Raw genomic sequence first — 122,081 nt, forward strand, 5'->3', positions numbered from 1 at the left:
GTGTCACACTGGCAGCCTGCAGGGGGACAAGGGACCCACGGGGGTGGCCACCACAAGGACTGTTCCCCTGTCCAGAGGCAGGCAGAGCATAGCCCTGTCCCTGGTCCCTGGGGAAGAGGACAACACACAAGGCCACACCAGCAGTGCTGGAAGCTGACCCACTCTTCCCTTGCTCCACAGCTCCATTCTCCCTCCAGAAATGTGTGATGGAGGCTCTAGGAAGGCAGAGGTGAGACATCCCAGAGAGTCCCACACCAACACCAGGACCCGCAAAGGACTCGCACGTGCCACGTTTACAAACACAAGTACATAATGTTTATTCTTAAGTTTCCAATTTATTACAAGTACAGCCCTTGGCAGAAACCCCCTCCCCCCAAATGACACTGATTTTTTTAAAAAACGTACAGTTCCAAAGGTTCCACTGTGTAGGACCTGCAGGAAATGTTCTCTAGGAAACAGGACAAAACAGCCTCTGAAGGGACGTGCGAGATACAAACGTCAGTGCTATTCCGTGGGGCAGGGAGTGAGGCTGGGGAGAGGGAAGGGGCTGGAAACCTGCCTCATCTGCAGCCATTGACAGCCCAGAACTGAAACAAATACCTGTTAAAAAACCAAAAAAAAACCAAAAAAAAACCCCAACCCTAAAAAGTTCACAAAACTAGGCTGCAATTCTAGGCTGCAGTTTGTAATCGATGGTTCTTTTCTTCTCAAATCCCAGGAGCTGCAACAGCTGCTTTTGCTTTTCTGTGACAAAACCAGCACTGAGCAGCCCTGTGGCCCATTTGTTCCAAATCGAACACTTCTGGGATAAAAAGTTCAAGCCCTGATTGTATGATCCAAACCTGTCATGATGGAGAGGGGATGAGAAAAGGTTCCTTAGGGAAAAGTCAGCATCTGGGGTGACAGGAGCCAGTGCTGGGCCGTGGCACAGGATTGGGCTGACCAGGGGAGCACAAGGGAGGGTGTTACTATAAAACATGGTGAGAGCGTGGCTGAGGGGGACTGGGACTCCCCTCCCCAACAATTCCCCTGCTGTAACTCCTGCTACTGGTAGGAAAATGAGTTTTAAAGAGGGGGGAAAATATAAAGCAAACACGATTTTATATAAACTGTACATGTGCCAAAGCAAGACAAGGGTATCTTACAGGTGTTCTTTGTACAAGATCACAGCTAGAAACAAGCCACTTTCAACTAGAAAATTAATTTAAAAAGTTACACAGCACATGTTTCTGCTGCTCCCCTGGCCCTGGAGCTCCCTCCGGGCTGTGCAGACACCCCCACCCTCCAGTTTGCTGCTGGCACTTGGGGCATCCAAAGGGCTGCGTGACCGTGGGCGGCTCCAGGTGAGCAGGGAGACTCCTCCTGGTATGTACAGCTGAGCTCAGAGCCCTCCTCGGAGTGAGACCTCCAGGGATTGCTCCCCGAGGGGAGGGGGAAGCAGGAGCACCTCGGAGCAGTTGGGATGCTGGTGAAAGCCGGCTGGCCGGACACGTAAGTGCTCGCTCGCCCCACGCAGCCCCGGCACCGGGGCTCGGCATTAACACCATATAAATATATACATACAAGCCCGAGCAGCCCATTGGCCTGATGGCACCCAGTCCTTCCGTGGAGCAACATGATCCCTCCCTGCTGGGCTCCCAGCACTGGCAGCACACAGTCCCACTGTGCTCCGGCTGCTGGCGGAGGGGAGGAAGCGGCTCATTCCCAGGAAGCCGACGGCGCCCGAGCTGGAGTAGGCTTGGTGCTCCCCTGCCCAGCCAGGCTTGGCCGGGCCCTCCCCTTGCCCTCCCCACCTTCCCCTCCTGGCAGGACAGACTCGTGAAGAGCTTTGTGGATTTTGCAGGAAGCAGTAAGTCATCTCTGCTCAATGGATGACCAAATACTTGAGGAAATTGCAGAAAAATTAAAACTAGGACGGGCCAAAGGGAAGGCTGGATTAATAGAGAAGTGCCTGCTGCTTCCCAGCTCCCTCCAGATAACCCATCCTGCTGCCCAGCAGCACCAGAAGGCCTGCTCCAGCTCTGGCTCTCCCCTTAAGTCTCCCCATCCCTCATTTCTTCCTTTTCCGCCCCCGGGAATGTTCAAGGGGCTCTGACTCACTGTCCCCTTCCTGCTCCTCCAGTCCCTGGCCCCTGGCAGAGAGCTGCTTGCGTTTCCTGCGCACATACGTGTGGCCTGGGAGGTGTTTGTGCACCATGTCAATCAAACACTGCTCTGTCTTCTCCAGGCAGGACAGTACGTGACTCCCGTTCTGGTTGTAGCGCTCGGCGTTGGAGAACACCTGCTTCATGTCGGACAGGAACTCCTGCACGGAGCGGTAGTTGCCACAGGAGCACTTGCTCTGCATAGTCTGGAAGTCCATGGGGTTGCTGATGACCTCAAAGTAGTCTTCAGCTTCCTCCGTGGTCACTGGCTCCCTGCCGAAGGAAGGGCCACAGGGATAGGAGGGGAATGCCAGCTCCGGCCATGCAGTGCCGGGCTGCAGAGGAAGGGGGTCCTCCCACTCCTTCACCTGCACCCCCACAGTGCTGCAACAAGCCCAAGCAGCACCTCAACAGCCCCACAGACATAATAGCCCCATGGCACAGTGATGGGAAGGACAGGAGCCCCAGGAGCTGGTCCAGGTACAGGGCAGGTCCATAAACTCCCTCAGCGCTCCAAAAATCCTGGGGGCTGTGGAGAGCACCCACCCTGCCAACTTCGGCCCCCTGCCCAGCACCCTCTGCTCCACCACCTCAGAAGGGCCCTGTGTCTTCAGTCCAGCCAAAGACTAAGAACATGGTGGTTTCTTCTGGAGCAGCTCCTTCCCAGCCATAACTTGCTTTTGGAATCCCAAGTCTCCCAAGTGGATCTGGCAGGACTGTGGCATGACCAGCCCACACCCCCACACTGCCTGTGGCCAGTCCTGCCTGTGGGGGAGGAGGAGGAGGCCCCCTGCCCTCACCTGAAGGGCCAGCTGAAGCGGTACTTGATCAGCTTGCCCAGGATTTCCTCACACTTCTGCAGCTCGAGGCTCTGGCGACGCGCCGTCCTCTTCGTCTGAAGGACCTGCCCACACAAAGGATGCTATAAAAGGAGGGAACCACTACAGGCTTTGGAGTTCAGTGAACAGCTCTGAGGCCAAAGGAGCCGGTTCTTAGCACAGGAAGGACATTTCTTTCCTGTGAGGGTGGTGAGGCCCTGGCACAGGTTGCCCAGAGAAGCTGTGGCTGCCCCATCCCTGGAAGTGTCCAAGGCCAGGTTGGAGCAACCTGGGATAGTGGAAGGTGTCCTTGACCAGGTTGGAACAAGCTGAGCTTTAAGGTGCCTTACAATCCAGGCCATTCTATGGTTATGCAGTTTGAGTTCCAGGATGGGAGTCCTATCCATGAGCTTGGGGGGAACAGCTCACAAGCAGCCTGGCTTTCCTCCAGGGACAGGAGGCTTTTTCAAGGTAGGTTCAAAGACAACATGGTCTCAACAAGCAGCCAAAAAACAAATGCCAGCAAATGGAGAGTGTGAATTCCCTGTCCCTCCTTTCTCCAAGGCAGCACCCGCACGGCAGAGCTGACTGTGCCATTTCAAATCCCAGGGAGCAGCTGGTGCCCAGAGCGCTGCTGTCTCTGCACAGGCTCAGCACAAGGTCAGCCCGGGGACCTGCCACAGATCACCCCCAGCACAGGGACATCCCCTCAGCTCTAAGGGCACAGCTCATGGAATGTTGCCGCTGAGGGGATGCAGGATGATGGGAAGGCTCCACAACACAGAGCGCTCAGTATCCTGACCTAGCTCCGGCCTCTTTCCAGGACAAATGGTAAGTCCTAGCAGAGTCCTTTACCCCAAGCCAGTATGCTGTCAGAGCTGTTCCAGAAAGATTTTCTCCACTGAAATATCCCTGTGGCAGCCCATGCTGGGCTTGCTGGCTTGGTTGCCCTCCAGTCTGACACAGCCCACAAGCCACCCCACACCCAGCATGAGCAGCAGTGAGCCCATAGACCATGAGGAAGGAGAGTGACAGGACACACCAGCACTAGTGCTGGCCAGAGGACAGATGGCAGATCTGCAGGGGGCTGTGACGTGGCCGTGGGGCTGGAGTATCCTCACGTATCCCCCGTGGTGTGTCCCTCCCCAGGGACAGACACTGCAGCTCCCCCCACCCAGCACGCACAGACTGCTCTGTGCAGGAGCGTATGGTTTTATTCTTTAAATGTCAAGTGAAACCTAAACCAGCCAAATTATGTCCTGGAGGTTGGGGAGTGACCATAGGGACAACAACTGTCAGAAGACGGCCAAGGCTGGGGAGCAAGGGTCCAGCATTGCTGGCATTCCCTGGCCATCCGGGACCCCTCGGTCCCCCACCTCTCCACAGAGACATATGGATACTATTTAAAACCCTTTAACAAGCTGCAGGCTGCCTGCTACTCAAGGGGACAATGTGTGAAAGCGGCTGGGGAGGGATGCCTGGCATATCTGTGCTCCGTTTGCACCGGGCCCTTAAGGATATGCCTCCTTTGTTAACCCGCCCCAGCCCAGCCCGGGCTTCCACTAGGATTCAGGGTATTTCTCTGGGAAGGGGAGGGAGGAAGCGTGCCACCTGTTTGGTTTGTAACTCATGAAGTGAGCGGCCTCTGGGGAGCAATTTGGCTCTTACCAGCTCATCGATGTCTGCGCCGTTGACAGGTGCCGTGCGCTGCCGGGGTCCCCGGGCTGGGTTCAGTGCCTGCTTCTTCCTCTGGTGCCTTCCCTGCCTCGAGGAGTACATGGAGCCCTGTTTGCCCCGGGTTGCCCTCCTGGGCCTCACTGGAATAGATAAGCAGAGGGCTTAGAGCATCTGGGAGCAGAAACCACCAGCCCTCTACCCCCCGCGCCAGGCTGAGCCTCGCTCACGGTGACCCCCACGACACCCGCCCTCACGCCAGCTGTGCTCCCACACTCTCTCCATTGGGCATCACCTCCTGCCCGAGGAAGCCAGGACAGGCAACAACCTGCTGCTAAGGAGTGCTCACACACAGCAGATCCTCAAGCAGGGAGACCTGGGAGCTCCCGGATTGTCCGCTGCGGGTCCTGGTGAATCTCCCCCTGCAGAGCCAAGTACTGAGACCCCGACATGTCACTTGAGGGAGTGTCAGGGAAGCAATGCAAGGACAGACAGTTGTCTCAAACAGAAATACAACATCTCCCCTGAAAGCACCAGGAGCAGAAACTTGGAGTTTCCCCAGTTTTTGGGGATGGGTGGTTTTCCAAGCGTTTCCAAGTGGCCCACACGGTGGGATAAGCCAGCTGCTAAGCCCCCCTGAAAAGGGAGCTGTGTGCTGGGGGAGTGTCAAGTTACCGCAGCCGGGAGCTGCTCCACGTGCTGCAAGTGGGAAACAATGGGATTTTATTCCCCAAGACCAGGGCTGCTGCATTATATCCCACAAAAAGGCACTTGCCTGTGCGAGCCTGCCTGTCAGAGCTCCGCACCGGCGGTGCTGACGCACTCCCTTGTCTTAAGTTTCTCCCCGTGTATCGGGAGAATGCGTTGGCCTTCCCAAGTCAAACCCGTTCCACCTGGTCCCAAGTCCTCGAGCAGGCTGTATCCAGCAGGCTGGATCCCTCAGCTGCAGGCTGGGATGCAGCCCCGTCCCATAAATCACGGTGCCGGCCCCCCGTGCGAGGCGTGTGGCGGGGCCGCGGGACGTCTGCCCGCTGTCACTGCGCTTGTGTGTCAAGCGCGCGGCACGTGCTGAATGTCTGACAATCCAACATTCTACGTTAGATCCCCCAGGATAAACGCCACCAGGATTAATGGGACTTCTCTATTAAAACAAAAGTTTTCCACGGTGACCTTTCCATGTTAATGCTCTTTAAAGCCAGGGGTTGCATTTAGCACTTTATTTTTAGTGACTGTAGCCCTCTTTTGCTATTGTTTGGAAACCTTGGCTCAGCTCCTGCCTTGGCCATGCAACACAGGCTGAACACACTCCAAGTGTGGACATGGATACGCCGCAGGACAAGCAGCGTGCATAGCTGGGGTACCAGTGAGCCTCCCTGAAACCAGAATAAAGCAAGGGAATCAAGACTTAGGCCTGGATGGAAACCCTCAAAAGAACATGGGATAATCCTCTGGGTCCCAATCTCTGGATTCCATCTGCCCCCGGTTAAGACAACCTGCAGTTAATGTTATGTCAGTCAAGGGCAGTTTGACAGAAGGCAAATGCTGGCAGTGTGCCCTTCCCAGATTGAGCTTTTCAGTGCAGCAAGTTGCCCAACTGAGACTGAATCTAATTCTCCTAAAACCAAAGTGGATACACAACTAAAGATGTTTAAGTGGAGAAGCAGCCATTGAGGAGTCTAGAAATCCCTCTTTTATTCTACTTAGCTGCTCAGGAATGCTCCAGTAACACATCCCAAGTGGTCTCTGTAGGCGACCAAAGGGTGCTGGTGGTCCAGGCCACACTACACCTGGAGCACTGTGCCTTCCCACTGGAATGGGCAGAGGAAGTGCTAGTCCTGTTTCAAAATGCCTCCTTGCCAAATCACTAGAAGTCCTGCACTCAAGGGGCTATGAGCTGGTGGGAAGAAGAAAAGCAAGGAGAGAGGGCTGTGGTTAGAGCTCCATAAACATTTATAACTGTTTCCAGTGTACCAACAAACCCTGTAGGCACAGGGACTGCCAATCCCAGGAACTGCTGGTGCTGCTGCCCCCACTGCAGCCTCTGCTGATCCCTCCCAGCCCCTGGAATGGTGTCATCAGTGTCCCCAGGGAGTGACTGGGCAGCAAGTGAGAGCTTGCAGCAGTTTCAATCTTTGCTAGTGCTGACCCCATCACAAAGGGCCAAGGGTTCACTGCAGCTCCACAGGTAACCACAGCCCTCCCCTGGGACATCTCCCACTGTTTCACCTGCTTTGTGTGAGGAAAAGCACAAGTCCCAGATAGGATCAATACTTTGCACACTGAAGGCAGAAGGTTAATATTTTCTGTTAGTTCCCTGCATGGTCAAAGCCTTACATTTCAGTCCAGCAACTTCATAATCTTCTTCCTCCTCCTCTTCCTCCTCAGCATCTGGTTCATCAGAAGCTTCCTCACCTTCTTCACCTTCATCTTCAGCAGAATCCTCTGCATAGCTCCTAGAATAAGGCAGGTAAACATGTCTGTGGCACCAGAACGTGGGCATCAGCAGCCCTGGGCCCCCAGTGCTGTTTGTGCTGTACAACAAACACCAGCTTGGCCCAAAGCAGTGCAGAGTTGTAGCTACAACTCAAAGGGCACTCCCCAGGCTGAATATCTGGGCTGAAACCCACCCAACAGCTGGATTGGGGTATTTTTTGGTGTTCCAGGCACTGTGACCACATGACAGTGCATTTTAAGACTGGGAATGCTGTGGAATTATTCTTGAGAGGATGAGCTCCTGTTTTACCCAGGTCTGCAGGCCTGGCCTAAGGAGTTTCAACAGGGGGGCTTTTTCCTACTGGAATATTTTCCCTATACTATTGGAAACAGATTGTTTTCCCTACACTATAGGAAACAGATCCATGAGCAGAGGGTCAGGCTTCTCACGTGCCAAAAGTCACCCGACTTCCTTGCCCAGTCCATTCCAGCTTCTCACCTGTGTCTATTCCATTAAAAACCAGGAAAAAAACCAGCATGCACAGGCAAAAGGGGACACAGGTAAAGCTGCTGTGGGAGTCTCAGTCCTCTGGAGAAAGAGGATTTTGAGCAACAAAAGGAATAAACTCCCACAGCACAGGGAGGTAAAAGAACTCCCAGGGTGACATTCTTTTCCTGCCTCAGCCAGGAGGAAAAGAGTAGAAAGCAGGTAACAGGACAGGTGTTCTCCACCTGATGGCTCTGGTCCAGGAGTTGAACAGCTTGCAGGTGACTCTGCCACATCAAAGTAACCATGATCTCAGGCCAGAACAGCTGCCTTTAAGCCCTGTCATTTCTGTACAAGCCTGAGGAACTCTTACACGGTCTCCAGGGAGTAAGAAATACTCTTAAGGCCATACACCACCTGCACAGTACAGGCTGGCACACACCTCTATTGTGCTGCTGCTCTGCCAGGCAGGCTCTGTTGGCTGTTTCTCTGTCAGGTGCCACTCGACAGCCTCACCTCTCTGACACACAGGGAGATGCAGCACAGTCACCATCAGCACACGACAGACACGAAAATTCTTAACTTCCAGCCTGTAGTTCAAAAAACAATCCAACCCCTTGCTGTCAAGGGGCAACTACTCACTTCTGCTGAACGGAACAACTTTGATTCCTCCTCAAATCACGTTCTCTCTGTTGCACTATAAGATGTTACTGTCTTGTTCGGGTTTATCAGGTCCAGAAAACCATCAGAGTGGCATTTTGTAGCCTGATTTGTAGCAGCAGAGGAGGGGCTGAGCTGCAGCCTGGAGTAATGTCTGCTCTAACTTACAAGAACACCCCAGTAACTCAACCCAGGGGCCCACAGCATTACGAACTCCATGAAAAACCAACCCAACCAGCTGCTCAAAGGAAACAACAGCCCTCAGTGCAGCTGAATTTAGTGGGTGTTTTGTGCATGTTTTCACTGCCAAACACAAGTTATTTATTAAAACTCCTGAAGCTGTCATGGCTCAGTACCACACAGGTGTTCTGAACATACAGCCCGAAAAAAAATATCGCTTTTCTATCGTTCCAGTGCCGTTTTAACTGGGCGATTTCAAACCTTTCCAAGGGGCTCTGCTTCGGGCTGGCTGGGGCCTCGTGGAAGCAGGGCTGGGACTGTGCAGTGGAGAAGGGCAGGAGGGTCACTCACCTGCCCCGTGAGCTGCGCCGGGCGGTGGAAGGTTGGCACGCCGGGCACTGCCACTCCCCGTCCGGGATCTCGTAGAGCGCCGGCCGCAGGCAGAACAGGTGGAAGGCCTTGTTACACTCGTCACACAGGATCAGCTTGTCATCCTCACCTAGGAGAGGGCAGCTCACTTGTAACGAGGGCCACTGCCCTGCTCAACCTGAGGCAGAAGATGCTGGAGGGCTGGACTAAGCAAGAGCAAGATGCAGAGTCCCCTCTGAGGGCAGGGACCCTTCCTCTGATGGCCTTTCTCAGGGACCTTTCCTTCTCCATCCCACCATGGCAGTGGAAACCAGCAGTGTTTAAAACCAAACAGAACCGATGCAAAGTCCCCTGCCCTGCAAAGATTTCATTGAGGCAAAGGCAGAAACCTGCCAGAGAGGTTCTACCCAGCCAAACACAGGGAAAGAGAAGTTTGCTGCAAAGATGCCCCAGAGCTCTAAGAGGCTTTAAAGGCAGCTATTCTTGTTCTAGCCTCAATCTGGTTAACCTGCACAGTATCTTCTTTCTACTCAGGGTAGCAAGCCTACACACAAAATCAGTATGCAGCAGGACTAGTCTCTCTGTGCTTCCCACCGATGCAGGGAAACAGGGAGACAGTCCCACGCCAGCTTTCATTTACTGAAGAGGAAAAAATAGAAAGTGCAGAGAGTTTGCCAGCACATCTCTTTAACTTCCCAGTTCCTAAATTCTGTGAAACTACCACATCAGTCTCAGCTGAGATCTCCCCTTAGTTCTTCCTAGAATTTCCTCTCAACAGCAGGTGGACAGTGCTGCCAGTGGTTTGGAATATCCTTAAGGCTCCACAGTGAAGGAGGATGTTGCACCAATTCAGCCCTTATTTCTTTGAAGAGGTGGATGGCAAAGCCTTTTGGTAAACAAAAGTGGCCCAGCACTCCCCCAAGCTCTGCTGCCCTCATTTCCCACTAGTTTTAGCAAACAGAAAGTGAGACAAAAAGCACGTGGGGAGGCAGAATGTACCACCAGGCTCTTTCCTCCAGGCTCCCATCCAACAGGAGAGGTTATGGCAGAACAAATACCAGCACCCTGTCACTGCTGACACCTCGTCTACTTCCCCCTCCACCCGAAAGACTCTAAAGCCCTTCACATCCTACAGAGCACACAGAGAAAGTGGTCCCTTGTCACCTGTTTGGTGACTTCCTCAGCTCATTGAGCAGCTCTGCTCCCACTGTGCCCTGGGAGCAGCATCATCCCACCTCGCTTTTCCCATAATAACCTTCCCAACCTGTCCTTGCTTGCTCCTTCTCTAAAAGAAGGGATTAACTGACAAGGCTCAGAGACCCAAAGACCATTCCAAAAATGAAAGCAGGGAATGGACAGTGGCACAAGTGTTCCCAGAAGGATTTGTAGATGACTCGTGTCCAAGAACCCTAAATATCCAGGGGACAGCAGCTCCACAATGTTCTGCAAGACCGGGGACTGGTTTCATAAGAATGGTTTAGTGGAGTCAGGGTCAAATGCTTTTGTGAGGTCACTGCCGACTGTAAATCCTGACATTCAAAACTCAAAATACAGCCACAGGCACAGTGACAGACTCCAAGGGCACGTTGTCTAAGCAGGGCCTGGAGGGGTGACAGGAGTGCGTTACCTTTCTTGCGGCACACTTTGCACCTGGCATTCTCTGCTGACATGTCCCACTTGATGCAGGCGTCCAGCATTCCCAGCAGCACGTGCATCCGGGAGAAGGTCTGCGCCTCCCGGATCGCCGTCTTCCACTTCTCCATGGCTGAAGCAACCTGCAGACAGACCTAACAGCTTACACACAGTCTGGAGATGTTTTCATATCCTTTAGCTGGGGCCCTTCTAACCAAAGCTCGACTCTGTATTTCTTTCCTTCCCTGTTTTCACCTCAGCAGCCCTGGTTGTGGTTTATCCATATCCAGCCTCTCTGGATCAGACAGTTTGTTCACAACAGTCCACCCCCTTCTGCATTTCACAGCCAGGCTGAAACAAGCTACGTGAACACCGCTGAATTCCTGCTCTGAAGGTCTAACCCAAACAATCAGCAGGCTGAGAAAATAAAAGGCAGAAATCTAGCACTGTAAAATGTGGGATTAAAGTCAGGGAACAGTTGGCAACCCCACTGGAGGGAAGTGGATTGGAGTGGCCTGTGCTGCCCTCCAGTGGGTACCACAGAGGCACCTGGATATCAGCAACACACTCCTGGTCCTCCTGGTCCCTGAGTTGCTCAGGTGGAGAGGGGACCCTGTGCCATCAGCTACAGGCTTGTCCTTCTGGTCACTGAGCTCCTCAGGTGGAGAGGGGACCCTGTGCCACCAGCTACAATCACACTGGACAGGCATTTGGAGCCCCAAACATGAAACCAGCCCTGAGACAGGATGACCAGCACATGGGAAATCCCAGAAGGAGCTGGGAGTGAGGATGACAGCATCAAAGCTGAGCTTTGCACCAGTGCAGCTGTGGGGCCTGCACACAGCAAGGCCCATGGGAACCTCACACCCAGCTCAGGAGGTCTGGAAACACCGTTGTGGTAAATCGGAAATGCAGCAGGACAGAAGTGATGCAGAGCCATGTCCCACTCCAGTGGTAATCCTGTGCTCTACAACAATGAGGTGATGGCCCAGACATGACAGGGACATAATAGGACTCAAGTCAATGTTCTTCTACCCCAGGAGAATGAAAAAACAAACAGTGAAGTGTCAGATGGGAAAATCCAAACTCTGCAGCTGACAGCAATTTGGGAGCCAAACAAAACCCGGGAGTTTTGCAGAGTTGCACATTCTCCCCTGACTGAATTTGAGGAAGCACAGCATATATTAGATGCTTGGAAAAACACACAAACTGTTCTGAAATGCCAACATCCTTGCTGCCATTGCTGGTGTGATCCTGGAGCCCAAGCCATCACAGACAACCGGAAAACTGCCCAGCCCACTGTGGAGGTTACACAGCCCCTAGGCTATTTCTTTGCAGAACATTGTTGAGGTGCTTCACATACTGTGTAATTGATTTTCCAAGGAACTGTTCCATGGGTTTTGCTGTTAACATACTGGGTAACTGCTGGGCCAAGATAAATCTGCAAAAGCTGTTGGCAAGTTTTGCTCAGATATTTCTCCCCAAGTCTGTGGAATTTAACAGATTTCTAGCCTTGCTTCCCAAGCATCAGGAGACTGTGGCATTTGAGCAGTACTGGTATCAAGGGAGTTCTGGCTGCCAACTAGGCAAAATGGGAGACTGGAAGAAGTAACTGAAATCCCCTCCTGACTGGAGAGGAGCAAATCTAGCACGGAAAACAAAACAAAAACCAAACCTCAAAATACTAAAGGAAAAGTCCTCGGTCACTTGTCAACAACCTCAGAGTGACAGAAAGCACCTTCTCTGGTAAAGGTGGACAAAGCCTCCAGCTGAAAAGGCTCTCAGCTGGGATCCTGAGCTGACAGAAATCCCTTGGAACAGCTGAAACTGGAACTGCTTGTTTGTGAAACTGCTCTTTAAGGGATTGTCTGCAGGTAAGACTGACCCTCCCCTTGCAAGCACTGCTGAAAGCAGGTCATGGGGGTGATAACACATCCAGAACCCAGCCATGCTCCTCTCTCTGCTCAGGCTGTTGTCCTGCAATGTCACACTGCAAACAGGTCACATATTCCCTGGCCTATTCTGAGACAGTCCAGTGTGTTACCACCACTGGAAATGGGAATGTTTGCACCAACAGAGGCACTGGACTGATTTTCAGGAGCAGCCCTAAGCCAGGTCTCACTGCAATCCTTTGCCACTCAGCAGTGTGAGCTCCAGCCATGCAGCTGAGCCAGCAGGAACCCTTAGTACAGACAATTATGTCAGCAAACGGGTGCCTGCTAAGCCATAACTTGTTTCTCACAGGGAAAACGAGACATAACCATACCACAGGGCTGCAATTCCGTTCCTGAAGTCTGGAAGTACATCGAGTGTGTTTTTCCAGTGTGGCTATGCTGTATTTTACCTGCTATGTGCTCTCAGTGCAGTTCTGGCTCAAAAGGCTTCATAATTCTTGGCCTACACAGCAGATTTGTCTTTACAACAGTCTGCCTGGCAGTCAGGGGTTTTCATCAGATAACTATATCTAAGAACTAGGCTGCTCTTTCAAGGTCATCTCTAAAGGTTTTCTGCTTTGGCAAAAAGAAAGCTCATTCCAGATAAACTGAGGCAAAGAAAAAAAAAAATCCCTAAAGCAAACAAACCAACAAACAAACCCAACCCCAAAAAAGCTGAACATTGCACTGCAGAAATAAATGCTCCAGAAACAATGGCACAACACCAAAGTCAGAGGGCAGATTCAAAACTGGCAATGCTTAAATACTTCAGAACAACTGAGGATTGTGAAAATTTCAAGTGTCTATCCAAATTATCCTGCTAACAGGGCAATCCCACAGCCTAGCAAAGACCTGATGTTCAAACAAGGGTTCAGCAGACACTGATAGGAGTTTAAAAAAAAACAACCACAAATCCACACTAAAAAACCCACCCTCAGTACAAGTCACAGAATTGTGGAATGGTTTGGGGTGGAAGGGACCTTAAAGCTCATCTGGTTCCACCCCCTGCCATGGGCAGGGACACCTTCCACTAGCCCAGGTTGCTCCAAGTCCTGTCCAACCTGGCCTTGGACACTTCCAGGGATGGGGCAGCCACAGCTTCTCTGGGCAATCTGGGCCAGGGCCTCACCACCCTCACAGGGAACATTTCTTCCTAATATCCAATCTAAACTTACTCTGGCAGTTTGAAGCCATTCCCCCTTGTCCTGTCACTCCATGCTCTTGCAAACAGTCTCTCTCCATCTTTCCTATAGGCTCCCTTCAGGTAAGCATCTATTACTTCTTTTTTTAAGCTGGGAATGTCAAATGCTTCTGCTGATTCAATTCTGATATTGCTGCTTCTGCTGATGTCAGTGATCAGTCAGGGCAGAGCACACTTTGAAGGGGGCAGTGGGGAAAGCCTTGTCACGGGGCACTAATGTCCTGTTCAACTTGGTGCATAGAAACTGCCCCAAGCACAAGTCCCCCCCTGAGGGTGAAACACTGGAACAGCTCAACTGCCTGCAGGACCCTTCCCAATGCTCCTCAGCTCCTCTCCATCCCTTTGATTTGGAGGGATATGTATTTAGACCCACAATACCCCTTTTTCTCTCCTGCAGGCACACACAGCTTGTTTGCCCAGACATCTCCATGAGTGTCACACAGCCAACAACTTGTGTCTCCTCTTGCCTGACACTGGAATTTGATCTAAACCTCACTCCTCTGCAGTCACCAGAACCTCAACAGGTCTCTTTGTGGATCAAGGGCACCACTAGTCCTCTCTGATGGGTACAAATCTTAAGTTCTGTGAAAATGCTCCATAATGTGCTTTTATTAAAGAGAAACTGTACAGAGGGAACTTGACCTATTTCCTGTCATAGAGGGAAAATTAACTGCACCTCCTCAGTATTATTTTGATTTTCCCTATACCTTCACTCCTCAAAATAAACAGGGAACACCTGGCCCCTCAAACACCATACCCACTGCACTCCAAACCTGAAATGGGAGGAAGCTGCTCAGGATTTAGTATCCCATGAACTGTACTGTCCCTGCTCAAAGAGTTCTAGTGCAAGACCAAAACAGAGCCCTGAGGTGAACAATACCTTGGCTTCTTCTGCCATTTTCTTGTCTTCATCTATCTCCTCAGCCTTGGCAATGTAGTCCTCTCCTTGGTGTTTCCTTCTCTTCTGCTTGGGGGCCATGAAACCTTGCAGAAACTTCTTCACAACCCCAGCCTGGAGTGCAATCACACACTCTCCGAAATCCTTCAGGCTCTCCAGTGAGTACACCTGTTGGGAAGAGCATATGATCCCGTAACAGCTGGATGTCTCTCTGTGCTGTGTAGGTGGGTATGTCCTGCAAATGGACACCTGTGATAACCACACTACATTAGGTATCTACCACATCTTGTTATGGAATCAGCATATTGCTGCTGTTTCAACAAGACATGCTGGCTCTGATGTAAAAGATAAAAATCACCTACAGAGTTCTGCTAATGCTCCACAGAGAAGTCTGCTGCCAGAATTAGGAAATGGGACAAATGAACAGCTGTGCAGGACGCCCAGCTCCAACATTATGACCCACCTACACCAAAAGGACCCTCAAGCCAGCAACGTGTCATCTTGAAATAACAGTTTAGAACTAAAAGACAAATGAGAAAACTGATTTTCCTGTTCCTCGTGTCTGAGGAAAACAAAAAGGCTCCAGGCCTTCCACAGGAAGTATCAGCTCACACTTGTCTTGCTCAATACTTTGCCTGTGCACTCACTTTTGCTTCATACTCCGGTGTCACATCGACGTATCCCAGGCCTCCCTTCTGCAGCCGCGTCGCAACCTCGATCAGGTCACTCCGGAGGTAGTTCAGCAGCTCCTGGTTGCCATCACAGGATTTGAGGCCCAGGTTCTGTTTCCGAGCCAAATGGATGGAATGTGTGATGTCCTGATACCTGGAAAATCAAACGCAGCCTTTGAGTACAGAGCACTGCCCCGGGAGCTGGGCAGGCTCCGGGACAATGGTCTCCATCGGGAGTTACGAGCTCCAGCAGTGCAGAACGTTCTTTGAAAGACACCTGAAAGCACGTGGCAGTTCTGGCTCAGAGTGAACCAGCACTGCCTTTGTTCCAGTTTCACAGAGCAATTTAAAGACTGACAGAACCTCCTCACTGATCACAGTGTTACTTATCAAGGACCTGCAGTTACTGCCCAGGAAAACCAGCCATTTCTCAACCTCAGTGTCCTCCTCTTTTCAGCACAGGAATGACCAAAGCCCAGCCCAGGATGTTGCCCCAGGAATGGCAGGGATTGCTGTGCTGAGGACACACTTTGCCTTGGAGAAAGCACACGGAGGAAAACAAAGAGCAGGCTCACTTTTTCTCCAAGCGCTCTTTGAGCTGGCTCTCCCTCACTCCTTGGGGGTGCAGGCAATCCAGCAGCTCATCCAAATCCTTCTGACTGTCACAGAGAAACCTGAAAGACAGAACATGCGCCATCATCAGCTAAGGTTTATCTGTGGCAAGAGAATTTCTTCTTCTAAATGGTTCCCAAGGATCAGTAGGCAGGGATGACAGGTAACCTATATCCCAATCCCCAGAGAGCAAGGTGAAGCACTTCCAGGAATGCTGGCAGAAGAATTCTGACTCAGGCTGGCCTTGTTTCACAGTCCCCAAATGTAGCCAATTCCGGGGTGAGAGAAAAAAAATAAAATCAAAATAAACACAGAACTGATTTATTGATGTATTTCCCCCACTAGGTTTATTAAATCATTGGCATTTGAATTTAGTCATCTACCCCAGGGACTCCATTCACTACACTGCAGTTGGTTTAAGTGATCTGAATGTCATGTTAGATGCACTGCAAGGATTAACAAGCCGTGCACTGCACAGCACAGCGATGTAATCATATCTTCTTTCACTAACAAGAGGTCCCCAGATTAAAAAGGGGATGTCCTGGCTGATCCCACAACTGCTGCTGCTGGAGCTGTGTCCCTGTTCAGGCTGTGTCCCTGCAAGTGCACAAGTCCTCCTCTCTAAGCTCACCTGAACTTCAAAGGTCAAGTGCAGGGTGTGAAAACCATATTCAGCAGCTTGAAACCTTCCTGCTCAGGAATCCTTTGGGACAGGGATGGCCACCAGCAGTTATCCCAATCTAAAAGGAGAACACTTTTGCAGAGTTCTCTAAACCAGGCATCCTCTCTGCAATTCCAAAGTACAATCATGTTTTCACGCTGGGTTGTAGATTTAAACTAGTTTTAAGGTTCTAAGGCAGCCTGAAATTCTGCTCTTTCCCTCTTATTTTTTTTTTCCAACTCTATTCTAGGATGCCACAGGGCCTCCTCACCTGATGGGGGGCAGGGATTCAACCCGAGCTTCAGAGTTCATTTACAGAAAATAAGACTAATTCCAAATCTTCTAGAAGAGGACTGCTCCTCAAAAAAAGGAAGTCATGGAATTGGAAAATCACCCTCATATGGAAACAACTGCAAAGGACCACTCTGTGATCCTTACCAGCCACAGAGAAGATTCCAGACCCAATTTTTCTTCTTGGGCACAAGCTCAGATGAGCTGAGCAACAACTAGACAAAGATGCTGTTCTGCCTCCTCTTGGAATACCAGTCTCCACAGTGCTTATTTTAGGCAGAAATACTTACTAAATATTGGATCTGAAAAGAAAATATTTTGTAATTCTAGTGTGCTTGTATTAGGGGAATGGCCTCACAACTTGCATTCAGCTAGGAAATTAATTACTCTAACAAAACATAGGATTGTTTAAAAATGGAAGGAAAACTGTTTCTTGCCAGTCACCTGCTTCAGTACACCCAACCCTCTGCACCCTGAGATCAAAACCCTTGGCTACCACTGTCCTCTGCATCCCTCCCTGTGAGAAACAGGATGGAGCAACTCCAGATTTCCTTCACTCAGCAGAATCTGTAACCACCTGGAAATGGCATAAACCAAGCTCCAAACCAGCTGCCCTGCAGACACCCAGATTCCCAGTCACATTGAGATGGCTGCCCAGGTTATGATGAAACATCAGACACTGCTGGTGACAGATCGCGGGATCCAGCTGGAAAAATATCCAAGACAACCATGCCCAAGCTTTCTCAGCTTTCCCTCATGGTGGCAAATCGAGGGGGGAACTCCCTGCACTGTTTTGTCTTACTGTAAAAAGGAAAAGGCACTGGAAAGAGTCAGCATATGGCACTTGGATTCTCCAGTGTTTTGGGAAAAGACAATACAAGCTGCTGGGCAGCTGCAGAAAGCAGCTCCCATCCTTTTAATAAAGCCAGAGGTAAAGCCCTGGCACAACTTTATCCCTGCTGAAAAGGAAACTGGACAAGAGAAAAAGAACATTTGCAACAGGTACCTGAGTCTTCCCCATTCACCCTGAGAGTAAGAACTGGGATTTCTGGGAGAGGGAACTCAAATGTGCAAAATATAAACACACCAGAGGCACCAGTGTTAGTCTGATTAGTAGCATTTTGCTGCTCTGTGGTTCCCAAACTAGCCCCAGGCATTCCCTACTACCTGTAGGAACTACCTGCACCTCCAACTGGGGGTCAACCAGCTCCAGGCTGGGAGCATGGACATGGTAAGACAGGGCTGGTATTTTTAAGGGGGGAGGCAATAGTAAGTCTTTCCAAGAGGGAGGGGAAGGCCTGACACAGTCCAGGGGGATGGGAAAGATGCCTTTGGGAGAGTCAAGACCAGATGGAAGTCTTCAAACTGACCTAGAAGGGGGAACTCCTGACTGGTGCAAGGGCTTCCCACATCCCTAAAGAACAGCCTAGATTCTCTCCTGACATTTCTGGCAGCACAAGCCAGACTGGTCAGCAACCAAAACAGAAGGGACAAATGGCACAAGCAGCAAGTCAAAAGGAGCTCCCAGTATCCACTCAGGCTGAGAATTCCTCCCTGTTCTCAGGCTACAAGGCTGCAAGGGACAGAGAAAGGTATAAAACCTGGACTAGGGAATGAAGAAATCGAGAGGACAACATCTAGAGGAGCCCAGGACCAGTACCTGCTCTGGAGGGTTGGTGGAAACAGGGGAACTCCATCTGTAGAGTATAGGCTTGAGAATGGAGTCTGTCAGCACCCACTCATGGTTAACTCAAATTGTCTGCTGAGGGGACCCGCCAAACCATGCTGAATTCCTAATAGATGAAGAACAACGGGAGTTACTCTGCAGAGATGCCACTGTTTCCAAAATTCAACTGCTTTCTGACCAGGATGAGCAAGAAGTCTCCTGCATGCTAATATCCTGCAAAGGCTGTGTGTGACCTGTGATTACTGCAGGGAAGACCAGGATATACACAGCTCCCAAGCACTATGGTATGGACAAACACTTCTTCAGGGACCACGTGCCCAGAAATTTTAAACAGGGAGATTTTTTTAATAAGCATCAATATCTGTGCAAGTGGGGCACAAGGTTAGGAATGGGACTGGGCCATCTGTCTGAAGAAGACAGAAGCAACCAAGTGTTTATGATTCTGTACAGTGATTCAGCCTCTGCCCTTCGAGGACAAAACACTGGGCCCTCTTATTTTTGGGGGCAAAATACTGAAAGCAGAACCACTTCTTTAAGACACTGTTTTTGTAACTCTTGGCAGAAGTATGAAATCTATCTCTCTCAGTATCCTACCAGCTCCCATCCCATCCTCAAGGAGAAAAGGGGCAGGACTGTGAAATACAACTATTCAGAGTTAATTTGGTATTTAATTTCAAAGTCTCACTGCTCTGAAGCATAAAATGGTAAAGCTGAAGATGCTCTACGTGCACTGTGAGGCTACTCAATCCCACAACAGACACACCACTAGGAAAAGAGACAGACAGCAGGACTTAAAGCAAAACACAAAGAAATGAAACTTCCTATGCACATGCCAACATCATGAGTTATGGCTGGAAGAGTCCTTGCATCCAAACAACAGGGCATGTAGACAGCCAAGGACTTCACTGTGGGCTCAGAGCTCCTCAGGCTGTCCAAGGACAAAAATCAGCCAAGGAGGAGACTCTTCCATAACCATTTACGCTCAAGAGAGTCCTTGAGATGGGAGAGATCAATGACAATGGCCCCAGAGGAAAACACAGGAATAGGAATATGGATTTCCTCAGAGGGAAATTCTAGTTCCTGTCTATCCCCTGAAATAACAGCTCTCAAGCTGTCACTTGGCTTTTTGTGAAAGCTTACCTGTAAATGGTGGCAGCTGTCAGACAGGTACTTAGCAAACAAGCTCTTTGCAGCTCCAGAGCTTTAAGGAAAAGCCTTTCAGCTGAGGGAGCTTATTGCTTAGCTGCAGGCATGGCTTTGGGTGCCCTGTCAGTCAGGGAGAGGCAGCCAGCACAGCAGAGGGTGAATTAGAAGGGGTTATGTGTCCTTTGAGAAGCTGCCTCCGTGCCCCTGCTCAAGGCCCATGCCTGGTTCAGACCCTCCACCTGCATTACTGCACCTCCCAGCTGCCCTGCCTGGCACAACAGGGGCACAAGAATCCCATGAAAAAACAGCAGGTGCTGTGACTGTCAGCATTTAGAGTCCTTCCCAGCAGGGACTAAAAAGGACAGATACTAAAGACACTGTGGCCAGGCCAAGAAAACCCCACCCAGCTCAGTGTCTGATGTCTGAGTGGCCAAGGGGCAGCACAGGGACTGCCCCTCCAGATTGCAGCATCTGCTGGTTCGAGGACTTCCCTGTGTGCCAGGACAAGAACCTTTGTGCTTCCTGTTCCTCAGTGAACTCCTCTCTCAGCAGTTTGTCCAGCTTTGAACAGGTACAATTCACAATCCACAGCAGCTGGCAGCAGTGAGCTGTGTACCTCAGCTGCAGCACTCTCCTCTCTATTTCAGAACTGCCATCTTCCAGTTTAATTTCCTGATCCCTTTTTTCTGTATCAAAAGAAATCCTCTGTCTTTAGGAAGCTTCCCCATTCTCCTCTAGCATTATTCTCCATCTCCCTGCTGAACATACAGGTTGGAATATTTCTGTAACTTATTTCATGTCCCTTGGCCAATTATTCACTCATGAGAAGAGCTTCCCTCTTCTCCTAAGGCAAACCCTGTAACAACAGATCTGGTGAAGCAAGTTTGTTTCCCAAGGGAAAATGAAAATTGTTTTCCCCTTAGTCTGTACTTCAGTTTAGCATCCCTTTTATCTTTCACTTAGACTCAACCACAGGTTTTAAGTAGGCTTTCTTACTTTTAACAGCTTCCTTATCCTGATGCAAGCCACAATCAGGATGTTTTGTGATTGCTGCTGCTGTTTTTTTTCCAAGTTCCTCAAACCCTTTTCTTCAAAGGTGAGAGGCAACACTTGCTCTGACCACCTAGTGTGGAAACTCTAAAGCAAATCTCTCTGAAAGTGTTTTAGGCTTCTGGCTGCCTTTAAACTTCTAAAGAAGCTTCTTAATTCTTCTAGTTGCTCTCTTTTTCACAAAAAGGAGAACACCATCCATTATGGCCACTCCATACAAAACAGAACATAATTCAGCACTGAGTGTGTCCAGGATTTGGTTCCAAGAGCTGCTCCTCCCAGGCTGTGTGACTGGTTACTCCATGCAGCACTCTGATCTCTCTCAGCATGTCCTTGGGAGTGGCCAACCTGATAGAGCAGATCAAATACTGTGCTTTTTCAAGTTCAGCCTGGAGTTACAAGTTACAGGAGTTCCGTGTTAATTAACTCATCCAATTTGGCTCTATGCTGCCCTCAGGGTTAGCAATATGCACTCTAAATTTAAGGTACTGTTTTCTTCATAGAATTGGTCCTTCTCCTTGTCATCTCTGCTCAACTAACACCAAGACAGAGCAGGCAGTCAGGAAGAGCAGAGGACTTCCCTGTGGGTCATACTGTCCTCCACAACCCCTGTGCAGCACCCATTCCCCAGGAAAGCCCAATTGCCTGAATTTTGGCCACATGACAAGACATGCAAAGGCCCAGACTGAGAATGGGGTGGAGATTTCTCATGGCAGGATGGGGCAGAGAAGGAAAGCACAGGAACTCTGATCTCCTACACCTTGCTGCCATTACAGAAGGGGTAGAGCAACACAAAGAGTCATCTCTTAATGCTGGTGGCTCAGATCAATCAAGACATCCACAGATTTCAGCCTCTTGACAGTTCCTGGTGGGTGAGCAGGAACATGTTTGGTAAAGTATTTCTGACTGGCAACTATTCCTTGGAGCTGAGTTCAACTTCTATTTCTCAAAGACCAAGTAACCCCATCCTGTGTGTCAGCAGTGGAGAACTCTGGGGAACAGACCCTGCTGAGAGGGGAGCTACAGGAACATGTACTTCTCAGGGTTATCTAAAAAATGCAGAGTCCTCCACATTAAGAGTTAACAGGTAAAGCTTAGCCAGTGTTTTGTGGGGTGGGGACACTGCTGAGCACTCCTTAACACACAGAGCAACACTCAACACAGGAGAATTTCTTTAAGGACACTGGTAGGGCCAATTACTGGAGCAAGTCCCAGTCAAACGTGCTCAAAGGAGATCTGATTCACTTAGAAGACACTGCTTGGCATTGGGAAGCATTACAGGGATAACAGGCTGTCAGCATGGAAGAATAACTTTGCTAAGCTACAGCTATCAGCAGGGACAAAAATTAATTCTATGGTGCTATAGGAAAACAAGTGGACACACCATCACAGCCTGCTGGGAAGCCCAGGGAGAAGACTGGAGGAGATGAGGAGCTGGAGGAGGACTCTGCACGTCTCACATAGTACAAGAACAGGAAGGATATAGGCCTGTCTCCAGAGACATCCAGGAAGACTTAAATTTCTTGTGCTCAAGGGCCCCACGTGCCACAACTCAGGTCTGCTGAGATGAACCATAAACAAAAACCCTGACACTGCTCCCCTCCTTTTTTTTTCTTTTAAGTATCACTTACCAATACTGGTAAGTACACAGCAATATATCAAAGCAGCATTTTACCATCTTAATTTATACTGTCTTTATGTCTGATTGATTAGATTGAATAAAGACTCCACTGGCTCTTGGACTGGCTACCCTGTTAGCAGGGCAGTGATAACATCAGCAGCAGAGGCCTGGGGAGCTGCTGAACCAACCCAACTGCTCAGCACTGAAAGAGTAACAGGTTCATAGCAGGGCCTAGCAAAAGAAATGTGTCTAGACTCCTCAACCTCTACACTTTTGAGTATTTTGGGGCTATAAAAGCGTGTGTTACCATAAGTTCTGGCCCTGCTTGGGAGTGGTGGTCTCGGCGGGCAGGTCTGTGCCGGGCACGGAGCGGGGCAGTTTGGTCCCTCGGCCGTCGCTGCCTGTGCTCTTCCGCTTCTCTGCAAGAGAAAAGCACAGGCTCAGCTGGATTCCTGAGCAGCATTCCTGCTATTCCCAAAATATAACCCCCCAGTTTCACTTTTTAGCTGTGTACTGACAGTGCACTTTGAGAACTGAAGGAGTTATAAGCAGCGTGTGTTTGTATTTCTGAGCATCTCAGACAACGGTCTGACGTGGATTTAAACCTTTGCTCGTTGAAGCACTTGCTCGTTAATTCTCCAAGAGATCATGATGAAATCCTGCCCGCTGGCTGGGAAAGCACACGGGCAACAGCTGAGAGATAACAACAGCTGGAAGCAAGTGGTGTACAGGAACACAGCTGGTCAGTATTTGAAAAAGTTCACATAAGAAAATATACCCACGGAGGGGCTTGGAATGATACACCTGCAGCTCAACCAGCCACTGAGAAAGGTGACTGCTAAGTTACACCTGGATGAAGGATCTCCCTGCAGGTCTGCCCTGCTCCACTCCTCTACGTATGCCTGCTCTGATCCTTGTCCAAGACAATCCCACCAGGTGAGGGCTCAGATCTAACTCCATAAGCTCTGCCATGCAGGATTGCTGCAGAGGGACTCAGTGCCAGCCTGTGATGTTCCAAAAGCAAGAAATGATCGGGACTGAAACTCAGCTGGAGTCAGATTATAGCAGGCTCTTCTGTCCCAAAAACTATTTCCACATACAAGTGTTAAGTTTCCTCTCCCAAACATGGATTTTTGCCCCCAGAGAAGCATGGTGACCATACCTCCAGGGCTGTGGTCCTTCTTCAGATCTTCCTTTTTCTGGTGGGGCAGGGTGAACCTGTAGTCTATACTGTCATGTACCCAACCCTTCTCGATGAACAATCCAGGAACCTCATCCGAGAACAGCCAATACCTGCAGGAAACACGTGTGTTAACAGGCCCCTGCCTCCTCTGCTGGCTGGTTACACACACAGGCTTCTATTTGCATTGAGGGGAGAAGCATCTGTGTGCATCTGAATGCACGTGTGTCTATCTTAGCCCAGCTGAGAAACATGGAAAGCTTTGATTAGAACCCATTCTACGAGCATTCCTGTGCAACAAATACGGAAAAAGAAGAAAAGATGACTGTAATGAGGTTCCTGAGCACTGACGTCGAGTGATCCTGACCTCCATGGGAAGGCCACAGAAAGCTGGGCATGTACCCACCCACTACACTCCATATACACAAAAAGCTCCCTTCTCTCTTCTCCACAATTCCTACATTCTCCCTCCCTATCAACCCTTTTCCAGGGGCTGCTGTCTGACACAGCCCCCCTCCCAGGGCAGAGCTGCCAGCTCAGGGGCATTTCCTCTCCCACCTGTTGTGGTTCCGGTCGGTGCCCACCGGGGTTCTGCGCATCACCAGCTTGGCTTTGGCAATTCCATCCTGGAAAGTCTTCTCAGCTGCTGCTTTATGCCTCCGGATCCTTTCTTCCTCTGCTTCTCTCTCCATCCTCACTGTTGGAATTAGCACAGAGCAGAATTAGCTTTCCTTTGTTGTATCCAGACACCAATATTGTCTTTTATTTTACCACACTGTGGGGGTAAAAAAAAAAATCTATTGGGGATTTTAGTTAATATTCTTTGGGCACAACCATCCAACCTTTTGTTTTACTTTCCACCCACTGTTCTAGAAAAAAATCAAGAATTAAGAAGTCGAGGCACAAGGATGAACTGGGCTGAAGAAAGTCTGGATAAAAATTGTCTGGAGAAATTAGCCCTTATTATTATTAGTTCCCGTTGTAGGAAATCATGGAGAGCATTAAAATAGAAACCTCAGTCCTCCCACTCATGACAGAAGTACTGAAATTTTAGTAGCTTTCAATATCCATGGCTGTGGACAAAAAACAGGGAAAAGAAAAATACAAAGTGGCCTAAATCCTGGCATCACAGGCTCCTGGCAAGAGCTTAAAGAGCAAAACATGTCCTTTCACATCTCTAGGTAAGAAGCAGGAAGCAAGGCAGCTTCTGCCACGAATCATGTCATGGAATCACTGAATTGTTTGGGGTGGAAGGGACCTTAAAGATAATCTCATCGTGATCCATGGGCAGGGACAGCTTCCACTAGCCCAGGTTACTCCAAACCCCGTCCAACCTGGCCTTGGACACTTGCAGGGATGAGGCAGCCACAGCTTCCCTGGGCAACCTGTGCCAGGGCCTCACCACCCTCATAACCAAGAACTTCCTCCTGTTATCCAGCCTAAACCTACTCCCAGTTTGAAGTCATTCCCCCTTGTCCTGTCACTTCAGGCTCTCTCCACCTTCACTGAAGGTTCCCTTCAGGCACTGTAAGGCCACAATTAGGTGACCCCGAAGCCTCACAAAGGAGGGTCCAAAGCAGGTGGAATGAGACCATAATGAAGGGGAAAGGTGGAGGGGGGCAGGCAGAAGCAGCACAGAGAGGCCAAGTGCTGCCTGAGGCCCAGGGACGAGGTACCTTCTCGTCAGAACTTTTCCCAGGCTCCCTTTCTCTTGGAGCCATTTTCCGTGTCAAGCCAGGTTTGATAACAGTTGATTAGTAAATATCTGGTAAGGCTCTCAAGTCCTGCCAATGTAATTAATCCTGATTAGAGGAGACCTGATGAAAAACATACCCTTGGCATTTGTTACCCCAACTTGGAGGATCAGCTTTTATAACAAAATACCACCAACAACCCAACTAATAGCAACTGCAGCAAACTGTCCTGTTAGTCCCATCCTGCCAGGCACAAGCAGCTGCCCAACCCAGTCTGTAAATATCAACTCCTCCCTAAATTTTATGACCTCTCCCTGTCTCACAGGACGGAAATCAGAGCAAGGAGCAACAGCCAAGTGCCAAGTTTTTACATCTGAGTCTCAGAAACCACATCAGGAGACCCATTCAGCAGGTAGTACTGATATGATCCCTCCAGAATTCCTCGTCTCCTCGACACCTTCAAGACTTCCTGCCTGATCTGGCCCCAGTGCCACCTCCCTCCTCCTCAGTGCCCTCCCCACGAGAGCCAAGACTCCAAAGACAAACCCAAGCCATTCTGCCACCCAGCTCTCCAATTCTGCCCACATGGGATATGGTGGGCATTCAGGACACAGGGATTTTTCCCAGCCAGCTGCACAGAGCAGTTGCAGCAGGTACCACCAAGTGACAGGATAAGGACAGACACCTGACTTTAAGGACTTTCCCAAGCAAAGGACAGACACTTGAATTTATTCGTTTGCCAAAACTGTTCAAACAAAATGAGAACAAAGACACCAAACTAGAGGGTTCCTGCCCACACCTCATTTTCAGTAGTGAAGGTGAGCTACTCTCAGCTGCACTTTCCTCCCTAGCAGGCTCCCTTAGCTGTACAAGCTTCCAGCTCTCCATCACTTTGGACAGCCTGTATGGGAACTACTCCTTTGTGGAGTGATAAGGCAAAGAACAATTAGTAGGTGCTGCAGTAACAAGGAAATGGAAGTGACTCGACTTTTACTATCAAGAAAATACTGATAATAACCACATTATCTCAACAGGAACTTCTGCATTGGCTTCTTTTGAAGTCCAAAAAGAATAAAAACATAAATTTCTGCTTTCTTGAAGTGGTTTTAAGAGGCAAGCTGGGCAGCACTGGCTGCAATCTTGACGAGTTTAACTTGGAAGAAGTCAGAGCTCCCAGTGTACACATGTTACCAGAGAGGTGAAAGAGAAACCTCTGACTGTGAGATGGCTTTAATCTGACACAGAGGAGGTTTAGTTTGGATAACAGGAGGAAGTTCTTGGCTGTGAGGGTGGTGAGGCCCTGGCACAGGTTGCCCAGAGAAGCTGTGGCTGCCCCATCCCTGGAAGTGTCCAAGGCCAGGTTGGACGGGGCTTGGTCTCCTAGAACAGATATTCCCACATTCCAGCTAAGGCACACAAGCCAGGCTCCAGGTGGGATGCTTGTCCCTCAACTGTTTCAGAAATAACCAAGACAAGCTGTGCTATCCACCTCCCTTTGTCCAGTACCCACATTTACAACAACAAAAAAATCCCTAAAATGTAATTCCAAAGTGTTTTGCTCTTCACATCCATACCCCTCAGCAAACAGCACTCCTTACACAGTCACACACACAGTTTGGTGCTGCAACTCATGATTTAGAAAGGTGAGTGGACAGTTTATATTTACACAGCTCCATAACTAATTCTTTGAAGTGAGAAACTGCAAAATGAGGTTTATTGTTCAAGTTGTTCTGATGTGGGAGAAGGGCTGCTGGCATCAGCCTGATAACGTGCAGGGCAGCAAGGCCAGCAGCAGCTGTTGGAACTGGCTTTCAGGCAGGAAGCATCTCTTCTCCATGTAAGAACCAGATGATATTTGGACACAGACAAATTTTTGGTTGCTTTCTGTTCCCAAAACAGATACTCTTTTGTCCAATCTTCCTTGGCCTGACAAAATTAGAAAGGTACTGAACAAAAGACACCCACACATAAAAAACTTTCTCTTAAAACTCCAGATTTTTGAGCTGCCACAGGAACCACAGCAGCTGAGTTAGAGATCTCCAGTGAGCAAAACCCACATAACCAGGCAATGCTTCTGAAAACAGGCCATGAATTTTGCCAGGAAGTTATTCCACGACACACTCTCTTGATATTTTTCTTACCTCTCATCTGTATTTCTTGTTGCTCCCTCTCTTTCTTGGCTTGGATGGCGAGAAGGCGCCTGCTCTTCACAGCACTGATCATGTCGTCGGCTTCCATTTCCACCCGGTGCTCCATCTTCATCATCTCTTTTTTCTTTTCATTCCTGCCCATCATATGCTCATCTTTGCCGTTCTCCTTGTTCTTGGCCACCATTTCTTTCCTCTTCTGTTTCTCTGCCCTCTTCTTGTCGTTCTCCTCCTTGAGGACGGCCAGGCGCTCCTTCCACAGCTCAGCCGACGCCTGTTGCTTGGCCTCCACGTGGTCCTGCACCGAGTACGTCATGAGGATCCGGTGGCACAGCGCCCCGAGGATCCGCAACTTCTCTTCAGGAGTCAACTCGAAGAACTCAGATGTCTCCAGTTTCTCCAAAAACTCATCCTGTACTTCGTTGTCGTCAAAAGCTGCCGAATCCTTGCTCTCATCTACGTTATCCGAGACCTCGCTCTCCTCTTGCACGTCCGACTTGCGCAGGCACAGGCGAACCAGCTCGGAAGCGGAATGCAGGGTAAGTGGGATCTCAGAGAGCTTCATTCCCAGCTCAGCATAATCCTCAGCAATTTCATCCTGCAGCAGGGTCTGCAAGAGAATCACCAGTACTCGGTTCAAGTACAGGAAGCCTCCCTTTTCTGCACAAAGGGCTTCCATCAGGGACACGGCCGTGATGGGATACTGAGCATCCGGCATCAATAACCCTGAGTAACAGCTCAGGAACTCCACCACCATGGCCACATCCCCAAAGAGCGTGTTAGGAAGTCCTTCTGGAGTATCAACCAGTTTGAAAGTAGGCAGTGTCTTCCCTTTCAGATCTTGGTCCTCAAATCTCTTCTGTTTTTCCAGTTTTTCCTTCATCTCCTTCTCCTTCCGCTCCTTCGCTCTCTCCTTCAGTTTCTCTTTCAGCTTCTCCCTCTTCTTCTTCATGTACTCCTTCCTCTGCTCCTCAGTCATGGTTGCCCATCTCTTCCTGTGCTCCAGGAGCTCGTAGCGTTTCTGCACCAAGCCCCGCAGGTCCTCGGGGAGCCGGGCCCGGTCCTCGTTGGAGAGCAGCCGAGCAGTTTTGGAGATGATGCAGGAAAGAGCACTTTTTTTGTCCTCCCGGTCTTTGTTTTCCTTGTAATAGGCAATGAGATGGAGCGCTGCAGGAGGCAGGTGCTTCTGGGGTTTCCTGGAAGATCCAGGGGTGCCTCCAGAATTCCTGGGAGTCCTGGACACCTTAGTGGTACCTTTAGCCATGTCCAACAGTGTCATTTGTTTCATTTTCATCTTGGGGGTCTTCAAGCCTTTCCTGGGAGACTTGGCTTTCCCCGATGATTTCTGCCCATTCAGAACCCTTTTGCCTCTTTGCTTTTTGTCCAAGGATTTGTTGTTGTCCTTTCCTAATCGACTCCTCTTTGGAATGTGAAAGTTAGAACCAAGTTTAGCAGGTGATACAATTTTCATCACCTCTTCCAGCTCCTCTTTAGGACTTTTTGAATTCTTAGAGTTTTTCACCTTCAGTGGAGAGCCAATTATAGATTTCTCCAAATGCACGTGACACCAGAGAGTGGGGCTCAGAGGCTGCCCCAAGGATGATCCATCTGTTTTGGATTTCTTAGCAAGCTTTCTGTCAGGTGATCGAGAGCTTTTCCTCTTGGTTGAGGGGTTGAGAGTCATATACTAAAATTAAAGAAAGAATAATTTTGTATTAATACTGAAAGGTAAATAAAGGTTATCTAGATATTTCTGTCAATTATTTTTGCCCATATCTTTAATGTATTTTCCAATGAAACTGCTCAATGCATTAAGGGTAACAGGCTTCTGTAATCACAGAATCACAGACTCAGAGAATGGTCTGGATTGGAAGGGACCTTAAAGATCATCCAGTTCCACCCTCCTGCCATGGGCAGGGACACCTTCCAATATCCCAGGCTGCTCCAAGCCCCGTCCAACCTGGCCTTGGACACTTCCAGGGATGGGGCAGCCACAGCTTCTCTGGGCAACCTGTGCCAGGGCCTCCCCACCCTCACACTAAAGAATTTTTTCCCAATATCCAATCCAAACCTATTCTCTGTGAGTTTGAAGCCACTCCCCCTTGTCCTGAACAAATATTTCTCTTCTAGTTTTAGAACAACAAAGTCCACAAAAAAGTGAGTTTACCAAATGAACAAATCAGTGCTTTCTACACCCAAAGACGGATGTTAGAACTGCAGATTTCATGATATGGCATTGAGTTGGTTAACTGTCTTTGGCTGGTCAGTACAAAGAGCTGGAAAATACCCATCCCTGATACTTGAGTATTCAGTACAAAATTTGTGGTATCTGCCAACCCTCAGTCCATTCCCATACAAGGGTCAGGCATCATGATGTCACACACATCCAGCTCCTGTAGCTATGAAAAGGGCCCACTACTTGACACTACCAGGTAGGTCTGAGTTCTTCCATTTCTCTTACACCAGGAAATGTCTTTACTTGTAGACAAGCAACATAAACTACTGGAAAAACCTCAAAAAAGGCAGTTACACCTCAAATTTTCAGAGCAGACCGCTTTCAGACACTCAAGCTGTGTCACCTCTCAAAGAGTCAACCTTCAAAAGAGTGGGTTTTCCTCCTCTGTTCCTCTCTGGAAGGATTTAAAGGACACGTAGATGTGGCACTTGAGGACATTGTTCAAGGATGGCCTTGGCAGTGCTGGGGGAACAGCTGGACTCAATGATCTTAGGGGGCTTTTCCAACCCTAATGATTCCGTGACTGTAAAACCCGCCCAGCGCACTGAAGTCTCTGCTGAGACTAAGAGTGTAGAACGAGTGTGACAGCAAAGGAGGTACTTTTAGGAATTCTTACCTTATGTGGGTCAAGCAAGAAGTCACTAAATTTACTGGGCAGAGAGTATTTCTTCACCAGCTCATCCTCCACGACCCACGGGGCGTTCTCGCACGTGCCGGCGCGGAGCGCGTTGTGCCGGATGAAGTACCTCAGGATCTCCTTGTTGGGAGGGCGCTCTGTACGGACCAGGCTGTCTGCTGGAACGTTGCTGATGATCTGGGAGATCACAAACAGGCAGGCTGTTAATGATTAGCTTCTAACCACATCATCGCTACAGATCATGCAGCTAAAAAGAGCAAGACTTGTATTGCTTCATGTCCACTAAGTCCTCACTCTTTCAAAGCTCTCTTGGAAAGACTCAAACCAAACAGAGCTTGCAGAACTGAGACAGAGATTGGTAGAAGAATCAGTCAGCCAAAACAGTTAAAACCATGAGTTCATGTTGCAGATTTCTTTCCAGAGCCCACTGCTTTATTTCCAACCTTCCTCCAGCTTGTGCTTGCTACTGACTTAAAAGCTTTTACGTATTCACGTTTATTTTGTTTTGATTTTTTCCTGAGACTACAGGAACAACTCTACATGTGGTACTCATTAAATGGAGGTCAGCACTGCCTCTCTTGTCAAATTAGCAAAGAGCTGACAAAAAGCACAGAGCAGTGAGGCAGTTACCCAGCACTTACTTCCCAAAGCACTGCTCCCAAAGCTCCGACTCGGAGCAGCTCAGAACAAGAGCTGCAACTGCCACTCATGATTTAACTGGTCTCATTAACTGCCTGACCAGAGATGAGCCACTTAACAGCAACCACTCTAAAGCCCTGTGACTCAGTGTGTGGTACCAGGTGTTTCCATGCACAAAACCCAATTACAGATAGAAACAGCCAGGCTGGTCAGCCCTACAGACAACTCTCCTGCTTCCAATGCCACGGCTCCGGCAGAAAGTGCTACATTGTGCTGTATAATCACTGATAATGATTAATTAAACTTGCACATTCACGTTATAACAGAAAGGACTCGTGCAGACAACTCACCTTATCTTCATTTTTCAGTTTCACATCGTATTTGTGTGGCAGGAATTTAGGTGGAACCCACTTCCTTTCTTCCTTCTTCAAAGAAGTGGGAAGCTTCCGAGGAGACCTACGGGCTCGATCATCTGGTAAAGCAAAGTGAGACATTGTCTTCACATTAGAGTAAACCAAAAAGATTAAAGCACCCTACTCCTCACTATCTGTACAGTGTTAAACCAGAATATCAGGACAATCTCCCAAACTGGGTTTTACAGTATCCTAAAGAATCCCGGGAATGGAGGCCCTAACCAGCCCTGAGGTAGGGGGCAACATATTTTTCAAGGAGTGTAAAGCATCATCTGCATTTAAACCTATCTCTCTGCAGAGAGCTTTGCAAAGGGAGAAAATGTCTATACAACTCACCAAGGGGCACCTTCCACTAGCCCAGGTTGCTCCAACCTGGCCTTGGACACTTCCAGGGATGGGGCAGCCACAGCTTCTCTGGGCAACCTGTGCCAGGGCCTCCCCACCCTCACAGGGAACAATTTCTTCCCAATATCCAATCTAAACCTACCTCCTTCAGCTTAAAGCTCAAGCTGCAGAACCCGCCTTCAGCAGTTCATCCATTTTCAGGACAACCTAACCTTTCCTCTCACTTCTGCAGATTTTCCAGAGTTCACTCCCTAAGCACCTAACAATACAATGTCAATCCAGATTGCACAAATGATGCAATAAAGCTGGCACAAAGCCTTATTTTTAGCTTCTGAAGGAGAGCAGACTCCTAACCAGAGAGACTGAAATTCTCTTTGTCCCTTTTCTCCTCCAAGAAAACAAACAAGTTTGACACAAGTATTAATAAAACTGCCAAGGTTCGCTCTGCCCCCTCGTGTGTGCACAGGCAGACACAGCTCTTACATCACAGACAGAGCCTGCTACTGCTTCCAAACACTCACTCTCGTGTAGTGACTTCAAATCACATCCCCAGTGGTCAAGTGTGAACATGATTAGAGAGAAAAACTCCAGGTCAGTGTGTTTGGGAACCCCCAGACTCCATATCCTGCTCCTGTGGGTGCAGTTCAGCACTGGAACCCACCAAGTGTGTCAGCACTTCCCTACTTCTGCAGCCTGCTGTGTAACTGTAACAAGTGCTACACAATTATTTTAACACACTCTGGAATAATTTGACTCAATAATGATTTCAATAATTTGATAATGTCATAATTCAATAATTACTATGAACCTAAGTTCTATGAAAACCCAGAATATAAAAGCATTAGCAGTAAAATATCCTTTCAATAAAAGCATATGTACAAGCAGTTAAGAGATGAGTGCTTACTGCTTTTCCTGCTTAGGTTATGACTAGCCCAGAATCTTGGGTCGGAAAATGCTGAGGTTCATCTTTTCCAGAAAGGGAAGGACAGTCCCAGCTTACAGAGGTGACTAAACACAGGCCAGAACCAGCTGAGTCAGAGGCTGAAACAGGAGCAGGAAGCCCCATTCCCGTGATATCCAACCTTGGAGCACTGCACTGGCAATGCCAGTAGGAGCACAGCTGGACACAGCTGCTGGAATACCACACAATGGACCAGGGTAAACCTTTACTAAAACACCCAGGCCTAAAAACGCTGCTGTAAATTTTGTCACTGAGCATTTTTAAAGTAAAAAGTACTTCCTATGCCTTGTACGGCACTCAACAAAATATACACGTATATATAAATAATTCAATACCACTGGCCCCTCTCCCAGCACAACTCCTGTTTCAAAGGATGTGTATAAGGCCAGATTGTTTCTACACCACCTTTTTTTTCCATCCTGGTTCTACAGGGCACTGCAATGAAATCAGAACAGCTCAGAACATTTTCCAGTACCATCAGAAAGAGCTGGCAATTATTAGGACTAGAGTTTGGTAGAGCTTGTTTTCCACTCCTGACTTTGCTATTTGCTTGCTGGGCTGGTTTCAGAGTTTCCTCTTCCCCACATCAGAGGAGGTCACACACACACACCTTCCCCAGATGCTAGAGTGGCTATTTACAAATGCCAACAGTTTATTCCATTTATGAGCCTTTAAAATTAAGCTCTCCAGGTCAGAGCCACACTCTGAAACTGGGCTTTTCTTGTTAGTTTGAAAACACTTTTTGAAATCTATTTTAAAGAATCTTATAATTCCATTTTTAAGAAGTCACACAGGACAACTTATTGGAGTTTTCTTTCAACACCACCTTCTCAGAGCCAAGAAAAACCTTGGATATCACTGCTTAGCTCTGCAGCAAGGAGGAACAGGTAAGAGAGAACAAGGTTTCAAAGCATGTTTTATTTTGAACCCTTAAAAAAATTAATATGCATTTTTCTGCATGAATTTTGCCTCAGCATTTGAAAATTGGAAAGGGGATAAACCAAAATGAAAAAAACCCAACACTTATTTTTTATGACAGCTGCGGACATAAAGAGACTTACAGCTTGTCTCTGACTGCAGAAGAACAGGCTTTGGAGCTAGAGAGGTTTGCACTGAGGATGAACATCAGAGCAAAAACTTGATTCTGCAAGAACTTTTACTGCCCCCCTCACTTTTTTTTTTAAATACACTTGTTATACTTTAGATTTATACATTTCATTACACCTTAGAGCGACAGCACATTTTCTGCTTTAAAACAGGCAAGAAGAGCTGAAAGCCAAGTGATGCCCTCCAAATTCAGCCCTAACATGGACAATTCCAGGATTTCATCCCATAACACTCTTTAAACATTCACAGCCCAGGCCTGAGACATCCATACACTCCAATACTCACTGCCAGGTGCCACCTACTGCCATGCTGCCTCCCTACTTACTCATGCTTTCCCTCCTGTTGTCATCCTCCTTCAGGAGAGCTTCCTTCTGGTTGTCCTGGGCTGCCTGGCTGGAGTTCTCCTTGTCACTGGATGGGGAATCACAGGCTCCATCAGATTTCTTTTCCGAGGCCTCTTCATCAACTTTCTCCAGGGGATGGATCTTCACAACCTTCACAGGCAACATTTTCTCCTTGCCAACCTGCAGGGAAATATTGGTGAAAAGTGGACCTGAGCAAGACACCTGAGCTAATGGGCTTTAGCACTAAGAGGAAGGGAAAAAACAAAAAAAAAAAATCCCAGTTTTGGAGGAACTTTCTAATCATTAGAGGCTTTTTAGAGATTTTTAAGGTGTTGACTTCAAGTTACATTCATTTAAGACTACTGCTCCTTCTAGGAATGTGTCAGGTGAAAAGATTGTGGAAGATGGTACTTTTTAACTTCTTTTAACTACAGTAGGTATTTATTTATACTTAAGTATATACACAGACCATCACGTATTTAAGCACTGTAACAGTTGTATCTGTTTCCCTGTGCAAACACACAGAGCAGTATTTTACTCTTGCCATCATCCCAGGATCCTGCAATGGTTTGGGACCTTAAAGATCATCCAGTTCCAACCTCCTGCCATGGGCAGGGACACCTTCCACTGGGAAGTCTGGGATATCCACATGCTTCTGCTTATGGAACCATTTTCCATCCAAAAGCAGGTGATGCCACTGGGATTCTATAGAAAAGAAACTCACCATCCTTCTGATAATGTGAACAGCCAACATATGCCTCCCATCTCCTGCCTTCAGCTACCTGGAATTAGCAGAAGCATGGGATAAAATGGAAAACAGATCCTTACCTCAAAGTCACACTCTTCTCCCACTGCGAATTTGGTCATGATCTCCAGCCAGGCTGCATCCACCAACTTTTCCAAAGACACCGTGTTGTGGTGGACAATTTCCAGGACCTGTTTCTCATACCAGATGGGGAATTCCTCCTTCAAGCTGAGCAAGCACATAAGAAGTTTTCATTATTCAGGGGATAAAAGCTGAAATGCAAAGTAGCCTCCCATTTCCCAGTTCCAGGAATGTTAACAGCAGGACAATGTTTGAGGCAGATGCCCCATTAGCATGCAAACATCCAAGGGCTTTTTGCTGCTCTCCCTCCCCCAGGTGTTAGCTGGCATGACAATAGAAATTATCCAGATCCTTCCCAGAAGGAAGGCCATAAACGCTCAGGAAGAGCAGCACTGAGTGTGAGCCCTTTCATGCTGGTTATTACTGTTTATTAGATATTAAATATATATCAAGACCATGTCATTATTCTGGGGCTTGTTACTTTTAAAATGTTTGCCTCCAACACCTCAATGCTGATGAAGATTTTTCCTCTGCCAACACAGCAAAAAAAAGACAGAGGCAGGTTTACCCATCTTTCCACAGAAAAATATCTTGAGTGTTTCACCATGTCACGATCTTCAGACTTATTCATATAAAGGAGACAAACACTGTGACAAATTTACTTCCCTGATTTCCTCTCTAAAAGGTGAGGCCAGTTGGCTGACAGGGGCACTAAGAAATATGTTGCATAAAGCCTTGTGGCTACAAAGTAAAGTCCGTTTCAAGTTACCATCAGGAGGAACAAAACAGTCCATTTTTCCAAAACACTTTTCGGCTTCCCAGCCTCAGGGATCCACGGCTGAGAACCCTCAGCTGTATTTGCAGTGCTACAACTGCCATGAACAAATTTATCCCGTTAGCCAACTGCCTAAATGGACTTTTTTATCCAGCCTAGTGTCAGGTATTAAAGCAGCCAAACTGCCTGGGAAGCTTTTCATCCCATTTCAAAGAGACAAGACCAAAATCTCATTTCACAGAGTCTTTTTTCCCCCCCCAAAATTAGAGAGACTATGGCTAAATTTGTTACCAAGAAACCTTCCATTTATATTTCATTGACATTTCTTCAATTTTGTTTTCAGAAGTGGCCAACCAATCCAACATGGATAACCAAAAGGAAGCAGCACTGAACCAGTGAGTTTTGACTCAGAATTATGAAATTATGGAGCTGGCTCTGCACCCTCCTCTCAAACAAGAACAGCAGGAAGCAAAGCCTGAAGGCAGCAGTGTGTCAGCCTTCACAGAAATTAGGACTATTAGCAAATGGGTTTCTTATTTGTTGACTTTAAGGTTGTGATTAAGCCCAAATGATGGGGAATTTCTCCTTAGGCAAAGGCTGTGAACTCTTTGCCAATGATTCAGAACCAGGGAAAAATGTCCCACAAGCCCAGGTCATGAGTTTACAAAATGGAGAAGCATGTCTTTTGTTAGGCAAAATTCCCACAATTTGGTAATCACACAAATTGTGTGTTATATGTGTTGGCTGAGCCAAGGCCCTGCACCTTTACAGCAAATTCACTTCTGTAGCCATGCTGGATCTCATCCAAGGATTCCTGCGGGCTGGAGGGGGAGGTCAGGGCCACAGCAGCCTGGAGGAACACTGGGGGTCTGCACAGAGCAAGGACTCTTGCTGCTTTCCCTCAGCTCTTTGTTGTTTCAAGCAGTGCAATTCCCTAAATCTCACGACAACATTTTTCTTTTTAATTTAGTACAACAACTCTAATGCAGATCCGGAAAAAATAATTACAGGTGTGGACCTGTTTGATGTGAAACTTCAACAGTTCTTTTTTATTTTTACTTTACATCCTTCAAGACTTAGGTTTTTTTCCCCTGAAATACTCCTATTATCCAAAGGGTTTTAAAACATGCCAAGTTCCATATGCTGAACTATTTTGGTTCAAGTAATACCAAAATAAGTAAATTACTCGACTACTAAGTAAATTAGTGATGGCATCAAAATTGGACTTAATTTGCTTTCAGCTCCAGAATCCCCAGATCTACTTCCAGCTCCTTAGCTCACCTCAGCTATACAGCATTCCCAAGCACACTCTTCTGCCCCAACACCTAAAGACAGGCACAAATCCATGGTACTTACAGCTCAGCAACTTCCTGCTCCTCCTCCCAAGCCTCTTTGTGTGTCAGTTGGCTGCTTCCTGTGCTCTTGCACGTCCAGATCCGCTCGCTGTATCTCTCCAAACGCGCTTCGTACTCTCTGTACGAGCGGCAGCTCAGGAAAACAGGATTTATGCAGGGGAGAGCACAGTCACAGCAGCACAAAACAGTCAAAGCCAATGAAACCCTTGCTGCTGGAGTGCACAAAGGCTGAGGAGAGCCTCAGTACAGCCTGACCCTGTGTCTGCCATGAGGATGCTGTGTTAAATCTGAGGTGCTGGTGCTTTCTGCAGCTGAAACGCCCGTCCTGCTCAGCCCTGGCACACAGAAGGTGCCACAGCACCGACAGCTCAGCTGTGCTGCACAAGGGGAACACACAGGGCTGAACACTTTGTGGTATTGCTAACTTACTTGGCAGCTTTTCCAGACTGATTCCTTGGAAAACAGCATCAACAACATCACAGGCAAGTGCAGGAGGCACGGCATGGACTGCTGCTAATGCCTGAGAGGAACTGCTGTGGCACTGCTGCTACCAATGCCTCAGGGTGGTGTTACCAACTCCAGACAGAAATTTAGCAGTCTATCCAGCATCCCCAGTCTTTTGGGGGGAAAAAGGCCCAAAAGCTTTGAAACTGAAATCTCTAGAAAGGCCACTTTTCCTTTAGTTCTCAAAAAGAGCAGCCCCCTGTGTTTGCACAATGTGAGGCTCTCTCACCGACTACACCACCTGCTTCACGGAATCATGGAATGGTTTGGGTTGGAAGGGATCTTGAAGATCATCCTGTTCCAACCTTCCTGCCATGGATTGGAACCTGCTACTAGCCCAGGTTGCTCCAAGCCCTGTCCAACCTGGCCTTGGACACTCCCAGGGATGGGGCAGCCACAGTTTCTCTGTGCCAGGGCCTCACCACCCTCACAGGGAAGAACTTCTGCCCAACATCTAATATAAACCTACTCTTTTTTAGTTTGAATCCATCCCCCTTGTCCTGTCCCTCCATGCTCTTGTACAAAGTCCTTCCATCTCTCTTGCTGGCTCCCCTCAGGCACTGACACTCCTGTGTCCCAACCTGCCTCAAGGTTACGTTATTCCGGGCGTCAGGATTAATGGGTGCCACGGGGGAGCAGAGAGCATTAGGAATGACAGCATTAGCCACTCTGCTGGGAGCATCTGTGGTCGCTCTCCCTGCTCCACCTGAGCAGTAATTAACACTCAGGGTAAAACAGAGGAGCTACTTCACCCTTACTACGGACAGAAGATGCACAGGCACCATTATCAGCACGGAGTAAATCCACACCAATTTGCCCCATGCTCACCCATGGGATGTTAAGTGGAGAAATCCTAAGAGAGGCAAGAAAAGCACCTTTTGCTCCTCCCTGCACAAGCTCTCCAGTGGCAAGGCCAGCATGGAGCATAAGGCACACTGGGAACAGCCACAGCTCATCCTGCTGCCGCAGCAGCCCCGATTCCCAGAGTCCTGTGGGAACAGGCAGATTGCTCCACACTCCTGCACAGGCAGAGCCACCAGCCACAGCAAAGCACTCGGTGTACCCCGCAGATGTGTTGTCTGTCGAGAATATTTTAGTGCAACCAACCTATTTTTTTCCTTTTTTAAGGTTCCTGTTAGGAAGCCAAGTTACAACTCCAACCAAGCCAATTTTCTTGGACGTTTTCCTCACAGCTCCAATTTAAAGCACAAGCTACAGCAGCTGCACTGTGGGTTCTGATGTACAGGTAACTTACAACTGGTGGTACACAAAAATATTAGCCAGGAACAGAGCAACCTCCAGAGGAGGCTGCTACAGTGCTCCCCCTTCCTGAAGCAGATTGTAAAATCAAGGAGAAATCCCATGGTTCCCCAGCCCACCCTGTTTGTGGGCTCTCCTGCAAATGAACAGCAATCTGACCAGTCACCACCCTACTAAGATTTGAGCCCTCTGGTCAATTCTCACCCTTCCTTGGGGTTTAAAAGATGCTCAGTTTTCCATAGAAACAGGAGGTGCTACAGGCAGCAGCAGGAAGTGCCATCGTTGGAGCAGAAGCAAGGAAAAACCACAGCTCCCACTGACCAGCCCAGGAGTGGCATTGTGACATATGTTTGCAGTTATGCTGAGCAAGGAGGGGAAAAGCATATAAAAAAATAAAATCAAACAAGAAACCAGGAGTCCTCCCTGAAATTACAGCCATCTGGCCCTGGTACAGGTTGCCCAGAGAAGCTGTGGCTGCCCCATCCCTGGCAGTGTCCAAGGCCAGGTTGATGGGGCTTGGAGCAACCTGGGCTAGTGGCAGGTGTCCCTGCCTATGGGAGAGGGGTGGAACAAGATGGGCTTTAAGGTCCTTTCCAGCTCAAATCACTCTTTGTGATTTATGTGGTTAATGATTGAATTGATGATTGAATTAACCACTTTAATAATGGCTAAATTGCAACCATAATACTATTCCTTCCTGTGCCTTTCCCACAAAGAGCAGCATTAAAAGCAAACCCAGTGCTAAAGGAGAGACACACTTAAGGGTTCTGGACATGGCCTTAAAAAACCTTCAGTAGTCTAACTACAATCAAATATTTAATATACAGGTGGGAAATAAAATTATGGTCTACTTCCCTCCTACTTTTATCAACTTCCTCCTCTCTAGACCTGTGAGGAGATTCCTTTCCTTCCACCAAGGAGAGCAAATAAATGCTGATCTCCAGTTGAAAAATAATTGAATGATACATTTTTTCCCACATCAATAGGGAGATCCAAGAGAATTTTCCCTGTGAATGTTCCCCTCCTTGAACACATCAATCAGAACAGGTTTAACTACACTGTGTCAGGACTCATATATCCCAGACCAGCCTGGCATTTCAAAGTAGCAGGAATAAAAAATACCCTGGACAGCAGCTACTTGTGAACATACTGCAAAATGCCATGAATAACATGTATGTTAAATGAAAAGCTTACTGCCCACTGTGTAGCAGTCGATATATCTGTTTGCACCCCACTGCAGATCATTTAATGCTGAAAGGCAACAAAGTTACAGTAAAAACAAAGTTTCATTAAAAACCCTTTAAAAGAAAAATGTTCACAATAACCAAGCTAAGCACTGCACAAGACAACTGCTAAGGGGATAAAATGTTTACTTCTTCCTGGGTAATTTCTTGGAGAGCATCAGTATCAACTCCAAAACAGCTTTACAGTATGTGAATTCTTTCCAGTTGTATTAGACAGGAAGGCAAAAATCCCAGGAAAGTGGGTACATTTATACACTACTCCCTGGATGGGTGGCAGAGTTCTCCTAGACCTGCAGAGTGTGACACGACAGCGCCTTGGCTACCACCTTCCAGGCAGAGTTTGGCTCTTTGGGATCACCCGTGAGGATGTGACAGCCTTTAACCTGCCAAACCCAGCCCAACCCCTCCCTGTGCTGGCACCACGCACAAATATTAACTACAGACAGGTAGCAGGGCTTTAATCCGGGGTGGAAACAACACCCCTTCCCAAAGCCACACACTGAGGGCTGAGGGGAAGCTTTGGCTGGAACAGCCTGGGCTGGCTGAGCTCCCTGAGCCCAGCACCTCTCCCCAGCTGGCAGCAGTTTCCCAAACCAAAGGCACACTGCAGCAGTCCCACGTGCCCACAGCAGAGCTGACCTGGGTATTTGGGAGGCAGCAAATGCTCAGCACCAGCTGCACAGGTGACAGGATTGTTCACGTGCAAAGCACTGTCCTGACACCTCAGGTGTCTCACAGCAGATCCCACTGAGCTCCTGCAAGGACAAGTCTATCTCTGGCTGCCCAGAGAAACCCCTGTCCCCACACCCACACGATTAGCAGGGCTCACTCCTGGGCAGACACCAGAAGCCCGAGGCTTTGCCAGGATGCAAAGGGCTCTACACAGCAGGGTTTCTCTTAAAAGGTTTTCCCGGGATTTGGCAGTCAAAGGAAGCCACATAAAGCTACAAAGGAAAAACAGACCCGAATAAACACCTGAGCTCTGCTGACCAGCTTATCCCCCTCCTGCTGTGCCAGACCCTTCCAGAACACATGCCCACGGGGCAGACGTCTCTCCTCATGCTCTGCACCCCAATCTCCATTTTTTGTGCAGCCCAACCTAAATCCCAACAAAACAAAGCCATAGGAACTTTCAATGCCTTTCAAATACCTCGCTGGTAGTTGAGCAGTACAAGAACCTGCTGATCAACAGCTTTCCAAGGTGGAAAAAGTCCAGGAGAACGTATTCTGCCAGGTCTTGGCATAAATGACACCAGATGAAGACTCAGGTACCTCCTGGCACACCCTCAGCAGGCCCTTCCCATCCTCCAGAGCCATTCCTCCTCTGCACTATCTAGGATAAACAGAAGTGACCAAAAAAAACCCTCCAAGTCTTCCTTAGGCAACATCTCCCTCCAACTTACTGGCTCATTTGCAATTTTCTGTTCCACTTTTGGCCTAGCATACATTATCCACAGTCAACAAGACAAGACAGAAACCCAACATTGCTTGGTTTCTCTTTTTAGCTTCATGACGTCTGCCTGCCAAGATGAACTTTCTAGAACGTGCTAGGCTGCCTCCCACAGCATCCCATGAAGTACTTTCTCCAGGAGAAGAGCATCTCTCCAGAACCTCAGTGCTTGCATTGGTTTCTTCTTTCCCTCTGATCCCACAGCTAACACCCTCCCCTCTCAGCATAAGAAACCATCCCTTTTTTCCTTAATTTTAATACCACCCAAGTGTCTGCAGAAACATGTCCTCCACCTACTCACGGATCCACAAGAGCCACCCAACAGACTGGTGTTCTCAGAAGGTGCCCCACAACTCCCCTGTGCTGTTCCTACAAGGCAGACAAAGCTTAAAGCCACATACATCTTCTTTTGCAGAAGAAGTAATTAGGCTTAAACTCTTGCCTTTTTGATCACTTATCACTCCTCGAAAGGCAGGAGAAGGAACTGCCTGGTCAGGTGGATGACTGAGCTACTTTCAGTTTGCACACACACCACGAGCAGGTTGGTGTCACACACTGAACGCTTTAATCTGAAACACAGTTGAAAAGCAAGTCCCCAACGCTCCACCCAACCTCGTTTTATTGGGCTGAACGCACTAGCAATGCCTATCTGCACTCAGGGATGCATTTTCCTCCTCAAAAGCCATCTAATCCTTCCTAGGGGCTCTCTCTGGCTGTTCTACTCACCGCAGAAAGAAGACACTCTCCAGCACAGGGGCTGTGGAAGTTCTGGAGCCCCTTCACTTCCCGCACTGCCAAGACCTCCAAACTATGTTCCTATATTCATGCAATCCCTCTCACTTCAGTCATGAATTCCTCAGATCTTGATCTTCGTAACACCAACACCAGCCCAGCCTCCTGGAGCACTGCCTGCAGGTCACAGCGCCGAGCTCCTGCCCCTGCAGCCCTGCTGGGACCCGGACAGGGCGCTGTGACAGTCACCTGCCTGGCCCGCGGCCACTTCCTGCGCTCAAGGGCTGCCACACGCAGGGAAAAAAATAATAAATACGCGTTTTTCAAGCAAAAACAACCCAGGAGGGGATAACCGCGCTGAGAACGAAAGCCTGGGCTGGGCACAGAGAGAGCTCCCGCCGCTGTTTGATTCTATAAACTAAAGTCCGTGGAAGGCTCCGGTGCAAGTGCTCCCCCGCGCCCGCGGGCCCCCAATGCCCGCACCCCGTCCAAGAGTGCGGTATCTGCACTCACGGCCCGCTCAGAGGGCCCCGGGCCCCGTTAGTCCCGCTCCTCCCGCCCGCCGGGAACCGGCCCCGGGACTGCCCAGGGAACAACGGCCCCGCCGCGCTCCCCTCACGGCCCCGCTCCCGCCCGGCCCCGCCGCCGCTTTGTTCGGCCCCGCCGCCCCGGAACCCGCGCCGGCCCCCCCCTCCCTTCCCCGGCGCCCCCGGTGCGTGCGGATACTCGCGGGTGCGGAAGGCCTCCTGCGTGTGGGGGATGACGAACCGCTCGCCGGGCTCCCCCGGCGGCAGCGGCTTGGCCAGCGGGAAGGGCTTGCGGCCGAGCAGCGGCGCCATGGCGGGGGCCCGGCCGGGTGGGGGGGTGTGTGGGGAGGGGGGGGGGGGTGCCCGGGCGGGATGGTTGAAAAATGGCGGGAGATTCCGCTCCCCCTCACGGCGGGCGGCGGGACCGGCCCCGCGCGCGCGCCCCGCGCCCTGCCGCCCCGCCCCGCGCGCGCCCGCCCCCCGCGTCGCGGCCGCGCCCGCCCATTGGCCGCCCCGCCGCGCCGCCGGACGCCGATTGGCAGCGTCGCCCGTCCGTCGCGCCGCCCGGCCCCGCCCCGCCCCGCGCGCCGGGGTGAGAGGTCGCGTTATGTAAGCGGCGGCGCCTCCATTTTGTGGGAGCCCACCCCTCCACCCCCCGTTATCAGCCCGCCTCCTCCGCGGCGCGACGGCCAATCGGAGCGCGCCCTGGCCCCCGCCCGCGCCGGAGTGGCCAATCAGAGCGCGCCCCGGCCACCTCCCCCCCCGCAGCCTCGCGCCCATCCGGGTACCGCGGCGGGGCCGCGCGCCGGGCTTTGTCCTCCGCGGGCGGCGCGGGGCATTGTGGGACTGTGGGGGTTTGTGAGGCGGCCGCCGCCGCCGCCCCCTCAGGGAGCCCCAGGCTCGGAGTGGCCCCTCTGTGTCCCCTCCATGTCCCCGCCGGGTCCCGCCGCTGCACGGGACAGGGGAGCGGCGGCTCTGGCAGGCCGGGCCCCGGGGCGGGGAAGGAGGAGGAGGAGGGAGCCGCGGCCTCGGGGCTCTGTGGGCAGCGGGGCGGGAGGCCCGGGCACCCCGCGGGTGCCGCTCCTGGGAAAGGAGGGAAGACACAAATTCGAGATTAGTGGGGGGGTTTGTGCTTTTTGGGTTGTGCCTGTGGAGTTTTTGTGGCATGAGCGTTCCCCAGGGATCGGAGGGGCAGCAGCCGCAGCGGGAGCTGTGACCCCAAACGCCTTTCCCAGGGGAGGGAAAGCAGGTTTGTGTTGAGTGCACAAGTACATTTCAGCGATCCTGGGTCTGTGCTGTTGGTGGCACTGAGGACCAGGTCTGCCTTGTACAGCCCTGCTGTGGCTGCTGCAGGATGAGAAGCAGCAGCCCTGGCAAACGTTAGAATCATAAAATCCCAGCATGCTTTCTATTGGAAAGGACCTTAAAGCCCATTCAGTTCCACCTCCTGGAAGGGACACCTTCCAGTATCCCAGGTTGCTCCAAGCCCCGTCCAACCTGGCCTTGGACACTTCCAGGGCTGGGGCAGCCACAGCTTCTCTGGGCCACCTGTGCCAGGGCCTCACCACCCTCACAGGGAAGGATTCCTTCCCAATATCCCATCTAACCCTGCTCCCTGGCAGCCACAGGGACACTCATGTTAACCCCTTGCACCAGGGGCTGTTTGCCCCGGGGGGGTTTGGCAGGAGGGGATGTACAAACTGGGACCAGTTCTGCTCTGGAGCGACAGAACTAACGGTGTCATTCCTTTCCTTAGCAGACAGGAGAGTAACTGGATCCCATACAATATTCTCCAGATTGTAAATGTAATTGCCAGATTTTTATCATGTAATTACCAGATGATTATCATGTGTTTACCAGGTTGCTTTACCAGAAGGAGGATCCCATTATTTCTGCTGGTGGAGTAATAAAAGCACTTAACTTCCCCGGGCACACACACTGGTTTGAGGTGTTGTGTAATCTTGGGAAGAGATTTGTGCTGTGAGTATCCCTGGAACACACCAGTTACATAACAGAGCACTGAGCAGTGTTTGCGGGTAACAGAAATCCACTGCATTTTCCACAGCACTGGGAAGGGTTTAACAGGCAGGAATGGTGACATTGTAACATAAGCATTCACTTGTGTTGTCTTATTGCCATTCTGCAATGGAACAGGTTGCCCAGAGGAGCTGTGGCTGCCCCATTCCTGGAAATATCCAAGGCCAGGTTGGAGCAACCTGGGATAGGGGAAGATGTCCCTGCCCATGGTGGGGGGTGGAGCCAGATGAGCTTTGAGGTCCCTTTCACCTCAAACAATTCTGGGATTCTATGATTCTCTTTACTGCCAGAACAGATATTTAATGCCATAAATCCATTGGTGAGTGTAAGAATGGCTTATTCCTGTTCCATTTACTGGATTTCCATTGCTCCTATAGGGTGCTGTAGGAGGTGTTTTAAAGCACAGGCCAGTGAAACAGGTTCTCATGGTGCTTTCCCTAGAGCTTGGCCTCATTCTATGTCATTTTGTCAAAACTTGGAGTGCCTGAGATGAAATTCCCTGTGGCATATTCCTACCTCTCTGGGCTGCAGGGCAGGGTGGGGAGGAGAGGGAAAAGTGGAGTGTAATGAGGAGGGATTTGGGGGGCAGGTACAGACCTGGGGAGCAGTATAATTTGGGGAGGAGACTTGGCTGAAAGGCAGCGTTGAGTGAACGCGGCCCGTCTGTGGGCTCAGACACTGTGGAGACACGGGAGGGGGAGTGGCAGCATGAGGGGAAAGGGGCAGCGAGCACTGGGGTCATCCTTGGGCAGGGAGCAGATCCAGGGGAGCTGGAGGCAGGGCAGGGAGCCGAGGGAGGCGGGACCACAGGGAGGAATGGGAGGGTGAGCTGCCTGTGTCCCCTCCATCCAGTGTGGAGCCACGTGCCTGCTGCTCCGTGGCAAATCATCGGGCTGTGGGGCACAGCAGCCCTCCGGTGTCGGTGCAGGGCTGTGTGCTGAAGGTCTGGTGTCCCTCAGGTGTTTTTTCAGGCTGGGGAATGGGTACAGTTCTGACAGAGGCTGAACACACACCGATCAGAGAGCCGCTCATTGACCCTGCTGCTGAGGGACCCGAGGGCTGGGTTTCTGTTCGGGGGCGGTACCTGCCGTCACAGAGGCTTCTCAGCCTCCGAGTTACTCCGGCATGATTTCCCGAGGCTGTCGCACACCGAGTCTCCCCGTGCCCAGGAGATGGCAGTCCTGCCTTTGGACAGGGAGTGCAGTTCCTCTGAGGGCACCAGAGGTTTCCTGAAGACGAAGTCCTGGGCTGCGTGTTTGGTTCTGCTGGTGAGGGGAAGGCTACCACTGCGGGGACTGGTGGTCTGTGCTGTCATGGGTGATCCCGAAGCAGGGGTGGTGAGCCGTGAGGACAGTCTGTGCTCAGCAGGGAGGTATTCCTGAGTGTGTATTGATGACACGAACCCCAGCTGTGGGTCGGTGTCACTGTCAGGGAGTTATCACCACAGCTCTATGCAGCTTCAGCTCCTCCAGGTGTGAAGGCTTTAATCACAGCCAGGTAAAAGTGTCCTTGTGAGGATGGAGCCCACCATCATGGAGCCTCACCATTGTCTGCCTCTTCCCAGCCATGGCTGGTGCCTTAAGCATTCCAGCAGGGAGTGCACGATGGAAACCATCGTCCCCCTGCTCCCCACTTACAGCCCTCAGCTGTTGTTGTCCTTCCCCTCGGTCCCCATCCTCCCTCGCCTTCACCAGCATTCCCAAGTCACCCCTGTTCTGCCCGGGGCTCTCCAGCCCCTTCCCAGCCTGGCTCAGGGGCTGTGCCCTCTCTCCATCTCCCATCCCACACGCCTTTGGTCTGTGGGAGGTGACATTCTCAGAGGGGCAAGAGGAACAGCAGAGCTGAGCAAGGGGCACAATCCTGGAGGGGTGCTTGGAGCCATCCATGATGCTCAGCCCTTCACAGAGGTCACTGGAGAGAACCAGCAACAATCTGGCATCTAATTCTACATTACTGGAAACTTGGCTCTGCTGTTACAGAGCAGGAGCCACTTGGAGTGACTTTCACTCTTGGGATGATGGCAAAGGATCTGTTTGCTAAGCAAAATGTCCAACCCATTATGGAAATCCATCGTTGAACCCATCCCAGTTCTCTCTTCATGAGGGGTAAGTGACAAACACGTTGGGCAGTGCCACCCCCTTGGGCACAAGCTGATGTGCCTCAGCTTCCAGGTGCCTGTCCTGCAGCTTCAAAATTCTTCTTGCCTTTATTGTTCTCCTTGGAAGTCGGTCATCAGTGCTGGTGTCAGGGATGTGATGCTGCACAGAGCACCCGCAGAGGGGCTTCGGGTCACAGATACACTGCAAACAGAGCTTCCAAATCTGGAGACAGCTGGGCCCAGAGGGAGCCAACCAAAAAGAGCATCTTCTCAAATGTGAATATCCCCGGGGTGAGAAACCAGCTAGGGAAAGGTCTGACCTTCAAAGCAAGAAAGCAAACTTCATGGGATTATTTTTAGAGAAGAAACAGAGCTCTGTAGTGGGAAGTGCTGTCACAATGCTCTGCTCAGCACTCCAAAAATTGGTGGTTGTAGTCATGTTGCAGAGCCATAAACTCCTTTGGGGAATGAAGCCTCTTCATCCCTTTTCTCTTTAAAATCACATAAGCAAGTCTTAAAAATTCCCCTCTTGAAATTCTGTGTCTTAGTAGATGCTTTGTGATCTTTACTCTTTAAACTGTGCAAATGTTTACGGTTGTATAAAGCCGAACTGAAGCTGTCAGTTATTTCTTGGTCACTCTCCTATTAAGGAGGAAACACTTTGTTGTTCTTCAAACGTTTGCAACCCTAAGAGGTTCTTTTCAAATGTTTCTTTGTGAATAAAGATGACCTGTGCCTTTACATCCCAGCTGCCAGATGCCATCTCAGTGTGAACAGGGAGATAAATCCATGTACAAACACACGCACACGAGACCTTCCTCTGGATGCTGAGGGTAGAAAAACCTTTTCAGCATGAAATATTTCCATAAGTTGGGGAATTAATTTGTTATCTCGTGATTCTTTTGCAAACAATGGGCCAGAAGACAGCTGCTCTCCTGGCCAGCCAGTCCTTCCTTTGATGCCTGGCTCTGGCTGAAGGCTGGTTAAGAAGCACTGACACTTAAAAGGGCTGTTTTAAAGTTGAAAGATGTCCAGAGAGGAAACAGAAGCTTTTGGACTCACTTGAAACAACCTTCCACTGCTGTTAAACCCTGGTGGAACTGAGGGGATTTATCTGAGAAAAGGAGTTGAATGCAGGGAGGCGATGAAGCCGCATCCCTGGGGATGTTCTCAGATCTTCCCTCTGCAGAGACAAAAGCAGATTTACAGTGTGTGAGAGCGAGACTGAGGAGCCAGTGACCTGGAGGAGCGGGTGAGTGGTGGGAGAGGTGACACGTGGGGCTGGCCATGGTCTGGCTCATGGCCAGGCAGTGCAGAGATGGGGCTCGTGCCCCAGCTTTCCTGGCCTGAGGACACCTGGGGAGATGCTGCACTGATGATGTTCCCAGCAGCTTCCAAACACACTCAGAGGTGTTTGACCCTCTGGTTTGCAAAGCCCTTCTCCGGGTCATGGACCCCCTGCCACGATGGACCTGTGGTGACACAGGATCCCTGGGCACAGCATCTTGCTGTTCTTGGGATCTGCACTTGAAAACTGTTTCTTCTTGTGTTCCTACACCCAAAGCAATGATGTTCCTCAGCCAGATTCCCCATCCCTCCCCTGCAATCCAGACCTCCAGGTTATCCCATCCTGCTCCTCCAGGCTGGTGGCAACCAGTGATTCAAGGACCAGCAGAAGCCAAGTGCCCCAAGGTCAGTTATGATCCTAAATGTGACTTTGGCCATGTGGGTCATGATGTGCCTCTCCCCTACACCCCAAGTAGCTGCCAGGATCCAAAATCAGGGATTGCCCTCATCCCAGTGCCTGCTGGACCACACAGTTCCAGGCTCAGCATTGGTTCCCTGGGCATCCTGCCGGCAGGAGCCTCCAGAAATAACACAGGACCTGGGAGCAGGACACAGCCCTGGATGGGTGGCCAAGGCTGCCACCCCACTGTCCCCACTGATGCTTTGCACCCACAGGGCTTTGCATTCAGAGCTGCAGGCAACCAATGGCCTCTTGTCTTTCAGATAAAAAGGAGAGAGCTGATTAATCCTGGAGCTGGAAGAGCTGCAGAGAGAGGACTTCAGGGAGGATTTAGTTAGCAGTGGCCCAGATACATCAAACCATCTCCTGCATAAAGCCATATCCCATTACTGCTCCTCTGTGCAGCACAGCTTATGGTACTTATCCTATTAGAAGCCTGACAGTGCTATGATATATTCCAAGGAGTCTGTGATAAACTTCCTGTCGCTGTTTTTCCTGACTGATTCCAGTCAATCACCTCCAGTGGAACATTGTGTCCCTGCCAGGTGGGCAGGATCCTGGTGGGGTGGGCAGAGCAGCACCTGAGGAGTTCACAGGGTTAGGAAAACCACAGGTTTCCAGTGAATGTCCCCAAACATCCCCTGCTTCACTGACCCTCTCCTTTGTAGCTATGTGGGCAAGAAGTAGGGAGCTAAGGGCACCTCTGAGCCTGGAGGTGGCCTTCACATCTGACCAGAACACCTTTCCCTTGGCACCCAAGGGTCCCTTTGGAAAGGGGTCCTCTCCCCTCTCTTTGCTGTCCCCTACGTGGTAAGAAATTGCTCTGGCCTAAAAGCAGCATTTTTTAGAGTCTGGGGAGTGGGCAGGGAAGCTCCTCCATGTGCACTGTGCTTCCATGACTGGGGAATTGAGAGGCCCCTCCAAGGGCCCAGTCACACAGCTTTCCCTGCAGCACTCAGTGTTGGCCAAGGGGGGACAATGTCAAGCTGCTGTTCCATCAGTTTTCCCTTTTTGGGGAAAACTGCTTGGTGACCCCAGCAGAGGGGCATGGTGCCTCCTCCTGGCACAGTGTCCATATCCCTGCTGAGGAATTGCTTCAGGTACCCCAGGAGCCAGAGCCTCTCCCAGGCCACCCATAAGCTCTTGCCACTGCAGGCCACGAGGCTGGACCATCACACTGCTGAATCTCTCCTGAGGCAAAGCCCAGCTTGGAGGGGACCTGCAGGCTCCTGCAGTGGGAAGTGGGACAGGGCAGTAATTGCTGCAGTCAGCCTGGCTGAGCCCTGCCAGGCCTGTAGCTGTAGCCAAATTGTTAGGACAGGGTAGGAAAAGAACAAACCACTTTGCTGCCCAGCACCTGGGAAGGTATTTCATGACAGGAGTAGCTTTGATCTCAAAATATCTCCAAGCTGTGGGCAGAGGGAAGAGGCTGCTGTAGTGCAGTGTTGTAGCTCTGCAAAGAAATGCTGTTCTGCTGAGCTGATGAGTCCTGGCACCTGTGTCACTGTGGGGCTGCACACGCCCTGAGTGCATATGAAAACTCACTGGCTTGAAAGTAAAAGGGTGTTAGAAGTGCCTCTTTGGAGGATGGCCCCAGGATGATGGGAGGACATCTTGCATCATCTTATTTTTGCCATCCAATCCTTTGAAATACAAAGGATTTGTCTGGAGAGCTGGGTTTTATCACTAATGCTGGCGAATTCAAACGTCCTTGTGTTTCATCCCTGTGTCCCTGCAGTGACCTTGTGCTTGCTGTGCCAAGGGGTGACACCACAAACCTGGCCAGGTGCAGGGGGAACATGGTGAAGTGCAGGTGTTGAGGACACCAGGAAGATACAGCTCAGCACAGCTCTTATACATGGATATGAATAAGGGAGAAAAGGGGGTGGAATCAGAGAACTTGGGTAACATTTTTAATTTAACTCCAGTAAAATCCCTCCTGAGCTGCTCTTGTCACACCCAATCTGGTGCTGACATTGCCTTTCTAAAGCTGTGTTCAGACCTGCCTCTGCTCCAGCCTGTCCATGGGGGCTGTGTCTGCACTCTCAGCTCCTCCAGCCCGTGTTCTCCAAGGATTTGCAGTACCTGCAGCACACACAGTGGTGATGTGATCTGTGAGGTGGCTCTTGATGATCCCACCCATTCCCTGGGCTGAATTGTCATGGACACAGAGCCCGTGTGGCAGACCAGGGACTCTGCTTCCCCATCAGGGGAGATCAAGTGTTAAATCATCACAGTGACAGCACAGAGCTACCAAGGTGCTCTTGGCTTTGTAACCAGTGGCAATACAGTCCCAGTTTGGAAGGTGGAAGGCAATGAGCAGCCTGTCTCTCACCCCTGATCCCACTGTCCTCCTCAGAGTGGCTCCCACTCCCAGCTTGCCCACAGCCACGGGCAGCAGCTGCCTCACTGCACAGCACAGCTGCTGCTCCCTGCAGCCAGGAGTCCCTCAAAGGGTTCTGCTCCTTGCTGCACATTTGCTAACCATCACATCCCTCTTTTTGGAGCAATTTCCATCTCAATGGCACGTTTACACACTGGTCCAGTGCTTTTGCATATCTGTGTTCCTTTTCACTGCTGTCCCAGTCAATAGTCACAGGATTTAGGAGGAATTCAGGATATTGCAGGTAGCTGATGTGGTTATATCACACCTGCTGTCCCACAATGTCCTTTGGGCTCACAGGGGAGCATAAAACATGTTCCACAGGGAAGAGAGAACTACTCAGATGCTCCCAGGGAAGTGAGACACCAACCCCAGGGGTCTTCTGGCCACAAACAGCTGTAGGGAAGGGGCTCTGCCTGCTGACAACCCCGAGGTGTTTCTGTCTCAGAGTTCAGAGCAGGAGCACCTTGCACAAGGTCTCTGCCTGCTCCTGTCCCCAGCTGCCACAGGGGCTGCAGACAGCACAGAGGGGAGGCACCATCCTACCTTTGCCTCTTTGAATCTGAAAACAAGATTTCAAAGTGCCATAAAATTCATCTGTGGGAAGAACATCCTGGCTCCTGTGGTCCATCCCTCTGGATGTGACCCCTGCACAGAGGGGCAGCAGGATGAGTCCATTGGTGTCCCAAGGTTCCCCTGGCAGGAGGATGTGATCTGGGAGCCCCCAGGCCAAAGATGAGTAAGGGAAGCACCTGTCCTCAAAAACCTCTGCATGACCCCTCCTTCCTGTGCCTAACAACACCCCCAAAATGCTCCCTGCTCTTTCCAAGAGCTGCAGAACAACAGAGACTGAGGCTTAACATAGTCAGCTTTAGCAAAGAAAGTCTGCAGGCTTAGCACAGGTCATGTGTGCCCTACAGGTCCCAGGAAAGGGGGTATTTGTGAGGTCTTTTATGTCTTTAGGGATTTTAGGACCATGTGTGAGAGGTCTTGTTTGAGAATGAGGGACTCAGGTCTGAACTAGCAGGGAAGAGCAAAGCCAGGGAGCACAGGAAGGGCTCAGGGAGCTCTGGCACAAAGAGTCAGCAGGTGAGGGAACAGAACAGGATTTGCATGAGTTTATGTCAGAGCTCAGCATTACAGCTCAGGTCAGGCAGAAGCCTTCCAGCAGGACCTGCTGGCTCTGCCAGGGTCAAGCCTGGACACAACGGATCCATTGCTTAGGCCACCAACCCTCCTGGAAAGCAGCAATTCCCACAACAATCATGGCTTTACATTTTTCCTGAAAGGATCAAGGGGAGGTTCAGGTTGCATGTTAGGAAAAATTTCTTCACTGAAAGAGTGGTTAAGCACTGGCACAGCTGCCCAGGGCAGTGGTGGAGTCACCATCCCTGGAGGGGTTTAACAGATATGTGAACGTGGCACTTGGGGACATGGGTTAGTGGTGGGAATGGTTGGACCTGATGATCTTAGAGGGCTTTTCCAACCCTAATGATTCTATGATACTTTCTCATCTTTGAGGGCAGAACCCTCCAGCAGATGCCAGCCATTCCAGCTTTCAGCCTCTGTGGCACTGATGTGCTAAAGATGCCTCCAGGGGCATGTGAGTTCTGGACTGCCTTTGGCTCAGGGAGATGAGAGCTGTCTCCTCATCAGTACGGAGACACGAGCTAGCAAATAAAAATCAGCGCAAACAAATCCTTTCTTACCTTGTTGTGCTTGTGGGGGATTTTTTACACCGTGGTTTTACTGGGTTTGCATGTCTGCCTTGCAACGTGGGATTTCTTCCTGCCTCCTACCACCTCCTGCTCAGGCCCCTCTGCAGTGATTCATGAGGTGTGTGACAGGCAGGAGTAGGCAGCTGCCAGCTCGGAATGGAGACCAAACCCAGTGTAGGAAATAATAACCTAAATAAAATGTTCCTCAGCTCTCAAACTTGGCAATTTCTTGTTGCATTTAGGAATCTTTTGGGGTTTTTTTTTGAGGTAACTCTCTTGCCTTGAGATAGATGTGGAGATGTGTGATTAAAGGGACCCCCTCTGCTAATGCCCCCTCATGCCAGGACCAGTGGTTGGGCGCCCCATGCACCCCAGGCAGCAGCACCCACCTGTGCTGGGCTCCTGGCACAACATTTCCCATCCACGGCAGGAAGGATGATTCCATTGGATATTCCATCCTCGTGGCGACTCTCCTTAGTGAGATGCAAAAAAACATTTTTTGTGCAATGTCCCCTTGTTATCTTTAACCAGTGTGACTTTGGTGAAGTGGGGGTGGCTGTCCCCCTCTGCCCTTGTGAGACCTCACCTGCAGAGCTGCCTCCAGCTCTGGGGTCCTCAGTACAGGAAAGATGTGGAGCTGCTGAAGCAAGTCCAGAGGGGGCCATGGAGATGTCCTGAGCAGTGGAGGCCCTCTGCTCTGGAGCCAGGCTGGGAGAGCTGGAGGGGTTCACCTGGAGAAGGCTCTGGGGAAACCTTAGACCCCTTCCAGTGCCTAAAGGGGCTCCAGGAGAGCTGGAGAGGGACTTGGAACAAGGGATGGAGGGACAGGACAAAGGGGAATGGCTTCCCACTGCCAGAGGGCAGGGTTAGATGGGAGATTGGGAAGGAATTCTTCCCTGTGAGGGTGGTGAGGCCCTGGCACAGGTTGGGCAGAGAAGCTGTGGCTGCCCCTGGATCCCTGGAAGTATCCAAGGCCAGGTTGGACGGGGCTTGGAGCAACTTGGGATATTGGAAGGTGTCCCAGCCCATGGCAGGGGGTGGAAGGAGAGGATCTTTAATGTCCCTTCCAACCCAAACCACTCTGTGAGTCACTGAAGTGATATCTCACTTTCCCTACAAGCTCCAGGGCCGTGTGTGTCCTCAGGTCTCTCCTGCTCTCTCCAGGGAGGCTCAACTTGTCCTGTAGTAACAGAAACACTCTGTGGCTTCCAGCCCTCTCCATCAGGCTCCTCTTTCTGGGCAGGCAAGCAGGCACCCACGACCATCATGAAACACTCAAAAGTGCAAAGTCCATGTGAAAAGAAGGGATTTGAGAAATGGAGTCTCACTGTTACATTTCTGCCGGTCCCCAGAGGGTGCTCTCGCCCCGGGTTTGCCAGGCAGCTTCCAGTGGGAAGGAAGTCTGGCAGGCAAGGAGAGTCCATAAGTATTCCCATAATGAGCCCAGCTGCAGGCTGCAATTTTTTGCTCCACATTTGTTGCTCTGTTCAGCTGCCCCATGGAGTGCTGAGAGTCCACCAGCACCGTCTGCTCACACAGGAGTGTGAGTGGGGAAGAAGGTACCAAGAACCTCATTGGATAAAGAATCAGGAACACACAGAGTGGTTTAGCTTGGAAGGGACCTTAAAGCCCATCTTGTTCCACCCCCTGCCCTGGGCTGGGACACCTGCCACTAGCCCAGGTTGCTCCAAGCCCTGTCCAACCTGGCCTTGGACACTTCCAGGGATGGGGCAGCCACAGCTTCTCTGGGCAAGCAGAGAATATATAGCAGAAACAGGCAGAGAGAATACAACATATTTCTCTGAAGTAGGGTTTTCCAACCTGTCCCAAAGGATTTAATGTGAGCCTCAGAATCATCTTCTAAGGAATGTTGTGAGCTTGCACAAGAGGGAATGATGAGTTCAGGAACGCAGATTTGAGGCCATTCTGATTCTGTTGGGAGGGGAGAGGGGAGAGTGGGATGCTGGCAGGGAGAGGCAGCAAAAAGCAAAGAGATGGGAGAGTGCTGAGCTGCTTGTCCCAGGTATCTACCTGTCCTCAGCATGGCTGCATATCATTCACAGGGAAAAAGGGAATGACAGAAAGACATAATTTGCTTCTTTTTCCAGATCTTTTATTCATCTGCAGCCAAAGAAGGAAAGTGCAAAGACTTTCTCTGCCAATTCTTGCATGGGCCTGAGGAACAGATGTCCAGATGGTTCTGACAGGCTGGGGATGCCTCTTACCCTGAGGGCTTGGAAGGTTTCACTCTGTGCCCACCAAGGCCTGTGCAATGGGTGGCTGAGGGTGAACTTGTACCTGTGTCCTCAGTTCCCATCAGTCAGCCTTGCTTTGGACACACAGAGAATTTTAACAGCTCCAGTCCTCCATCAGTTTGTCCAATTCCTTATTGAGTCCATTTAGACTTCTGGTTTCACAACATTCTGAGATGAACTTGCCATTCCTTTGCCTGGTACCCCCACAATCACAGAATCACACAATAGTGAAGGTTGGAAGGGATCTCTGGAGATCATCTAGTCTGACTACCAGCTGTGAAAATGCAGAATAACCATCTTTAACTGTTCCCTGTTCCTACTGCATCCATGTCTGCATCCCCAGTGCCCTTCCAGTGCCTAAAGGGGCTCCAAGAGAGCTGGAGAGGGACTTTGGACAAAGGCCTGGAGGGATAAGAGAAGGGGAAATGGCTTAACACTGCCAGAAGGTGGGGATAAGTGGATATTGGGAAGGAAGTCCTGGCTGTGAGGGTGGTGAGGCCCTGGCACAGGTTGCCCAGAGAAACTGTGGCTGCCCCATCCCTGGAAGTGTCCAAGGCGAGGCTGGATGGGGCTTGGAGCAACCTGGGATAGAGGCAGGTGTCCCAGCCCATGGCAGGGGATTGGATCCTCATTCATCTCGTTTCTAACACAGTCCTGATCTATTCAGCCTTTTCTTACAGGGATGCTATTCCCACCTCTGACCACACATTTTCTCCATCTCTGTGACCTTCTCCAGTTCTTCTCCATCTTTTCTGAGCCAGGCACCAAAGCCACACACACCCATGAGCACCCCCTTCTTTATATGGGGCAAGTGATATTTTCCTTGCAATTTCTGGAACCTTTTTAAATTTTTAATTAGTCCTGAACCTTCAGCTGATGTTTTCAGAGAATTGCCTACAGTTACCCTCAGCTCTTGACTGGCATCAGCTAATTTAGAGTCCCCCCATGAACAGCGAGGGATGTGCTTTGCTTTATCCTTATCAACATTGAATCTCATTTTCCATGTTATCACCCACTCGTTCTGCAGCCTGAAATCCTTCCAGTCACCTTTAGCTATGACAGTTCTGAACTATTTTCTCCACCAGAAATGTTGTCACCATGCTATTTATGGCCTTTTCTCCACCACTTATGAACATGCTGAAAATTCCAGTCCCAGTGGAGACACTCAGAGCATCCGACAGGAAATCTCTGCATTTTAACCAATTTGCCTTATCTTTGCTTCCCAGCTTTGCAAGCTGTTGATATCTTACAGCTGAGTGTCCCTGAAAACTCTATGATACATCTTTAAAGCTTTTTTTGGATGGCATTACACAGATCAGGTCACTATTGTCCACACACGCCGTCTCGGCAGTAACAGATTTCTGAGCCATGACATTCCTTTAAAAACTACATTGACTGTTCCTCAGGTTATTGTGTTTAAAGAATCATAAAATCATGGAATATCCTAAGCTGGAAGGGACCCAAAAGGATCATCAAGCCCAACTCCTGCCCCTGCACAGGAAAACCCCAAAATCCCACCATGTGCCTGAGAGTGTTATCCAAACCCTACTTGAGCTCTGGAAGCCTTGGGGCTGTGAACTCTTCCCTTCCCACTTCCCTTTATCTGTGAGTTCTAAGAAATTCCATGTTTATTGATATTTCTTCACAAAATAAGCAAATGAGACCAGTAATTCAGGAGATCTTTAGATGAGTCCGACTGCCAAAATTCAAGACGGACAAAGATTCCTTCCAGACAAAAGGTGCTCGCAAAGAAAGCTCTTGCTGGCCATGTAGTGCTGAGAGTGGCCCACCAATTGCACCTGAGAGATGGACAGTAAGGGCTTTCTCTCCAGGCTGCCCCACCAACTGCACCTGAAAGACAAGACTCACAGGCTTTCTGTCCTGGGGGAAAGGGCTGCTGTTCCCTTTTTTCAGCCCTGTGCTGCAATTGCTGCTCCCACCTCCCCAAAACTGAATACAAGTGAAGATTCCTCCCAGACCAAAGGTGCCCACACAGAAAGCTCTTGCTGCCCACCTAGTGCCCAGAGTGGCACAGCAACTGCACACCAGAGATGGAGGGTCAGGGCTTTCTTTCCTGGGTGGAAGGCCAGTCGTTCGCTGGCAGGACCACTGCCCCTAATGTGATCCTCCAACTGCCAAAATTCAATATGGACAAAGATTCCTCCCACAACAAAGGTACCCACACAGAAAGCTCTTGCTGCCAACCTAGTTGGCACACCAACTGCACATGAGAGACGGAGGGTCAGGGCTTTCTTTCTTGGATTACAACTAAGTTACAGTTAAGGCAGTTCCTCCTCTGCTGTGTCAGACTTTTCTTCTTTTACAAGGCAACTCACACTCATGTCTGGGTTTCCTCTTGCATTGTGGAGTGTGGAATAAGCCTGGCTTTGCTCTCTTTGCTCATGATAAATGTGTTTACTAGCCATGGATATGCATATTCATCCTCAACGCGACTGAATCTTCTGGACTTCTCTCTGGATTCTGAGTGTTTAATTAACTGTCACTTCCATGTAATTTGCAGCACTTTCAGCTACATTTTATTCCCACCACAGTGTGAGGAGCATCCCTGCGCAGATGGCGCTTCACCCCCACAGCAGAGACACTGGTCTGGGCTTATGGTCTTTCTCTGCTGGGACATGGTGCAGCTCTGCTGGAGTGCTGATGGGGGGACCCATGCTCGGCGTGGCTTCCCCATGTCACCCCTGTGCCTGTGTGTCCCCCTGCCTTTGGAACTGCTCCTGTGCTCAGCCTGGTGGCAGAGAGACAGGAGGGAGGAAAAAGGTTGAGGAGCAACAGGGAGCCTGAGGAAGAGAGAGGCTGGTGGGACCAGGCTATGTCTGCATTTTTATGGGTTTTTTATTAGCCTAATAAAACCGAAAAGTCATCTTTGAGAGGGCAGTTTTCACAAATTCCTGTGTCTGCTGAGAAGACGTCCCTTGTCGAGCACTGGGCACCCAGTCCTGTCCAGCTGTTTGGGGGCTGACGACGTCTGGCCGGGCCGGAGTGTCTGGACGAGCGCTGGTGTTCGGGAGACGTGGCTGTGGGTCGTGGCTGGTCGGTGGTCCTGTGAGGTGGAAGGGCCTGGGGACGAGGGGCAAGGGTGAGCTCCCCACTTCCTAGGGGCAGCCCCCGGCTGGGGCAGCGCTGCCAGCCCAGGACGTGGCAGGCAGCAGGGACACCTGCCTGTCCAGAGACCACTGTCCAGGGTTGGGGGTGCTGGTCCCCACCCACCAGCACACAAGCTGTTGTCCCACACTGGCCAGGGCCATCCCCCCACCGTGCTCCACCCCCAGCCCCAGTCACCCCATCTGCCAGTCCTCCTGCTCCATCCTGCTTCTGCCTCTTCCATCCAACTCCAGACCCGAGACCCCCATGCCAGCCTGCCCAGTTCTGCACACAAAGCTTTGCTTGCTCCCCAGCAGACAAACAGTTCCCTTTCCCTTCCCAGTCCCGTGCCCCGACAGGGCCATACCTGGCTCATCCTGTGCTCTGTCCACCACAGGAGGCTGGTCCTTCTGGACCTGGGAGATGTTGCCATTGCTGTCCAGCAGTTTGATCACAGTAGGCTGGGGAGGAGAGAGCAGCTGGGGTTCAATTCAGCCTCCCCCAGCAACCCTCTCAACCCAGCTCTCCCTGGGGCACCTGAAGGCACAGATTCCCTCTGCATACTCAGCCTCACCTTCCCAGCCTCAGTCACACCTGCTGTGTCTGAGCCTTCCCTACCTTGTTGGGGAGTGTCATGAGGCGCTGCAGTTGTGCACTGAGGCGGGGGCAAGGCTGGATGCGCTGCACCGCGTGGCTGAATCTCTCAGGGTCCCCACCGGTCTGGGGCACTCGGGGGACCCTGCCATTGACCACTGGTCTCCTGTGGGATGGGGCACAGGGATGCTCAGTTCCCAGCACAGGGCAGTGCATGGAACTCCTTTCACACGAGGCACCCAACTCCCCACCTTTGGCTTTGCTGTGGGTCCTTGCTGGGGGGCATCGGCTTCAAGTACGGGAGTGTCTCGGGTTTCCTGTGGAGGGCAGAAGCCACAGGTGAGTGACAGGGGACAAACAACTCACGTTTGCTGCGGGTAATACCCCAAAACCCACAGCCTTGTACCTCACAGTTTCCACTGCTGGCAGCCCTTGGGGACAAGGCCTCTCACTCCCTCTGGACGGGCAGCTTTGAGGAGGGGGCTCAACAGAATCAGACCCTCCCAGACAGACACCCTCACCCCTGTGCCTGGCACAGCAGGTCACCCCTGGCAGCCATTGAGCCCCATCCCACTCACGCAGCCCCCCCAAAGCAGAGGTGATACTCACGGGCCAGGAACCTGCGTTTTGATCGGGCGATCACAGGACAGGCACGTGAAAGGGACTGGCAGCTGCCTAAGGAGGGGGAGACAAAAGGGCTGGCTGAGCTCCTGGGGGGACACAGCCCTGCCCACCCGCAGGCAGCGGCTCGCTGGCAGCAGCAAGGTGCTGGGCACGGCACTGCAGGGAGTCACGGCGTCTGCAGGGCCAACCGTGGCTGTGGGGCCTGGTTTCTCCCCATTCCCCAACCCACTGGCCGGTGCCAGCTGAAGGGCACAGGGCCCACGCTGCCATCCCAAGCAGCCCTTGCACTGCTTGCAGTGCTTCAGCAGCACTAATGACCCCCCTGTGCCTGGCCAGGAGGGCAGGGCACCACCCAGCCCTGGGGCTCTGCATGTCACACCCCTGCCAGGGGAAGGAGTGCCCATCTCCCAGCCTTGCTTCTGGAAGCCTTTGCAGCCACAGCCCCCTTTGCTTTGGGAGGGCTCTATCCCACAGCTGCCCCCTCCTTGTGCCTCCTTTCCTGTGCAGAACCTGCTGCTGGTGGAAGGAGAGGGTGCAGCTGCTTCATCAGCATCACCACGGTTCCTTTGGTGGCTAAATTGGTGCAGTGCCAGGGTACCACGTGGGCACTGTCTGGGACAGCTGGAGGGAACAGCACCATTGCTGTCCCCAAAGCCATTGCCATCCCCATCCCACTCACTTCCTCAGCCCAGCGGCGCTGTCACCCAAGATCCTGTTCTCAAGGTCCTCCATCTTCCCCTTCCAGATCTCCTCTAACCGATTTCGGAAATACTTCAGCTCCCCACGATCCAGCTGTGGACAGGTGCACACCCTCAGCCAGCTGCCCTGGCAGGGGTCGTGGCCAGCTCCAGGGAAATTCCTCAGCCTGCCAAGTGTGCCAGTTTCTCATGGCAGGGACGAGGCACCGCTCACCTTGTTTTCCATCATGTCCTTGAGCTTCTGCTGCAGCTCATTGCAGTGCTGCTTCTGTCCTGACATCTGGCCCTGCATCTCCTGCATCCTCCCATCCATTTGCTCCATGCTTGCCTCAAACTGAGTGCAATCGACTTTGCTGCCCAAGGCATCTTTGTCCGCTTTCTAACAGAGGGGAAAGGCAGGAGAGCAGAGGGGAAATGGTTGAGGAATGACAGGCAGGGCCAGGGCATGTCAGGGGCAGAGGGAGAAGCACTCCCTCCGTGCCATCGTGCCCCTTTCAGGGCAGGGTGGCCCCATTCAACCCATCCCCCCCATGGGGTTGTCCCACCAGTGGAGAGGCAAGGGACTTGCACTTGGTCTGGAAATCCTCCCTCTCCCAGACCACTTTTGCCAAACAGCCCTCAAGGGACAAGGGGCATTTGTCACCCTGCCCAGGAAGCCCTGGGCTGGCACAGAGGGCCCTCGAGACTGTACCATGTCCATTGCTGTCAACATGTTCTGCTCATCTACTTTTTCCTTCTTCAGCTTCTCCAAGGACTGGAACAGTATCTTTCAACACAGAAAGCATCCCATGAAACTGCAGTAGGGTTGGAGCTGCCTCCTGGCCAGCTGAGCCACCCCTGCTCCCTCTACCCAAAATCGTCCAGGAAACGCCCTCGGAACCCCCTCAGGGCTGTGAGCAGGTCGGCAGGGGGACAGATTCCTTGTAGTCCCCTGGCTGGAGTGTGCCTGGGAGATGCAGTGACCATGCAGGACTTTCAGCCACCCACCTCAATAGCTTTCTGCTTCATCTGACAGTCTGTCTGGAGGCTCACTGAGACAGATCTGAGCTTGTTACAGTCTTCCTGAATCTTCCTGAACATTTCCTCCATGTGCTGCAGCAGCTGCTGGTCCTGCTCCAGAGAGGAAGAACAGGTGGTGCTGAGTAAAGGGGGTCTGTTTTCCCCACACGGACAGACCTGGATTACTCAGCCAGTGGCCACAAACCCTCAGTGTCTGCGGGACATTTGCACCAAGGCTTTAATTTTCTTCCATGCTGCTGACTAGTCCAAGCCAATTTGGGGCAGCAAGGGGCTCCCCTACATTACAGCAAAGCACAGCCAGCCAGGAGATGCCTTCAGCCCCCTCCCCAAAGTACTCTGTAGTTGAAGGTGCAGTTGGAGCACGCTGCCTTCTCCATCTCCTGCCCCTCCTGCACGGTCCCCACTATCTCTCCCAGCTCGCCCAGCTGCAGGATGGGATGGATGCAGCCAGCAGACCTGGATGCCGTGGGACTCGATGGCCCCATCCAGATGGGGGATGTGGCTGGAACCCCGCCCAGACCCCTCCACTGAGTCGGCAGGTGGTGGGAGTGCTCTCCCAGCACCTCACCTGAGCATTCAGCTGGTTGGCTGTCTCAGTCACCAGCATCTCCAGCATGGAATTCTTCATCTCCTGCTGCTCCTCCATCTTCTTCAGCTCACTCTTTGTCTCCTGCAGCACGGACCTGGCCAGCGAGATGGGGGAAGGGGCGGGCTTAGCCTCCCCAGCACTGCTTGGGCAATGTCCCTTACCCCCAAACCAGGATGCTTCCAGGCCCCCTGGGCTTCCTTGCAGCCCTCTAGGCTACTAAACCCTCTCCCATGCTCTTACTCCATTTGCTGAGTGATCTGCTTGCTGATCTCTTCTTTCCACTTGGCCACATCCTCCCTCAGCTTTCTGATGTCGTCCTCCATCTTCTTCATCTGGGAAGGGCAGTGGTGGCAGAGTCAGGGCAGACCAAGGGCCCCACACCTGGTCCCCAGCCCGAGCCCAAATCCCCAGCTCACAGAGCCACACTCAAGTGCCCCACAAGAGCCCAAGGGTGACACCAGCCAGCAGCTCACCGATGCAAGGGTCTCCTTCATCCTCCGAATGTCATCTTCCATGTGTGTCTGTGTCACCTTCATCCTGTCAATCTCCTCACGGAGATCCTGGCACTCAGCCATGGCCTAGGAGAGAGGGGTGGTGGGGGTGAGTCCCAGGGGAGGGTCCCTGGGGACCTGCAGGACCTTCCCCCTGCCGTGGTGTGCCCAGCACAGGGGACAGTGCAGGTCAGGCTCAGCCAGGCTGGCAGGGCACTGCGGGCAGCACTCTCCATGCATCCAGCAGGGCCAGGGCTGCTGAGCCTGCGGCCGGCACAGCCGAGGCCACTGGCTGCTGCCTCAGAGCCACAAGTGTCTGATGGCAGCAGTTCACCTGGTCACGCTCCTCCTGGACCTTCTTCATGTCCTCTGCCATGCGGGACTGTGCAGCCTTTAACTTGTCAATCTCCTGGAGATGCTTGGATTCAGCCATGGCCTAGGAGAAAGGGGTGTCAGAGATGAGCCCCCGGGGAGTGTCCCTGGGGAACACGACCTTCACCCCCACTGTGGTCTGCACAAGACCTGTGCCTCCTGGATCTTCTTGATGTCCTCTGACACACGGGAATGTTCGGCCTTTATCGCACCAATCTCCTGAGAGACAGTCTAGGAAAAAGGGTTCTCGGGGGTGAGCCCCATGGCAGCAAGTCCCCCGAGACCCCCAGCCCTGCCCTGGGGAGCCCATGGCACAGGCAGGGTCAACAGGCAGAGCCCCAGTGCCGCCGGCCCGAGCCCGGCTCTGTGCCAGAGCACTGAAGTCCATCCCAAGGGCCAGGAATCTCTGCCAGCGGCCCAAGCGCTGCCTGGGCAGTGAGGGCAGAGTCAAGCACTGCTGAGGAAGTGGGGAGGGACTGACTGGTGGGGGAGCACCAGGGGCTCTGGGAAGAACCACTACCTCAGAGACAAGTTTCCTGCAGGATTCCATCTCCTGCTTCATGTCCTTCATGCCCATGGCCAACTCAGCCAGTGAGGGGCCACTCAGCTCGCCCGTCCACGGCTCCTGGGCCGTCAGGTACTGCACGTCCAGGTGCCCCAGCACGGCCTGCAGCAGTTTCCTCAGGGCCGCAAAGTGGACGGCTCCATTCTGGGGCATCCCGATGGCGAGATCCAGCAGCTGGGAGAGGCTGAGAGTGTCCAAGGGAGTCGCCATGTCTGCAAACACAAAAGCCTTTCTGACCAGACAGGATCTGCCAGGAATGTGCAAAAGCGATGGCAAATGGGATGACCAATAGGGATTTTAAAATATATGACCTATAGGGATGATAAGGGTGATGCCCTATAGGGATGATAACCGGGATTACCTATGGGGATGAGAACGGGGATGACCTATGGGGATGATAAAAGGGAAGACCTATATGGATTTTAAACTATGTGACCTATGGGGATGATAAAAGTGATGACCTATAGGAATTCCAAAAGGGATGACTTATAGGGATGATAAATTGTCTAAACTATAGGGATGACAACAGGGATGCCTTATAGGGATTGTAAAAGGGATGACCTATAGGGATTCTAAAAGGGATGACTTATTGGGATGTTAAAAGGGATGACCTATAGGGATGATAAAAGGGGAGACCAATAGGGATGGTAAAAGGAATGAGCAAAAGGGTTGATAAAACAATAGAAGAAGTAGCCTGATCAAATGGATCAGCCAAAGCGATGAGGAAGCGGGTCAGTCGCCAGAAGGCTCCTTCCTCCTTCCTCGGCCCTCGAAGGACTGGGGCCTGCGCTGCACGTGCCCCTCTTCATCACAGCTCCCGTTGCCAGGCAACGGCCCCACCCCACCCCCAGGACACAGTGGGTCACAGAGCCATGGAGACATGAGGTCATAGAGCCATGAGGTCATAGAGTCATGGAAAGGTTTGGGCTGGAAGGGAACCTTAATGCTCATCTCATTCCACCCCCCTGCAAGGGACAGGGACAGGGACACCTTCCACTAGCCCAGGTTGCTCCAAGCCCAGTCCAACCTGGCCTTGAACACTTGCAGGGATGGGCAGCCACACTTTTCTCTGGGCCACCTGTGCCAGTGCCTCACCACCCTCAAAGGGAAGAATTTCTTCCCAATATCCCATCCAACCCTGCCCTCTGGCAGTGGGAAGCTCTTGCCCCTTCTCCTGTCACTCAAGGCCCTTGTCCAAAGTCCTTGTCCAGCCCTTTTGGAATCCCTTTAATCACTGAACCATGCCCAAAGCTCTTCCAGGAAAGAAGAGAGCCCTTCATTGTTCTTTTATTCAGTTTAAGACTGGAGTCACAGCTAAGCCAGTTCCTCCTCTGCCATGTCAGACTCTGGTTCTGTTACAAGGCAACTCGCACTCAGCTCTTGGTTTCTTCTTGCATTGTGGAGCAGGGAATAAGCCTGGCTTTGCTGTGCCGCTGAACTGTCAGTGTGACTTGGCCCAGGCAAGACACAGGAACCCCAACAAAACCACAGATAAAATCCAAACAGCACATTTATGTTTGTTACTATTTTTTCCTCCGGTGTTTGACAGGGAATGTACCTAATGAGCGGGGCCAGGAAAAAAAGGGGGAGATGACTCAGCAATTTGTTCCAAACATGAAAACCTATTCCAGTTGAATTTCAGGAAAATTAAGAAAAAGCTGTGTTGGAGGTGCCCCAATGGAGTCCTACAAATGGTGGAAGAAACTTAACAGGGAGAGATCGGAGGAAAAGGAAGACATCATCTCAGAGTGCACCTACGCTGTCATGCTCAAGATATGATCATCATAACCCGGAGATTGTTTGTTTCCAGTGTTTTTCTTAGTTATACAATTGTTCCCTTGTTGACATAATATGTTTTATTATGAGAATGTGTGATTCCCTTCTCTGTATCCCTGTTACCCTTTCTTCTATTGGTTCTATGTAAACCCTTTCCTTGTTCGTCCAACCCTGCTGCAGCAGTACTGCCTAGAGATAGTTTCTCATTTGTTCATGTTTCGATAAGTTTTGCCCCTTGTTACCCTGATTGGCCACTCCTTGGATACTCCTCCCAGTCTCCACCCTTTCTTCCAGAAGGGTTTCTGCTCTGCCTTTATAAGCCGACGTCCATGTGCAATAAACGGCCATTTTGTGTCACCCTGTGACTTGCATGCAGGGTGGTCCCTGTGGGTCTTGCTCAAGGGGGGTTATAGCTCTCCCCCAGTCAAAGCTGCACTGTTTAGACTGACATGCAGCATGCAGGGAACAGCGTGGGATTGTTGTGTGCTCGTGTACAGCCAGCTCTGGGCAGGGAAGGGCCCTGCACCGGCCCTAGTCATGACCCTGCTCCAGGATAGAGGACAGTGGAGGTGTAGCTGTCATGGAAATTCAGGAATAAAGCTCCTTAACAGCACTAGAACATTAGGAAGCAGGCAGCACTTTATCACAGAGCTGGACTACAGTGCCAGCTGCAGGGGGAGAGCTCCAAATAAATGCCAGCCATGGCTGAAGATGGTAGATGAACTGGTCAGGGCTATACATATTCATGAGGAAAGCTTTACAACTTGTTACTTTAAACGCCCACAGGGCTAAAACCTGGGTTGGGCCACCTTGGCTCGTTCCCAAGGCAACGACAGCGCCCTTTCCCCGGCCCAGCCGAGACAGAGCTGTGGGCTCATGTCCTTCCTCCGCTGGGACAGGGCGCGGCTCTGCGGGATGGGGACAGGAGGGCCCCGTGCCCGGCGTGGGTTCCCCGTGTCCCCCTGTGCCTGTGTGTCCCCCGCCTCGGGGGCTGCTCCTGCCCGGGATGGCCCGGCCCGGCCGCAGGGCCCCGCCGGGCCTGGGCAGGATCAGCGCCGGGCTCCGGGACACGCCGGGGGTGCCCGGCTGGAAAGCAGCTCTGCAGAGGGGGCCTGAGAGGGACGGCTGGGCAAGGGGCTGCCCGCCCCCGGGGAGAGGAAACCCTGTGGGCCAGCCCCTGCTGCTGCCCCTCGAGAAAGGGACCGCAGGAGGAAGCGGGCAGATGAGCTTGGAATCTGCCAGTGCCCAGAGGAAGGCACAGCTCTGCTGGGCCCTGCCATCAGGGCTGGCACTCGGGCATGGCTCAGCCCTGCTCCTGAGGGGCTGTCCGGGCCGGCTGGAAGGATTTCAGGCAGCCTCCGAGACCAGCAGCCCCAGCAGTGCCAGCCAGGCTCTCCGGGGATGTGCCTGTGGCTTCCGAACAGCCCTCCGGGGCAGAGGGCTCTGCAGCCCCCAGGGCCTGAGCACACCCTGGGCTGCTCCTGGTTCCACAGCAGGCCCCAGATCCTCAGAGCTGCCCCACAAGGTGCCACGGGACCAGGGCCGGCCTCAAGTCCTGGCCACGGGGCACGATGTGCTCAGCGTGGTGGCAGAGAGACAGGAGGGAGGAGAAAGGTTGAGGAGCATCAGGGAGCCTGAGGAAGAGAGGGGCTGGTGGGAGCAGGCTATGTCTGCGTTTTTATTATTTCTTTATTAAATTAACCAACTCCTCAAAGGCTATTCTTCTCTCTTCTTCAATGTCTATGTCGGAGTACCGGTTGTTCGCTCCTCTCTCTCTGCTTGGGGAAGGTGACGTGTCACGGGCCGGGATGATCTTTATCTGAGTGAGCTGAGGTGCCCAGGAGACGTGCTTGGTCTTGCGGGTCTTGGCTGGCCGTTGCTCCTGTGAGGTGGAAGGGCCTGGGGACGAGGTGGAAGGGCCTGGGGACGAGGGGCAAGGGTGAGCTCCCCACTTCCCAGAGGCAGCCCCCGGCTGGGGCAGCGCTGCCAGCCCAGGACGTGGCAGGCAGCAGGGACACCTGCCTGTCCAGAGACCCCCAGGGTTGGGGGTGCTGGGCCCCACCCACCAGCACAGACGCTGTTGTCCCACACTGACCCTGCTTGCTCCCTGGCCCCCTCCCCAGCAGATGACCAGTTCCCTTTCCCTTCACCAGCCCATGCCCTGACAGGGCCATACCTGGCTCTTCCTGTGCACTGTCCACCACAGGAGTCTGGTCCTTCTGCTCCGGGGAGTTGGGGCCAGAAGTGCCCACCACTATGGTCACGTTAGGCTGGGAAGGAGAGAGCAGCTGGTTGCAACACAGGGCCCAACTCATCATCCCCCAGCAACCCTCCCAAACCAGCTCTCCCTGGGGCACCTGAAGGCACAGATTCCCCTGGCATACTCAGCCTCACCCTCCCAGCCTCAGTCACACCTGCTGTGTCCGAGCCTTCCCTACCTTGCTGGGGAGTGCTGTGATGCCCTTCAGCCGCACGTTGTTCCGGGGGGAAGCCTGGATGAGCTGCCTGGGGCTTCTGCTGCTCTGAGGGTTCCCGGTGCTCGGTGCCACTCGGGGGATCTTGCCATTGACCACCGTTCTCCTGTGGGATGGGCACAGGGATGCTCAGTGCCCGGCACCGTGGCATCCTGGGCTTCACTCTCCTGCAGCAGGGAGGGGACCAGGGGGTGCTCCCCAGTGGCACGTGTCCCTCCCAGCTCCTCTCCACCTGCTGCAGGACACCCAAGCCCATCCCATGGGGCTGGATCTGCTCTTTGTTTCCCCACAGCCAGGTGAGCTGGCCATGGCCATGGCAGGTCCCTGTGCACAGGACAGCAGCAGGCAGGAGCTGGGCTTGGTTGTGGGAATTGCTTTCACAGGAGGCATCCTACTCCACCCCAAGCCTGAGCTCAGGCAGAGACCAGACAAAACTCATCACGTGTGGTTTCAGTGACCTTGAGGCAGAGTCCTGGGCTAGACATGGCAGTGGAGAGGGGGCAGTAAAACCCCCAGAGCTGGGGCAAACACTGGCCTTCCACAGCCCTCCCTCTGCTCCCCTGCACTGCTCAGGCCCACAAGGCCACTCCGCCCCCATGCAGAGAAGAGCTCTCCTTGCTAGGGCAGGGCTATCCTGCACCCCAGGAGCCAGGGATGTGTCCTCAGGTCCCCTACCTTTGGCTTTGCTGTGCGTCCTTGATGGGGGGCAGTGGCTGCAAGTACGGGAGTGTCTCGGGTTTCCTGTGGAGGGCAGAAGCCACAGGTTGGTGACAGGGGACAAACAACTCACGCCTGCTGGGGGCAGTACCGCAAAACCCACAGTCTTGTACCTCACAGACTGCACATCACAGTGTCGGCAGCCCTTGGGGACAAGGCCTCACACTCCGTCCTGATGGGCAGGGCTGAGGAGGGGGCTCAGCAGGGTCAGACCCTCCCAAGCAGACACCCTCACCCCTGTGCCTGGCACAGAGGGTCACCCCTGGCAGCCATTGAGCCCCATCCCACTCACGCAGCCCCCCCAAAGCAGAGGTGATACTCACGGGCCAGGAACCAGTGTTTTGACCGGGCGGTCACAGGACAGGCACGTGAAAGGGACTGGCAGCTGCCTAAGGAGGGGGAGACAAAAGGGCTGGCTGAGCTCCTGGGGGGACACAGCCCTGCCCACCCGCAGGCAGCAGCTCGCTGGCAGCAGCAAGGTGCTGGGCACGGCACTGCAGGGAGTCACGGCATCTGCAGGGCCAACCGTGGCTGTGGGGCCTGGTTTCTCCCCATTCCCCAACCCACTGGCTGGTGCCAGCTGAAGGGCACAGGGCCCACGCTGCCATCCCAAGCAGCCCTTGCACTGCTTGCAGTGCTTCAGCAGCACTAATGACCCCCCTGTGCCTGGCCAGGAGGGCAGGGCACCACCCAGCCCTGGGGCTCTGCGTGTCACACCCCTGCCAGGGGAAGGAGTGCCCATCTCCCAGCCTTGCTTCTGGAAGCCTTTGCAGCCACAGCCCCCTTTGCTTTGGGAGGGCTCTGTCCCACAGCTGCCCCCTCCTCATGTCTCCTGTCCTGTGCAGAACCTGCTGCTGGTGGAAGGAGAGGGTGCAGCTGCTTCATCAGCATTGCCACGGTTTGTTTGGTGGCTAAATTGGTGCAGTGCCAGGGTACCACGTGGGCACTGTCTGGGACAGCTGGAGGGAACAGCACCATCGCTGTCCCCAAAGCCATTGCCATCCCCATCCCACACACTTCCTCAGCCCAGCGGCGCTGTCACTCTCTGCCATCTTCTTCTCAAGCTCTTTGATGCTCTTCTGCCAGATCTTCTCCATCTGCTTATGGAAAGGCTTCAGCTCCAGGCGATCCAGCTGTGGACAGGTGCACACCCTCAGCCACTTGCCCCGGCATGGGACATGGCTGTCTCCAGGGAAGATCCAAGAGGGGGACCCTCAGAGGGATGCTGCCTCAGGCTGCCAAGACCCAAAGTTCCCAGTTTTGCATGAGAGGGATGAGACACCCCTCACCTTGTTTTCCATCATGTTGCTGAGCTGTTGCTGCACCTCGTTCCATTGCTCATTCTGTCCCAACACCTGGCCCTGCATCTCCTGCAGCCTCTGATCCAGCCGCTCCATGCTCGCCTCAAACTGGGTGCAACTGACTTTGCTGCCCAAGGCAGATTTCTGGCAGAGGAGAAAGGCAGCAGTGAAGAGGGGAAAGTGTTGAGGAATGACAGGCAGGGCCAGGGCATGTCAGGGGCAGAGGGAGAAGCACTCCCTCTGTACCATCGTGCCCCTTCCAGGGCAGGGTGGCCCCGTTCACCCCATCACCCCCGCAGGGTCGGTCCCACCAGACTGTACCATGTCCTTTGCCGCCAACATGTTCTGCTCCTCTGCTTTGTCCTTCAGTGTCTCCAAGGACTGGAACAGCATCTTTCAACACAGAAAGCATCCCATGACATGGCAGCAGGACTGGAGCTGCCTCCTGGTCAGCTGAGCAGCCCCTGCTCCCCCTACCCAAAATCCTCTGGGAAACGCCCTCGGAACCCCCTCAGGGCTGTGAGCAGGTCGGCAGGGGGACAGATTCCTTGTGGTCCCCTGGCTGGAGTGTGCCTGGGAGATGCTCTGACCCCACAGGACTTTCAGCCACCCACCTCAATAGCTTTCTGCTTTTCCTCACAGTCCTTCTGGAGGTTCCCTGAGACCAAGCTGAGCTCCTCACAGTCCCCTTGAATCTTCCTGACCCTGTCCTCCATGTCCTCCATGTGCTGCAGGAGCTGCTGGTCCTGCTCCAGGGTGGAAGAAAAGATGATGCTTAGCAAGGGGAGTCTGGTTCCACGAGTCCTCAGTGTCAACAGGACATCTGCACCAAGGCTTTAATTTCCTTCCATGCTGCTGACTGGTCCAAGCCAGTCTGGGGGCAGTGAGGGGCTCCCAACATTTTACAGCAAAGCACAGCCAGCCAGGGAATGCCATCAGCCCACTCCCATGGTGCCAACTCCCTACCTGGTTCCTTGGCTTTGTGATGTTCTCCACCTTGCCCACAACTATCTGCTGTGACTGCAGGGAGTCCACCTCCTCCTCGAGTTTCTCACAGCGCTGGACGAGCTCCCCCAAAAGCACTTTGTAGTCGAAGGTGCACTTGGAGCACTTTGCCTTCTCCTGCTCCTCCTGCACAATGCTCACTGTCTCCTCCAGCTCACCCAGCTGCAGGAAGGGCAGAAGGAATCTGCTCAGAGATGGGATGGATGCAACCAGCACACCTGGTTGCCGTGGGACTCGATGGCCCCAGCCAGATGGGGGATGTGGCTGGAACCCCGTCAGGACCCCTCCACTGAGCTGGCGGGTGGTGGGAGTGCTCCCCCAGCACCTCACCTTCTCCTGCATCTGGTTGGTCGTCTCGGTCACCAGCTGCTCCAGCATGGCATTCCTCATCTCCTGCTGCTCCTCCATCTTCTTCAGCTCACTCTTTGTCTCCTGCAGCACGGACCTGGCCAGCGAGATGGGGGCAGGGACTGGCTTAGCCTCCCCAGTGCTGCTCGGGCAATGTCCCTTAGCCCCAAACCAGGATGCTCCAAGGCCCTCTGGGCTTCCTTGAAGCCCTACAGAGTACAAAACCCTCTCCTGTCCTCTTACTCCAGTTGCTGACTGATCTGCTCATTGGTCTCTTCTTTCCACTTGGCAATATCCTCCCTCAGCTTTCTGATGTCGTCCTCCATCTTCTTCATCTGGGAAGGGCAGTGGTGGCAGACTCAGGGCACAGACCCCATGTTGTCCCAGCGCAAGAGCCCTTCAGCTGCAAGGGCAGACCCAGGGCCCCACATCCCGTCCCTGTCTCGATCCCACATCCCCAGTTCAGGCAGCCACACTCAAGCACCCCACAAAAGCCCAAAGATGACACCAGCCAGCAGCTCACCGATGCAAGGGTCTCCTTCATCTTCTGAGCCATCTGGGACTGTGTTGCCTTAATAATGCCAATCTCCTCCCGGAGATCCTGGTAGTCAGCCATGGCCTAGGAGACACAAGTGGTGGGGGTAAGTCCCAGTGGAAGGTCCCTGGGGACCTGCAGGACCTTGCAACCTGCCGTGGTGTGCCCAGCACAGGGGACAGTGCAGGTCAGGCTCAGCCAGGCTGGCAGGGCACTGCGGGCAGCACTCTCCATGCATCCAGCAGGGCCAGGGCTGCTGAGCCTCTGACAGCAGCAGTTCACCTGATCATGCTCCTCCATGATCTTCTTCATGTCCTCTGCCATGCGGGACTGTAGGAGAAAGGGGTGTCAGAGATGGGCCCCTGGGGAGTGTCCCTGGGGAACGTGACCTTCACCCCCACTGTGATCTCCACAAACCTGCGCCCCTGGGATCCTTGACACACCTTTGGCCTCACCACTCTCCTCATGAAGAGCCTGAGAGAAAATCTAGGAAAAAGGATTCTCGGGGGTGAGCCCCAGGGCAGCGAGTCCCCTGAGACCCCCAGCCCTGCCCTGGGGAACCCATGGCACAGGCAGGGTCAGCAGGGAGAGCCCCAGTGCCGCCTGCCGGAGCCCGGCTCTGTGCCAGAGCACTGAAGTCCATCCCAAGGGCCAGGAAGCGCTGCCAGCAGCCGAAGTGCTGCCTGGGCAGTGAGGGCAGAGTCAAGCACTGCTGAGGAAGTGGGGAGGGACTGACTGGTGGGGGAGCACCAGGGGCTCTGGGAAGAGCCACTACCTCCGGCATGAATGTCTTGATGGCTTCCATTTCCTTTTTCACTTGTTTTATGTCAGTGGCCAACTCAGCCAGTGAGGGGCCACTCAGCTCGCCCGTCCACGGCTCCTGGGCCGTCAGGTACTGCACATCCAGGTGCCCCAGCACGGCCTGCAGCAGTTTCCTCAGGGCCGCAAAGTGGACGGCTCCATTCTGGGGCATCCCGATGGCGAGATCCAGCAGCTGGGAGAGGCTGAGAGTCTCCAAGGGAGTCGCCATGTCTGCAAACACAAAAGCCTTTCTGCCCAGACAGGATCTGCCAGGGATGCTTAAAAGTGATGGTAAAGGGGGTGACCAGGAGGGATTTTTAAATGACCTATAGGGATGATATAAGGGATGCCCTATAGGGATGATAAAAGTGATGATCTATATGGATTATAAAAGGGATTGCCAATAGGGATTTTAAACTGTATGTCCTATAGAGAGGATAAAAGGGATTACCTACAGGGATTTTGAAATATATGACCTATAGGGATTCTAAAAGGGATTACTTATTGGAATGTTAAAATGTAGGACCTAGAGGGATTCTAAAAGGGATGCCTTATAGGGGTTCTAAAAGGGTTGACCTATAGGGATTCTAAAAGAGATGACCTATTGGGATTCTAAAAGGGATGACTTATTGGGATGTTAAAAGGGATGATCTATAGGGATTCTAAAAGGGGTGACCTATAGGGATGATAAAAGGGGAGACCAATAGGAATGGTAACAGGGATAAGCAAAAGGGTTGATAAAACGATAGAAGAAGTAGCCTGATCAAACGGATCAGCCAAAGCGATGAGGAAGCGGGTCAGTCGCCAGAAGGCTCCTTCCTCCTTCCTCAGCCCTCGAAGGACTGGGGCCTGCGCTGCACGTGCCCCTCTTCATCACAGCTCCCGTTGCCAGGCAACGGCCCCACCCCACCCCCAGGACACAGTGGGTCACAGAGCCATGGAGACATGAGGTCATAGAGTCATGAGGTCATAGAGTCATGGAAAGGTTTGGGCTGGAAGGGACCTTAATGCTCATCTCATTCCACCCCCCTGCAAGGGACAGGGACAGGGAAACCTTCCACTAGCCCAGGTTGCTCCAAGCCCAGTCCAACCTGGCCTTGAACACTTGCAGGGATGGGGCAGCCACACTTTTCTCTGGGCCACCTGTGCCAGTGCCTCACCACCCTCAAAGGGAAGAATTTCTTCCCAATATCCCATCCAACCCTGCCCTCTGGCAGTGGGAAGCTCTTGCCCCTTCTCCTGTCACTCAAGGCCCTTGTCCAAAGTCCTTGTCCAGCCCTTTTGGAATCCCTTTAATCACTGAACCATGCCCAAAGCTCTTCCAGGAAAGAAGAGAGCCCTTCATTGTTCTTTTATTCAGTTTAAGACTTGAGTCACAGCTAAGCCAGTTCCTCCTCTGCCATGTCAGACTCTGGTTCTGTTACAAGGCAACTCGCACTCAGCTCTTGGTTTCTTCTTGCATTGTGGAGCAGGGAATAAGCCTGGCTTTGCTGTGCCACTGAACTGTCAGTGTGAGTTGGCCCGGGCAGGACACAGGAACCCCAACAAAACCAGATAAAATCCAAACAGCACATTTATGTTTGTTACTATTTTTTTCACCGGTGTTTGACAGGGAATATACCTAATGAGCTGGGCCAGGAAAAAAAGGGGGAGATGACTCAGCAATCTGTTCCAAACATGAAAACCTATTCCAGTTGAATTTCAGGAAAATTAAGAAAAAGCTGTGTTGGAGGTGCCCCAATGGAGTCCTACAAATGGTGGAAGAAACTTAACAGGGAGAGATTGGAGGAAAAGGAAGACATCATCTCAGAGTGCACCTAGGCTGTCATGCTCAAGATATGATCATCATAACCCGGAGATTGTTTGTTTCCAGTGTTTTTCTTAGTTATACAATTGTTCTCTTGTTGACATAATATGTTTTATTATGAGAATGTGTGATTCCCTTCTCTGTATCCCTGTTACCCTTTCTTCTATTGGTTCTATGTAAACCCTTTCCTTGTTCGTCCAACCCTGCTGCAGCAGTACTGCCTAGAGATAGTTTCTCATTTGTTCATGTTTCGATAAGTTTTGCCCCTTGTTACCCTGATTGGCCACTCCTTGGATACTCCTCCCAGTCTCCACCCTTTCTTCCAGAAGGGTTTCTGCTCTGCCTTTATAAGCCGACGTCCATGTTCAATAAACGGCCATTTTGTGTCACCCTGTGACTTGCATACAGGGTGGTCCCTGTGGGTCTTGCTCAAGGGGGGTTATAGCTCTCCCCCAGTCAAAGCTGCACTGTTTAGACTGACATGCAGCATGCAGGGAACAGCGTGGGATTGTTGTGTGCTCGTGTACAGCCAGCTCTGGGCAGGGAAGGGCCCTGCACCGGCCCTAGTCATGACCCTGCTCCAGGATAGAGGACAGTGGAGGTGTAGCTGTCATGGAAATTCCGGAATAAAGCTCCTTAACAGCACTAGAACATTAGGAAGCAGGCAGCACTTTATCACAGAGCTGGACCACAGTGCCAGCTGCAGGGGGAGAGCTCCAAATAAATGCCAGCCATGGCTGAAGATGGTAGATGAACTGGCCAGGGCTATACATATTCATGAGGAAAGCTTTACAACTTGTTACTTTAGGCGGCCACGGGGCCCAAAACCTGGGTTGGGCTGCCCTGACTTGTTACTTTAGGCGGCCAGAGAGCTCAGAAACTGCGTTGGGCCACCTTGGCTCGTTCCCAAGGCAACGACAGCGCCCTTTCCCCGGCCCAGCCGAGACAGTGCTGTGGGCTCATGTCCTTCCTCCGCTGGGACAGGGCGCGGCTCTGCGGGAGTGGGGACAGGAGGGCCCCGTGCCCGGCGTGGGTTCCCCGTGTCCCCCTGTGCCTGTGTGTCCCCCGCCTCGGGGGCTGCTCCTGCCCGGGATGGCCCGGCCCGGCCGCAGGGCCCCGCCGGGCCGGGGCAGGATCAGCGCCGGGCTCCGGGACACGCCGGGGGTGCCCGGCTGGAAAGCAGCTCTGCAGAGGGGGCCTGAGAGGGACGGCTGGGCAAGGGGCTGCCCGCCCCCGGGGAGAGGAAACCCTGTGGGCCAGCCCCTGCTGCTGCCCCTCTAGAAAGGGACCGCAGGAGGAAGAGGGCAGATGAGCTTGGAATCTGCCAGTGCCCAGATGAAGGCACAGCTCTGCTGGGCCCTGCCATCAGGGCTGGCACTCGGGCATGGCTCAGCCCTGCTCTTGAGGGGCCGTCCGGGCTGACTGGAAGGATTTCAGGCAGCCTCCGAGACCAGCAGCCCCAGCAGTGCCAGCCAGGCTCTCCGGGGATGTGCCTGTGGCTTCCCAGCCCTCCGGGGCAGAGGGCTCTGCAGCCCCCGGGGCCTGAGCACACCCTGGGCTGCTCCTGGTTCCACAGTAGGCCCCAGATCCTCAGAGATGTCTCACAAGGTGCCACGGGACCAGGGCCGGCCTCAAGTCGTCGCCGCGGGGTACGATGTGCTCAGCCTGGTGGCAGAGAGACAGGAGGGAGGAGAAAGGTTGAGGAGCATCAGGGAGCCTGAGGAAGAGAGAGGCTGGTGGGACCAGGCTTTGTCTGCATCTTTATTATTTCTTTATTAAATTAACCAACTCCTCAAAGGCTATACTTCTCTCTTCTTCGATGTCTGTGTCAGAGTACTGGTTGTTCACTCCTGTCTCTCTGCTTGGGGAAGGTGATGTGTCACAGGCCTGGATGATCTTTATCTGGGTGAGCTGCAGTGCCCAGGAGACGTGCTTGGTCTTGTGGGTCTTGGCTGGCCGTTGCTTCTGTGAGGTGGAAGGGCCTGGGGTCGAGGGCAGCAATTGCCCCGAGACCCCCAGCCCTGCCCTGGGGAGCCCATGGCACAGGCAGGGTCAGCAGGGAGAGCCCCAGTGCCGCCTGCCTGAGCCAGGCTCTGTGCCAGAGCACTGAAGCCCATCCCAAGGGCCAGGAAGCTCTGCCAGCGGCCCAGCGAGGGCAGAGTCAAGCACTTCAGAGGAAGTGGGGAGGGACTGACTGGTGGGGGAGCACCAGGGGCTCTGGGAAGAGCCACTACCTCCGGCATGAATGTCTTGACGGCTTCCATTTCCTTCTTCATTTGTTTTACGTCAGTGGCCAACTCAGCCAGTGAGGGGCCACTCAGCTCGCCCGTCCACGGCTCCTGGGCCGTCAGGTACTGCACGTCCAGGTGCCCCAGCACGGCCTGCAGCAGTTTCCTCAGGGCCGCAAAGTGGACGGCTCCATTCTGGGGCATCCCGATGGCGAGATCCAGCAGCTGGGAGAGGCTGAGAGTGTCCAAGGGTGTTGCCATGTCTGCAAACACAAAAGTATTTCTGCCCAGACAAGATCTGCCAGGGATGCTTAATAGTGATGGCAAAGGGGTTGACCAGGACAGATTTTTAAATGGATGACCTATAGGGATGATATAAGGGATGCCCTATAGGGATGATCTATATGGATTATAAAAGGGATTGCCAATAGGGATTTTAAACTGTATGTCATATAGGGAGGATAAAAGGGATGACCTACAGGGATTTTAAAACATATGACCTATAGGGATTGTAACCGGGATGACTTATAGAAATGATAAAATATATAACCTATAGGGATGATAACAGGGATGAGCTATAGGGATTCTAAAAGGGATTACTTATAGGGATGATAAAATATATAACCTATAGGGATGATAACAGGGATGAGCTATAGGGATTCTAAAAGGGATTACTTACAGGGATGATAAAATATAGAACCTATAGGGATGATTACAGGGATGAGCTATAGGGATTCTAAAAGGGATGACCTATTGGGATTCTAAAAGGGACAACTTATTAGATTGTTAAAGTCTATGACCTATAGGGATTCCAAAAGGGATGACCTATAGGAATGATAAAAGGGGAGACCAATAGGAGTGGTAACAGGGAGGAGCAAAAGGGTTGATAAAATGATAGAACAAATAGCCTGATCAAACGGATCAGCCAAAGCGATGAGGAAGCGGGTCAGTCGCCAGAAGGGACTGCTTATAGGGATGATAAAATATATAACCTATAGGGATGATAACAGGGATGAGCTATAGGGATTCTAAAAGGGATTACTTATAGGGATGATAAAATATATAACCTATAGGGATGATAACAGGGATGAGCTATAGGGATTCTAAAAGGGATTACTTATAGGGATGATAAAATATATAACCTATAGGGATGATAACAGGGATGAGCTATAGGGATTCTAAAAGGGACAACTTATTAGATTGTTAAAGTCTATGACCTATAGGGATTCTAAAAGGGATGACCTATAGGAATGATAAAAGGGGAGACCAATAGGAGTACATTTATGTTTGTTACTATTTTTTCCTCCGATTTTTGACAGGGAATATACCTAATAAGTGGGGCAAGGAAAAAAAGGGGGAGATGACTCAGCAATCTGTACCAAACATGAAAACCTATTCCAGTTGAATTTTGGGAAAATTAATAAAATGTTGCACTGTTTAGACTGACATGCAGTGTGCAGGGAACAGCGTGGGATTGTTGTGTGCTCGTGTACAGCCAGCTCTGGGCAGGGAAGGGCCCTGCACCGGCCCTAGTCATGGCCTTGCTCCAGGATAGAGGACAGTGGAGGTGTAGCTGTCATGGAAATTCAGGAATAAATTTCCTGAATTTATTCAGGAAATTTCTAGTGCTCCTTAACAGCACTAGAGCATTAGGAAGCAGGCAGCACTTTATCACAGAGCTGGACTACAGTGCCAGCTGCAGGGGGAGAGCTCCAAATAAATGCCAGCCATGGCTGAAGATGGTAGATGAACTGGCCAGGGCTATACATATTCATGAGGAAAGCTTCACAACTTGTTACTTTAGGCGGCCACGGGGCCCAAAACCTGGGTTGGGCTGCCCTGACTTGTTACTTTAGGCGGCCAGAGAGCTCAGAAACTGCGTTGGGCCACCTTGGCTCGTTCCCAAGGCAACGACAGCGCCCTTTCCCCGGCCCAGCCGAGACAGAGCTGTGGGCTCATGTCCTTCCTCCGCTGGGACAGGGCGCGGCTCTGCGGGAGTGGGGACAGGAGGGCCCCGTGCCCGGCGTGGGTTCCCCGTGTCCCCCTGTGCCTGTGTGTCCCCCGCCTCGGGGGCTGCTCCTGCCCGGGATGGCCCGGCCCGGCCGCAGGGCCCCGCCGGGCCTGGGCAGGATCAGCGCCGGGCTCCGGGACACGCCGGGGGTGCCCGGCTGGAAAGCAGCTCTGCAGAGGGGGCCTGAGAGGGACGGCTGGGCAAGGGGCTGCCCGCCCCCGGGGAGAGGAAACCCTGTGGGCCAGCTCCTGCTGCTGCCCCTCGAGAAAGGGACCGCAGGAGGAAGAGGACAGATGAGCTTGGAATCTGCCAGTGCCCAGATGAAGGCACAGCTCTGCTGGGCCCTGCCATCAGGGCTGGCACTCGGGCATGGCTCAGCCCTGCTCCTGAGGGGCCGTCCGGGCCGGCTGGAAGGATTTCAGACTGCCCCTGAGACCAGCAGCCCCAGCAGTGCCAGCCAGGCTCTCCGGGGATGTGCCTGTGGCTTCCCAGCCCTCCGGGGCAGAGGGCTCTGCAGCCCCCGGGGCCTGCGCACGCCCTGGGCTGCTCCTGGTTCCACAGCAGGCCCCAGATCCTCAGAGCTGCCCCACAAGGTGCCACGGGACCAGTGCTGGCCTTAAGTCGTGGCCACGGGGCACGGTGTGCTCAGTGTGGAGGCAGAGAGACAGGAGGGAGGAGAAAGGTTGAGGAGCATCAGGGAGCCTGAGGAAGAGCAAGACTGGTGGGACCAGGCTCCTTTTGCATTTTTATCGGTTTTTTATTTACTTAATAAAACCAAAAATTATTTTCTGGCAGGCTGTTGACTTTTCTCTCTTCTAATTTGACGTGCCAGGTCGGGCCGTGTAGGAGCAGGTCCCGGTGCACTCAGACGCCGCCACAGAGCTGCCGAGACCTCTGCCCTGGAGGCCTGGGAAGCCCTCCGAGGGGGCCTGGGTGACACTGCTGGGCACCCAGTCCTGTCCGGCAGACTGGGGGGAGGTGGCGTCTCACGGGCCGGGATGATCTTTATCTGGGTGAGCTGTGGTGCCCAGGAGACGTGCTTGGTCTTGCGGGTCTTGGCTGGCCGTTGCTCCTGTGAGGTGGAAGGGCCTGGGGACAAGGGGCAAGGATGAGCTTCCCACTTCCCAGGGGCAGCCCCCGGCTGGGGCAGCGCTGCCAGCCCAGGACGTGGCAGGCAGCAGGGACACCTGCCTGTCCAGAGACCCCCAGGGTTGGGGGTGCTGGTCCCCACCCACCCACCAGCACACAAGCTGTTGTCCCACACTGGCCAGGGCCATCTCCCCACCTTGCTCCACCTCCATCCCCAGTCACCCCATCCACCAGTCCTCCTGCTCCATCCTGTTTCTGCCTCTTCATCCCACCCCAGTCCCCCACGGCAGCCTGCCCAGTTCTGCACACACAGCCCTGCTTGCTCCCTGACACCTCCCCAGCAGTTAACCAGTTTCCTTTCTTTCCCCCAGCCCATGATGGGGCCATACCTGGCTCTTCCCGTGTGCTCTCCACCACGGGAGGCTGGTCCTTCTTTACCTGGGAGCTGTGGCCACAATGTCCCACCATCTTGTCCACCTTAGGCTGGGAAGGAGAGAGCAGCTGGGGTTCAATTCAGCCTCCCCCAGCAACCCTCCCAACCCAGCTCTCCCTGGGGCACCTGAAGGCACAGATTCCCTCTGCATACTCTGTCTCACCCTCCCAGCCTCAGTCAGCCCTGTCATGTCCATGCCTTCGCCATCCCTACCTTGCTGGGGAGTGTCATGAGGCCCTGCAGTTGTGCACTGAGGCGGGGGCAAGGCTGGATGCGCTGCACCGCGTGGCTGAATCTCTCAGGGTCCCCACCGGTCTGGGGCACTCGGGGGACCCTGCCATTGACCACTGGTCTCCTGTGGGATGGGGCACAGGGATGCTCAGTTCCCAGCACAGGGCAGTGCATGGAACTCCTTTCACACGAGGCACCCAACTCCCCACCAAGCCTGCACTCAGGCTGAGAACAAACATATCTCATGTGGTTTCAGTGACCTTGGGGCAGAGTCCTGGGCTAGACATGGCAGTGGAAAGAGGGCAGTAAAACCCACAGAGCTGGGGCAAGCACTGATCTTCCACAGCCCTCCCTCTGCTCCCCTACACTGCTCAGGCCCACAAGGCGCGTCTGCTCTCACGCAGAGAAGAGCTCTCCTTGCTAGGGCAGGGCTATCCTGCACCCCAGGAGCCAGGGATGTGTCCTCAGGTCCCCTACCTTTGGCTTTGCTCTGCGTTCTTCCTGGGGGGCAGCGGCTGAAAATATGGGAGTGTCTCAGGATACCTGGAGAGGGCAGAAACCACAGGTTGGTGACAGGGGACAAACCACTCACGCCTGCTCACGGCCCCCAAACACCACAGGCTTGTAGCACACAGCAACCCTTGCCTGTAGCCCTTGGGGACAAGCACCCACAACACCTCTTGATGGGCAGCTTTGAGGAGGGGGCTCAGCAGGGTCAGACCCTCCCAAGCAGACACCCTCACCCCTGTGCCTGGCACAGAGGGTCACCCCTGGCAGCCATTGAGCCCCATCCCACTCACGCAGCCCCCCCAAAGCAGAGGTGATACTCACGGGCCAGGAACCTGCGTTTTGACCGGGCGGTCACAGGACAGGCACGTGAAAGGGGCTGGCAGCTGCCTAAGGAGGGGGAGACAAAAGGGCTGGCTGAGCTCCTGGGGGGACACAGCCCTGCCCACCCGCAGGCAGCAGCTCGCTGGCAGCAGCAAGGTGCTGGGCACGGCACTGCAGGGAGTCACGGCGTCTGCAGGGCCAACCGTGGCTGTGGGGCCTGGTTTCTCCCCATTCCCCAACCCACTGGCTGGTGCCAGCTGAAGGGCACAGGGCCCACGCTGCCATCCCAAGCAGCCCTTGCACTGCTTGCAGTGCTTCAGCAGCACTAATGACCCCCCCTGTGCCTGGCCAGGAGGGCAGGGCACCACCCAGCCCTGGGGCTCTGCGTGTCACACCCCTGCCAGGGGAAGGAGTGCCCATCTCCCAGCCTTGCTTCTGGAAGCCTTTGCAGCCACAGCCCCCTTTGCTTTGGGAGGGCTCTGTCCCACAGCTGCCCCCTCCTCGTGCCTCCTGTCCTGTGCAGAACCTGCTGCTGGTGGAAGGAGAGGGTGCAGCTGCTTCATCAGCATCGCCACGGTTTGTTTGGTGGCTAAATTGGTGCAGTGCCAGGGTACCACGTGGGCACTGTCTGGGACAGCTGGAGGGAACAGCACCATTGCTGTCCCCAAAGCCATTGCCATCCCCATCCCACTCACTTCCTCAGCCCAGCGGCGCTGTCACCCAAGATCCTGTTCTCAAGTTCCTCCATCTTCCCCTTCCAGATCTCCTCTAACCGATTTCGGAAATACTTCAGCTCCCCACGATCCAGCTGTGGACAGGTGCACACCCTCAGCCAACTGCCCTGGCAGGGGTCGTGGCCAGCTCCAGGGAAATTCCTCAGCCTGCCAAGTGTGCCAGTTTCTCACGGCAGGGACGAGGCACCGCTCACCTTGTTTTCCATCATGTCCTTGAGCTTCTGCTGCAGCTCATTGCAGTGCTGCTTCTGTCCCTTCACCTGGCCCTGCATCTCCTGCATCCTCCCATCCATTTGCTCCATGCTCGCCTCAAACTGAGTGCAATCGACTTTGCTGCCCAAGGCATCTTTGTCCGCTTTCTAACAGAGGGGAAAGGCAGGAGTGAAGAGGGGAAAGGGTTGAGGAATGACAGGCAGGGCCAGAGATTGTCAGGGGCAGAGGGAGAAGCACTCCCTCCGTGCTATCGTGCCCCTTTCACGGCAGGGTGGCCCCGGTCACCCCACTCCCCCCATGGGGTTGTCCCACCAGTGGAGAGGCAAGGGGCTTGCACTTGGTCTGGAAATCCTCCCTCTCCCAGGCCACTTCTGCCAAACAGCCCCCAAGGGACAAGGGGCATTTGTCACCCTGCCCAGGAAGCCCTGGGCTGGCACAGAGGGCCCTCGAGACTGTACCATGTCCATTGCTGTCAACATGTTCTGCTCATCTACTTTTTCCTTCTTCAGCTTCTCCAAGGACTGGAACAGCATCTTTCAACACAGAAAGCATCCCATGAAACCGCAGCAGGGTTGCAGCTGCCTCCTGGCCAGCCTGGCACCCCCTGGTCCCCCTACTGATAAACCCCCAGGAAAGGCACTTGGAAGCTCCACAGTGTGTGAGCAGCTTGGCAGGGGGACAGATTCCTTGTGGTCCCCTGCCTGGAGTCTGCCTGGGGGATGCTCTGACCCCATAGGACTTTTACCCACCCACCTCAATAGCTTTCTGCTTCATCTGACAGTCTGTCTGGATACTCTCCGAGATGTAGCTGAGCTTCTTGTATTCCTTTTGAATCTTGCCGAATGAGTCTTCCATGTGCTGCAGCAGCTGCTGGTCCTGCTCCAGGGAGGAAGAACAGGAGTGGTGCTGAGCAAAGGGAGTCTGTTTTCCCCACAGAGGCAGATCCGTGTTACTCAGCCTGTGGTCAGAAGCCCTCACTGTCAACAGGACATTTACACCAAGACTTTAATTTCCTTCCACGCTGCTGACTGGTTGCAATGAACAGACCTGGGTGCTGTGGGGTTTGATGGCCCCAGCCAGATGGGGGATGTGGCTGGAACCCTCTCAGGACCCCTCCACTGAGCTGGCAGGTGGTGGGAGTGCTCCCCCAGCACCTCACCTGAGCATTCAGCTGGTTGGCTGTCTCAGTCACCAGCATCTCCAGCATGGAATTCTTCATCTCCTGCTGCTCCTCCATCTTCTTCAGCTCACTCTTTGTCTCCTGCAGCACGGACCTGGCCAGCAGGATGGGGGAAGGGGCGGGCTTAGCCTCCCCAGCGCTGCTTGGGCAATGTCCCTTACCCCCAAACCAGGATGCTCCCAGGCCACCTGGGCTTCCTAGAAGCCCTCTAGGCTACTAAACCCTCTCCCATTCTCTTACTCCATTTGCTGAGTGATCTGCTTGCTGATCTCTTCTTTCCACTTGGCAATATCCTCCCTCAGCTTTCTGATGTCATCCTCCATCTTCTTCATCTGGGAAGGGCAGTGGTGGCAGAGTCAGGGCAGACCAAGGGCCCCACACCTGGTCCCCAGCCCGAGCCCAAATCCCCAGCTCACAGAGCCACACTCAAGTGCCCCACAAGAGCCCAAAGGTGACACCAGCCAGCAGCTCACCGATGCAAGGGTCTCCTTCATCCTCCGAATGTCATCTTCCATGTGTGTCTGTGTCACCTTCATCCTGTCAATCTCCTCGCGGAGATCCTGGCAGTCAGCCATGGCCTAGGAGAGAGGGGTGGTGGGGGTGAGTCCCAGGGGAGGGTCCCTGGGGACCTGCAGGACCTTCCCCCTGCCGTGGTGTGCCCAGCACAGGGGACAGTGCAGGTCAGGCTCAGCCAGGCTGGCAGGGCACTGCGGGCAGCACTCTCCATGCATCCAGCAGGGCCAGGGCTGCTGAGCCTGCGACCGGCACAGCCGAGGCCACTGGCTGCTGCCTCAGAGCCACAAGTGTCTTATGGCAGCAGTTCACCTGGTCAAGCTCCTGCTGGACCTTCTTCATGTCCTCTGCCATGCGGGACTGTGCAGCCTTTAACTTGTCAATCTCCTGCAGATGCTTGGAGTCAGCCATGGCCTAGGAGAAAGGGGTGTCAGAGATGAGCCCCTGGGGAGTGTCCCTGGGGAACACGACCTTCACCCCCACTGTGGTCTGCACAAGACCTGTGCCTCCTGGATCTTCCTGATGTCCTCTGACACACGGGAATGTTCGGCCTTTATTGCACCAATCTCCTGAGAGACAGTCTAGGAAAAAGGGTTCTCGGGGGTGAGCCCCAGGGCAGCAAGTCCCCCGAGACCCCCAGCCCTGCCCTGGGGAGCCCATGGCACAGGCAGGCTCAGCAGGGAGAGCCCCAGTGCCGCCTGCCCGAGCCAGGCTCTGTGCCAGAGCACTGAAGCCCATTCCAAGGGCCAGGAAGTGCTGCCAGCGGCCCAAGCGCTGCCTGGGCAGTGAGGGCAGAGTCAAGCAGTGCTGAGGAAGTGGGGAGGGACTGACTGGTGGGGGAGCACCAGGGGCTCTGGGAAGAGCCACTACCTCAGAGACAAGTTTCCTGCAGGATTCCATCTCCTGCTTCATGTCCTTCATGCCCCTGGCCAACTCAGCCAGTGAGGGGCCACTCAGCTCGCCCGTCCACGGCTCCTGGGCCGTCAGGTACTGCACGTCCAGGTGCCCCAGCACGGCCTGCAGCAGTTTCCTCAGGGCCGCAAAGTGGACGGCTCCATTCTGGGGCATCCCGATGGCGAGATCCAGCAGCTGGGAGAGGCTGAGAGTCTCCAAGGGAGTCGCCATGTCTGCAAACACAAAAGCCTTTCTGACCAGACAGGATCTGCCAGGAATGTGCAAAAGCGATGGCAAATGGGATGACCAATAGGGATTTTAAAATATATGACCTATAGGGATGATAAGGGTGATGCCCTATAGGGATGATAACCGGGATGACCTATGGGGATGAGAACGGGGATGACCTATGGGGATGATAAAAGGGAAGACCTATATGGATTTTAAACTATGTGACCTATGGGGATGATAAAAGTGATGACCTATAGGTGATGGAAAACGATGTGCCCTATGGGATGATAAAAATGATGACCTATAGGAATTCCAAAAGGATGACTTATAGTATGATTCAGTTGAATACTAACCTTAGGGACGATAACAGGAGCTTATTGGGATGTTAAAAGGGATGACCTATAGGGATTCTAAAAGGGATGACTTATTGGGATGTTAAAAGGGATGACCTAGAGGGATTCTTAAAGGGGTGACCTATAGGGATGATAAAAGGGGAGACCAATAGGGATGGTAAAAGGAATGAGCAAAAGGGTTGATAAAACAATAGAAGAAGTAGCCTGATCAAACGGATCAGCCAAAGCGATGAGGAAGCGGGTCAGTCGCCAGAAGGCTCCTTCCTCCTTCCTCGGCCCTCGAAGGACTGGGGCCTGCGCTGCACGTGCCCCTCTTCATCACAGCTCCCGTTGCCAGGCAACGGCCCCACCCCACCCCCAGGACACAGTGGGTCACAGAGCCATGGAGACATGAGGTCATAGAGCCATGAGGTCATAGAGTCATGGAAAGGTTTGGGCTGGAAGGGAACCTTAATGCTCATCTCATTCCACCCCCCTGCAAGGGACAGGGACAGGGACACCTTCCACTAGCCCAGGTTGCTCCAAGCCCAGTCCAACCTGGCCTTGAACACTTGCAGGGATGGGCAGCCACACTTTTCTCTGGGCCACCTGTGCCAGTGCCTCACCACCCTCAAAGGGAAGAATTTCTTCCCAATATCCCATCCAACCCTGCCCTCTGGCAGTGGGAAGCTCTTGCCCCTTCTCCTGTCACTCAAGGCCCTTGTCCAAAGTCCTTGTCCAGCCCTTTTGGAATCCCTTTAATCACTGAACCATGCCCAAAGCTCTTCCAGGAAAGAAGAGAGCCCTTCATTGTTCTTTTATTCAGTTTAAGACTGGAGTCACAGCTAAGCCAGTTCCTCCTCTGCCATGTCAGACTCTGGTTCTGTTACAAGGCAACTCGCACTCAGCTCTTGGTTTCTTCTTGCATTGTGGAGCAGGGAATAAGCCTGGCTTTGCTGTGCCACTGAACTGTCAGTGTGACTTGGCCCAGGCAAGACACAGGAACCCCAACAAAACCAGATAAAATCCAAACAGCGCATTTATGTTTGTTACTATTTTTTCCTCCGGTGTTTGACAGGGAATATACCTAATGAGCTGGGCCAGGAAAAAAAGGGGGAGATGACTCAGCAATCTGTTCCAAACATGAAAACCTATTCCAGTTGAATTTCAGGAAAATTAAGAAAAGGCTGCACTGTTTAGACTGACATGCAGCATGCAGGGAACAGCGTGGGATTGTTGTGTGCTCGTGTACAGCCAGCTCTGGGCAGGGAAGGGCCCTGCACCGGCCCTAGTCATGACCCTGCTCCAGGATAGAGGACAGTGGAGGTGTAGCTGTCATGGAAATTCAGGAATAAAGCTCCTTAACAGCACTAGAGCATTAGGAAGCAGGCAGCACTTTATCACAGAGCTGGACTACAGTGCCAGCTGCAGGGGGAGAGCTCCAAATAAATGCCAGCCATGGCTGAAGATGGTAGATGAACTGGCCAGGGCTATACATATTCATGAGGAAAGCTTTACAACTTGTTACTTTAAACGCCCACAGGGCTAAAACCTGGGTTGGGCCACCTTGGCTCGTTCCCAAGGCAACGACAGCGCCCTTTCCCCGGCCCAGCCGAGACAGAGCTGTGGGCTCATGTCCTTCCTCCGCTGGGACAGGGCGCGGCTCTGCGGGAGTGGGGACAGGAGGGCCCCGTGCCCGGCGTGGGTTCCCCGTGTCCCCCTGTGCCTGTGTGTCCCCCGCCTCGGGGGCTGCTCCTGCCCGGGATGGCCCGGCCCGGCCGCAGGGCCCCGCCGGGCCTGGGCAGGATCAGCGCCGGGCTCCGGGACACGCCGGGGGTGCCCGGCTGGAAAGCAGCTCTGCAGAGGGGGCCTGAGAGGGACGGCTGGGCAAGGGGCTGCCCGCCCCCGGGGAGAGGAAACCCTGTGGGCCAGCCCCTGCTGCTGCCCCTCGAGAAAGGGACCGCAGGAGGAAGAGGGCAGATGAGCTTGGAATCTGCCAGTGCCCAGAGGAAGGCACAGCTCTGCTGGGCCCTGCCATCAGGGCTGGCACTCGGGCATGGCTCAGCCCTGCTCCTGAGGGGCTGTCTGGGCTGACTGGAGGGATTTCAGGCAGCCTCCGAGACCAGCAGCCCCAGCAGTGCCAGCCAGGCATCCCAGGGATGTGCCTGTGGCTTCCCAGCCCTCCGGGGCAGAGGGCTCTGCAGCCCCCAGGGCCTGAGCACACCCTGGGCTGCTCCTGGTTCCACAGCAGGCCCAGATCCTCAGAGCTGCCCCACAAGGTGCCACGGGACCAGGGTCGGCCTAAAGTCCTGGGCACGGGGCACGATGTGCTCAGTCTGGTGGCAGAGAGACAGGAGGGAGGAGAAAGGTTGAGGAGCATCAGGGAGCCTGAGGAAGAGAGAGGCTGGTGGGACCAGGTTTTGTCTGCGTCTTTATTATTTCTTTATTAAATTAACCAACTCCTCAAAGGCTATACTTCTCTCTTCTTCGATGTCTGTGTCAGAGCCCTGGTTGTTCACTCCTCTCTCTCTGCTTGGGGAAGGTGTTGTCTCACGGGCCGGGATGATCTTTATCTGGGTGAGCTGCAGTGCCCAGGAGACGTGCTTGGTCTTGCGGGTCTTGGCTGGCCGTTGCTTCTGTGAGGTGGAAGGGCCTGGGGACGAGGGCAGCAATTGCCCCGAGACCCCCAGCCCTGCCCTGGGGAGCCCATGGCACAGGCAGGGTCAGCAGGGAGGGCCCCAGTGCCGCCTGCCCGAGCCAGGCTCTGTGCCAGAGCACTGAAGCCCATCCCAAGGGCCAGGAAGCTCTGCCAGCGGCCCAGCGAGGGCAGAGTCAAGCAGTGCAGAGGAAGTGGGGAGGGACTGACTGGTGGGGGAGCACCAGGGGCTCTGGGAAGAGCCACTACCTCCGGCATGAATGTCTTGACAGCTTCCATTTCCTTCTTCGTTTGTTTTATGTCAGTGGCCAACTCAGCCAGTGAGGGGCCACTCAGCTCGCCCGTCCACAGCTCCTGGGCCGTCAGGTACTGCACGTCCAGGTGCCCCAGCACGGCCTGCAGCAGTTTCCTCAGGGCCGAAAGTGGACGGCTCCATTCTGGGGCATCCCGATGGCGAGATCCAGCAGCTGAGAGTGAGAGGCTGAGAGTGTCCAAGGGAGTCGCCATGTCTGCAAACATAAAAGTATTTCTGCCCAGACAAGATCTGCCAGGGATGCTTAAAAGTGATGGCAAAGGGGTTGACCAGGACAGATTTTTAAATGGATGACCTATAGGGATGATATAAGGGATGCCCTATAGGGATGATCTATATGGATTATAAAAGGGATTGCCAATAGGGATTTTAAACTGTATGTCATATAGGGAGGATAAAAGGGATGACCTACAGGGATTTTAAAACATATGACCTATAGGGATTGTAACCGGGATGACTTATAGAAATGATAAAATATATAACCTATAGGGATGATAACAGGGATGAGCTATAGGGATTCTAAAAGGGATTACTTATAGGGATGATAAAATATATAACCTATAGGGATGATAACAGGGATGAGCTATAGGGATTCTAAAAGGGATTACTTACAGGGATGATAAAATATAGAACCTATAGGGATGATTACAGGGATGAGCTATAGGGATTCTAAAAGGGATGACCTATTGGGATTCTAAAAGGGACAACTTATTAGATTGTTAAAGTCTATGACCTATAGGGATTCTAAAAGGGATGACCTATAGGAATGATAAAAGGGGAGACCAATAGGAGTGGTAACAGGGAGGAGCAAAAGGGTTGATAAAATGATAGAACAAATAGCCTGATCAAACGGATCAGCCAAAGCGATGAGGAAGCGGGTCAGTCACCAGAAGGGATTGCTTATAGGGATGTTAAAATATATAACCTATAGGGATGATAACAGGGATGAGCTATAGGGATTCTAAAAGGGATTACTTATAGGGATGATAAAATATAGAACCTATAGGGATGATAACAGGGATGAGCTATAGGGATTCTAAAAGGGATTACTTATAGGGATGATAAAATATATAACCTATAGGGATGATAACAGGGATGAGCGATAGGGATTCTAAAAGGGATGACCTATAGGAATGATAAAAGGGGAGACCAATAGGAGTACATTTATGTTTGTTACTATTTTTTCCTCCGATTTTTGACAGGGAATATACCTAATAAGTGGGGCAAGGAAAAAAAGGGGGAGATGACTCAGCAATCTGTACCAAACATGAAAACCTATTCCAGTTGAATTTTGGGAAAATTAATAAAATGTTGCACTGTTTAGACTGACATGCAGTGTGCAGGGAACAGCGTGGGATTGTTGTGTGCTCGTGTACAGCCAGCTCTGGGCAGGGAAGGGCCCTGCACCGGCCCTAGTCATGGCCTTGCTCCAGGATAGAGGACAGTGGAGGTGTAGCTGTCATGGAAATTCAGGAATAAATTTCCTGAATTTATTCAGGAAATTTCTAGTGCTCCTTAACAGCACTAGAGCATTAGGAAGCAGGCAGCACTTTATCACAGAGCTGGACTACAGTGCCAGCTGCAGGGGGAGAGCTCCAAATAAATGCCAGCCATGGCTGAAGATGGTAGATGAACTGGCCAGGGCTATACATATTCATGAGGAAAGCTTCACAACTTGTTACTTTAGGCGGCCACGGGGCCCAAAACCTGGGTTGGGCTGCCCTGACTTGTTACTTTAGGCGGCCAGAGAGCTCAGAAACTGCGTTGGGCCACCTTGGCTCGTTCCCAAGGCAACGACAGCGCCCTTTCCCCGGCCCAGCCGAGACAGAGCTGTGGGCTCATGTCCTTCCTCCGCTGGGACAGGGCGCGGCTCTGCGGGATGGGGACAGGAGGGCCCCGTGCCCGGCGTGGGTTCCCCGTGTCCCCCTGTGCCTGTGTGTCCCCCGCCTCGGGGGCTGCTCCTGCCCGGGATGGCCCGGCCCGGCCGCAGGGCCCCGCCGGGCCTGGGCAGGATCAGCGCCGGGCTCCGGGACACGCCGGGGGGGCCCGGCTGGAAAGCAGCTCTGCAGAGGGGGCCTGAGAGGGACGGCTGGGCAAGGGGCTGCCCGCCCCCGGGGAGAGGAAACCCTGTGGGCCAGCCCCTGCTGCTGCCCCTCTAGAAAGGGACCGCAGGAGGAAGAGGGCAGATGAGCTTGGAATCTGCCAGTGCCCAGATGAAGGCACAGCTCTGCTGGGCCCTGCCATCAGGGCTGGCACTCGGGCATGGCTCAGCCCTGCTCCTGAGGGGCCGTCCGGGCTGACTGGAAGGATTTCAGGCAGCCTCCGAGACCAGCAGCCCCAGCAGTGCCAGCCAGGCTCTCCGGGGATGTGCCTGTGGCTTCCCAGCCCTCCGGGGCAGAGGGCTCTGCAGCCCCCGGGGCCTGAGCACACCCTGGGCTGCTCCTGGTTCCACAGTAGGCCCCAGATCCTCAGAGATGTCTCACAAGGTGCCACGGGACCAGGGCCGGCCTCAAGTCGTCGCCGCGGGGTACGATGTGCTCAGCCTGGTGGCAGAGAGACAGGAGGGAGGAGAAAGGTTGAGGAGCATCAGGGAGCCTGAGGAAGAGAGAGGCTGGTGGGACCAGGCTTTGTCTGCATCTTTATTATTTCTTTATTAAATTAACCAACTCCTCAAAGGCTATACTTCTCTCTTCTTCGATGTCTGTGTCAGAGTACTGGTTGTTCACTCCTGTCTCTCTGCATGGGGAAGGTGATGTGTCACAGGCCTGGATGATCTTTATCTGCGTGAGCTGCGGTGCCCAGGAGACGTGCTTGGTCTTGCGGGTCTTGGCTGGCCGTTGCTCCTGTGAGGTGGAAGGGCCTGGGGTCAAGGGCAGCAATTGCCCCGAGACCCCCAGCCCTGCCCTGGGGAGCCCATGGCACAGGCAGGGTCAGCAGGGAGAGCCCCAGTGCCGCCTGCCCGAGCCAGGCTCTGTGCCGGAGCACTGAAGCCCATCCCAAGGACCAGGAAGCTCTGCCAGCGGCCCAAGCACTGCCTGGGCAGTGAGGGCAGTTCACACCCTGACATCCCTCACAGGGAATCCAGTCTTTCATGGATAGTCATTTAGCTTGAGCCAGGACTCTCCTCCCAGTTCAGAGACTGGGAGTTTGAGGTTTTTTTGGAGGTTTTTTGTTGTGGGTTTTTTTGGGTATTTTTTCCCTGCTAAGCAGAATACCCCATTCTCCTGATGTTTGGAGTCAGAATCTTATAGGGAAAGTAAAAGCACTCAAGAAACCTGACTTCTGGAATTTGCAGTTCTTCTACAATATCATGAGAACATCTGTATAAAAGACAGGTCAAGAAATTCAGGTCAAATCAAAAGGATGCAAGTTTCAGTGTATCATTCGTGATCATTGGCTTTCTGAAGGCAATTCTGCCTGTACAGAATGTGCCTTTCTAGTAGGCACAGAAGAGGACACACCTTCTCCATTTTTAGAACAAGTCCCAGCTATCCATTTTGCCTTCCCAGCAATTTTAAAAGAGTCCATCAAACCACTTTTTTCCTCTGATAGTTAAAATTGCAGCCCAGGATAGTTTGGGACAGTACAGATCATGCTGCCTGCTGTGCCTCAGCAGGCAATGGTGGGTTTCTAGTCTGGAGTTTAATGGCCTCAGTCCTCCTTTGGAGTCTCTGGTGCCAATGGTTCAGAGATCAGCCCACACCGGGGCTAATTTTCCATCCTGCTGCTGGACAGCACTGCTGAGGCAGCCAGGGATGGAAGGGGCTCTAGGAATTCCCTTCCCAAGTCCAGCTGAAGCTCAGGAAGTTTTTTGCAGCATCTACATCACCTGGTAAGGTCTCCAACTTTTCCTGGCTTCAGCTCAGTTTCTGCTCTGCAGGAGATGTTTGGCAAGCATTGAATTGGAGCAGCCTGAGCTGCTGGATCCTCCTGTCACTTTTTGTCATCATGTGCTATGTCAGACACCTGCTATTGATGGGTCACTATCTGAGTGTTCAGAAACAGGAGAGGGATATAAGTGAACATTTTTAAGCTGGATGGAAACAGCAGCTTGAATTTATTCAACATTTTGGCACATGCCAGGGCAGCTCTGATAGCATCCTCTGCCTTTTAGTGATGCTGGGTAAGCACATGAATCTTCAGTTTCTTACTCATTTTTCACCTGCAGACACCTAAGCGTGTTGCTTCCTGCATCAGCTCTTGTCCCTATAAAACCAACAGCCTGACTCTGAGTCTTTTGCTTTGTAGTAAATGATATTATTTATTTTGTAGTTTAGTTCACGTAAATTTCCCTCTTTCTCCCCTCCTTGTTTTGGAGAGCTGAGTGATCTAATAACTTGAAGGTGCACCAGGGGTGTATTCCTCTACTCAAGAACAGAGTATAGGAGAGAGGCAGAGTTGTCTCCTCGGGGCACACGTACAAACACCGTGTCCCTGACGGTCCTAGCCGTGTTTGGCAGCGGTGCTGCCATCGCCCTGGGATGGCTCAGAGCCACAGCTGAAAGGAAAAAGACGACATGACAGCCAGGGGAGGTCCGAACAGAGTGGTAGCTCGAAGCTATCGCAACTTTATTGAGGTGTGCCACCCTTATTTATAGGGTGGGAGGGGAAGGTTCCAGAGACCGGGGAGGAGCATGGGACAGGCAGGAATATAGACCAATCAGAAGGGAAAGGAGGGAATAAGGAAAGAGTGGGAGCCAGTAGGGGAAACATCTGCAATGCAGCAGATTATAACCAATCAGAAAATAGGTAGTAAACATGAAGGGAAAACTTGTTTATTTGACGTAAACCGGGGTACATTTATAACTTTTGTTAACAATTCTGTTCAGTCCTAGTCTGTAAAATAGTTTCAATCTTCATAACTGAACACTGAATGCTTAGAATCCATGTCCTCCTCTGTTGCTGCTTCAGCTATGGTCTCTCGCAGCTGCCTTATCCACCTTGCAAACTTCTCCTTTTCCTCCTCCGTGCTCCCCGCAGCTCAGAGTTTCCAGCTCAGACTCAATGAAAAGGTTGCCTGCACGTTTCTTGCTGCGTTCTGCTCACACCTTTGGCTGCTGTGAGCTCCATGTGGCTGCCTCGAGTATGACCTCATGCCTTATCTGGTTCCCTGGTGACCCAGGTGCCCAGGCTCCGCTTTGGAACCCCACTGTTGCCCAAGGAACTCGGCATTTGGGTGCTAGGTCTGGGGTCATGGGGTGGTGGTGGGTGGCCCTGATGCTGGTGCTGGTCCCCTGGCGCCCTAGAAATGCTGGCTTGTGGCTGTGGGTGGCCTTGGTGCTCTGCCTCCCTGGGGTGCACTCCTGCCTGCTCTGCTTTGGGCCCCCCAAAATGCGGGAACAGCTCTGCCGTGAGATTACTGGGGCCTCTGCCAAGAACCCCAAAAATAAAAAATGCCAAGAGGACCTTGTTGAGGCTGCTAAACCACTCGCCTCTGTCGCTGTGGGTACGTCATGGGACCCCAGGGACCCCGAACCCAAAAAGGATCCTGCCCAAGAACCTCCATCCTGACTGGCCCTTCTTTTCTGTGGGTCCTCTATCCCAAGGGGGACCCCTGCCCTGAACAGCACCCTACAGTCCTCTGGGATTCCCCACTTCAACCAAGGCCCTCACACTGACACTGACCAGGATCCCAGGAAGTTGTGGACCCCAGGGACCCACCCCAGACAAGCATCCTTGGGACTCAGAACCACGCCAAGGCCTCCTCAGTCCTGATCTGGACTCCAGGGACCTTTGGGAACCCCAGCCCTGCCCAAGACCCTGAGAATCACTCAACCTTGACCGGGGACACACTGGGGACCCCTTGGCCCTACCTAGGACCTTAGGAGTCCCCAGGGATACCTGACCCTTCCCAGTAACCCTAAACCCTGGTCAGAACTCTAGGAATCCCCAGAAACCCTCCAGACCTTACTGAAACTCCAACCCTAATCCTGTATACTGATTCTAGTGTCCCTGTACTGGTTCCAGGGGCCGGGCAGCATGATGAACTTCGAGACATTGTCTTGGATGCTCTGTATTATGTAGAGGAGCAAAAGAACAAGAGTGAGCAGGGGACATGGGACATGGGGCATAGGATGTGGAGGCCTTGAAGGGGCATGGGGTGGAGGTGAAATATGGAGGTCTGGAGGCAGTAAAGAGATAATCGGGGAATCCTGAGGTTATATGGGCTTCAAAGTATACAGTTTCTTGAGGGGTTTGAGGGGGTATTTGGGAATAGATGGGACTCCAGGATGGATATATGGGGTTGAGGTGAGTTGTACGGGGGATCTGTGGTGTCTGGAAAGGGTTTATGGGGATGCTGGGGAGGACACATTGTCTCATCTGGACATCTGGGTCACCCCAGAGCCCTTAAACAAGTCCCTGCAGGAAGCTGTCGACACAATCTGGGTGAAGCTGAGCCGGATGACAAAAGGTATGGGGCCAGTGGGGACCCCCACCCTGAGAACCCCAGTCCTAGAGAAACTCCCAGGGACTCCATCTGGGCTGGACAAGGGCTGAGCCCTGACAGCTCATCGTAAGGATGTGAGTCCCTGGTGTTCCCCAGTCTAACGCTGCTTCCTCTCCACCAGTTCCAGCCTGCGTCCCACCCTGTGGTGAGTGCCTGTCCCCTTGTCTTGCCCTTCCTTGTCCCCTAGTACATCTCCCACTCCCCTGGGACCACCAAGTCTCTCTTTCCCAGGATTCCAGCCAGATGCCCGTGTCTTCCAGTGTGCTACCTGTCACTTTGCAGACTGCGAGTTTCCCCTGGACTGCCCAGGTATGGGACCATGCCAGGTTGTTGCATTAAGAGTAAGGAAATCTTCCCCAACTTACCCCCTTTCTTAGGTTATTTTTATACTATTTTTAATATTTTGGTGGAGCTTGAGTGACTCCAGCCATGCCTTTGGTACTGACTGGGGGCAGATGGTATCGCTTTGCTTTTAAAGGTCCAGGCTAGAAAGATGCAGAGCATGCACTCAGCGAGGAGTAGTTGTACATTGAGGGTGGGAAGCTGTTGAGATGGAGGTGTGTTTGGTATTATAATGAGATGATAATGAGCAAAGTACCCCCGAAGGACAGGATTTCACCACAAAATTAAGTAATTGCTATCTCGGCAACTGATATTCTGAATGGAACAGGATATTACCTCTTGTTTGGCAAATGCCATGTGTTGTATCAGCCCCACTGAGTTCCCATACCTGCTGTGATCCCAACATGTGTAAAGTGATCCTTAAATACCAACTACATTCTACCCTGGAATTCTACAACTTTCTTTAGGATGTGGATGTAACTTTAGTCTCAATAATTTTCCCCCAGTAATTCTTCCACCCAGACCCAGGCACCCAGGCTGGGCTCACCTTCCCCCCAGAGCTGGGTGCCCCCAGGGCTCTGGAGACACCCCGTATTTCTCACCTGTGCTCCCACCCTGAGCACACCTGCCAAGGTGTTCAGCTGCCCATCCCTGCAGCCAGCACAGGAGCACCATCCCCTCTGTCAGGGCACACCCAGATGTGAGCTCACGTGCCTGGCAATGCTCCCAGTGCAGGACCTGCGGACCTACACGGATGAGACCATCGTGCTGCTCTGTGACGTGCCCTTCTCCTTCCCCGGCAGCCTGCCCGTCACCTGGATGTATGTCCCAAATGTGAGTTGCACATGAGCGTGGAAGGGTGTGAGTAGACGCTCTGGGGAGGGCTGGGCACGGGTAGCCAGGCCTGCACACACACACAGCTGTTTGCTTGGCGTGAAGTCTCTCACGGATACTGCTGCCACCATGTGCTGGAAGTAGCAGCTGTGAAAGCACACACAGGGGGCAGGTCACTCGTGTGTTTGCAGGTCCATGTGTGCACATGTAGAGTCATAAAATTACAGGATGGTTTGGGTTGGAAGGGACCTTAAAGCTCATCTCATTCCACCCCCTGCAATGGGTAGGGACACCTTCCTCTAGACAAGGTTGCTCCAAGCCCCATCCAACCTGGTCTAACTGAACAAGTTATGTTTCTTTAAAAAGGAGCCTATGCATCAGTGAGGGAAAATGTTAAGAGGTGATTTTAGATAATGGATGACGGGTAAGCTCTGGGTGATGTCCATGTGTTAGAAAAACAAATTAAAAATTTAGGGCTTTTGATATACTTTAGTGTTCTCAGACCTGGAGGGGGAATTTAACAAACTCTGGAAGAGAAATTTACTGTTGAGAACTGAACACCAGGATTGCAGAATTTATAAACCACAAAGACATGTTACATAAACCAGAGATGCCCTGTCTGGGAAAAAGATAATTAAAAGACTGAAAATGTGGACTAATTAACATGAAAAGCAAGAAATCCATAACCAATAGAATAATAATGCATGAAGAGAACTATATAACATGTAAGCCAATGAACACTACATCTTTTGTTTGCTAAAATGTATAAATAGTTAAAAGTTTTCATGACTGATGTAAATGTGAAGCAATACCCGTGTACCTCAGCACTGAATAATGTCAGCTTTCTGAGTAGAGTGTTCATTTCCTGGGTTTTGGTGACACTGGGCTTGAACACTTTCAGGAATAGGGCAGGCACAGCTTCTCTGGAGAAGTGTGCCAGGGCCTCACCACGCCCACGGGGAAGAACTCCTTCCCACATGTGCAGGAAATTACTTTTGCGTCCACCGTGGTTGTGCATCCCTGTGTGCACACATGGGGCACAGGGAGAGTGTGTGGGACAGGAGGTGTGTCCACGTGCACCAGCACAAGAAGCATGAAGGGGACATGTCAAGCACGTGCAGGACACGGGTGCCTTTGTATGCACACGTGTGCTGTCCCATGTACCTTGTGGGCTGTGCTGACAGATCCCCCCCACGCCCCAGCTGCGCACACAGGACATGTCACTGTTCAAGGAGCTGAAGGGGAATCCAAAGAACCCCTCCAGCCTGACCATCGAGGAGCCCGCTCCAGGAACTGTTGCCTGTCGCCTGGGGGAAGTTTCCAAGCCCTTTGTCCGCAAGTTCTTCTACCTCAACGGTGAGCCCAGACACCTGAGTGCCCTGGGGGCAGGGAGCAGTGCGGGGGGAGCTGAACCCCAGACACCCGGGTCCGTGGGATGGGGGTGCTTGGGGGTGTGGGCAGGGTGCCAGGATACGTCAGTTCATGGTGGACAGGTGAACTGGAGCAGGTGTTCCCTGATCCCTGGCTCCTCTGGGGGTGGTGGGGCATGTGGGTTGGAGCGGGGACCCCGAGACAGTGAGGTCTGTGGCTGGGGCAGGTGCTGCAGGGCCCCGTGACCTGAGGTGCCGGTGTCCCCACAGTGTCAGAGGGGAGCGTGGAGGAAGAGAGAGGGCTCCAGGCTGTGTTCAGTACTGTGCTGCACTGGCTCCACAACGAGACCCCCCTGGTTCCCATACCAACAATGGGGCTGGCACTGGGAGTTGCCTCCATGGCGCTTGTGCTGCTGGTGGTGTGAGTATTGCTGACCTGGTAATCTGTACCCTCAAAGTCCCCATGGCTTCTGGGGTCCCTCACAGAGCAGCAAGGGACTCCCAAACCTCACTGGATTCTCAGTCGCTTGGCATTCTCTCCAAGTGGGAGGGGACCCAGGTGTCCAAGGATGGGCCATAGACTGCCAGGACTCCTAAACTCACAGGGCCCTCCATGTCCCCAGGACTCCCATTGTCCTCTGGCGCATTCCAGGATCTCCCCCTTGCACCCAGGATCACTCTAGGCTGCCTTGCTTCCCACAGATTCCCTAATTGCCCCTGAAACCCCGCAACTTTCCCATGTTTTCCCTAGAACCCCCACTGTCCCTTTGGGTGCCCCAGTTACAGTCAGTTGTCCCAGTTGCCCTCAGGGTCCCATTCCTTTACCCTCAGAGCCATCAGTTGCTCCAAGGGCCCCCCAGTTGCCCCTTGAGCCCCCCAGATGCCCCATGTGTACCCATTGCCACCCCCACATCCCCTGATGGAAATATAGGGTGTCCTCCCTGCTTCCCCTGTTTCTTCATCCCTCCTTCTGTCTCCCAGGGCCCTGTGGCAATGTGCCCGCTGGACATCCCGCAGGCGTGAACAACAGGGTACCCCGGAGGATTCCGGATCCCCGGATTCACCCTTGGGACCTTAACACATGGATTCATCCCCGAGGACCAACATTTCTGCATTTGGTTTTCTTGTGCTGGTTGTGCAAATGAGAACAGTCTAGAAACATAAATACAGAGTTCCGAAAATCTGGATTATGCCGGTGGTAGAAATCTGGGGTTCTTTGACTTGCAGACAGAAAAACTGGGTACCAGGCAGCATTTTCCTTTTCATGGGTGGACATTCCAGCTGCAGTTGGAGCTGTAGAGCTATCAGTGCTTGTGATGATGATGGTGGAGGAGCCCGAGCTGTGGCCCCCAGGCTGCAGCCCGGCCTGTCCTGCCCTGTCCTGACCCCAGCAAGGACCTGCTGGGGTCCTCCTGCAGGTGTCCTCCATTTCCCTCTGTGTGCACCCAGCTCTCCTCTGTTTCCCTCATCAAATGCTCAGATCTTCTCTGTTCTTTCTAGTGTCTGCTTGCATCTCCCCTCTGGGCACACTCACATCCCTCTTTTTCATGACAAGTACCCTCAGATTCCATCGCTTACCCTCCACTGGTGATCAGATCCCACTGTCCATTCTGTGGGTGTTCAGTTCCTATGGGTTCCATGATGATGTCCCTCCCAGCCCCTCTGTGCACCCTCATTTCCCTCCACTTTCCCTCCATGCACACTTAGGTCCCCTCCATTCCCCTCACGCTCAGATTCCTTTTGTTTGCCCTCCATCCACCCGGTTTCATTCCGGTCCTGGGCAGACACTTGCTTTCCTCTGTAGCCATCATCCTGCATGACCAGTCCCCCAAACCCAGTGCCCAGAGGCCACAGCTGTCTCATCTGATGTACAGAAATCTTTCAAGGCCATTCAGCTGCCTTCTTGCAGGTCAGGACTGTGGCCCACGGGTGAGGCGAGACTTCCTCTGCTTCCCTTAGATGGAAACCCCTCTGCCTGTGTCCCGTGCTCCAGAATGCACCAGTTGCTCCAAACACTGTCACACAACTCCCTGCAAGTCTTGGGGCCCCACCCAGACCTGGGCTTGACAGGAGCAGATTAAACAAGAGCCCCTTGACCTGGCAGCACCTGCTGCAGTGGTGGGAGGCAGGGACAGCCCCGTGTTTGCTCTCCACCTGGTTGGTGACTGTGGCGTTCAAGTGTTTGTTCACTGAGCTACACTCTTCAAAGTTCCCAAATATGCTTGTTACCAGGGGAAATTCCATCCAAGTCACTAAGCACTCACAGAAGAGACCATTCCAAGGATTCTTGCTGGCATGGGGATTATTTTCTTTGCAGCTCAGGGACCTGTGCACTCAGAACCACAGGCACCTCCACCTCAGCTGGTGTTTTCTGAGGGCACAAAGGAAACCAACCTGATCTCCTCCAGGAGAAAAGGGGGGCAGGACCCGCTCAGCCCGCCCACTGCAGGAGGCACTACAAATGCCTCTGTGCAACCAGCTGCTCCAGAGCTCTGTGCTCCAAGAGCATTCCCACCTGGAGCCATGGGTGAGTACAGGGCTGGGAAGAGGGGGGTCCTTGCCAGCAGTGGGGGGAGCACAGGCAGGGCAGCCCAGCAATAGGGAGAGGCTCCATGCACACTGATGGGGAGCAGTGGCACCAGTGCCCTCCTGGGAGCACCAGCAGCTTGTCCCCTGCCTTCTGGCTCACCCCAGCCAGTCCCCTGCTCCAGGGGCCAGGAGTGAAACTTGGCTCAGTTGGTTGTTGGTGCTTTGCTCCACCCAAAACCCCCCCCGTGCTTGACTTGCCGGGAGCAGATCAAGGGGGAAAGGCAAGGTTGCCTACCCCTTGGGCAAGCCTTCCAGCTTGCAGGAAGCAGCCTGATGCTGCCCAGCATTCTTGGTGCTCTCCTGCACCTCACAGGGTCGTGTTAACTGCGGTGCTGGAGCCATGGGATGTCCAGTCTCTCTGCAGGGAGGGCCCTGTTTCATCTTTTCTCCATCTTATCCCTTTCTAGCAGCCCAGTGCCTTCTGCTCCTTGCTTCCCTGCTGCTTTTGGCTACTCCAGGCCACTGTGTGCATATAGAAACCCTAAACGTCTTCAAGAAATCTCCCTCCAATGCTTCGGCGAGTGCTCTGAAGAAAACCAGTAGGTAGCATCCCATGGGCATCTGGTGTGGTGTGCTTGTGTACAGCCAGCTCTGGGTGGGAAAAGGCCCTGAACCATCCCTAACCCTGGCCCTGCTCTGGGATGGAGGATGGTGGAAATGTACCTAGTGCAGGCTACAGTGTGTGTGTGTGTGTGCACTGTGCAGGCTGGGGGGGTGGCTGTGTCTGCTTGAAGAGGTCATTTTTCTGCTGTTCCCTCGGTCACAGGCAGGGGCAAGGTCCCCTTCGCCTTCCTCCCAGCATGACCCTGTTGTAGTGGCACACCCCCTTTTTCAGGAGGCCTAGAGGAGCCCTTTGGTGCCCATATTCAGTCTCTTTGCCTCGTACCAGCATAGCCCAGTGGGTCTGAGACCTTTTACTGGGGTTTATTTCTGTTGGTGTTCCATATTGAAAAGGAACAGAGGGTCGAGGCCAACCCACTCTCACCTCCAGACCTCTCTAGGCTGGGAGAGCTGATTATCCCCCAGGTGCTCTGGTGAGATGTCCCTCTCTCCTGCCCCTGGGTGAGACAAGGTCTTGTCCTGTTGTACTGGCTTTTGTTCAGTCCCCTTCTGTCCTGCTCCAGGTTGGCCCAGGGACTGCAGTGAGGTCCCTGATGGCAGCTCCAGCGGTGTCTACATCATCCAGCCCTCAGGATTGCACCCCATCATGGTGTACTGTGAGATGGGTGGAGATGGGGGCTGGACTGTGATCCAGAGGAACCGGCAGGACACGGATATCACCTGGAACGAGTCCTGGAGCACCTACAAGCACGGCTTTGGGAATGTGCACACCGAGTACTGGCTGGGCACTGAGAACATCCACCAGATCACCAGGCAGAAGGTCTACCAGGTCAGGTTTGTCATCTGGGATGCTTCAAACAACAAGAGGTTTGCAGACTACAACCTGTTCAGCCTGGACGATGAGTCCCAGGGCTACCGGCTGAGGCTGGGAGCGCACTCGGGGACGGCAGAAGATGCCATGGACTCAGATAATCCCAGGAAAGTGCACAACAACATGAAGTTCTCCACAAAGGATCGGGACCAGGACACTTACAGAGGGAACTGTGCTTCCCGCTACGGGGGCGGGTGGTGGTACTCGGCGTGTTACTCCGTGCGGCTGAACGTCAAGGGGAGCATCACGTGGGGCAGGCTGTGCAAGGGGAACTGCAAAGCCTCTGCCATCCTCATCAAACCAGCTCCCTACCACTAGAACTCCTTCCCTCTTCTGTCCCCCCTGGGCACATGGCCAGGCCAGCGCCCTGCTGGGGCCTGTTTGATGACGGGGGCTGGGGTGAGTAGGGTTGTTCCTCTGTATCAAAAGCTGCTTTGTTTTCCTCTTATCCTGAAAAGTAGCAAAGTTCCCTGCTCTGTCTTTGGCCATTCACCTGCGGTGGGTTTTGGGGGATCATTATTAGCACACATGTTTATGAATACTGCAGTGTCCAAGCATTTTCTTTCTGGGGACAAAACTGTGCTCAGAAGTTTAAAACCCTCCTGGTCCAGCAGGGTCTTACTCTCTTTCTGCTTTGTGGGTATAGATGTTTTCAGTAGAAAAACATCCATCACTAGCTAACCTGACCTACACTGCACTGAGCCCAGGGCAGGCCGTACCTGCACCACAACCCTGCTGCAGTCTGTATTCATCCTGCCAAATAAAATCACTTTCAGATCTGCATAGGTGTCCTTCATTTGTTTGGGAACTCCTTGCAACTGCTCCCAGTTTCCTGCCAGGAGCAGACCTGAGGCTCCTGGTGCAGCAGGAAAATGTTTTCAAAGGAGAATTTTTTCATAAGACTCAGGTGAGGAATTAAAGACAAAACTTTCACTTAATGGAGAGAGTTGGATTCCAAGGTGGGGATCTTCCAAAAAGGGAATGCAGTAGCACATGGTCAGTAGCAAGCACTGAGGGTGGGAGGGAAGCATCAGGTCAGTTCAGCCCTACCAGCCATGACCTGGAACTCACCAGAGACCAGAGGCCAGGCCAGCATCATCCTGCCTTATTAACCTTGTGAACAGTGGGAGGGAAATGGGAGAGTGAACAGGCTAGAAAGGAACAACAGCACTGCAAGGCCACACAGCAGCACATGGTCAGTATGTCCGGGCATGTGTAAGATCCAAGCCTGACGTGGCAGGGATCCCACAGTTTCAAGTTTTTGGATCAGCTTGGGTCTTTATGGGTTTGCTCCAGTGTGGTGATTTCTCCATGCACTGGACAGCTCAGCAGTGGACATGGTGCCTGTGATGTGGTCTCCCAGTACTGAGTAGAAGGAGTCTCCCAGTGCTGGGAGATGTCTTGCTGGCTGCCCTCTTGCTAACAGAGCCCAGGAACGCAGCTCAGCATCACTCAGGATCAGAGTGCTGTTTACCAGCAGCCCAAAGCCCTTCTGTCCAGCCTCTCCCCTCACATTAGGTTGTACATACAGGCTGGAGCACCAATAACTTTTTAAACCAGCAGACATATCTCTCAGTCCAGAAATGTTACCCTCAAGTCAGCTCCAACCGAGAAGCCTTTCTCAACCAGCAGCACCCTCACATACCCCCATCTCCCCATGCAGCAATGCTGCCTGCCCTCAAGTGCCACCAGGGCAGCCAAGGAATGCTCCTCAGGAACTCCATAGTTCCTCAGGAACACAGCACTGCCCATAGCCCTGCAGGGTGTCCTGGAACTTGAGTCACAGACCTTGCTTGGCTCCAGAGCCTCATGTTGTTCAGCATTCCCAGCCACAAACCTTGCTCAAGCTCAGTTTTTCTCCCAAAGACTGCAGAGAGGAACCATGGGTTCTTTCAAGCCCAAAGTTAAAACTTCCCTCCATTCCAAGGGAGCTCCACAGACACATTTCCCCTTGGCTGCAGGGAACAATGGGACTGACTGACACACATCGCTCACACCCTCAGAGGAGCCCACTGCCCTCTGCACACTCCAAGCTGTGGTGGTTTCTTCCCCTTCCCAGCAGAGAACAACCACCTAGCCATGGACAGTGGCAAACTGTGAGTGAGGGGTTTGCAAGGTACGGGCTTTGCTGGTCCTATTGACTAATTGTAACCTTACAGCCACAGTCCAGTGCTCAGTGACTGGAACAAATAAATTGGAAAGAATGTTGCCTAACACACTTTAATTTTCCCCAGGTCTGCCTCCCTGAAGACTGGACAGAGAGATCCCCCCACACCTGTGTGCAGGTAGACACGAGGCAGCACAATCTGGCTCCAGGGTTTATTGCAGCTGATTCCTCCCACCGTGGGTAGCAGAGCTGTGGGGGGAGCGGGGCCCGGGGAGGGAGCGGGGCCTGAGCAAAGCAGGGTCCACCGACTGCGCGGGGCAGGGAACTGGCACCGTGTCCCCCTCCCCAGGACGGGGGCGGGCGCACCCACCCCAAACCAGTGCCTGTGCCCCAGTGCCGGCCGGCACCGCGGCACTGGGCGGAGCTGCCCGTGTGCCCAGGGTTCCAGGCGACGGCTCCTGGGCCCCAGAGCTGCTGTGTTTCAGCTGGTGAGGGTGCAGGAGCTGCGGGCAGAGCAGGACATGCACTGGGACTCGCAGGGGACAGTGGGCAGGCACGGGAATGGGGCACTGAGCAGGGGATGGTGGCACTCCTTCACTGCCGGGGTTCTGGGCGCTGCAGCAGGGTCAGCACACGTCTGTGGGTTTGACCAGGATGAGGGAGGATGCGCAGTCACCGCTGTCGCAGAATCCCGGCCAAACGATGTAGTTTTTGGCATTGAGCAGGACGTTCTGGCACCTGTTGTACCACCACCCCCCGTAGCTCTTGGCGCAGTTCCCACTATACTGGTCCTGGTCCTTGTCGACCGTGCTGAACTTCATGTTGTCGTGAATGCCCCCCTTCTTGGGGTGGTAGAGGGTCAGGTAGTCGTCCCCATCGCCAGAATGCCGGCCCAGCCTCAGGGGGTACCCGCTGTCCTCGCTCTCCACCCTGAAGATGTCGTACTCGGCGAAGTGGGTGACGTTGGTTTTGTCCCGCACGACGAAACGCACCTTGTAGGTGCCCTGCTGGGTCAGCAGGTGCAGGTACTCGGTGCCCAGCCAGTAATCGGCGTGCACGTTCCCGAAGCCGTACTTGTAGGTGGTCCAGGATTGCTTCCAGTTGAGCTCAGTGTCATGAGAGTTTCTCTGGACAACAGTCCAGCCCTTGCCTTCAGTGTCCATGTCGCACCAGACCACGCGCGGGGGGGACCGAGCCGGCTGGATGACGTACACCCCGCTGGGGCTGTTCTTGCGGAGGCGGCTGCAGTCTGGGGGGAACCCTGAGGCTGCAGCAACAAACACGGGTTGAGGTGGGAGAGAGAAGGATCGTGAGTCTGTCAGGGCAGCGAGGTGCTCCTGTAGGGCAGTGAGAACGCAGGACAAAAAGGGGTGGTTCTGCCTGCGGCTTTTTCATTGGCTCATCCTTGGGGAACCCAGAAAGTCTCTCTAAGCCAGTGACCCCTGTAAGAGCCCTGGAATCTATTTCTTATGGTTTGCTGTTTCATTTAGAACCTTCGTTGGACATCATTGGCATCTGGCCAAGGAAAGAAGGGGAAAAAATCTTCCAGATGCCAGTGGTGTCCTTCAAGTATATCTGGCCCATACACAACATCCTTGATATACTGAGACACAGCTCTTGCAAGGACCAGAAGTGTCCAAAATGCTCCACTGGATGGCGATATGTAATGAGAATTTATGTTATCCCTGGGGGTCATGGCATTGAAAAAGAAGGCTTAGTTCTGCCGTGGTCTCATAGGGATCTCTTCTCCCAGCTTGTTACAGTTTATCTGATCTGTCATGACTCACTGGACAAACTAATTTACTATCTAATTCGTTTTTCTTGGTTTGTGTCTGAAAGGAGACAATTTGCCATGCGTAATTCCAATTCAACCCCTGAAAATCTGTTTTACTCAGACACTCAGGTCTTGCAGGAACTGTAACCCTCCCTTGCAGGGAGTAAGGGAATGCTCCTCATCCAAGAAGAGCAAAACAAAAAAACAAATAGCTGGGAGGATCTCTCCTAGAACTGATGCTCACAGTCATGGCAGAACAATCCTTCCAAGGTGTTTTGGGCAGGAACCTGTTGGTTTCAGCATAGACCCACCAAAGGGGTGAAGGTGGCTTGGCAGGAGTCAGGCTGTACAAGCCACAGCCCTGGGGCTTGTGTGTGAGAGGTTCCTGTGCTGTGCATCCCCCTGGGTGTTTGCTGGCCTTCCCTAGCCCACAGCAGACCTGAGAGTCAGTGCTGAGCCAGGGAGACCCCATCCTGCTCTGTCCCTCGGTGCCCAGCCCGCATCCCCCACTGACCCCTACTCACCGCTCCGGGGGCTGGCAGTGGGCACGGCCGGGCCGGCACTGGCACTGAGGAGAAGCATCGCCACCACGGTGGGCAGGAGGACAAGGTCCCGGTGGAGCTGGTGTGTCCCAGCCTGGAGCCCTGGGGAGGAAAGTGCCCATCACCACCAGGATCCCTGGGTAGCCCCCGGGATCCTCAGAGCAGGGAAGGCAGAGCCAGGGCTCAGTCAGGAGCAAGGAGCTCCCAGGGTGGTGGGAACTGCAGCTCCAGGGCAGGCTCTGCCCTGCAGGGTTGAAGCAAGGTGGGAAATGGCTCTGTCACCTCCTGATCAGCTCCTTCCCTACACCACATGGCAACCTGCAGTTTGTTCTCGGAACCCACAGCCCAAGAGAGGGCAATGACACAGGTGGATCAGTAGCTTGCCAGGTGGGGAGGAATCACAAGAAACAGCTATTTTTGGAAACTAAGCCAAAGGATGGGTCTTACTGCCCAGGTGCCAGCTCCCAAGCACACAGAAGTCTCTTGGGCCCCCACAGGGACACAAACCCAAACCCTCTGTGCTGACCACCAGCACCCCTCTACATCCTGCACTCACTCGACTCCTGGGGGAGATGCCACCATGCCAGGGGCAGGATCCCTGTGCAGCCACACGTGCCACATGCACTGGCTGGGAAGGGAAAGGACCAAGGTGAAACCTAGGTCTCCACCTTAACCTCCATGGGAACATATGGCACAGGTACCCCAGGGCAGGCACAGGCTGGCACCAAGTGTGTGTGTTGTTTGGTGCTTTGGTCTGGCATCCCTCCTGCTCCCAGCGTGCTGGTGTCCTGCTCATCCTCTCTGTGCCTTTGCATACTCACCCCGTCAGGTCTCGTTTGAGCCCAGCACCACACAGGAGTGAGGTGTCCCTGGGCAGGTCACTCACCCATCACGACAGCACGGCTGCGCAGAGAGCAGGAACCCGGCGGTGCACCCTCCCATGCCGAGCTGTCCACGCCGAATTTATAGGCACTGCACACACCCACGTGTGTTCACACTCAGCAGCTGTAGAGGCACTTGCAGATTGTGACTCGAGCAGTTTCCAGATCCCATGACAGCAGAGCTGAGGGGAGGGAGGCATGCCCTTCCAGCCAGAGAGGTGCAGAGTAGCCCCCTGCATGCTGAGGGATTTCAGTTATTGACTGTCCCTACACAAACACTACATGTGAATTGCCCGCCTGGAGCAAATTCTGGAGAGCTGGGATCAAAGTGAAGTGGAGAGACCCAGCTGTTTAAGGACATACACACAGAAACCAGCAAAGGAGGAGAGGTCTCCTGTGTGCCCAGTCCCAAAGGTGACCTTGGAAAGGTGAGGACAGGGCCTCGAGAGAGGTGCCAGCTTGCTAAGTCTCTGCTGGCAGGTTTTAGGATCAGCATTGGGCTGGAGCAGCTGTCCAGCAGCCAGAGCCACTGTAGACACAGTGTTCCCTGGCACCCCAGTCTGTGTGCTCTGAGCAAGGGCTCCAGGTAACAAACAGGTGCCTGTGGGTCCCTTTGCCACTCTCCTTCCCAGACCCTATCTTTGGCCTGGTCAGACCCTGCAGATCCACCCTCAGCCCCCGAAACATCAACCTGGAGTTGCACTGTCTATGGTAGCAAAATGCTCTCAGGACAGACACTTTGGGAGGGCTGTTGTTCATACCAGGAGGTGCAGGCAGCTCCATCACCTTGTCAAATTTAAGAGGATAAAGATGTGGCCCTTCTACTTTCTTCTCCTGTGTTGGTTTCTGACCAGATGTCTTCTTCTGGCACAGCTCCACCACACTTGCTGTTCACAGCAAGTCGAGTTCAAGATGAAGCTCCCACCAAACTTTCCGTACTGTGGGAGGCCACATCAAGCAGTGCCACTTGCAGGGATTGAAGGACAGCAGCATCCAGACCTCTCCAAGGTAACACATCCCTGGTAAGGAATTTCTGGATGGACAGGACAAGAGAAAGTGGCTTCAAGTTGCACCAAGGGAGGTTTAGATTGGATATTAGGAAAATTTCTTCATGGAGAGGGTTGTCAAGCACTGGAACAAATTGCCCAGAGCAGTGGCTTCAGCTCCAGAACAAACTGCAGGTTGCCATGTGGTGTAGGGAAGGAGCTGATCAGGAGGTGACAGAGCCATTTCCCACCTTGCTTCAACCCTGCAGGGCAGAGCCTGCCCTGGAGCTGCAGTTCCCACCACCCTGGGAGCTCCTTGCTCCTGACTGAGCCCTGGCTCTGCCTTCCCTGCTCTGAGGATCCCAGGGGCTACCCAGGGATCCTGGTGGTGATGGGCACTTTCCTCCCCAGGGCTCCAGGCTATAGCTGGGAGTTTGGAGAAATCCTCTCTGTGGCCTTTCTCCTGCCTGCTTTGCACACCCTAATCCCAACATAGGCCTCCTGGAAAAGGTGCCTGGGGGCTGGATGTTGTTGGAGAAGCCCTGCTGAGGGTCTCTGCCTGGCCTTGCTTGTACCTGCTGTTGGTCAGCAGCACAGCAGGGCAGCCACAGGAGTGTCCATGACTGGGTGGCCACACTGCAGGGACACAGCCTGTGACAAAATTCCAGCCCAGTCTGCCACAGGCTCTGGCCATCCAGCCCAAGTTGGATGCTGGGGCACAGGAATCTTCATAACTCAGAACACCATGGGCATCAACCCCTGGGGAAAAGGAGGTCTGGCGTTTTCTGTATGACATCCACAGTGTAGGCACTCCTAGAGCAGAGAGGGGCTTGAGGTGAGACCATTTTACATCAGTGTCACGTCACCATGCCCAGAAGTCCAACTCGTGATCGTGCCAGGGGGACCACGGTGTGAGTTGTGCAAGGGGCAGCGCAGTGAGGGGCAGGAGGCAGCTGGAGTGGCACTTTCTGAAGTTCGGGGCACAGTTTCCCAGGAACACTGGAGTACCTCTTCCCTGAAGGGTCTGTGGGGTCCCCAGGGGCTGTTGAGCTCAAGGCCGGCTCTGGAGAGAGCGATTTACGTCTGATGTTTGATTTCCATCCAGAAGGGGAATGTCATCCGGGTATTTACTTAGCAGTTAAACTGTGTGGAGGTGCCCCAAGAATGTCGTTCCCTGGGGAAACCCTGCCAAGGCAGGGGGGCAGCCGGGCACTGTAAATTGTGGTTATTTTAAGACATTTGCTTATGGGCACCCAATTATTTGCTTTGCCTCTGAAGAAAGCTCTTCACCTGTGTGAGATGCAGGCTTCATTGTGTGAGGACTGATCACTTGATGGTGGAGAGCAAATAAGCCCTAAGCCACTGGTCTTGTTGCCAAGCAGAGGACAAGTGCTGTGGTTTGGGTCTCGTGCCTCCACCCCCTTGCCTGATCAGCCCTATAACTTTCAGGCTGGACACCCCTCCAGCCAGGCCAAAACCACCTGGCTCTGTGCTCTGCAGGGTCCCCGCAGAGGCGACATGGGTGAGTGTGGGGTGGGGTGGGATGGAGTGGGATGGGATGGGATGGAGTGGGATGGGATGGGATGGGATGGGATGGAATGGGATGGCGCCTCTGCATGTGACTGTGGGTCACAGAGCACCCCAGCACTTTGTCTGCTGCAGGGTCCCTCCTCCCCATACCCTGAACATCCCAGTGCCGAGTCCACCGCCTTGTCTGAGCCCGCTGTGCCTTGGGTTGGGAACTGGGGCAGGAGCCTGCGTGCTCTGCTATTTCAAGGCTGTACCAGTGTAGCTCTGGAGTGCCAGAAAGCCCATTTTACAAGCAGTTTTCAGTTCTCTGAGGAAAGTGTATTCTAGACTAGAAAATGGATGCTCCACTCTTTAGGAATAATGGTAAATTTCCTGTTATTTTACTTAAGTTTAATATTGCAAAAAGTGTGCTGGTTTCCCCTGCTGCTCTGAACAAGAACAGACCAGAGCAGCTGGCTACATATGGAAATTTTAAAGTAGCCACATAACCGACATAACCACACAAAGGGCATCATTTTCCCCAGCCAGGCTGTAATTCCTGAAAGTCTGTGCTGCCCCTCTCTGCCTGCTGCTTGCACACACACAGCCCTGCCTGGGGCTTGTTCCCACCCAGACACCCGGGGTCTTACTGCCCACAGCCCCAGGGCTCAGACAAGGTGAGTGTGTCATGGGAGTGTGATGGGAGCTGGCAAGAAAGGGGATTCCTCCCTCCATGCTCACCCTGCTTGTTATCTCCAGCCTCCAGTCTTGGGTTTTACAGGGATTTCTGATTACAGAACAGGCACTGTGGGTTTGGACAAGGTTTTGGCACTTTTTCTGTCTCAAAAACCACCTCAGCAGTGCCACCACTAGTGACTCCTGGTAATGAGTAGGATGTTTCTCATAAATGAGCTGATCTACATGGGGCTCATGGCTCCAAGAGGGAGCTCTACACAGAAAGAGTTTTATTTTCCTATTTTACTCGGCAGGTAAAGGAATCCAATGGGATTCATGGCTCTCTAATGGAAGAGTTATCATCTCTTTCTTCTTTTTCCAATCTTTTCCCATTTCAGCTACCCAGTGCCTTTGTCTTCTGCTTCTTACCTGCCTGCTGGCCCTGGCAGCATCTCTTCCTGACCTTGACATAAGAAATTTGTACCTCCTCAATGGCACGATGGACGACATTATGAATGCTCCTCCAGAGTCCCCCCAGCCTGGTAAGTGTCCAGTACAGCAGGAAGAGGCAAATCAGGTCCTGATCAGTCAGATCCCACAGAGCTCCTCACAGGATCCCAGGAGAAGGGGCAGGTTTGGTCCCACTGGCAGCAGGACCAAGACAAGGGTCACGGGCTCTTCCTTGGAGAAACAGGGTTAAAGATGTTCATGGTGTGTTTTAAGGACAGGGAGAATGGTCCCCACCTCTGGAAATCATGAGGTCAGGGGAGAACTCAATTCAAGGGAGTCCTCAATACAAAGAGGAACTAAATGAGGTTAATACAAAGAGTCCAAGCAGGGGCACTGGTGGTGGTGGCAACCCGGTGGCAGTGGCGACCAGGTGGTGGCACAGAGTAACCTGCAGATGCCAGGGTATGTTGGAGCAATGAGAAAGCCTTCAAGAAATGCTCCTGGAAAAAAAAAAGGCAGGGGCTGTGGGTGGAACGTGGCACAACAGAAAGTGCTGGTTCCCTTCCAAGGGAGAAGGATGAATTCCTGGCAGAAAAGCTCAAAGTCCAGGTGTTTGGTGCTGGTTTCACATCAGCTGTCAGGAAACTGCCAACACAGGGAGCCTCATGACTGAGACAAGAGCCTGGGCTTCACCAGGAACTGCAAGTCTGAGGAGAGAAAGAAAATGTGCTCTGGACTGCACAGTGCTCTCAGGCACATGGTGTGATTTTTGGGGTGGTTCTGTGCAGGGCCAGGAGTTGGACCTGATGACCCTTGTGGGTCCCTTCTAACTTGGGATATTCTGTGATTCTGTGATCTCTCACTCACAGCACTGGTAGCGTGCTCTGAAAATATCAGCAGCACGAATGCAAGCTGGGTGAGCAGGGAGGCATGCCAGAGAAGACAGGTCAGCATTCCAAGTCTTGACTTGAGGAGGAGTGCATCCAAATGGATGGGGAATGAAGGCAGAGAGGAGCAGGGGCAGACTGTGGCTTACAAAATGAACATGAGTGAACAGTTTCATATGGCTGCAGTAAAAGTAAATGCCATGGTAAGAAAGTCCACTAGACCATGTCACACGAGTGTTTCCCACCCCACACAGGTTCAGGCAGTGGAGAGAGTCAACAGGAGACAAAAAGAGAGCCAAAAATCTGGCAGGCCGACTGTGTCAGGAATGGGCTTATACACAGTGTGCAAGAGCCATAAGTTAAACACTTCACAAGGGAGGGGGTAGAACAGCACCAGCTGAAAGCAGGGAACAGGTATTTGAGGGTGGCAGGGAGCAGGTATTTGAGGCTGTCAGAGCAGCAGCTGCAGGATGAGGTGTCTGTTCCAGAGAGGGGACAGGAATGAATTTTGTGATTCCATAAGCCTGTGACTCATTCCTCTCAGTGGATACACAGAAGATGTCCTTACAAAAGAATTGCATTAACTCACTGAAAACCATCCTCTCTTCCAGCAACACCCTTCAAATTCCATTCTGAGCCAGCTGAGCAGAGCCCTCTCCCAACTCCTGATACCTGCAATAGTTTTCCTGTGTCTGGTCTCACATTTCTTCCCCCTATTTCTTCCCCCTCTTCTTCCTGAGTCCCTTCCAAGCTGCTGCTGCTGCACTTTAACAACCATCTTCCCAGTGTTGTTGCCCCCCCTTAGGGTCTTTCCCCCACATAGTGTGCCCAAAAATCCTTTCCACCAGAAAGTTACCTGCCCCACTCTAACATCACGTAAATTCCCCTAAACTACTGGCTTACTGATATCTGAAATCAGAAAGTTCCTCTGGAATTAGGGACAGCAAGAGAAAAACAGGAATATGATCTGGAGAAGATCATGTTCTCCCAGCAGGCATTTGACATGTCTCCCCTGTTCTGTTAATGTAGATGATGGTGATGGACATGTCCGACAGGCCAGAGACATCGGCCACCACCCGCCGGCAAGTCACGGTGAGTCTCTGCGTCTGCCTGGGAGGTTTCACTGCTGCTGGGCTCACCAACAGCTCTCAAGACACTTTATCCATGTCCTACACATGCACTGGCTCCTCCCAGGAAAAAATGCTGGTTTTCTGATGGGCTGCAGAGGAGCCACAGCTCATAACCTCAGGGGACTCTGTTACCAGCCGTGTCCTGGGCTCAGTAGGCGATGAGGACCTTTAGGGTGGGGAATTTTCCAGCTGAAGATCCAAACTGGAAAGTGATGATTCATTACTGGGAAGTGGTGATTGTTAATTTTCCCATTTTCACCACACAGTTGATGAGAAGACTGGGGCTGACTGTGTCACTGAACTGGCTGGGTCAACATTAGCCCATAGGACCAAACACAGGTCCTATCTGAGTGGGGACAAACAGTGGCAGAGGTACTGGGAGAGGAGCAAGTCCCTTCCCAGGAGCCTGTAGGTGCGTTCAGCTCTTTGTTGTATGAGGTGCTGACACTCTGGAGCATGGAAAGGCCATAATCAAATCCAAGTCAGGAAGTCTCTACAGAGCTACTTGGGTAAGCCCAGAGAACACCAGTGGCTTTGCCCTGTGGAGTTTCCAAGGGCTGATCTAACTGTTAACGATATTGATGTTGTGATCACCGTCTCTCTGGGGTTTCTGAGATTACTGCAAAGGTCTAAAGCCTCTGTGCTGTACCCACAAGTGGCTTTGTCACCCAGATTTGCATTTGTCTGTGGTCATACATCACCTGCATGGCACAGGCAAATCACCACAGCACTGTGAGACTGAACCCAACCTGGGCAAGGGTCCTTGGGTGACGGCGATGCCTGGCTTGGTCTCACCAGGCCCAGACAGTGTGTCCCCATCAGTTTGAATCCTGTCTTAGGAAGGTGTGAAGCTCAACTACTACACTGATCAAGTTAAAATTTTGATTTACTCCTGTGAGCACGTGGCATGAATACAGTGGCAGGAACAGAGCCCGTGGCAGGAATGTGTGTGCAAAAAGATCTAGGCACAAAAGGAATATCCCACTCTCAGCATGTCATTGTGTGGGATTTAATAACCATCTCTGTTTCCAGCCCCAGGTTGGCCCAAGGACTGCAGTGAGATTCCCCGTGGCAGCCACAGCGGTGTCTACATCATCCAGCCCAAAGGGCTCCACCACCTCGTGGTGTACTGTGAGATGAATGTGACCCATGGGGGCTGGACCGTGATCCAGAGGAACCAGAGAGACACACCAGTCACCTGGGCCGAGTCCTGGAGCACCTACAAGTTCGGCTTCGGGAACGTGCGCACCGAGTACTGGCTGGGCACCGAGTACATCCACCAGATCGCCAAGCAGAAGGTCTACCAGGTCAGGTTTGTTATCCAGGATTCTGCAGACACCATCAGCTTCGCAGACTACAACCTGTTCAGCGTGGAAGACGAGTCCCATGGCTACAGGCTGAGGCTAGGTGCCTACAACGGGACGGCGGGGGATGCCATGACCTCAGACAATCCCAACAACATGCATGACAACATGAAATTCTCCACAAAGGATCGGGACCAGGACACTTACAGTAAGAACTGTGCCTACAGCTACGAGGGCGGGTGGTGGTTCTCGTCGTGTTACTCTGTGAGGCTGAATTACAAGGGTGGCATGACATGGGGCAACCTGTGCAAGGGCAACTGCAAATCCTCCCTTATCCTCATCAAACCAGCTTCATATTGTTAGTGCTTCTTCCTCCTCCTGTCCACACTGGACACTCTGCAAAGGCTCTGAATGGCCAAAGAGCATGAGCCTCTCTGGAGCAGAGCGAGGAGCCCAAAGATAGCAGGGCTTTAGTGAAATGCCACTTTCCAATCCCCACTCTGAGTGCAGGCTCCCCTCTGCTCAGCTCTATTCCCCTGTGCTTGCCAGTGATTCTTTGTTATTATGTTCGTAATCAAGAATAAAAAAATTAGTTGTGAAATTTGTGGATTCCCCACGTACCTTCCCTGTGGGAGGAAGACACAGCCCTGGAGTGACATCAGAGTTCCCTGCCTCCAGAACTCACAGCGAGCAAAAAAGCTGCATGCCACAAATTTCCATGTACTCTGAGCCTCTCTGCAGTGTCTGGTGAAGCATCCAAATAAATGTGCTTGCTTGAGCTCATTCACCAGTAATGACATCTGTTCTCTGTCTCTGGTGTGCTCCCATGAGACTCGGGAAATCCCATGCCGGGTGGCAGGACGGGAGTCTTGGGATTATCACAGAATCACAGACTGGTTTGGGCTGAAGGGACCTTGAAGCTCATCTCATTCCAACCCCCTTGACATGGGCAGGGACACCTTGCACTAGACCAGGTTGCTCAACCTGGAGGCAGAAAGCCTTGAGTGGTTCTCACAGGAATGGATGTAGGAAAATTAAACCCAGTTACACTGTGATAAAGGCCCTGGGATCTGCACAGGGGGGTTCAGAAGGGACCAGGCACATGGGAGAACTCATCCCACATCATCACCACACTCACAGTCCTGGGTCAGAAGCTGTGGCAATGTCCTGGTGCCAGGGTCCCACCCCTGCTGGGAGGCTCTGTCTGTCAGGATGTGTTCTTTGCTGCCTGGCTGTCTGCACAGACATACTTTGATCCTCTAGAAACAAGATTTCAAAGTCGTTGGTAAATGTCTGCTGTGAGCGAGAAGCAGTGAGCTGAAATAGAAGCAAAGGAGAAGTAGGTTAGATGTTAGAAATGAGGAATTCTCCACTTGAATTAGGAGACACTAATGAGGGCAAAGTTCATAATGGGATCACCATATCCAAGTTTCTGAGACCAATTTAGATGAATTTTTGCCAGGAAAAGTGCAGACTAAAGAACTAATGCTGTGAGGCTGCAGGACAAGACTGCTACAGCTCCTCCATCCCACAGAGTTCTGGCACTGCCAGGACAGAGTGTTGGAGAAGCATTTTGGCTTTCACAAACCCCTTCTGGTTTTGTGCTGGGGCAGCACAGTAACAGCCATGAGTTTCACTTCCAGGACCAGCCATGAGTTTCACCTTCCACGGCCCGGGAAAACCCATCCCTGGCCCACCAGCTGTGGAGCCCAGTGTGCACTGGGAGCCATCCGGAGAGGTTTGAGAAATTAGAAAATGCTGAGAGAAATGAGCAGTGGGAGATGTCCCAGCCAAAAAGGACCTGACACTGCTCCAGGGAATGGCCCTCAGCACTGCAGAGTGTGGGGCACCTGCAGCTGGGGGTGTCTGAGGAAATGGAAAGCCTGGGCCTCCAGCACCAACCACTGAGCCCCCCAAACCAGAGCACGAAGGACTGGTGGGACCTCTGTGTACAGCCCCTGCCTGCCTTGTATTGGGCACCACAGCACAGGGAGAGGAGGCACAGGGGAGCTCCAGCATGGATTTGTGTTGTCTGGAAGAGCAGTTCTCCTATGCCAGGAGCACAAGCTGGTAGCAGCAAGGAGAGATGGCTGTTGGGAGGTCCTGGAATTTTTCTTCTAGGTGTCTGAATCACTGCAAACATTTAGTGACCACAGCACCCTGTGGCAGCAGTTCCCAGTCCCAGTGGGGCAGCACTGCCACCTCTGCCCTCCCTGGGGGCCAAAGGGGCTCAAACAGAGCTGTAGTGACAGGGTGTCCCAGTCACAGGGTGTCCCTTGACTCCCGTCTCTCCGGAGCCGCGAGAGCAGGTCACCGGGGTGTCACAAGACGGGTGAGACCACGGCGGCAGCAGGTGGAATGTGCACAGCAGGGTGCGGGATGTTCACGGCGCGGGGGCGGTGCGAGGCGCGCACAGTGGGGTGCGGGATGCGGGTTGTGCCAAGTGAGGCGCAGAGGGTGCACAGAGGGGAGCAGGGCGCGCAGAGCGGGGTGTAGGATGCAGAACGCAGGGTGTGCACAGTGGGGTGCGGTGCGCAGGGTGGGCACAGCGGATGCAGGATGCGCACAGCGGGGTATCGAGTGGGCACAGCGGGGTATCGGGTGGGCAGAGCAGATGCAGGGTGGGCACAGCGGGGTGCAGGATGTGCACAGCGGTGTGCGGGGTGTGCACAGCGGGGTGCGGGATGCGGGTTGTGCCAAGTGAGGTGCAGAGGGTGCACAGAGGGGAGCAGGGAGCGCAGAGCGGGGTGTAGGATGCAGAACGCAGGGTGTGAACAGCGGGGTGCGGAGCGCAGGGTGCGCGGAGCGGGAGCAGTGCCGGTGTCCCCCGGCCGGGGGCGGGCGCGGTGCGGGAGCGCCTCGTGCTCCGCTGCGGCTCCTTTAAGACCGGCGGGGGCGGCGGGCGCGGGGCGGCGCGCGGGGGGCGCGCGCGGCTCCCGGCGGCGGGGGCGGGGGGGTCCCGGTCCCGATCCCGATCCCGATCCCGGCCCCGGCCCATGTCCCGGCCCGCGGCGCCGCCCGGCTCCCCGCGCCGCCTCGGGGCGCTGAGCACGGCGCAGCTCCGGGCGCTTCTGCAGGACGAGCCGCGGCTGCAGCGCGCCGCCCGCCTCAGCAGGAAGGTAACGGGGGGCCGGGGGATCGAGGAGGATCGGGGGGGACCGTGTCCCGCAGCCGGCGGGGCCGAGCCGTCGCCGCTCGCCCCAGCGGGGCTGTCCCGGTGCGCAAGGTGGAGCCGCCCGCGGCCCGGGCACCGGCGCTGCGGGGCCGGGCATCCCCCGCCCGTCCCGGCCCCGGCGCCCGCTGCCCCTTCCTTGACACCCGTAATCCCGGGGGCTCTGGAGGAGCCGCAGAATCCACCGGCGGGGCGGGGGATTCTTCGCTCGGGCGTCCCGGCCACGGCTGCGCGGGGCTCCTGTGCTGCAGCCTCGGGCCACCAAACCCGCCGCCACCAAACCCCATCCACTGCCCCCCCAAACCCCATCCGCTGCCCCCCGCAGCCCCGAGATCTGGGGAGGCCCCGGCCCCTCGCCCGCCTTCAAGCCTGGCCTCGCTCCGCGCAGCCGGGATGAGCCCTGCGCGCTCCCGGCTCCTCTGCGGGAGCGGGCGCAGGTTATTCTGGAATCGCTCTCGGCCCCATTTCAGCGTCTCCCCTGCCCCCCCCCCCGCCCAGACAGTGTCTGTGCAGCGAGGGGAGGGTGCGTGGGTCCCCCCCGACATCCGTGCCCGCTGCCGAGCCCTTTTCCTGAAGAGGGGTTGGGCAGCCGGCGCAGGGATTTTCCGTTCGTAGCCCGGCGCCAGCCTTTGCATCCCCCCGGGATGCTCCAGGCAGAGCAGAGGCATGGAGACAGTGCAGGAAGAGAGGGTTCGCCCCTGGATGGACTCGGACCCCCGCCCAACAGGCTGCTGGATCTGCCTGGTTCTGCCCATTTCTCCCAGTGCTGACACACATCCCACGCTCCCGTCCCCGCAGTTCCAGAGTCTGCAGCAGGAGCGGGAGATGTGCTTGGCTTCAAACTGTACCCAGGCCAGGGTGAACCTGTCCCTGCGCCCGCGGCTGGAGGACGGGAAGGCTTCCCTGGCCATCAAGTACCAGGAGCTGCGGGAGATCCGAGAGGCATGTTGGGACAAGCAGCAGCGCCTGGGTGAGTGAGGTGCAGCCGATGGGATGGGGCAGAGCCTGGGATGGCCTGTATTAATTAATATGAGGGTCCAGGTGGGCTCAGCATCCTTGAACCTGCCCCAGGGAAATGGTCCAGTCATGATCAGGAGCGGTGGGGGGAGGAGGCTGCCTGTGACACAGCGAACCCTCAGCTGGGACCAGTCATAGAATCACAGAATGGTTTGGGTTGGAAGACACTTTAAAGATCATCTCATTCCACCCTCTGCCATGGGCAGAAACACCTTCCACCAGACCAGGTTGCTTCAAGCCCTGTCCAACCTGGCCTTGGACACTTCCAGGGATGGGGCAGCCACAGCTGCTCTGAGCAGCCGTAGTGCCAAGGTGGGATGCAGGTCTTGGTGTGCAGGTGGCCCCAGGGATGTGTTTGGGAGTGTTTCAGTTCAAGGGAGGGGGGAGCTGATGCTTTGGGATGGGAAAGGTGGCAACCCCAGCAGTGGGGACGCCCAGGGGAAGGTTGGCAGCCCCATCCCCTTCTGACACACAGAGGCTTACCTGGAGAAGTGGAGCCCACAGAGCGCCCTGGGCCAGCTCCAAGCCAGGCTCGATGCCTCTGAAGCAGAGTCAGAGGTGAGTCAGCTGAGACCCCTTTGCTGCTGCCCCCTTCCTTGCTGGGCCCTGGACTGCTCTCCATGCCTTCCCACATGCCAGGGTCTGGAGAAGAGTCCAAGGGTCCAGAAGTGCCCCCTCTGAGGTCCTACAGCTCTTTTGGCTTGATGGTGTCCCACTGTCCATCCTACAGGTACAGATAGAGCAGTTCCTGGCCCAGGACCTGCCCCTTGAGTCCTTTCTGGAGTCCTTCTGCCAGAGCCGCACACGCTCCCACATCTGCCGGACGCAGCTGGAGAAACTGCAGGAGCTGCTGCAGAAGGACCAGGTGCAGAAGGACCAGGTGGGGAGGGACCCTGCGGGCCCCACGAAGTGCCCAGGTGCCCCGGCTAGCCCACCACCAGCCCGCCTTGCCCCGTTACGGAGTGGAGTAGCCCCCAAAGCCTTCGATCTCTCCTACGGCTTTGTGCCCGCCTTCCTCATCCCCTCGGAGGCCGTTGTGCCTTTTCCCGTGCCAGCTGCGCCTCCCAAGCACCATCTCCCAGCCCTGGGACAGCAGCCAGCATCTCCCTGCTCTGAAATCCCCAGTCCAGGCTCTCCCCTGCGCCTCGTCGGACACATCCCCGTGCTCAGCCCCCAGCCCGTCCGCAGGCAGCAGCGGCTGCGACAGCAGCAGCAGGAGCCTCCACACCGGTAGCAGGGCAGGGATAAGGGATGTCCCTGCTCCTGTGCCTCCACGGGGCTGCACAGGAACACCCTGGCCAGGGAGCATGCGAGGTGGGGGGTGGTGTAGGCACAGCTCTGAGGGGCTGCGGGGTCTGGGGGGCAGGCACAGGGGTGGGTGCTCACAGAGGGATGGAGGTGCTTGGCTGGGGGTGGGATGGGGCAGGTGCTGTGGCTGGGGAGGGGGTCCTGTGTTTGGGGATCTGTCAGGGGGAGGTCTCTGCATCCACAGCAAGAGGAACAGTGAGAGGAGGTGGGGGTGGGTGGCTTTTAGGGATGTCAGTGGGCTCGGTCGGGGGGGGGGATAGCAGGGAAAAGGGCCCAGGGACACTGGGTGCCACATACTTCCTAAATAAAGGCTCTTTCCATGCTCTGTGTTACCCCTTGGCTCTGGCTGTGAACAGCAGGATGGGACAGGCAGGGAGGAAGGGGTTGCAGAGGGAAGCTTGCCAGACTCAGAGGTGACTGGCAGCCAAGGAGGGTCCTCCAGCCCGAGGAGCCCCCAGGCATCGTGCCTGCTCTTGGCTCAGCCCATCACCACCCCAGGGGAGGTGAGAGCCCCCACAAGGGGTGCAGAGCCCCCCATAAGTGTGTGTTCCCACCAAGAGAGGTGTCAGGGACCAGTTTGGCCCTGCACATGGTGAAGGCTTCAGATGATCAGAGATGCCACATGCCAGCAGCCAAGCCCTCACCCCAGGGCCAGCTGGGTTCACTCACAGCTTGGCAGCCACTGGTCCCATCAGCCTGTGCTTGTGCCCACCTTTCTTATCCCCTCAAGGCCATTGTACCCTTTGCCATTCCCCGTCTACCTCCCGGTTTCACCAACCCCCAGTGGAAAAGGTGGCAGGAGGCCTGAGCTCACCTCGTGTCATCCCAGGCTCCTCTGTTGCTTTGAGACCAGGGAGTGGTGTCCCCTATCCAGGGGGGACAGCCCTGATTCTTCCAGCTGCAGCCTCCTGGGCACCCTGGGTTGTTTGTTCCCTGATGTGGGGTGTCTCTTTGTGCTGTTTTTAGCTTTTGGTTTGGTTTCAGGTTCTTCTCGTGTTCTCAGACCCTGCCTGGTTGTAGCATTCTTTTCTTCTTTCCCAGTTGCCTGCCCGCCCTGCAGCTTGGCACTGGTACCTAAACTGTTTGGAAATCATCCCAAGCAGCAACAGGCCCTGGCTCAGGCTACAAAGCCCCCCAGAATATGCATCATCAGCTTGCAGTGTCTGATCACCCTCCACTTCAGCCCTCATTTGTGTGACTGGAGGAGGTTTAAAAGCAGATAAAAGTCAGATAAATTGGGGACCAGCCACTGTGGCTTTATTGGCAGGTGAGGAGATGGTAGTCACTGGAATATTTGGGGTTTCACAGAGCACCTCCTCCTTTCCTGGGTCCCACTAGGCTCAGTTTGGGCTCAGCCTGTCAATGAAAGGCCTGATTATCACAGTCAGGCTCTGTGCTTGCCATATACCAGGAGGACCACAGGAGCCAGGAGGAAGGACTGCAGGAGGGTGTACCAGTCCCACAGGTGTGACCTAACCAGGGATGTCAGGGGACCAAGCAGGAGCACTTAGGAGGCCAGTTGGTCAGTGTGGGACTGTGTGTGCAGTGTTTGGAGGGGCTGGGATGCACAAGCTCACCTGCCCCAGACTACCCTGAGGGGGACAGTGTGGAATGCCCAGAGCTGTGGGTGCAGTGTGGGGACATGGGCCCAAGTGAGGTGTTTGCTCTGAGTGAGAAGGCTTCTCCCTGGGGATGAGGATGTCCACCTGGAAGAGGAAGACCACGGCTCAGGAAAGGACCCTGAGGCAATGGCGTGGGGATATGGTGTGTGCCAGAGCCCAGAGCCAGGCACCTGCAGAGGCAACACTGGTGGGCTGTCACTGCCCTGCCACGTGGGACAACACGTGAGGAGCCAAACCACCCAAAAACCAGCCAGGCCCCACCAGTGGGTCTCCCAGGCAGTGCTGTGTGGGTCTGTCACCAGCTCCAGGGCAAACTTCCCTGGCCTGAGCAGGTACCGAGTCACCTCCAAGGCAGCTCCATGAGCGTGAACCCTCACAGTGAGCAGCTGCCTCTCTGCAGCCTGGGGAGGGGGTGTGTCCCACCAGAGCTGACACACTAAAAGGGACAGTCCAAGGACCAAGGTGAGCTGGGGTGCCATGGCCCTGGGCGTCTGTCTGTCTGTCCCTCCATAGGAGCCCTGCAGCACCCCAGGTACTGGCCCTGCTCTAGGAGTGTGGGCTGGCCCTGGCAGCCCCACGATCCTGCTGGGCTGGCCACCACCCCTCTTCAGGGAGGGGAGCCTTGGGGTCCTTGGACCACAGGAGAGCTGCCAAACAAGGTGAGCCCTTGCCCTGGGGAGGTTCCTCTTACCCTGGAGCTGGTCCTGGCCCAGGTGAGTGGCTGGGCCCCCCGGTTGGGGTGGTCCTGGTAGGGAGTGTCCATGCACCCTGGTGCACCCTGTGCCCTTGGGGAATGTGGGGTGTCTGCCTGTCTGCTCCCACCAGCAGCTCCAGCCCCTTCACAGGGAAGATGGGACTGGAGACAAGGTCCTGCATGGAGCAGGCAGGGATATCAGTTAACAGGCAGTAAGGAGCTGGCAGCAGACAGGGTTACCCTCTGTGCCCCTCCTGCCTGCACAGCAGCTCCCCCTGCCTCTCCCTGTCCCTGCCCAGCACAACCACGTTAAGGGGGGCAAGGTGCCCTTGCTCACCCCAGGGAGGAGGAGGAGGAAGGGTTGCCACCAGGTGTGCACGTGCATTCATTTCTGCTGGGCCAGGGAGCAGCCTGGGCCCAGTCCAGCCCCTCTCCAGCTGGTGTGCAGCCAAACCTGGGCAGGAGGCTGGGAGTGCCCCCCCATCCTACCCAAGACTGGCTCTGTGGAAGCCAGGCTGGATAAGGAGCAGCTCCCAGAGCCAGGACAGCTGGGAGAGAAGGGGTGTGTGTGTGTGTGTGTGTGTGTGTGTGTGTGTGTGTGTGTGTGTGTGTGTGTGTGTGTGTGTGTCCCCAGGAGACCCCGTAAGCCGCAATCCCCGGGGCAGTGGGGGTGCAAATGGGGTGTAAACCTGGGCTGGAGCTGGGGCCAGCCAGGGATGGGGGTGCCAGGGTGTCCCAGCTGGGCCCCCGGGGGCAGGTACTGGGGCTGTTAACCAAGGGAACTCTATTAACAATTAACTTTATTAACAGAGGAGTGGCTGCAGGGGATGTTGCTGAAGGGAGGGGGAGCTGCCCCCCCATCCTCGGGTGCTGCCAAGCGTGGCAGCCCTTCCCTGGGTGGGCAGAGCCACCAGCAGCAGGACCGGGGTGCAGAGCTCTGCCCACAGATCCTGGGGCAGGTGAGGGCTGAGGTTGTCCCAGGGGCTGTCCCCTCAGCCCCGGCCCTGCCAGCCCCCTCTGGGGGGAGGCTGATGGCCACCCCTTACTGCTGCTCAGGACCCTGCTGCCCCAGCCTGCAGCTCCCTGTCCCTGCCCCTCATGCCCCCAGCCCAGCTGGCACCCCCAAAGACCTTCCAGGAGCCAGGTTTAACCCCTTCCTTTCCAACGAGCAGCCCAGCTACTCCAGGAGGAGGGTAGAGACCCTGATGGGGCTCTGTGACCCCACACCCCCAGGCTGCAGCACCCAGCACCCCAGATGAGCAGCTCAGCACCCCAAACCTATGGTTATGGGGACATCAACCCACGAGAACGGGCTGAGATAGGACTGGGGAGTGGGGTCTGCAATGAGCTTGCAAGGCCTCAGCACTGGGGCTCTCGGGCTTCATCCAGCTTGTCTCAGCTTCCCTGGAACTTTTGGTTTCCTTTCGATGTGACAGTATCAAATTACCAAGTGGCCAATTACTCAGATTTAGTTGCTTCCCTTTGGTGTGATGTCTGTTGTGATTCAAGGGTGG

General features: G+C 53.4%; 9 protein-coding genes and 1 long non-coding RNA gene across 13 annotated transcripts; 5 read left to right on the top strand and 5 right to left on the bottom strand.

Annotated features, from left to right (window-relative positions):
* Positions 1–292: 292 nt before the first annotated feature.
* Positions 293–42,987, bottom strand: BAZ1B (bromodomain adjacent to zinc finger domain 1B). Its single transcript, XM_027727208.2, has 19 exons — positions 42,745–42,987; positions 36,830–36,946; positions 34,701–34,845; positions 33,854–34,052; positions 31,053–31,174; positions 30,043–30,240; positions 27,185–28,877; positions 23,908–24,046; positions 23,332–23,462; positions 22,477–22,588; positions 15,677–15,775; positions 15,078–15,255; positions 14,413–14,598; positions 10,393–10,540; positions 8,748–8,895; positions 6,971–7,089; positions 4,631–4,779; positions 2,945–3,048; positions 293–2,417 (listed from the first exon to the last, which is right to left on the bottom strand). Exons 1-19 carry the CDS (start codon positions 42,855–42,857, stop codon positions 2,051–2,053), a joined length of 4,467 nt encoding a protein of 1,488 aa, XP_027583009.1. The 5' UTR covers positions 42,858–42,987; the 3' UTR covers positions 293–2,050.
* Positions 42,988–44,793: 1,806 nt separating this feature from the next.
* On the top strand, positions 44,794–48,919 carry LOC120324837. Its single transcript, XR_005566490.1, has 2 exons — positions 44,794–48,372; positions 48,691–48,919. It is a non-coding gene; the product is annotated as an uncharacterized LOC120324837 (long non-coding RNA).
* Positions 48,920–57,615: 8,696 nt separating this feature from the next.
* LOC113991122 (glutamine-rich protein 2-like) lies at positions 57,616–63,193 on the bottom strand. Of its 2 annotated transcripts, none has more exons than XM_039389270.1 (15): positions 62,797–63,193; positions 62,427–62,495; positions 62,239–62,340; positions 61,887–61,991; positions 61,654–61,745; positions 61,393–61,507; positions 60,792–60,914; positions 60,496–60,570; positions 60,019–60,183; positions 59,786–59,898; positions 59,092–59,157; positions 58,734–58,799; positions 58,507–58,648; positions 58,256–58,349; positions 57,616–57,864 (listed from the first exon to the last, which is right to left on the bottom strand). In XM_039389270.1, exons 1-15 carry the CDS (start codon positions 63,049–63,051, stop codon positions 57,686–57,688), a joined length of 1,761 nt encoding a protein of 586 aa, XP_039245204.1. In that variant the 5' UTR covers positions 63,052–63,193; the 3' UTR covers positions 57,616–57,685. The 2 variants fall into 2 exon arrangements, with proteins under 2 accessions (XP_039245204.1, XP_027583011.1); XM_027727210.2 differs by having other exon boundaries at positions 62,427–62,507.
* A 3,089-nt stretch (positions 63,194–66,282) lies between these two features.
* LOC113994906 (glutamine-rich protein 2-like) lies at positions 66,283–76,622 on the bottom strand. 2 transcript variants are annotated; one of them, XM_027734437.2, is made up of 16 exons: positions 75,840–76,622; positions 71,415–71,483; positions 71,280–71,327; positions 70,986–71,081; positions 70,706–70,797; positions 70,445–70,559; positions 70,076–70,276; positions 69,724–69,855; positions 69,431–69,502; positions 69,098–69,253; positions 68,826–68,941; positions 68,132–68,197; positions 67,767–67,832; positions 67,056–67,197; positions 66,794–66,887; positions 66,283–66,537 (listed from the first exon to the last, which is right to left on the bottom strand). In XM_027734437.2, the coding sequence occupies exons 1-16, from the start codon at positions 76,092–76,094 to the stop codon at positions 66,299–66,301; spliced, it is 1,959 nt and encodes a 652-aa protein (XP_027590238.2). In that variant the 5' UTR covers positions 76,095–76,622; the 3' UTR covers positions 66,283–66,298. The 2 variants fall into 2 exon arrangements, with proteins under 2 accessions (XP_027590238.2, XP_039245192.1); XM_039389258.1 differs by lacking the exon at positions 75,840–76,622 and adding an exon at positions 71,773–72,797.
* A 1,970-nt stretch (positions 76,623–78,592) lies between these two features.
* Positions 78,593–84,513, bottom strand: LOC113994904 (glutamine-rich protein 2-like). 2 transcript variants are annotated; one of them, XM_039389259.1, is made up of 16 exons: positions 84,495–84,513; positions 83,939–84,444; positions 83,569–83,649; positions 83,381–83,482; positions 83,029–83,133; positions 82,796–82,887; positions 82,535–82,649; positions 82,129–82,251; positions 81,834–81,908; positions 81,357–81,521; positions 81,124–81,236; positions 80,429–80,494; positions 80,075–80,140; positions 79,580–79,721; positions 79,323–79,416; positions 78,593–78,933 (listed from the first exon to the last, which is right to left on the bottom strand). In XM_039389259.1, exons 2-16 carry the CDS (start codon positions 84,191–84,193, stop codon positions 78,626–78,628), a joined length of 1,902 nt encoding a protein of 633 aa, XP_039245193.1. In that variant the 5' UTR covers positions 84,194–84,444; positions 84,495–84,513; the 3' UTR covers positions 78,593–78,625. The 2 variants fall into 2 exon arrangements, with proteins under 2 accessions (XP_039245193.1, XP_039245195.1); XM_039389261.1 differs by lacking the exon at positions 79,580–79,721 and having other exon boundaries at positions 78,844–78,933.
* A 7,970-nt stretch (positions 84,514–92,483) lies between these two features.
* On the top strand, positions 92,484–97,675 carry SPACA6 (sperm acrosome associated 6). Its single transcript, XM_027734443.2, has 9 exons — positions 92,484–92,940; positions 93,462–93,536; positions 93,838–93,906; positions 94,064–94,087; positions 94,174–94,251; positions 95,015–95,118; positions 96,321–96,474; positions 96,759–96,909; positions 97,470–97,675. The coding sequence occupies exons 1-9, from the start codon at positions 92,499–92,501 to the stop codon at positions 97,564–97,566; spliced, it is 1,194 nt and encodes a 397-aa protein (XP_027590244.1). The 5' UTR covers positions 92,484–92,498; the 3' UTR covers positions 97,567–97,675.
* A 93-nt stretch (positions 97,676–97,768) lies between these two features.
* On the top strand, positions 97,769–101,279 carry LOC113994912 (fibrinogen-like protein 1-like protein). The gene is made up of 3 exons (XM_027734445.2): positions 97,769–99,015; positions 99,485–99,616; positions 100,202–101,279. Exons 1-3 carry the CDS (start codon positions 98,784–98,786, stop codon positions 100,825–100,827), a joined length of 990 nt encoding a protein of 329 aa, XP_027590246.2. The 5' UTR covers positions 97,769–98,783; the 3' UTR covers positions 100,828–101,279.
* A 1,878-nt stretch (positions 101,280–103,157) lies between these two features.
* On the bottom strand, positions 103,158–116,715 carry LOC113994917 (fibrinogen-like protein 1-like protein). The gene is made up of 3 exons (XM_039389272.1): positions 116,331–116,715; positions 104,915–105,026; positions 103,158–103,883 (listed from the first exon to the last, which is right to left on the bottom strand). Exons 1-3 carry the CDS (start codon positions 116,679–116,681, stop codon positions 103,243–103,245), a joined length of 1,104 nt encoding a protein of 367 aa, XP_039245206.1. The 5' UTR covers positions 116,682–116,715; the 3' UTR covers positions 103,158–103,242.
* LOC113994916 (fibrinogen-like protein 1-like protein) lies at positions 108,318–113,165 on the top strand. Its single transcript, XM_039389254.1, has 4 exons — positions 108,318–108,321; positions 109,298–109,525; positions 111,350–111,412; positions 112,483–113,165. Exons 1-4 carry the CDS (start codon positions 108,318–108,320, stop codon positions 113,115–113,117), a joined length of 930 nt encoding a protein of 309 aa, XP_039245188.1. The 3' UTR covers positions 113,118–113,165.
* On the top strand, positions 115,715–118,313 carry VPS37D (VPS37D subunit of ESCRT-I). Its single transcript, XM_027734448.1, has 4 exons — positions 115,715–115,873; positions 116,725–116,896; positions 117,419–117,501; positions 117,674–118,313. Exons 1-4 carry the CDS (start codon positions 115,751–115,753, stop codon positions 118,175–118,177), a joined length of 882 nt encoding a protein of 293 aa, XP_027590249.1. The 5' UTR covers positions 115,715–115,750; the 3' UTR covers positions 118,178–118,313.
* The last annotated feature ends 3,768 nt before the right edge of the window (positions 118,314–122,081 follow it).

Source organism: Pipra filicauda, unplaced genomic scaffold (genome assembly GCF_003945595.2).
Source record: "Pipra filicauda isolate LSUMZ 115617 unplaced genomic scaffold, ASM394559v2 scaffold71_size5581439_pilon, whole genome shotgun sequence".
Classification (NCBI taxonomy): Eukaryota; Metazoa; Chordata; class Aves; order Passeriformes; family Pipridae; genus Pipra; species Pipra filicauda.

What these genes read in the sequence shown, in the direction of transcription:
- BAZ1B (XM_027727208.2), bottom strand. Translation starts at nt 42,857, where the DNA reads ATGGCGCCGCTGCTCGGCCGCAAGCCCTTCCCGCTGGCCAAGCCGCTG. An exon ending in GAGCAGGAAGTTGCTGAGCT is followed by an intron (nt 34,846 to 36,829) that starts GTAAGTACCATG and finishes GTGCTTGCTCAG; the next exon opens with CTTGAAGGAGGAATTCCCCA. An exon ending in CACCGGAGTATGAAGCAAAA is followed by an intron (nt 14,599 to 15,077) that starts GTGAGTGCACAG and finishes TCTTCCCAACAG; the next exon opens with GTGTACTCACTGGAGAGCCT.
- LOC113991122 (XM_027727210.2), bottom strand. Translation starts at nt 63,051, where the DNA reads ATGGCGACTCCCTTGGACACTCTCAGCCTCTCCCAGCTGCTGGATCTC. An exon ending in AGAAGATCCAGGAGGCACAG is followed by an intron (nt 62,341 to 62,426) that starts GTCTTGTGCAGA and finishes CCTTTCTCCTAG; the next exon opens with GCCATGGCTGAATCCAAGCA. An exon ending in CAGATCACTCAGCAAATGGA is followed by an intron (nt 61,508 to 61,653) that starts GTAAGAGCATGG and finishes CTCGCTGGCCAG; the next exon opens with GTCCGTGCTGCAGGAGACAA.
- LOC113994906 (XM_027734437.2), bottom strand. Translation starts at nt 76,094, where the DNA reads ATGGCAACACCCTTGGACACTCTCAGCCTCTCCCAGCTGCTGGATCTC. An exon ending in GCAACATGATGGAAAACAAG is followed by an intron (nt 68,942 to 69,097) that starts GTGAGGGGTGTC and finishes ACCTGTCCACAG; the next exon opens with CTGGATCGCCTGGAGCTGAA. An exon ending in CAGTGCACAGGAAGAGCCAG is followed by an intron (nt 66,538 to 66,793) that starts GTATGGCCCTGT and finishes CCTCGTCCCCAG; the next exon opens with GCCCTTCCACCTCGTCCCCA.
- LOC113994912 (XM_027734445.2), top strand. Translation starts at nt 98,784, where the DNA reads ATGGGGATTATTTTCTTTGCAGCTCAGGGACCTGTGCACTCAGAACCA. An exon ending in ATTCCCACCTGGAGCCATGG is followed by an intron (nt 99,016 to 99,484) that starts GTGAGTACAGGG and finishes ATCCCTTTCTAG; the next exon opens with CAGCCCAGTGCCTTCTGCTC. An exon ending in GAGTGCTCTGAAGAAAACCA is followed by an intron (nt 99,617 to 100,201) that starts GTAGGTAGCATC and finishes GTCCTGCTCCAG; the next exon opens with GTTGGCCCAGGGACTGCAGT.
- SPACA6 (XM_027734443.2), top strand. Translation starts at nt 92,499, where the DNA reads ATGAAAAGGTTGCCTGCACGTTTCTTGCTGCGTTCTGCTCACACCTTT. An exon ending in AGCCTGCGTCCCACCCTGTG is followed by an intron (nt 94,088 to 94,173) that starts GTGAGTGCCTGT and finishes TCTCTTTCCCAG; the next exon opens with GATTCCAGCCAGATGCCCGT. An exon ending in CCTGGATGTATGTCCCAAAT is followed by an intron (nt 95,119 to 96,320) that starts GTGAGTTGCACA and finishes CCCACGCCCCAG; the next exon opens with CTGCGCACACAGGACATGTC.
- LOC113994916 (XM_039389254.1), top strand. An exon ending in TCCAGAGTCCCCCCAGCCTG is followed by an intron (nt 109,526 to 111,349) that starts GTAAGTGTCCAG and finishes CTGTTAATGTAG; the next exon opens with ATGATGGTGATGGACATGTC. An exon ending in CCACCCGCCGGCAAGTCACG is followed by an intron (nt 111,413 to 112,482) that starts GTGAGTCTCTGC and finishes CTCTGTTTCCAG; the next exon opens with CCCCAGGTTGGCCCAAGGAC.
- LOC113994917 (XM_039389272.1), bottom strand. Translation starts at nt 116,681, where the DNA reads ATGGGCAGAACCAGGCAGATCCAGCAGCCTGTTGGGCGGGGGTCCGAG. An exon ending in CGCAGAGGAGCCGGGAGCGC is followed by an intron (nt 105,027 to 116,330) that starts GCAGGGCTCATC and finishes CCAGGGCTCCAG; the next exon opens with GCTGGGACACACCAGCTCCA. An exon ending in CACTGCCAGCCCCCGGAGCG is followed by an intron (nt 103,884 to 104,914) that starts GTGAGTAGGGGT and finishes TTGTTGCTGCAG; the next exon opens with CCTCAGGGTTCCCCCCAGAC.
- VPS37D (XM_027734448.1), top strand. Translation starts at nt 115,751, where the DNA reads ATGTCCCGGCCCGCGGCGCCGCCCGGCTCCCCGCGCCGCCTCGGGGCG. An exon ending in GGACAAGCAGCAGCGCCTGG is followed by an intron (nt 116,897 to 117,418) that starts GTGAGTGAGGTG and finishes TCTGACACACAG; the next exon opens with AGGCTTACCTGGAGAAGTGG. An exon ending in CCTCTGAAGCAGAGTCAGAG is followed by an intron (nt 117,502 to 117,673) that starts GTGAGTCAGCTG and finishes TCCATCCTACAG; the next exon opens with GTACAGATAGAGCAGTTCCT.
- LOC113994904 (XM_039389259.1), bottom strand. Translation starts at nt 84,193, where the DNA reads ATGGCGACTCCCTTGGAGACTCTCAGCCTCTCCCAGCTGCTGGATCTC. An exon ending in CAGATCACTCAGCAAATGGA is followed by an intron (nt 82,650 to 82,795) that starts GTAAGAGAATGG and finishes CCTGCTGGCCAG; the next exon opens with GTCCGTGCTGCAGGAGACAA. An exon ending in AGGACATGATGGAAAACAAG is followed by an intron (nt 81,237 to 81,356) that starts GTGAGCGGTGCC and finishes ACCTGTCCACAG; the next exon opens with CTGGATCGTGGGGAGCTGAA.